The 141,955-nt window shown below is 42.6% G+C and overlaps 7 protein-coding genes and 1 non-coding gene across 19 annotated transcripts; 5 read left to right on the top strand and 3 right to left on the bottom strand.

Moving 5' to 3' along the window:
- Window positions 1-4,159: 4,159 nt before the first annotated feature.
- On the bottom strand, window positions 4,160-75,070 carry LOC121176846 (nuclear factor 1 B-type-like). Of its 8 annotated transcripts, none has more exons than XM_041030940.1 (12): window positions 74,975-75,070; window positions 65,598-66,129; window positions 31,245-31,301; window positions 29,258-29,326; window positions 25,684-25,804; window positions 25,320-25,441; window positions 21,924-22,055; window positions 21,538-21,722; window positions 19,187-19,325; window positions 18,649-18,731; window positions 14,386-14,474; window positions 4,160-10,524 (listed from the first exon to the last, which is right to left on the bottom strand). In XM_041030940.1, the coding sequence occupies exons 1-12, from the start codon at window positions 75,068-75,070 to the stop codon at window positions 10,392-10,394; spliced, it is 1,758 nt and encodes a 585-aa protein (XP_040886874.1). In that variant the 3' UTR covers window positions 4,160-10,391. The 8 variants fall into 8 exon arrangements, with proteins under 8 accessions (XP_040886874.1, XP_040886875.1, XP_040886878.1 ...); XM_041030941.1 differs by having other exon boundaries at window positions 21,924-22,058; window positions 74,975-75,049; XM_041030944.1 differs by lacking the exon at window positions 74,975-75,070 and adding an exon at window positions 70,589-70,919 and having other exon boundaries at window positions 21,924-22,058.
- Window positions 75,071-80,059: 4,989 nt separating this feature from the next.
- Window positions 80,060-85,956, bottom strand: zdhhc21 (zinc finger DHHC-type palmitoyltransferase 21). 2 transcript variants are annotated; one of them, XM_041031883.1, is made up of 8 exons: window positions 85,878-85,956; window positions 85,181-85,357; window positions 84,893-84,991; window positions 84,517-84,628; window positions 84,226-84,364; window positions 83,888-84,004; window positions 83,109-83,152; window positions 80,060-82,968 (listed from the first exon to the last, which is right to left on the bottom strand). In XM_041031883.1, the coding sequence occupies exons 2-8, from the start codon at window positions 85,332-85,334 to the stop codon at window positions 82,836-82,838; spliced, it is 798 nt and encodes a 265-aa protein (XP_040887817.1). In that variant the 5' UTR covers window positions 85,335-85,357; window positions 85,878-85,956; the 3' UTR covers window positions 80,060-82,835. The 2 variants fall into 2 exon arrangements, with proteins under 2 accessions (XP_040887817.1, XP_040887816.1); XM_041031882.1 differs by having other exon boundaries at window positions 85,874-85,938.
- Window positions 85,957-86,644: 688 nt separating this feature from the next.
- Window positions 86,645-91,487, top strand: plaa (phospholipase A2-activating protein). 2 transcript variants are annotated; one of them, XM_041031879.1, is made up of 14 exons: window positions 86,645-86,874; window positions 87,282-87,475; window positions 87,610-87,710; window positions 87,921-88,041; window positions 88,266-88,433; window positions 88,591-88,726; window positions 88,954-89,123; window positions 89,228-89,379; window positions 89,457-89,676; window positions 89,758-89,823; window positions 89,907-89,978; window positions 90,242-90,349; window positions 90,532-90,702; window positions 90,800-91,487. In XM_041031879.1, exons 1-14 carry the CDS (start codon window positions 86,726-86,728, stop codon window positions 91,366-91,368), a joined length of 2,397 nt encoding a protein of 798 aa, XP_040887813.1. In that variant the 5' UTR covers window positions 86,645-86,725; the 3' UTR covers window positions 91,369-91,487. The 2 variants fall into 2 exon arrangements, with proteins under 2 accessions (XP_040887813.1, XP_040887814.1); XM_041031880.1 differs by lacking the exon at window positions 89,907-89,978.
- A 413-nt stretch (window positions 91,488-91,900) lies between these two features.
- On the top strand, window positions 91,901-98,708 carry haus6 (HAUS augmin-like complex, subunit 6). 2 transcript variants are annotated; one of them, XM_041030727.1, is made up of 16 exons: window positions 91,901-92,357; window positions 92,531-92,626; window positions 92,721-92,799; window positions 93,167-93,299; window positions 93,468-93,612; window positions 94,116-94,178; window positions 94,273-94,330; window positions 94,519-94,692; window positions 94,891-95,087; window positions 95,320-95,449; window positions 95,649-95,751; window positions 95,841-95,904; window positions 96,655-96,796; window positions 96,914-97,012; window positions 97,119-97,254; window positions 97,450-98,708. In XM_041030727.1, the coding sequence occupies exons 1-16, from the start codon at window positions 92,056-92,058 to the stop codon at window positions 98,163-98,165; spliced, it is 2,637 nt and encodes an 878-aa protein (XP_040886661.1). In that variant the 5' UTR covers window positions 91,901-92,055; the 3' UTR covers window positions 98,166-98,708. The 2 variants fall into 2 exon arrangements, with proteins under 2 accessions (XP_040886661.1, XP_040886660.1); XM_041030726.1 differs by having other exon boundaries at window positions 96,652-96,796.
- LOC121177573 lies at window positions 95,992-96,122 on the top strand. Its single transcript, XR_005893291.1, has one exon.
- Window positions 98,709-99,598: 890 nt separating the features above from the next.
- Window positions 99,599-127,941, top strand: dennd4c (DENN/MADD domain containing 4C). Of its 2 annotated transcripts, XM_041031860.1 has the most exons (34): window positions 99,599-99,883; window positions 112,359-112,669; window positions 115,574-115,826; window positions 115,926-115,995; window positions 116,990-117,159; window positions 117,248-117,489; window positions 117,586-117,652; window positions 117,750-117,808; window positions 118,783-118,927; window positions 119,348-119,523; window positions 119,690-119,790; window positions 119,963-120,187; window positions 120,720-120,865; window positions 121,080-121,118; window positions 121,421-121,551; window positions 121,701-121,833; window positions 121,963-122,169; window positions 122,338-122,466; window positions 122,571-122,712; window positions 122,804-122,953; window positions 123,132-123,251; window positions 123,350-123,475; window positions 123,609-124,699; window positions 124,858-125,050; window positions 125,161-125,258; window positions 125,357-125,532; window positions 125,644-125,802; window positions 125,936-126,134; window positions 126,232-126,342; window positions 126,450-126,587; window positions 126,744-126,861; window positions 127,205-127,361; window positions 127,503-127,567; window positions 127,698-127,941. In XM_041031860.1, the coding sequence occupies exons 2-34, from the start codon at window positions 112,371-112,373 to the stop codon at window positions 127,832-127,834; spliced, it is 5,772 nt and encodes a 1,923-aa protein (XP_040887794.1). In that variant the 5' UTR covers window positions 99,599-99,883; window positions 112,359-112,370; the 3' UTR covers window positions 127,835-127,941. The 2 variants fall into 2 exon arrangements, with proteins under 2 accessions (XP_040887794.1, XP_040887795.1); XM_041031861.1 differs by lacking the exon at window positions 121,080-121,118.
- Window positions 127,942-130,156: 2,215 nt separating this feature from the next.
- Window positions 130,157-132,268, top strand: cdca9 (cell division cycle associated 9). Its single transcript, XM_041031863.1, has 10 exons — window positions 130,157-130,268; window positions 130,349-130,480; window positions 130,589-130,629; window positions 130,719-130,770; window positions 130,872-130,939; window positions 131,159-131,220; window positions 131,311-131,394; window positions 131,487-131,568; window positions 131,755-131,841; window positions 131,997-132,268. The coding sequence occupies exons 1-10, from the start codon at window positions 130,157-130,159 to the stop codon at window positions 132,039-132,041; spliced, it is 765 nt and encodes a 254-aa protein (XP_040887797.1). The 3' UTR covers window positions 132,042-132,268.
- Window positions 132,269-132,301: 33 nt separating this feature from the next.
- On the bottom strand, window positions 132,302-136,156 carry plin2 (perilipin 2). The gene is made up of 8 exons (XM_041031862.1): window positions 136,090-136,156; window positions 135,848-135,894; window positions 135,474-135,669; window positions 135,012-135,094; window positions 134,547-134,832; window positions 133,521-133,699; window positions 133,215-133,331; window positions 132,302-133,036 (listed from the first exon to the last, which is right to left on the bottom strand). The coding sequence occupies exons 2-8, from the start codon at window positions 135,875-135,877 to the stop codon at window positions 132,581-132,583; spliced, it is 1,347 nt and encodes a 448-aa protein (XP_040887796.1). The 5' UTR covers window positions 135,878-135,894; window positions 136,090-136,156; the 3' UTR covers window positions 132,302-132,580.
- Between the last annotated feature and the right edge of the window lie 5,799 nt (window positions 136,157-141,955).

The raw sequence follows: 141,955 nt of genomic DNA, 5'->3' as shown, positions 1-141,955 counted from the left end.
CTGTTCTACCACGTAAAGATAGACTAATAACACGCTCCAGCCACAGTCCATGACTATGAAATTTATGCAAATTTGTGTGGGAATACACAGAGCTGAGAGTACTGTTTAAGACTAGTGCGTTTTCAGACAGCCCTCTTTTATTCCCCAAGCTCTCTTCAACAACATTTTTGCAAACAGACGCAGACTGTTGTCTGAGATCTTGTGTGTGTCCCTTCAGGAGGGCTAAAGTTCGAAAGAAATTTCTTGGCCGTTAGAAATTTGCAAATACATTTTTAGTAAAGCACAGTACTATCATTACTGTCATTCACAAATTAAAGAAACACTTTGACGTTTTGGGAAACAGGTATTCACTTTCTTGCCAGGAATTTGAGGATCGATGCCACTCTCATGTCTGTATGTTAAATATGAAGCTACAATCAGCAGCTGATTAGCTCAGCATAAAGACTAGTAACAGAGGGACAAAGCCAAAGCTACCACAAATTGCTTCTCCTTAAACTTCAGAATTTTTCTATGGATTTAACAAAGGAGACATAATGTGTTGATTAGTGATCTTCAGAGGAGCTGGTAGGTTGAGTTTGTTTCCAATGGACAGAACCTGATCTTTATGCTAAGCTGAGCAAATGTCTCCTGGTTGTAACTTTCTATTTCAGGGACAGATATGAGTGTAACTTCTCCTTAAACTCTCGGCAAGAAAGCAAATAAATGACGAACTATGCCTTTCCAGGAAGCCCTGGTTTATTTTCCCAGCTTATTTTTCAAAGCCAGAAATATGATGAAGATTTTTTTCTGCCTTATTAAATATAATGTATATTTTTCTGAATTAATGAGCTCTACATTGTGCACACCCAACACTAACAATATAGAGAGCGTTCAGAAAGTATTCAGACCCTTTCAGATTTTATGTTGCAGCTTTCTGCTAAAATCGTTTCAGATTTTCCCTCATCAGTCTACACTCGCTGCCTCATAATGACAAAGCAAAATCACATTTAGAAATTACTGCATATTTATTAAAAGAGAAAAAATGAAATAGCACACTGACTTTGACTTGCACACCTGGATTTGGGGATTTTCTGCCATTCTTCTAAAATCCTCTCAGTCTCTGTCACGTTCTCAGGTCTCTCCAGAGATTTCTTTCAACCCTGACTGGACTCCACAACCAGCTCTGGGAAAAGTCCTTGTTGTTCCAAACTTCTTGAATTGAAGTGAACCTTCAGTGGAGCATAAAATCTTTTTTTTGTAGCCATCCACAAACCTGTGCCTCTACACAGTCCTATCTCTGAGCTCTACAGATCCACTTCACAGCTTGGCCTCTGTTCTGATGTGCAGCATTAGCAGTGAGCTCTTGTATAGACAGGTGTGTGCCTTTCCAAATCATGTCCAATCAACTGAATTGACCACAGGTGGACCCCAGTCAAGGTGTAGAAACATCTCAAGAGAAATGGGAGGTACCTGAGCTAAATTTCAAGTGTCATAGCAAAAGGGTCTGAATCCTTATGTCAAGCTGATATTTCACTTTTTCCATTTTAGTCTGCTGCCCACCCTGAGCCCAGCTTTCTACCTGTTAAAAGGGAGTTCTTCCTTGTCACTGTTGTCAAGTGTTTGCACATAGGCTCTCTGTTGGGTCTCTGTAAATAATATTGTAAAGAGAACAGGACTTGCTCTACATGAAAAGTGCCCTGATAATGATAATTATTAATAATGATAATTTCTGTCATAATTTGGTGCGATATAAATAAAACTAGCCTGACTTGATTGATGATGGAAAAATAGAATTTAAATTATTTTAGCATAAGGCTGCACCACAACCAAATGTGGAAAAAAAAAGGGAAGTGGTCTGAATGCACTCTGAATCATATCCTCAGCCATAAACCACTGAAAAAACTGCACAAATTCTGCCTTAACGACTTCCTGTTAGATAAAGTGCACTACACTCCTACTTTGATGCCAGAAGACGAAAGGATCAGATTAATTCATCACCTGATTCCAACAGCATACAAGATGAATATTATATTCCTCCCATAAAACTTGGGGATGTGACAGAGTTCTTTGTGCCGGCGTTGGCTCGCGTCCAACAGCCCATTCCAGCCTCTGCAGTCACAGGTTTGTGTGAGAGTACTCGCTGTGCTTTACCCCCCTCTCCATCCCCTCTTTGGTACACAGTCAGACGCACGTCAGAGAACCACAAGGCGCCGTTACCTCTCCAGGATCCATACGGGTAGGAGAAGGAAGGGAAAAAAAATGGACAAACACAAAGGCAATCAACAAATCCCCTTTGCTTGAGCCCTGCGAAACATAATAGGGCCAAATCATCATCTATTTAGCTTCGTCAAATCACTGACAGCAGGCCTTGATAAAAGAGAGTGGAAAATATGTAGGGTACAAGACGCTGCCAAGACCCTCACCGACTAGAGCCCCCTATTGAAGCCAGATGTTGACTCAACTGGCCAATTTTGATAAATGGCATAATGATTACCATTATAGATCGGGTAATTTTATATCAGCGTGCCACATTGTTGGTCCTCTTTAATGATAGCCAAATGAACTCTGGTTTGTGCCTGAGGCCAGGTGGGCTTTTCTGTGTGTGTGCAGCATGCAGTGCCTCAACTGGCCATTAGGAGGGCCCCCCTGCTGTGGACAGGGCACCTGGTCTTGTGGGCACCGCTGACGGCGCCCGTTGTTGTCACCGAGTGTCCAGCTGAGCCCTGAGCCCATCACACAGGTCCATAATGAGACTTAATTGGCGCTTTAGCCTGACTTTTGCCTCCTTCGATGTCCTCAATCCCATTAGAAAGGCTTACTAGATCAGAGCTTCATGTACTTGACACAGTGACCCAAATGGATGTTACCTCGCATGACCCTCCGAGGTCCCAGCAGACTGATTCTGCCGTGGTCCAAACACTGTAGTCTGTCTCCCATTCCTCAGGGATTGGGGTATTACAGTAGATTAGCTGGAGTAATACCACAATGGAGGACGGGTATGTGGGGTCATGGGATTGCTCCAGGACATGAAAACTGATGTTTGCTTTCAGGGCAAACTGTCACAGACACACTTCTGAGAATCAATGAAATCCAATTAGTTTAATACTTAAAGTCAAATAGTTGTCTTTCCTCTGATCTGACTGTGTCCTTATTCCACCCCTGCAGCACTTACTGACTTTGTTGTCCTCTTCCAGTCTGGTTTCAGAGACTCTCCTGAGCGAGGTGATTCTGAATGTTGCAACAGTTACTTTGCACCGTGATACAGAATCAGTTTCAGTCATCAGTGTAAATCATTGTGAGTTCAGTCTTGTATATCACTTCAGATATCACTTCAAGATAAATAAATAAAATCAACACCCTCGGTAGCATTGTTACATTTTTCTGAGGCCCCTTCCCTTATATAGAAAAAAATGTGTCAGAATAATGTATTTATAGGAAACATAACAAAACAATGACTTTTTATATCCAAGCTCTTTTTTTTTGAATGAAAGTGATCTTATCATAGCCACAGAATGAGTTGCACAATCACAGGCAGCTGTTTTGTGAGCATTGAGAACCACAGTACTCACCCCAACCACCCCTGCATTCCACTGAATAAAAATATAAATGAATTATGTCAGATGATGCTATAGCCTGATTAGATGTCTGACTGTCAAATCAAGTACATGATGCTCGATTTGCACGGTCGTGTGCCTTAACAATGTCTTTTTCCAGTCAGCTTCCAAAGAGCGAAGCCGACAAGTATCACATTGAAAACCATCTTTGTGGTGTAACTGTTTTATGCTTTACTGCTTTTTTTTTTTTTCAATTTTCAACAATGAATGTCACGAGGGAAAAATCTGGGATGAGAAGTTAAAGGACCCGCTCTGTCTCTCAAAAAATTCAAACACTTCTCCCTCAGACAAAAAAAGAAAATACACAACCCTTCCTTTGATACCTAAATAATTTTCATATTCCTACATTATCCTAAATTTTGTATTTCCCTGCAATTCCCAGTCAACTGGCTTCAATAAAGAAACCAGTCCGATGTGGCAACGTACCTGTGCATCAGTTAACAAACTGACTAATTCTGATTTAAGACCTTAAACTTTAACTTTTATATTTAGCTCTCAAATTGCAATCATTCAAAGTCAAACATTTCAAAAAATCTACGCAAGAACAAGTCATAACATTAAAGTCCTTTTTGTAGCATAGCTCATTTTATTGTTTAAACAGTTTTGCATAGGAAATATATCCACTTCCAGTAATTGACTGCAGTAAAAACAGCTGCTAGCAGTATAGGCTGGATATAACAGAAACAATCACAAAAAGTTGAGCCTTTATTTACACTGATTTTAATCTTGTGGCAATTTTAGCCCCTGCACCAAATGTAACCAGCTTGAAGGCATCGCCTAACGCTTGGCGTTTCTAAAATCAATAAAAGAAGGGATATCAAGGCCTTCGCTATACAGTTCACAATGGACACCTGTGACTCCTAAACTGTAAATGAAAAGATAAAAAACAACAAAAAAAAAAAGGTTTCCAAAAGTCCTCTAAAACGTACATTCAGATACATACATAGACCTTTGCACACGTTTGCAGTGTAACTACGATCACTACTGGAGACTGTTTACATATTGTTTTGTTGGTGTTGTTGTTGTTGTTCGTTACATATTAATTCCAACATGATTCATAAAGTATAAATGTGTGCGCAGAGGGAAGTAAAAGTGCCACAAGACCCATTAAAAAAAAGAAAAAGAAAAAAAAAATCAGCCCTGCAGAGAAAACTGGTGACTAATTTTAAGAAAAGACATTATTTCATCCTTTCACTGCGCATAATGTAGCACTGATCCCCCCCGCCCCACTCCCCCTCCCAGGAAAAAAGAAAAAAAAAAGAGAAGAAGAATGAACCTCAAACCTTTCCTCTCAAAATCTGAACAAGCTTGATGTGGGCATTGTGTGCTGACATAATTAGGAAATGAATAAATCACAAAAAAAAAGCTCCAAAAACATCAAAGAAGTAATAAAGAGCATATTTCCAGATGAGTTTGCCACATTCTGTTCTGTGTGATGCTGTTTTTTTTTTTGTAGTTTTTTTTTTTTTTTCTCGTCACATATGAAAGTAAGTCTATCACATTTTACAATTATATACAACAGACACTTGGACTGCTTTGAACAGGCACTGCATTGCTATCTTTTTGTCTTCTTTTGGTGAATGTTACATCCTGTAAAAATGCTGGTTTTCATGTTTTATAACAACCTGATGCCAAGTGACTAGCAGCTAGCCAGAGTATGGAAGGTGTGTATTGCTCATGTAGGATGAAAATGAAGTTTTAATGTTTCCTCTCAGTCCCTACAGAATGTGTGACATTCCGTTAAACGAGAAAATCACACATATTGCATGCGTGCCACGGGTCCTCCTTGCATAAAGTTGTCCTGTTTCTCCGTGATCGTAGTGATCAGTGACATAATACTTTCTAAAATAAGGTCGTTGTGAGTGTCTAAATCAGCCTTTACATGAGGCTCTTGAAGCTGCTGATGGGTGGAATACTGATTCAGATTTAATAAAGTTTCAAGAGCTTTTTGACAGGCTACATTCACACCCTGCGTAGCAATAGAAACACGTAACCATGCCCAAATACACTACCTATTATCAGCTGGAAGGTACAGTACCCAATTCAGAAGCACCTGCAAAGCAATGTTTGTTTGTAGCGCCAACTGAGGGTTTCCTATTTTACATCAGGCATAGACAGCATGTGGAAAGTGCAAAATGAGTGATGCCTTGATGCTTTGACTGATCTTTAAAGAGATTTCTTTTAAGTCCAAGAAGAACAAAATAGATGGCTCAACGCTGGCCAGCCGAATCGGAAATATGGCGAGATGTAGCACCATTCGTCTTGCAACATTTCCTCTGAAAAGAACCAAACAACAAAAAAAAAAAAAAGAAAAAAAGAAAGAAAGACAATAAAGAAAGAAAAAGGAGAGAGAGAAACAATCTGATAGATAAATCGAGGACGTTTGTCACTGCAGATTTTACCCTGCTTCTCGCTTAGGGTCAGGTGCAATCTGGGGCCTTTTCTGCTGGTTAAGTGACATCACCTCCCAGCTGCTACAAGAAACACACTCACACCATGATCTTGTTGGACAAGAATTCACACCCATTTTCAAAATTAAAAAAAAAAAAAAGGAGATAAATCACATCCCACTCGCTATGGCCACACTAATGAAAGAACAACAATTCAAATAGTCATGAAGTGTTTCCCAAATGGAAATATCTAAGCACTAACCAAGTTCAGAAATAATAATATTAATAATAAAAAAAGCCTTCATTGTTGTTGTTTTTATATTTATGGATCTGTATAGAACATTTCCCCCCTTTCTTGTGTGACTTTACATACAGGAATACAACAACTGATGAAAACACTTTAGATTCTACTGATCGGGGAAATCTGGAGAGTTCTAACTCAAATCCAGCTTCCGAAACAAATAAACAAAACCCAAATTAAATTTGTTTTTTCCTAAAATGGAACTGACTCACTTTCCCCAGAATTGAAGATTTACAAATAAGGGCTTCAGAGAAGAACTCTCGACAAAGTTTACAGTGTACATACTCCTGTCCTATGGCAGGCTTTTTTTTTTTTTTTACGATAGAAAGACCCTCATCTTCTCTTACTGTGTAGTGTCAGAGGCACTCGATCACAAATTCACACACACACGCACACACATACAAACAAACACTCAAGCTGCCAAAGCAGAGTTCAACCCCACAGACTACTGCTATCGACGCAATCAGGATATTTACCTTTATGTACAGTCTCCTATTCAAATAAACACCAACAGCACAGTGACCCTGACACATTTTTCTGTCTCACACACTCACGCATACACACACACACACACACACACACACACACACACACACACACACACACACTCACAAACACACTTGGGGACAATGCACTTCAGTGGGGTTTCCAATGGCCAAAGGCTGCAAAGCACTTATAGTTTTTCTTTTAAAAGAAAAAAAGAATAAAACAACAAGAACAAAAAAAAAAAGAAAAAGGACAGAACAGTGCACATAGAACGGGGTGACTTTTTCAATTGTTTTTTTTTTCCTGCATAAGAAATCTGGGTGAAGATGGAGAGATTAAGCTTGACTTGAGGATTTATTATTTTTCAAAAAAAAAAACGTTTTCTGCTCCTTAGCCCTCTGCTGACGTCGGAGACAGCTCTCATTAGTACCGTCTCTCCGGGGTGGGGGGGGGGGGGGGCATTTCTTTCACGATTGTAAGGAAAGAGTGCAAAAGGTGTCGTAGTAGCATCGGAGGCGCTGCTCTCTCTCTGTCTCTCTGTGTGAGGAAAGTCTTTATTTATTTATTTTATACATTAAAAATGATAAGATAATGATTGATATAAATAATGCCCTGTAATACGCCTGAGAGATTTAGTTTGAGACTAGGGTCAAAACACTGTATGGGGAAGAAGACGATTGCCTATGTGCTATTTAAGTGCTATATTTTTTCTCCTAGTGGATTCTATTTAAGCCTCTACTGGACCACTGGACATGAAGTAAGAAAACACCATGCTCCTGTGATCTAATATTTACTTCAACATACTCTATGGGGCTCTCTGCTGGGGGAGTATCTCAGGAATTGACATATGTGCATATCATATTTACATGTATACAAATCTACTTATAAAATACTTTCTAAAGGCTTGCTTGAGCCTGTCTGGAACTGATTTGGACAGGTCTCACGAGCATTAGTCGGTGTGTGATTGTTGCGCAGGTCACAGGCCACTTCACTGATGTGTTTAAGGCATCTACTTGGGAATTGCATTCGGTGACGTCTGGAATAGTCCGGCGTAGGATTCGACAAAAGCACGCGACGGTGTCCGCCCTCAGTTGCGGCTTTAAGGGATCTACGAAAAGGGTTGGGATTCTACGCAAAATGATTTCTTAAAATGATTGTCATACTCAAGTCAAGCCGTCTCTCCTGTGAAAAATGAGCTCCTTCAAGGTCACATGCTAGCACCCCAAGTGGAAAGTTGAAAGTAAGAGTCACAGTAGACCAATCAGTGACTTTGCAGCCGTAGAAAGACCAAGGGTGCATTTTTTTTTAACTTCTAGAAAAATACCACCCCTCCCCCTAAACTCCCGAATTCAAAATACACTGGAACTTGTCTCACCGTCATTCGGTAGGCCTATAAGCTAGAGCAAGAAAAAACTAACAAAAAAAAACAAAACAAAAAAGACCTTGTCATACACTGCATAGAAAGCAGTCCCCACTTTGGTCAATAAAAAAGGAAAACACCCACAACAACAACAACATCATCAACAACAACAACGACAAACAACGATATCAACAAAATAAATGCATTACAATATTGTCTATCTCCAAACTAGCCTCTAATAATTGACGCATCTATAAGCACTACCTACATAGGCAAAACTTGGTATTGCATAATTTTCATAATTCTGAATTCCACCCTCCACAATAGTAACTGGAAGATGAACAAAATGAGCATTGAAAAATAAGGAAAACAAAAGATGACAGGTTATCTGAAAAACCACCAAAATACTGAAAAAAAAAAAAAATGCTGGTTGATTACAAACTTTAAAACGGCAACTATACACAGCCTTGATATGCAATGTAACTGTGAGATAGAGTAGTACATGAAGTTAAAAATCAACAATTTCATTCAGAGTACAAAACAATTCTTATCATAAAAATGTTATTTTTTTTTTCTATAATGATAAATGCAGCAAAAACAAGTGTAGTGATGTCTCTATATTCAAAGGCAAGGCACGTAATGTGGACTATATGTCATCGTGCAAATTAAGAGTATTGGAGAGATTTTCCTTGTATAAATATGTCTGGACTGGAGAGGCAATGGCTGTGAACATGCCATGCACAATTCTAGATTTCAGGGATCTGCCACCACCTGGATTCGCAATTTCAGTTTTCAACCTCTTCCACTGCAGAGTTAACCTTGCACAAACTGTAGCTTTACACATAAGCTTACTGTACATTTGCATGAATTGTACATTTCCATGAATTAACACTTTGCATTCCATTTTTTTTTTCTGTAAACATAAGCTTTAGAAGCTGATGGCCAAATGCATATGCTCTTGATCTTATCGTGAACATTTTAAAAAATGAAATGCCATTTTTACACACTAGGTGCGTCTCATTTCTTTACTTATGTTCAGTTATTTTTTTTCCCCCCAAAATAAATAAAAAAAAAAAAACAAAAAAATCCCCATACTGATGGGAAGGGCTCAAAACAAGTGCTGGTTTTGCTTAGCGCTGCACAGGTAGCTTAGTGCTTGCCTTCAAAAGCCTTTCACGCTTGATGTTTTTTTTTCATGTGAGGAGACGGATATGTGACTGAAATCAAATTCAAATGTTTTCTAAAACATTTTACCCATAAAATCATTTTAATATTTATCCCCCTTCCTTTAGAGTCTTAGGGCTGACAGACTGATAGCTTCCCTTCAAAAATTCAATTGCACTTGCCTCTATCGAGATTTTTCGTATTGTCTTTTCAAAATCCTTTTGTAAAGGAGATGCAAATTCTTTAATGAGGGGGCCAATCTCAAGCCTAACGTTTAGTGTTTTTCGAAAACCGCATTAAGAGTTCTCAACTCTTATTGTAAGTGTTTACATTAATTCTTGAAGTAAGTAGCAGTAAAGAATAAACAAAGTCAACACATTTTCTGAACAAAGAGTCATATCACAGTAAACTGAAATCAAACGGAAGAAGAAACACTCTGAATTCACAATTTTTTTTTTTTTTTTTTGTTCCTATGGTGTACACAGTGAATCGTTTGACATGGGAAAGCCTCTTTTCAAGAGGTCCGAGCTGGAGAGCTTGGAGTCTCTGAGCCATCCACCAGGCAGAGGTTGTAGATGCGTAGACCTCTTCTCTTGTGTGTGTGTGTGTCTGCGTGTGTAAATCAAGATTTTACATCTTCCCCCAACATGGAAAAATAGTAGGAATTGCCGCTAAGAGACTAGTGTGTCATGCAATAAAACATTAAGGCATCTATACATCACAGTATTTGAATGGATTGAAAAGTTCTGCAAACACAACGACTGACTGGTGGGTGGTGGATGTGTGGGCCGGGCTGGGCGAGGAGACAGCACACCTGAAGCTTTTTCTTTTTTTTTTTTTTCCTGCCCACTGAACCAACCCTCGTCTTCACTTCACGGCCAGGGTCCATCGTGGGGTAGGGACGGGAGCAGGAGGGAGGGACATGGAAGGGGAGAGGTTGGGGTTGGGGAGGGAAGGGTTGGGGGCGATTATGCAGCTTGTGCTGCTTTGCTGGTTTCATCCATGGCTGCGGACACCTGTAGTGCTAGCTCTGCACCACCAACACCCCCCACACACCCATTCACCCTGGGGGGGGGTCATCCGGCCTCTGTGTGTGTTCAGTTCCCTGTCTCAGCGGGGACCAGGGGCTCACCAATGATGTTTATGCTGTAGTTCTGGTGGACATTTGTTGGCAGAATCGGAGTCCCGTTCGACACTTGGAATGGAACTAAGCTCGCCCAGGTACCAGGACTGTGGAGAGGGAAAAACAGACAGAGAGAGACGGAGAGATAAGTCACATGCCATTAACTTGTTTGTGCAGCATGCAGTCAAAATCAGATTCTTTCTTTCAATTATCCTGAACACTGAACGCTAATGACCAGCATCACTGCTCTGCTGACAGTCATCAAGAGTCGAGATCTTATTTTTGTTTTGTTCAGACAGAGACGGGTAAACAAAAAGAAAAATAGCAGCACTGGCTCGTTAATCTAAGCTGAGGTGATTCCACTTGATTCCCAGTGAAGGACATCATGTGAGAGGGCCGTGACTCTCTGCATTGACGGCTGTATGGAAAAGCATGTGGGGGGGAGTGTGATTGGTGGTGGTGGTGGTGGAGGAGGAGGGTGGGTTGTGGGTAAAAAGTGGGGGATGGATGGAGAGGTGGGGGGGCCCTACACAAAGCTGTCCCATCCCTATTCATCTCACGCTAATGGCAAAACAACACAGTGATTGTTCCTGGGGAGCAACGGTGCTAACTGAAAACGCGAGCGGGAACAAACAGCATGTTGTTCCCAAGGGGTGCTGTGCTACGTAGATGTCAGATAATTAGCCCCCCGTTTCCTCCCCCACAGGCCTCCAGTGTACACTCATCTAACACCCTCCCACCTCTCACATCACCCCCGCTAAGTCTGAGAATACCTGTGTCGCACATTTACGGTCCGATTCACCAATAAGAAAGTTTTTACGACGTGCTAAAGTGCAGCATAGCAGCAGCTAAAACCTGAAGAGATGAAGACGAGCAGGGAAAAGAATGAAAGAATGACTGCGGGACAAAGAAAGTGAGGACAAATGAAGAGAAAAGTGGACGAGAAATGCTGAGGGAGAAGATGGATGACAAGAAGAAGAGAAACAAAACACACACAAGGCTAAAGTCTGAGGATGCTGGTTTGCAGAGGTGGAACACAGACTTGATTCTTTGTGAAACTTCACGATTAGACAACAACGTCTGCGCTCATGAAAGCAACTCGTCAACCAGTCTGAATTTTATACAAATCACAAGTCACTGCTCTTTTACTTAAAACAATGGAGGTGCAAATTCAATTCACCTCATGGCCTAAAAGAGACAGACTCTTTAAAAAGAGTGAAAGAAAGAAAGACAGAGAAGAGAAGATGTATCCAAAATGAAAACAAACATCTCTCAAGTTTTAGATTTCAGTGTGGAAAGAGTTAAAAACAACCTCAAGGCTAAGCTTCTCTTGCAGCTTTTCTTTTCCCTGTCCAATCCGTCCTCATGCTATCCTCTCTCTCTCTCTCTCTCTCTCTCTCCTGCTTTCTTCCCTCCCTCCCTCCCTCCCTCCTTCTCTCTTTCACCCTGCCAAAAATCATCGGACAGGAAACGGGGGATTAAGTTTTTCCTACCTTGTTGAACAAAGAGCGCACAGAGCAGCCAAGGGCTGCAGCTTTCTATTTTTTCCCGTTTGCTTTCTTTCTTTCTTTCTTTCTTCCTCTATCCCTCCTTCCATTGCTCCGTGTTTAGTTTTTCCTTATGAAACTCCTCTCAGGTAATGGCTTACATTAGGGGGACCACACAGCTACAAAAGCGGACTTGCGGGCCTTTGTGTGCAGCAAAGCGGCAGATCGGTTTTAATCTTGTTAAAATCGATGGCTGTCAGTCCGTATCTGTGCCCTATAACCTAAAGCTGCGCTTGACTGGAGTTTTTTGAAAAGAATACTTCTCCGATCAGACTGAATCACAAAGTGGGGAGGGGAGGGGCTGAAATCATCCCATCAGTGCTAATTAAGACTTGCAGATTAGTATGAACTTAAAATACAAACGGTATCTGAGTGAGGGCCCCATTCGAAGAAAGTTAGACCCACCATAGGAAAACATTTGTACTTCTTACTTCTCTTACTCCCTTTTTACTTTATAAAATGAGTTGGCATTGGGCACACACTGCAATTTTTTTTATGCCATGTTACGGGAATTCTGGATATTGTTGTTAAAATTTGTCAAACAGTTCCCTTCTGCAGTAACATGAAGCTGCCAAGATGCTGGCAAGGCTTTAAAATCCCTCTGTTTTGATAAACTTTCTCTCCATATCAGTCAAAGCAGCTCTGGACACGACTAAAAACCTGACCTCCATCGCTGCATTTCCTTAGGTAACCTTCAAGATGGCCTCCTCTTACCCTGTCCAGCTCCCAAACCTCACTAATTCCACTCCCTGCAAGCACAGCCCGGACATACAGCGTGCTTCGTTTATGGATTAGCTCCCTAAATTAGATTATCTAATGGCATCTTAATGGATTGCTGACCCATTTCCTGCACAATGGCAACATGCGAGTCTGGCAGCGTTTTAATTTGGGGCTAGTACTGAAGAGGCATAGTGGATTGCTCCGTTTAAAGGGCAAGCAAGATAAAAGAGAAATCCGACTGATTTCATCTATATGTTGAACCGTTTTGCATGTTTAATCCATCAAAGAGGAAAGAATATAATAGAATTACCATCCCATCCTTTAGTAACAAAATAAACTAAATTCATTTGTGGTCTGTTTCATCTGTGCTCATTACTGTACACTCACGTGGAGAAACGTGGAGGAGTTAGCTGCTGTGTGAGTGGAATAAGAGATGTCGAGCTGCTGCAGGGGACATTTTTCTCTTGCTACCTCCACTGGCCTATTAGGAGGCCTGTTGAAGGGGGTTCTGCTGTGTGCATGTGTGTTTGTAAAAAAAAAAAAAAAGTCTGTAACTTCAGCGAGCGCAAAATGAGCTGTACATAGACACACACACACACACACACACACACACACACACACACACACACACACACACAGACACTCTACACTTCCAGGGAAAAAGGGAAAAGGGAGATGTAACAGGAAAAGGCTTAGCTCAGCTTGCTCCATGGTGAAATGGCTCAGGTTTTTCCCCCAGAGAGGGGGAACTACAGCGTGGAGGCAGGGGGGAGATGAAGGGGGCACTTTCTGTAACTTTAAGTTAAAGAGAGTAAAGCATGACCTCAGCATAAAATCAAACAAAGCTGAGCTTGTACAAATGTGGAACATAAACAGCTACAAATCTGACCTGAAATGACTTTTATTCTACGTGGTTGGACTTCCTTTGTTCTAATTAGCTTCATGAGAGTTTGTCTTATGAAACATGAATGTTGGGTGTGAATCCCTGAGCAAAGGTTTCAAAAGCTGAATCATTTTGTATCTGTCATCTTGCAGTGAAGAATAACATGTCAGTGAAATCCAATCAAGACAAATTTGATAGAAATAAAACTAATATGCGCTGCTTTCAACCGATTTGACAAGAAATATTAAGTTTCTGCTTTTTGAAAACAAGGATTTCGGTTAATTTATGGTGCTATTCTTGGGACAACTGTTGGCTGAAGAACACGGTAACATGATAGAGACAGATGAATCCTAAAATATTGCTCAGTCAAATCCAATGATCTTTTAAGGTGGATTTTTAAGAAATCTACCCAAAGTAAGAACTCTCAAAATTACTGGGAAAGGTGGAAAACAATTACAGAAAGGAAAAGAGATGAGGGAATGAAAGGAGAGGGAGAAAAAAAGAAAACACCAGAGAGACACAAGCAAACGTGTGTTACTTTTATCAAAGAAATGATTGACCTGATCTCAAAAGTCCAAAAGGTTAACTTCTGTGACAGATGATACCAGTACAGTAACAACAGTCACAGCCACTGACCAAATGATTACACTTATATGTGGATTTATATGCAAAATATATGAATTTCTAAAATGGGAGAAGTAGACAATCAAGGAAATCACACATTATATGGCAGATATCAATTTTGTGTGTGTCTGTGTTTGTGTGCACGTGTGGTGTGAGAGAGACAGAGAGAAGGCATGAAAGAATGAAAAGGTTACCTTTGCCAAGTAATCCCCAAAGTGTCGTCAGTGGCACTGGGGCCATAATGCCTGCCGTTTTGAGTCACGCTCCAGTCACACTTCCTCAGCTGTCAATTGAAACCTAGCAGTCAGATCACTGGGCCAAGACAACTTCCACTTCAGATTACACTACAACTCAACACTGTATACACAAATGCATGCAGAAGAGCCTAGAGCAAGAGCAGCACAGGTAAAAATGACTCCAAAGTGAGTCCTGTTACTGACAATATGAAAATAGTGAATCAGTATATTTGTTATTTGTTGGGTAAAGTGACAGTTAAATCAAAAGCTATGGCTAAAACAGACATAAAGAAAAAAAACATGCAATCACAGTTAGTGGTAACAGCTAACCTGGAAGTAAAAAAAAAAAATGGAGTTAGTCACAAAATGTGAGTGGCATCATGTTGGTAGTTCATCTGTGAGCGGTTACTGCTTTCGTAGCTGGTTAGCCAGCGAAGCCATGCAATCCACTGGACGCATGCACCCTGTCGATAATCATTGCTTCACTGTAAGTACACTTTCAGATTCAGGATGGAGTACACATGCCCTCAAGCATGCAGACTCTTTTTTCATTAGCTAACTGTTTTTATTGATTAGGGGTCAAAATTACAATGAAGTTAAACAGCACACACACACAAACACACACACACACACACACACACACATGCACGCGCACACAAACCCTTTTCCCCCCTCTTAAGACATGCCAACCTTACATACAGATTACAAATTACTGCAACAAAAAAAAAAAGCCACACACAAACGGTGTCTCCTTTGCATGCATTATGCGAGCGCACGTGTCGGCAATCCAGCTGAGAGCTATCTCTGCCAATACCAACCTAACCTTGCCCTGTGGTCAACACATTCATTTAGTAATGCATCAGGATAAAACTGCACTGTTAGCACTCTGCGTGCAGTGGCAGACGTTTTGCAGAGGCTCTTAAGAGGAATTTAATCAGATATACGCATACGCTGAATATTCAAAGCCATTTGCAGCGGTCAAGAAATGTGTTCTTTTTCCTCCGAGCACCTGGATGAACACATCAGGAGACGATGATGGTTTCCTACTTAAGCCATATTTAAATTCACTGATGTGTTTTTATGCTCCTTGATTTTTTCTGGAACAAATGCGAAGTAGTGGCAAGAAATAGAGAATTTTAGGAGTACCTACCACAGAAAATTGATCTCAGCAGATTAACAATGAGGTAATAACCCTCTATTATGTTGCAATTTAATGTATTAGCTTCATTTGATCCATTGATTTGAATAGCTGTTGAACAAAACTGAATAAGACGCAATGCATCTTGTTCAATCCAGTGTGTTTTCTCTGTATTTATCGAACCCCCCCCCATGCCGCTCCCGCACGCTCCAGCCTGACAAAAGCTTGGAGAGAATGTACGGGTTGGGCCAGACGCTCGGTGCCACCGCTCCTCGAGGGGCTCGCCATCTGTCCGCTGGCACCGGCACATCAGAGTGGCACAGGCAGCGGGGAAAGGGGGGACGGAGCCGGGGAACGTTAGCAAACAGATGCGGGCAGATTGTGGATTAGGATCCTTCCTTAGATAACACCAAATGACATCTGATCATGGATCTTTCCCTGCGGAATGCTAGATGGTGGCATTCCCTCGAGGGGTTAACCAAGGCGAGAGATGAATGGAGGGTTTTCACACATTCGCTGCATGGGAGGTGTGGGAGCATGTGGTGGTGTTGTTTTGTTTTGTGTTTTTCATTTCTGAAACCTACTGTGTGTGTGTGTGTCTGTGTGTGTGTGTGTGTGTGTCTGTGTCCAGGGACTTCTATTTTAGTGGTGCCACATCTTAAAATAGGCTCTGCTCTGAAAAGTAGGCTGTTAAGCTTAACAACCAAGTTATCAGGTGACTGTTCAGTTATCTTATAGTAATGGAAGAATGTAATTATCGTTCGTAATTTGGGATTAAGGCTGCAGTAGCAGTTTGAACAAGGATCTTTTAAAAAATGAAATAAAATGAAAGGGTTTTAAAAAAAAAATCAGACAGCTTTCTGAATCTTCTGTTTTTCCTCTGTTTAAAAGAAATCAAAGGAAGCCGTGACAGCAGCAGAGGCAGATGCAGAGCAAGCCACGGCCTTTATCCATCACACCGCCACACAGACAAAGAACAGTGCACCTCCAACCCCAATGCTGACCACATTTTAAAAACCTCAGCATCAGAGACTCTCACACAGCTCTCTAGGCATGTGTGCGCATGACATGTTCCCCTTTCCTACTCAGCCAGGCGACAAACGGCCGCAACTAAACAACTAAAAGTGTCAGTAAAGCCTCATGGATCTCACATAATAAACATCTCATCACCAGATGAGGACAATGACAGAGCATTCAGTGGAAGTGTTTAGTCCTGAGGGACTTGGCTCGGAGAAGGTCCCGCTCCGCGAGGCCAGATCCCAGGCCGTTAAATCATACCACAGAAAACAAAAACAACTGTGACAAGCAGAAGTATGATGAATCAACGTGGAGACTGTTGAGAGTTCCTTAAGCCGACGAGAACATTTATTCATCTGGATATAGCATTTAATAACCTTCTAGAAAGGTGTCAATATTGTGTCTACAAATCTTTCCTTTTTAATTTCACATTTTAAGCCCCTGTCTTTTTGATAAAACTCTTTCCAAATCGAGTAAGTCCAAAGATATCCGAGCCGATGTGTTCGCCTTTGCTTGGCCTAAAACAATTTATGTTTCATCGTACAATGGGATCGCAAAAATATGTTTTAGGATAATTCAATTTTGGATGATAACAATTTATCAGATAAAAAAAATAACAGTCAATAGTTTTTATTATATTATTATGCTGTATTTCTTAGGAGGATATTTATATAGCTGGCTGATTTACACTTCAAAATCTGGCACAAAAAGTCTTTATAGCTTCTACAGGCCAAGATCTGGACTAAAATCAGCGGGTCACGCAGCTACGCTCAGACGGCTGCTGTGTTGTGTAGTCACTTTGTGCCCCACTGAAAGAAGTAGCAGGGCTACCAGAAAATGTGGAAGACAAACTGTGCGACATCAGCCAAGTGAATCCTCCCTCTCCTCCTCCTTCTCCTCCTGAGTGGAATAAAAGCATCCCACGACTGCTGACAAACATTTACTATTTTTTTTTCCGCCTGCTCTGATTTTAGGAAAATAGGGAAAATGAAAGGCAGAGAGAGAGAGGGAGAGAGAGAGAGAGAGAGAGAGAGAGAGAGAGAGAGAGAGAGAGAGAGAGAGAGAGAAGACAGAAAGAGGAGTGAGGAAACAGAGGCCAGCTTTGTCATTTTTACTAAACATAAAAAATAAAAAGCAAGCTGAGGAGAAACCCAGCGATCATTATGTAGCCGCGTGCAGATGCATTCAATTAGTTGTGGTTGGAAAAGCCTTGGCCTCAGACCAGCGCTTTCAATAAGATGGGGTGGGGGAGAGCACTCTCTCCCGTCCGATAACACCGCAACGCTCCTAACCTCGCAGACACACACAAACACACCCATGCACACGCACACAGACACACACAGGGTCACCACATCTGTCCTAAGACTGCTGCTGGAGCAACCGCGTGACGCCAACGCTAAATATTCGGCTTGCGTACCATAAATGAGGGAGTGTACTGATTAAATGTGGTGTGTGTGTGTGTGTGAGAGAGAGAGTTTCTAAAGTAATGTGCTAAGGAAATACAGTTGAGCACATTACATTCTCAAAGACACCCACATGTCCCATCCATCTTCTGAGTAGTGGCCACACAATGACAGTGAATTTCCTGACACCTTCATTTCTTTCCTTAACGTGACCTCAGGAAATAGATGCCCTTTTTTTTTTTAACTCCACACTGGGATTTAGACACAAACATACTCACTCAAAATGATATCTTACATATTTATGGACTAAAAATTCAAGAGAAAATGCAGAAGAACTGTTGTCTTTTTTTTTGTCATGCTTCGTTTTCTTTATTTTTAGCCGCGTTAAGCCTCACTCCTTTTTAGGTTTGAAAAAAAAAAAAACTTTATATAGTGCTAAATTTTTATGCCAACAGCTTGACCTCAGCCTACCAGTACTCTGATCACACACTACCTGCAAATCAAATTCAGTGTGCCAGAGTGTGACTGGCTTTTGCAGAGGGCAGGGACTTCAAATCTGATGTGTGGGGAGATGGGGGTGACAGAAAATGAAAGGATAAGAGGAGCAAGTGAGCTGAGTGCTGGAGGGGGTGGGGGTGGGTGGTGGGGAGGGGGGGTTCTCACCTGTTGCTGGTGGAGAAAGGTGGGATCTCTAGGGCTCAGGCCTACAAAACGATTAGCCGTCGGGGTGCCAGGGGCTGAGTAGCCTGGGTAACACACCATCACAGAAACACAAAGTCATGCTTGCATTATAATCAGCATTTCAGGAATTTATATGTAGCCACTGCTCTTATCCACAGTGACTTGCAGTGAGTGGACTTTAAAACTTCTTCTAAAAGTCATTTGTCAACATTATAAATAACCTATAGTAAAAACACATGGACGTGGAGTTCCAGTGGATGAGTATTCAAAGAACTGATGGTTCCTCTGGGTTACAGAGTATACCTACAACCACCCAACACTGGTGAAAACCTAAGAGCAACAGACTTGAAACACACACAAATTTACAAAGCAACCAAATCATGTAAGAAACAGAACAGTTGGTGTTTAACTGCAACTGTTGTAAGATGTAGAACTGCAGGGTGCTTGGTATATGGCAGATTGGCAGCAGTGGATGATTGGTAGAGGGTGTCAGTAGTGGGCAGGAAGTACTAAGACTCACCTTCTGTGGATGTGGTGATGGGCTTGGTGTCTGGCATGGAGAGCGAGACGGGTCGCACAGCGCTGTGGTGTGGGGAGGGAGCCAGGACCGGGGTGAAGTGGCCCGGAACCTTTCCTACCACCTGACCACTGCTGTTGGGCTGCAGGTGGGGAACAGACAAAAGAGCGTTTTATTTCACAGAATCATTTATTTTGTCCAGATTTAAAGGGAGTTCATGACAAACACGTGTGGAGTGGTTTACTCCAAAACACTAATGCAAACAATGTGCAGGAAAGAGCCCACAAATGTAAATTCTAATTATCATGGTTGACAAATATTGACACAAGAACACAGGAAAGCTGAATTAAGGCAAAAAGCACAAATAATCATGCTTTCCTAAAGGTGCACATACAAGAGCTGCATTTGTTTTGTCTCCCGTCAAACCTCTAACCTTATGAGAGGACAAGCAAACTGTGTCCAGTGACTCATGTTTACAAGCTCTTGCTCGCTTGTAAATGTGCAGTTGGGCAGATCTCAATAAACCAGTACAAGCATGTAACATACAGCACTTTTCTAAAATGGTTAGCACAAAACAGACGGAGTGTCCATTCACGTCATCCCCGTCCACCCCCTCCACCCGCTTAGCTGCTCTGTTTGCCTTCAAAAGCCGACTCACTCTTACGCTTAACGCCCGGCCTGAAGAAAAGATTTTAGCGCTTGCAGTCGCCGTGTTGTCACAGTTATTACTAAAACTCTGGGGGGGGGGGCGCGAGCAACAATAGATCCTCAGTCACTGACGATGGATTTCCTACATGATTTTAAACAATGATTTTAATGGCACTCATAAATGAAATTTAGGAGGACCCGGGTGTGAAAAGACAGAGAGAGCTGTGGAGTGACCTGTTACAATGGTGTGAATGTGCGAGTGTGGAGAGAGCGGCAGAGAGACTATATATATGGAGAAGGAAATAAAGGAAGCTAGTGGGAGCTACTCTTTCAGACGGCTGGAGACTGTCTGGGGCGTTCATTTCAGGGCCGCCCCAAGTTCAAAACTCAAACAGGCCTTTTTGGAAAAGAATTGTGTCCACAGGGTTCCCTCCGATGTGAATAGAATGTTTAATTAGAGTGTAATATAATCTGCGTTAAAGCAAGCATAAAAACATTCTGGCACTCGTCCATGGGATTATAAGCGCTGTGTTATTTGCTGAGCACCCCCCCCCCCCACCCCCCTTCTCCCCAGCTGGTCTTCTAGCGCTCTCTCTTCCCTACCGGACCCCACCTCGCTAGCCCACCACCACCACCACCATCACCCCCCCTCTCTCCTTTCTCCAGCACCCCAGCAGAGGGCCAGTTAATTCTGCACAAGAGCCGGGCCCCGGCAACGGCAAATATTTACAACCTTTATCATTCCCCGCGGTTTTTCTCTAGAGTAACAGTCTCCCCTCCCACCCCCCCCACCCCCCAAACCAGCTCCCTGCTCTGGAGATGGAGCCGTCTACAAGGCCTTTGTTTACAGTGAGAACAGCGGGGATATAAAACTCACATAAATATCACACAGCTCTCTCATCTATAGAGACGCCTGCTCTCTCTCTCTCTCTCTCCAACACACTGGCCGCAGTGTGTCCCCAGAATGTATAAAAGCCCTAAGTTATTTGATTTACTACAATGTCTTGATACAGTTTTGTATGTCACGTGTGACTGCAATTGCAATAGTTTGGTTGACTTTTTTATGGAGTCATCTGGTTGTTTTTTTTTTCTTTTTTTTTAGAACGACTACAAATACAAGGCAGGGAATGTACTATAACCTTTCCCATGAGCATTATATCAAACACAAAATATATGCTTCTCTGTCACAGTCTGGGGATTGACTCCAAAATGTAAGCTGGTTTCATTTCATTATGATTTCATTCACTGTAAATTATTCAAATTAATTGACTAATTCTATACAATGACTACTGTAATTATAGGTTTGTCTCTGACCAATATCGTGTCCCTACACAGATTCCCAAACTGCAGTCAGCTTGTGAACTGTCAATTAGGAATGGCACTGAGAAAGTGTAGTTTTATAAAGATATCACTGAACGATTCCCATGTCACTGTAACCCTCACCATAAATAAAGAGAAAAATCAAGGAAAACAGGATGATGTTTCTCTACTTGTAAATGCATCAACAAGGCAGTAATGAAATGATGACTAATGCACGCTATAATTTATCTTATCTGTAATCTCTTGAGGTCAGATGGAAATGAATCCGAACAAGATAACAAAGAACCACTCGAGGCCATGAAAGTCGCGCCAAACCAGACTTCTGGCCTACAAACTCGCTTCTTCAAAGACGAGAAGAAAAAAAATAAATCAAAAATCAGACTGACCTGGCTGCTCTGTGGGCTGGACGGGTCGTATGACGGCACGTAGCTCTTGAGGGTATCAGCAGGGTTGAGGTGGGGCGGGTAGCGGATGGTGGTGTGCGAGAAGTAGGGCGACGGCGCCGGGGGCAAGATAGCCGAGGCCGAGAACTGCAGGGGCGAGTGTGGAGGGGGGCTCCTCGTCGATATAACTGCAAGAGAGGCAGAGAGAAGAGTTGAGAGGCAGATAAAGACTGAGTGTGTGTGAGAGGGAGTTAAGATAAAGCGATCGCCATTGATCTACAGGGTTAAATTAAGTATCAGCATGGATTTTTTCAACTGCGTTTATGAGGACAGAGTCGATTAGAGCTTCAGATCTAGCAAGACGGTGGTTGAAGTCACCGGTAACTCACCACTGTGTCCTACACCTGTTAGGCCTGGGTGATGAGGCTGAGGGAAAGTGCTGAGTCGTGGTGAGGAGTCCTGCGGAGAGGTGGGGCTGAACAGCGGCTTCTCTGGCTTCTTCATGGTAGGAGAGGACATGTCTGCTAGTAGGAAGAAAAAAAAAACACAGATGCAAATAGAGTCAGAAAATGTGTACATGCCTTATTGAATATTCAGAATATATTTGGATATACAGTATGCACACAGGACGAGGTGGGAGAAAGTGAGGAATTTAGTCTGAGCTCTGTGTTGGATCAAACTGATTCTTACAGGAAAGTGAAATCAAATGACCTCACTCGTGCACAAAAACAAACACTGCAAGGTTATATATTTTTTTCTTTTAATGGTTAGTTGCTGAAAATGAATCACAACATTTCCCTAAAGCTTCTCCTAATGCCTCCATTTCTCATGAATGAAAGGAATTAAGTGCCAAAAATGAATTATGGTTGAAATTAAGCAGAATTTGATCTGCATGGGATTAGTATTATCGGGGGACCTGTTTCTTCTACAAATGCAGTAGACAATGAAAAATGCACTTTGCGAATTACAGACACTGCAAAGGTTCAAAATCACACATAATCTCTGGAATCATGACAAATCACTGAACAAGAAATGTGAGTCCTGTGAAAACTTCGTCTGAGCAGAGAATTAAATCCAGCAAACTGACGCACGGTTGGAAATGAGTGTACGGTGTACAGTTGGTCACTCAAAGAGGATTTAAGAATTTCAAGACCCTGACGTAATCTTAAATAGAATATTACACTGTAACATCTGCACGCCTCGGCCTCACACGCTGTCTGACAAGCTACTGTAATTCCCCATGAATAATCTCGTAGGCTCAGCAAAAGATGTGAAATTTGTTTAGGAAATGGGTGCAGTTCTATAAACTAAAAGTATGTGCACAAACTTACAACTTGCTCATTATTGCTGCTCTACACTTTCATGAGCAATGTTCTTCTGTCACGGCTCTGCGGTTTTCAATTTTCCGTGGTAAGACACAGTGTCTGAAGGGAACGTGATAACAAATAGATGCGAGGGGCAATGGCCTATGTCTGCTCCTGCTTCTTCTATGAACATTCATCAAGTGCTTTTCTGGTCTGTCACATATTCTTGGGGTGTATAACCTTCAAATCATCCATCTTGTACCCCCCAAAATTTGCTATATGAACCCTGTTGTCGAGGCATTTCTATAGTTTAAACCGTCCTTCCCTGTGTTTTCCCAGAACAGGGAAGGATCCATCCGAGAGACGGGAAGAATCATTCATTTCCAGAGGAGAGAGCGACAAAGGTTGCTGGAATTCAGGGGGATTTCCCAGTCTGAGGTTGCAAGAGGATACAGGCTTAAGTGCTTTCATTTTTGTGTCGGAGGGAGAAATACCTTTGAGAAGATTGATGGCTGCTTAATGTCTCCATGTAAAAGTAGGAAATATTTTCTGCAGTGGAGGTATTCAGCTTTTCCTCTCCTCTGCTAATTAAATCCCTCAGAGAATCAATTGGACCGCCTCGGGAAATTAAAGCTGGACAATTAATTACCAGAAATTAAACACTTTACATTGTTTAAATAAAAAGGTCAAAAGTATTCTTGCGTTGAAATCGGATTAGTTGTCTTTTGGTATCTGATTTATTTCGTACTGAATGGGTGAATGTGTACCGAAACATTAAAACGTCCCACAAAAAAAAAAGAAAAGAAACTTTTAAAGAGTACAGTACTTTCCCAGTGCAAAATACAAGGGAAAAACTATGTCTTTCACTACATGGTGAGGTTTTGTCGAATGACAACCATGTGCAAGAAATGACCGCCTGGCACTTGGGCGGCCTCATATGGGTTTAATATCACCCCACTTCTCATTTATTCTTTCCTGACAGAATAATGGCTGTCTTTGGAGAGTTTCCTACCCACTGCTTTCCCTTTCTCCTTGCCCCAAGTGTCTAAGTTTACGCAGAGCAATACTCAGGCCTTGTGCAATGGGACACACTGAAATTTCATGTACCCACATTGGGCTGTGGTTAAATCCCACTAGTGCCGCGTCTGTTGCGTATCATCTGGCGTTTTCCTGCCTCAGCCGTTCGACTTATTATATTAAAATGAAAAAGAGGACTGGAGAGAAATACATCAACAGAGGTGTGCAAAGTTCAAACAAAAGCTAAAAACCACAGCATGCCCTGCTGTGGAAAAGTTGGGACATTTCCAATCATTTCGCTTGTCACAGTCAGACGAAAGGTTTCCTATCACCTCTGTGGGTTAAATCCAGAAGCACTGCGGGCGGCAGAGTGTGGAAAGAAGTCAGCAGAAAGTGGGAATGATCCGGAAACAGGGGACAGTGAGGCCTTAATTAAAAGGGCGATGGGCTCTGCTCTGCACCAGGAGACAACGTAATGAGACATGCAAGCTGTCCCATGAGGAGCTCGCTTTCTCTCGCACGCGGAAACAAGCATGACGAGGAAGCATGCATCTCTACCTTTTCCTTCTTTTCCAAATCTAATAAGCCGAACATATGAGCTTTATAGGAAAGCTTTATTTGTTTATTCCTTTCAAACTAGTCCTGTACAATACAACTGGCACATGATCATCAAAACTCTACCGATGGAGAATTTCTTTTAAGTTCAGCCAAGATGTAAAACCCCATTTCCTGATGAAAGATCATGTGACACATTCCCCCTGCAGGTATTATAGCTCAGCAACTGGAATTTTTCTATAGCAGCCACTCACAAGGTGTTTCAGGTGTCTGTGTGTGAAGAAAATGATATACATGACATTTGAAAACTCACAACTTGCGCTTGTGTGAAGTATTATCAAGTTTATCCGTAGTGAAAATAACCAGTGTCCTTATTTAAGGGATACTAAGTTGTGAATTTAAGCTGGAACACTCTGTTCTCATAACAGACACTCTGCGTTATGGAATCCAGTGTTTCCTTTGTGTAAGTAACAGGTGTGAGATAATGCAGATTTACATTCACACAGCAGTTCAAATGGGTTTAAACATTTATATGGCTGGGGATGCCTGGGGCTATCTCTGTCATGGTATGTATTTTAAGAGGGTTGAACAGGTTCACGTGTAGATAAAACCAGATGCAGTTCATCTGCAGTGAAACGGGTGCCGGCACTGACATACAGTAGCTTAAGACAAGGCTCAGAGTTGAAGAGAGTTCAGCCACAGGTAAAAAAAAACAATGTAAGGTGTTTACTTTGACCCGGTCTGTTTGTATGTGACAAGGACAGGAAATCTATCCTCTAACCACCAAATTCTGTCAACATGCTCTTGTTCAACACTGAGCCATGCAGGGCGTCACTGACAAAGTGCATCCATGCCTGACAAACCTCCCATAGGTAAATAAAGGTGGGCAAATAAAAACAGGAAAATCACCTCCGTCTCTATCGTGCCAGTTTGCCCGACTGCTGGCCGGTGAGCTGGGTGACGAGTAGAAGTCAGGACCGGTTGGGCTAGTGTCCATGTTCTCGTCCATGTTGACAGTTTTGGGCCTTTTGCTGCAGACAAGAAACAGTTCATGACTTAACATAGGCAGTAATTTTTTATATCAAGGTTTAGTTAAAGGAATAGTTGCTCCCTCATTTTGCTGCCAAGAGATAGATGAGAAGATTCATACCACTCTCATGTCTTTATGCTAAATATAACGCTGGAAAAAAGAAGCTAACATCCCATGTAATGTTTAATTTCAACTTCAGATAAATATTAAAGGGATCATGGATATGCTGTGACTTCCACTGACCTGCCGGGAGGGGAGGACAGGGAGCGATGCAGCCCCACGCTGGAGTTCAGGTCGTGGTAGTAGGGTTGGCTGGGCATGTCAGCCATGGAGAAGTTTACCGCCGCACCGTGGGTGATGGGCACTGTAGAGGACACGGAGGAAACAAAGAGGGACAGTTAAGCTGCAGTCGCTGCAAAGAAGGAGCTCGGTGTCAGCAGTGTTGTCAGACTGAGCTCCGTCTTTCCCTAACCTTGCATCTAGAGACGCGCAATTAATTGCACAATTGCTTGACTGACTATTATTGATGCTTTGCGTTTAGAGGCACCGTGTATCAAATTAAGAGCTCCCCATTCACAGGTTAACTGTCTGACCATCACAGGCATTTCTGCTGAGCACTGATTAACAAGTAACTTCTTCTTGCATGGCTGTGGCTGCAGGGAAGAACATTTTCATTAGGTTTTTTTTTTGTATATTACTATTATAATTATTAATAAGTCTGATTTAATTTATTTCATTTTTCATTTGTAGCACTAAGCAGACAAACTGAGTATACACTGAATACACAGCAGTAAGACTTTGTATTTAATGCTGAGTGTGTTATCCAACACCAAAAGCAAACCATGTGTCGCTAAAGGGAATCATTTGTGTTGCATCAAAGGTTAGATGAGCTCATCACCTCAAGGAAATCTCTGTAAACTTTAGACTGAATTCACAATCACCAACACGCTCTTCACATCTCTGTGGTCCAGTACAATACTCAGCAGTTTCCTCACATGGTGATTTACAGTGGAAAAGGTGTTGTTTTTCTCACTGCGGTCAAGGTGAGGGATATTGTTTCAAGAGAGGCCGGGCCAATGTTTACAGAACAAAAGGAGTTCAACACCCATCCTCGCTCTCTCTCTCTCTCCCCCCTCTCTCTCCCCTCTTTCCCTCTATGTCTCACTCTCTTCAGTGTGTGGCCCGCGAGGCAGCATGCAGCTCGAGCGGTTGGTTGGTTTGGAGTCGATGAGAGGATGGAGTGTGTGGCGCCGTCTGTTGTGGTCTGAGGTTCACCACTGGCACGATCCCTCCACCAGCCTCCGCCCTGGCAGCCCACTGTAGCCCTGGCAAAGGCCCCTACCCGCTGCTACCCATACCAAGCTGTCTGTGGAGGAATGCATCCGGCCCGAGGACGCTGAATACAAGACCATTGTTTTGCTTTTTCATTCATGGCTGAGGATACCCCCAACCATCTCTCTCTGCTGGTTTCTCTCTTTCTCTCTTCTTGGCTCGGCAAAATATTTGCGATGCCACTTGGCCACCCTGCCAATCATCTAATTTAATAATCTGGGCTTTGACTTTTAAGCTAAAAAACACAGTGAATGAAACAATGATGCAGCAAAAAAAACAAAAAAACAGTCTACACGGTGCACCTAATCTCACTGTATGAGCAGATTAAAGAAAAATACAGTCTTAACAAATTTAAATCAAGCCCAAGATCAGTTTCATTTGCCAGTGCACGCGCACTGTTTCTGTTGACAAAATATTTTTACACTTGCAGTCGAGGCTCCTGTTGCATTAATGAGTGTCCTCGCCGAAATGCTGCATTGCGAGTCAGCCTTGAACTCCACAGCTCCCTTTGATGGACTTCAAAGAATGTCTCAAGAGCCTGGAGAGTTGGGAGAGGAGCGCGATGACGGATGAGCGGCTGCTTAGATATCTTCCCAGGGAGTGACCGGCTGAGTGAGTGACAATTCCTGTGCGTCCGTCGACCTTTTTAAAATTCCAGCTTGACTTCAGTCGGCTTTAGTGAAACCGCGCTTGGTCACATGAGAGCAAGCACGCCGGCGCAGCGGCCATCTGGTCAGGGGGCAAATTAAACACTAAACAAAAACACAGTCTTTCAAAGGATATTCAGTCTCTGAGCAGTGAAACGAGTGGGTTCTGCTTTCAGAGCACGACGTACGAGGAGGTTAAGACAACCTGGTTCATGCTCCTAAATATGAAACACTCTCATAGTGTCGATAAACAGAAACTAAGGTCAGCATTAAACAATATTTGTGGTTCCCAATCTATTAGGATCCCTGTGAATCCAAATAAAGGTGAGATTTTTTTGACAGTTTAGGGAGGATTGCAACTGTAAAAACTTCTGTACAAGCATCAGGTGTACAATGTTCAATACTTATTTTAGAAATAAATAAAAGGGTAATGTGAATTACCTATTCACATTATTATTCTGCCTTAGGTGACGCCTTAATTTGCTTGTTTTGTCTGACCAACAGTCAAAAACCCAAAGTTTTTCAATTTACTGACGTATATGACAAAGGAGGCAGGAAATTCTCACACTTGAGAAGTTGAGAACAGATAGATATGTGTGAAAAATGACTGAATCAATTAATCAATTAACAGAATAGTTGTCAATTAATTTTCCACCATTCAACGAATCATTAAACTGACTAGTGTTTGCAGTTCTAAGCTGAACTAAAGTTTTCAAGCCTGCTGCAGTGAACACCAAATAAAAAACAACAGCAACAACACACAGACACGTTTCTTTTAAACACGGGTTGTTGGGGGTGACTGGAATTTTTTTGTGCAGACATGTTTCCAAGTTACAGCCTCAGTTAAGAGGCAGTACAGGTAAATGATGCATCATGGTGCCCCCAGCTATCAGACAGAAGAGGACTCCTGGAATAACAACATTCAACGGCTTTGCAGAGGACAGACATGTAAACAGATATACACCGGTTCATGCAGACGGCTGCATGTCTTTCAGGTACACTCTTATTACAAAACAGACTGGCTAAACTGGATTTACCGCACTACAGGTAATGTCGGTAAATATACAGAGGTTGGGATTTGTGGAAAAGCAGCACGTTACAGAATTTCTTGTGACATCTGAAGGTAAATCCACCTTTCTTTTTATCGGTTTGCGTTCATTCAGAAACACCTAAATACATCAGTCTGCATTTGAGCAAAACATGAAGAGAGATTCAAGCCCTCTACACATCCACACAGGTGTTTTCAGGTATGTCACCTGATTAGACCTCCTCTCATGACTGCATGGGTATGTAAAGACTCAGAGACCTTACCAGTCAGAGACAAACCACTGAAAGAATCCTGAATAGAACAGAATTTTAGACAGAGGCCTGATCTTGTCAGCCCAAAATAACTTCTCTGGGACGTTGCCAAGATGGCTGCAGAGCGGCGACACTTGTCTATAAGTACTATAGTTGCACCTGTTCGATTAGGGCAGTGGTTCTCAAAGTGGGGGGTGGGCCCCCAAGGGGGGGCATAGCCACTGCAGGGGAGTGAAACCAAGTTGAATGAATATGATCTAATGTAAGTAAAATAAACAAACACAAGTTTGCTGATGCTGTTGTGCTGACAGCGCTTATTAGTTTAAGAACCACTGGGTTAGGGGAACTTAAACTTTGAACAGTTTTCTAAGTGCATGGACTTTGGTGTCCTCATGTGATTCACAGCATAGCTCCGCCCTGCTTCAGTGTAAACTCAAGGCTAATCAGTGATAACTGAAAGGACAATTGAAAACACCAGTGTGGGTGTGCGCCGTGTTTACAAGTGCAAATAAATAAGAATATGACATCTGTGTACTTACTTCTGGACACTCGCACCAGTTCTGCAACACTGAAGACTCCTGATTTGATGAAGCTGTCTTCCAAGTAGACTGTAGACACAGGGACATAAAGAAATGCAGTAATCATGAACATAATCATTAGTCAAACAAATATGAAATGTTTGTAATTTACTGCATGCACAATTTAAGTGTGTAGAATAAAATCAGTTGGATTTATTGCCTACAGAATATTCTCCAAAATACTGATTGGACATGGATGGATCTTTTTTGTTCATTTTCTATTACTAAATGTGTTTGTGCATGCTAAGGACAAAGTCAGTAAAGAATTAACCTAGTAAAACGTTTCAGTCTGAAACCCATTAACAGAATCCTAATGACTTCTTTTCAGATGCTCCTTCAATCTGTCTTTTATTTTACTGCACTTCATTTTTATGTTTAACTTTCATTTTTTTATTACATTTTAAATTTAGCCGACATTAGATGCAGAACAAAAGCTTTATTTGATCTTTCTTATTTCACGATTTTCTTTTCTGTGGACTGTTGACTTGAAAATGAGCACATTATGATTATTCACTCTGTGCTGTACAGTAAAAGAGCGACACGACAGGTGTGTGTGAGGAGGACACGGTGGCACGCAGATTGTGAGTCTGACTCAAACTCACAGCACAATGAGCCTGTGCCGAACCACAGGCGCTGCTTAGTTCATCAAATATACAAGTAAAACATAATAACCGTCAATACTGACACTGGTAGGCTAAGATACAGTATCACAGCGAGAAATATCCACCTTAAAGAGACATTAACTGTAGTACTGATATTAAAGATTATTTTTGAAAATGTGGGATTGCTTCACTCTTTCCAATTAAAATAAACTGTTTTAAAACTCCCTTGGACTCATGAACTTCTTTGGAAGAAAGATGAAGTTGTTTCAGCACAGCCAGATTTTTTTTTTCTCCTGTTTTCAGAAAACTATTTTTATCCCAAACAAATGATAATTATAATGTATATTTCTTGCGGTATTGAAGCGGTTGCTGCTTTTTGTATGACTTGCACCGGACCCAGCGACACTAATCAGAGGCTGTCAGTCAAGTAAAACAGCCAGACAAGTTATTGACACCCAAATGACTCCGGCTCTGCTTTGATGCGATGCCCAGGGCAGTCGGGCCGTGCCAGAAAGATAGGCAGCTTGACTGGCACCTACAAAGACTAATGCTTCCACTGAGCCAACGGCTTTTGCGGGGAACCGTGCCACAGCCGAAGGCCTCCCAGGCCTGAGTCATTGGCTCGCTAGCTTGTTTTCCTTGGCACCCGCTTCAGCAGAACCTGCTCTTGAGGTAGAAAACTAATTATACTTCTCAAACTATTTTCATACCAACACTGTGACGACACGGTGCAGGTCAGTCCAGGGAAACAACAGCGCTGTCAAAGAATATTCTCTACAGCTCGGCTTTGCTGGCTCACCTTGATGCACTCCACTTCAAGCCAAAGTTGCAATCTGCTATAACATTTTACTCTGTGTTTGATGCTGCCACTGGGATGACGACAATTCAAACTTAATGATTCAATCAAATTTTATTCCTCCTCAGTCCATGGCAAATTAAAAACTATGGCCTCAGTGAGTGTATGTCATAGAGAAGTTGAATAATAATTTAAATTATTTACCTTTTACACTAAATGTCCTACAGTTTAGCTGATGTAGTTTGTATGGATGATCCCTTTATGTGCAGTTTATGCAGCTGAACATCCCATGTTTTTGTTGTTTCAGTGTTTTTGCACACTTGACAGTAGACCACATGGTTTGCAACTAGGCTGCAGCTTGTTTTTTTTTTGTTTTTTTTTTACAGTAATAGCTTTGCTATTTTGCAAGTCACTGAGTTCACAGCACATCAGCACTATTTAAACTGGGTAAGTTATGATGTACATAGGTTGCTGTACAGTGGGCGAGCTGCAGAGGAACAATAGAGCGATGACAGGAGGGAGGAGGGAGGATGACTGGTACTGTACATACCTGGAAGAGGGTTCTTGCCTGGCTCATTGTTACTGGGACTTCCTGACTGCTGTGAGTCTGCAAACACAGAGAGAGAGAGAGAGAGAGAGAGAGAGAGAGAGGAGGGGGGAGGTTAGTACAGCACGAGGACAACAACATACCTTCCAACTGAAACACGGTTTTCTTGTCAGCATTGATTATTTCCAGCAAAGATAACCTCTTGGCTGGATGAAAACATTGTTTACTGTAACTTATCATAAAAAATAAGTAAATCAGAACTTTCATTTTATTTATTAGAATTTATTTAATCTCATTCCTTGTTTGCCTACCGCAGTCTCCTCCTGTTATCTTAAAATAAAGAAACAACTTCTATTAACACACACTCAAGAGGACAAAGTGCAATTCAGGACTCAGATCCTTCCTTCCTGGGTGCCTAAATGTTTTTCCGTACCTACCAGTCAAGGAGAGCATACCGACTGTACATTAAACAAGACGCTTTTGTTTGAACAGCATTACCATTAATGGCATGGCAAACTGAAGAAAAAGCTCTGAGTCTGACACAGGATAGCCTAAAAGTTTTTACCAGCAGACCTTTGGGTAATTTTTCAAAGGGGCTGAGGGTGTGTTGGTGGGGGGGTACAGAATGTGTTCAGTCCTGCTGTGCAAGGTACGAGCGAGAGGACAGGAGGGGCGGGAAAATACAAGGAAACATGAGTGGAATTCTTTCCACCGGCTACGGTGCACAGGCTTTGGTATGAGATGGCCCGGACTGACGTCTTTTACCTCGCAGCCTCCCTGGGAGGGGAGTCTATCATTCCTGAGCAACTCTCCTGCTCTGGTTGATCGCTGACAGGCACCGGGGCCTTTTTCCTTTTACAACATGCAACACGAGTTGTGTAACATCTAAATTAAAGATGTCACATTTCAATCTGTGCGTAGAGCAACGGTGTTTTTGTGAAAAGCTTAAAAATATAAACAACTGGCTCAACCTGTAGCAGGGGCGGCACTGAACTGCTGAACTGAACAGAAGTGTCTGACTGCACCCCCATAATGTTTTAAACTGGCCTGAGCCTACACATGTCCTGAGCAGAGAGAGCTCAATAAGAACCAGCAGGGAGATTATCATCTACGGCTTTAACACAAGAGAGCCGAGACAAGAAGCTAGAAACAGTGAACTCAGATACCCTCGCCTTGCAACAACACCCCTTTTCCTGCCACGGCTCTCATGAGCTGTGTTACAGAGGCAACGGAGAGAAGGAAAAAGAGGGGGGTGGAAGAGAAAGAAGAAAAAAAGTTGAAAGATTTATCCCTTTCTTGTTCTCCCTCTGTGTCTCTCTCCCTCTCACTCTTGTTCCCCCTCTCCTAAATTTGACTATTAAACAGCGCTGCAAAAACAGAATGTTCTTGGCTGAAGCTCAACAATGACAAAGTAGGGAGGGAACAGGACCATACGTTAAGAAGAAAAAAAAATCCCCTCTTTTCAAAGTGCTTAGTCCTAAAAACGCACGAGAAATGTACAAGTTATAGTCCCACAACATAGAGTAGTTCTGCATCCTAGTAAAGTAAAAACATAAACCTGGCTTATGTCATGGGGTAGTCCTGCAGGTTTTACAGGATCTCTGTTAAATCTCTCATTTGTACACACAAAACAGTGTGAGGACTGTTATTTCTGTCTGTCTCTTAATCTGCAAATTGCCCATCTCAGTTTCCCAGAGCCCAAAGTGATGTCTTCGGATTGCTTATTTTGTCTTATCAACAGACCAAAACCCAAAACATGTTCTGTTTCACAATGATAGAAAACAGCAGCGACAGAGAGAAAAGCAGCAGTCAAATTTTAGAAGCCGGAGGATGAAAATGATTGACGTTTGTCCTTGCTAAATCTCTTAAAAGGACGATCAATTATCAAAATAAAATAGAACAGACTTTATTGTTCCGCTGAGGCAGGAAAACTGTCTTTGGTCTCACCAAGAAAAGTAAAAACATAAACATGTCGATGTTACATCACTTCATATTAACAACAGCGATCTCACACAATCCAAAACCATCCGTCACGAGTCAAAAAAACTATAAAAGCGATAAGAACGAATTGACAATTGCGTTTCCGTTAATCACTTCAATACTAACATCTGTATTACATTGCATGCTGCACACTCTTGAACATGTTCACGTCATTGTCTGGCCTCAGCAAAACAGAAGTTTCCTTTGCTTTGCACCAATAAGCAGCAAGTCCCTTGAGTTGCCCCTTACACACACACACACACACACACACAGTCTGTAAAGCAGCTTTTGTGGGTAAGCAGAGGTTTGTGTGGATTTGGCACAGCACATGTCCATAAAGTGATTGCAGGGAGCTCAGTGGCCTTGTCTCCTTGTCTTCTCCCGCCCCCCCATGCCACTTTCAGAGTCATCCATCAGTCTAGTTATGAGTGCCAACTCCAAGCTCGCCTCCCAAGAACTGCGAGAGGGAAAGAAATAGGGGGGGGAGAAAAGGAGCGCAAGAGGAGGTAGACGCTGGAAAGGTGGTGACGGGAGAAAAAGAGCGAAGGAGGTGGAGGTGGGAGAGGTGCACCGGGTCGTTTAGATTAGATCAGAGTTTTTGTTTTGTGTTTTTTTTTTTTTTCTTCTTATTCTTCTGCGCCGGCTGAACAGGCAACCATGACAAAAAGAGCAGATGGTCGTGGCAATTAGAGATCCCAGGAAGCATCTTCCAGCATGAGGCCCCACTGTAGCACCAGGAGAGACCACCTGGATGACTCAAGGTGGGATGCAAGCATATGGCGCATCTGCTAGGCCTGCGCCGGACCTGGAAACACCTCCCCTATTGCATTACATTTTACCTTTGACCTGAGAGGGGCTGCTGCTTCATCCTTCTTCTTCTTACAGTGTGTGTGTTTTTTTTTTAAATTACGGTGCTTGCACATTTGTCAGGCTGTGAGTTTGCTCTTTTCATCTATTAAAGATTTTATTTCTGGTCTGTTTTGTAACTCAACAGGCATTCAAATAAAATATAATTTTAAAATTAATTAGAGGTAAAAAAAAAAAAGATAATTGTGGAAAACAAAAAGCTGGAATTTAGAGCACAGAAAAGTGAATTCAATTTAAAAAGGGTAGCTCAGAAAGTGGCTGAAATAAAGTAAAGTGGGATACGAGCAGCCTGAGTCCTGGTATCTGTATCTAAAAGGTGTCCTGTGCACAGGCCTGGCCAATCTGATAGTCTTCAAATAAACAGTAGTGTAACCTGTAAATAAACAGTTGCGGTCGAGGAGGCTGGGCTTTGCCCTGGAAGCTTGGCAGGGCTCGATCACAGAGCCAGACACCACACACACACTCTCTCTCTCTAACACACACACACACACACATAAACATGCACGTACACACACGGCCCTTTTCCAAAAACAACATTTCTTGGCACCCACCGTCCCTGCCACTTGTTTAAATAAACAAACCGGTTCATGAAGGAAGAGAAAAAACTGTACCACGTATGAATCAGATTATCTGCTGTTACTCAGCAAAAAAAAAGAAGTAGCAGAGGGGGCTTGTGGGTATTTTGGATGTGTCCACAAGTTCTTACACCTTCTTGTCCGGTGGGATACTTATCATACCACTGTAACGATTAGGGCAATTAGGGGTAATGGCAACAGAAATCTGGCTCGGCAAGAAAGTTTCTCAGTGCATGTGAGGTGTCTCCACGCCCAAGTGTGTTACTCGCCTGGATTTTATAATCACTTAAACACTCACACACACTCTCCCTAACCCACCCACTCCTTTTTTGGCATGATACCCATTCTGTTCCCACTAAATTGCAGAACACACATACACATACACACACACTGTGGATTAAATTAGCCACATAGTTTGGGGAACTTTCTCCTTTTTTTTTTTTGACAGCGGCGGTACACGTTCCTAGCCCGCAAACACTTGCAGACACGTACAGATATCCTCCACAAAAAAACAGTGCGCACGCACGACACGCACACCCTGCAGATGCATACCGCTGTCGACATTTCAGGAGGAGAAGCCTGTCTGGCAGCCATTTTATGCCGAGCGGGGTTCTGTGCACATGTATAGCACTCTGGCTGCCAGAGGCATGGGTCCCGAGCCAAGACGCATTTCAGCAGCCTGGGGAGGCGAGGGGAGGGGAGTGTGGAGGAGAGGTGGAGAGGGGTGGACTCCCAGAGAAGTAGGGAAACAGAGAGAGGGAGAGGGGCAGAAAATATCGACCTAATTACCGAGCAGCTCCGATGCGTAATGTTTCGACAATACAGCTGCTCCTGAGTAAATATTTGATGTGGCCGAGCAGACTTTCTGCTCAGTGTCCTCCTGCTTTTCTTTCCTGTTCCGCTGCAGGAGCCTCCAGTTTGTCCTTCGTTGGAAATGCAAAGCTGAAATATGAGTGTGTGTGTGTGTATGTGTGTGTGTGTGTGTGTGTGTGTGTGTGTGTGTGTGTGTGTGTGTGTGTGTGTGTGTGTGTGTGTGCAGCACAGGGTCATGCAAGTCTTGACAGTATGCATAAATGACTGTACATGTGCTGGTATGTAATGTGTGTGTGTGTGTACTTTGTCCCGTGTCCTCCCCTGCTCCTGGTTTCTATCATTCACAGCTTTGTCGATGACCTCACACTACTCGGGCTGGCTTCCAGCAGCCGACAGAACCTGCTCTCTTCTCCAAATCTCTCTTTTCTTCTCCTCACTATCTGTCTATCGCTGTCCCTGTGCCTGCAACAGTATCCGTCCTCTATTGTATCTTTTCATACCTGCCTGTGTGCATATCTACTATTCAGTGTGTATCTGTGACGATATCGTCTTATCCAGTGAACAGTGCACACTCTATCTTTTTTGGATTTTACTGATTTTTTTCCCCATATCTTCTTTTTTAACACCTTTTCTTTCTTTTAATGTTTCCATCTGTGTTGCCCCCTCCCCGCCGCCTTTTTAATGCCCCCCCGCCCCACACTCTCTCTCTTTCTACCTCTTTGTCTCTCTATCTCTCTCTCCTCTCCCTTCCTCACGCTTTGTTGTCTAAACAAAGTGGCCTTTATCAGGATGAGCCGCAACCCAAACAAGCCAAACAAAAGATATGGGCGAGGAAATCTGCCCACAGAAGAGGGAGGATCTTATCGTGCCAGCCATTGTGTGCCAGCCTGCCAACTGGCGATGCCCCCCACTGCCGACCCCTCCCCGCACACACACTTTCGCACACACACACCAAATGCTGGCATCTCAGCCCTCACCCCCACCACCCCCAACCTAGACTCATGCATGGTATTCTGCAAAGGGCTGGCACCTGACCTGGCCGACAGGAGAGCGATGGTGATGCTGAGGGTAAAGAGAAGACAAACGCCGCAGCCAAATGGGACGCCATCTTGGGGGTGGCATTGTCTCACAGGGAGGATGAGCTTTGACTAAGCAGTAAAGCAGAAATAGAAACGCAAAGTAACTTCTTGGTTGAAGTGTCTGTATTTAGTAGAGCTGGGTGGTGAACTTCAACACTTTGTGAGTACCGAGCATTGTTGGCTATGTTATGGGTGAAACCTCTGCACAGACAGAAATGGATAGTATTGTGTTCCTTTTGACAAAGTATGACTATGTTCCACCAGCCGTGCCCATACACTGTGTGACACTGTAATGATTATCTCATAATTGGAACAAGGCAAGTATTTCTTATTGGCTTAAAGGAGCACCTGGTAATCCGGATAGCTACCCTATCAAATGACTGCCACTGACGGGGAATGCAGGTACAGTAGGATGAGTTACACGCACACAAGCACACACAGACACACAGACACACTCAGACGAAAAAGAGAGAAAGGCAGGGAGAAAGTGAGAGGGGCAAAGTTGAAACGTCTGTGAGAACAATGACATTTTGCTTCTTTTCTCCAAGACAGACTTGTTCAATAGAGCAGGAGGGGAGACACACACAGACACACAGACACACACACACACACACACACACAGTAGGACTGTCAGGGTTTTGAGACTTATGGAATCAAGTGGGATCCCAGCCCAGACAAGAACAATGACAGGCCATACAGTGCGTGTGTATGTGTGGTGTGTGTGTGTGTGTGTGTGTGCGGTTGACTGTGTGTGACCCAGCTCACTTGTATCTCCCTGTGTGGGTGTGCATCCGAACACACACATGACTGCCGCCACCTCGATGTGTATGGGAGCGCGTGCATGCATCATCAGTGTGTGTTTGTTTCTAATCAGCGCATACTAATGCCGGTGAAGAGCGGGCCCTCTTTCTCTGCGCCGAGTCTCTGTGCCTTCTCCTCCGTAAACTCTCACGGCAGTGAAAAGAGGAAAGCATTTTAACCGAGCCGGGAGGACAACAGGCTCCTCATTGAGGTCACCAAACAGTGTGGACGGGGAGGGTGCGCATTCAGTGGCGAGTGGGCCTTGAACAAGGGACTGAATGGCCTGACGGATCATTAGCCACACCGGCCCGGGAGAGGAGAAGGAAGAACCTGGCAAGCACAAAAGGATACACAACCACAAAACCAAAGATGCAGATGAGGGTTAAGCCATCTAAATTCAACTTCCCCACCTTTTAATTTGGGAAATAAAGTTTACGCACCTCGACACAGACGCGTACATCATATGCATATACCGTGCGTACAAGCACGACAGCTAAAAACACTAAACGGCATTCGTGTAGTTGTGCTACATGTGCGCACACTGAATGCACACACACTGACATACATTCGCGGACAAACAGGGGCACACACCCAGCGTCCCGCGGCGAGCTGATCTGTGCTGTACATGTGCGATGCAGTCAGCGACCGAGCTGCAGACAAACTGCACAACACGACACAGTGGCTCATCTGTCCCATGAAAAATGACCAGGCTGGCCTCCAGTCAGCACACTGCACCCCCCCTCCCTTAATGTTTCCACCTCCTCCCACTCTCTGTTTGTCCTTTTCTCACAATGTGGCCTTTCCTTTTTGCTTTTTTTACTACATTCCCTTTTTCTTTTCTTTTTACTGTATCCCTTTTCATTCTTTCTGCTCCTGTCACTTTTGTCTCAGCTTTCTGCCCAAAGTTTGTATCTCCTCAGTGACACCTGGCACCATCCACTGCATTAAGCGTTAGTGTTAAGATATATATCTGTATGATTATCGTTGGAAACGTTTGCTGGTTTCAGCTTGTCCAATGTGAGGATTGGAAACTTCTCCCATTTTTTTTTCCATTGTAAACTGCACATCTTTGGAAACAATCTGAGGGCTTCGCTGTGATGAGCAATTTTCACTTTTTTTGCATTTTATAGACTGAACAATTAAATGATTAATGAGAAAAATGGATCAACAGATTCACTGATAATGACAATAATTCTTAGATGAAGCCCTAAAATTGTTCACACTTACAACAACCACATGGCTTAGCTGATTTTCCAAAAAGTGTGGTCTCATCAGTCACAAGTTTAATCAGCGTCAAGTCTGGCCTGTGAGAAAAAAGAGCTGCATCTGCGTTGAAACAATGGGCCCATCAATGGCCAACCTCGGCATCTTTCTGGTATGCACCAAACAAACAATTAGCTTTGTTGTGGCGTAATTGACTGGCAGGGCCGGGTGGCATTTACATTCGCCCGCTGTTGCCACCCTGCCATTCGGCGAGCCGGGGTAAAAAAGAATAGGTCCATACGAGGGTGGAAGGTTGGCCACATCTCTCTGGTTTGAAGACACTGCTTTTTTTTTTTCCAGGGTGGCAAACTTCCAAGCAGGAGCGTTTTTTTTAATGCACGGCTATGGAGGAAGGAGGGAAGGGAGGGTGGAGTGAGGACGAGACTATAGATTTCATTATGCATGCGTGTTTTCTCATTCATTGTAGTGGTGGGAAGGGGAGACGGAGGAGAGGGTAAGGGGTGTGTGGTGGGTGGGTTGGGGGGAGACAAACCAATGACATTCCGTCGTTATAGTCCTCCTCCTCCTACACACACACACACACACACACACACAAGGAGCAGTCTGGGACCGAGCCGCTATAGGCTAATGAGGTGACACTCACCGTCTGGAGACTAGCCAAAACAGTCCATTAACTCCTAGCCAGTAGTTAAGAGGAGAAGAAGGAGAAAGGTGGTGGTGGGGAGGGTAGAGAGGAGAAAAGAGGAGGCGGATGAAGGGGGGGGCAGGTGGGTGAGGTGGGCGGCTAGCCGATGGGTTGGTGGGCGGAGCATGTGAGGGGGAGAAAAAAAAAGAGAGAGTCTGAAGTCTTTCAGGATGTGAGAGTGGGGGGTATTTCTGCAGTTTTGTACTTGTGAATGAATCAGCGGGGTGGCTGGTGGTGGGGGGGGGGGGGACTGTGCACGAGCGTTCACTGTCGGCGATTATGCTCTGTGGAGGCAGCTCTTGAGGAAAAGTAAGACTATGTGTGTGTGTGTGTGTGTGATGGAGTAGAGGTGGTGGGGTGGGCGGTAGATGCCGCGAAAGAGAGGGGACAAGAGAGATAGATCCAAAACCCCCCAGTCAGGCAGACAGACCTTTGACAGAGGAGCTCTGTGATTCGCCTCTTTCATCTTCAGAACCCCCCTATCCAGTCGGATAATTATGAGACAAATGCACCGGACCCCTGCTGCTTGAGTGGCAATGGGCATGGGAGGCCAGAAACACAGAGAGAGGGTTCAAACCTGCACGTCTCGACTGGTCCGGCGGGAGGGGGGGGGCAGTGGGAATGAGAGATGTTGGGGGTGTTTAGGGGGTCTGGGAAATTCCCCACTCTCCCAAGAGAGACAAGTTGGCCCACAGATCATAGTTCAGGGACAGCCTGGTTGTGATACTAGCAAGGCTAAGCTGCTTTTAGCCACCAATTTCCTTTCAACTTACACACACACAGACACACAGACACAGACACACACACACACACACACACACACACACACACACACACACACACACACACATATCCAGTTAAGAAATATTGCAATGTTTTCAAAAATGCTTTTCTGAAAATCATCTGAAATAAGCTCCCAGATTTCTGACTTGCAGCTGGCCGAGTGCGTGTCTGAACCAGTTCACAACATGTTGTTTTATTAATGTATTTGATGGTGCTCTGGTCTGCACTGATAAGGGAGCACAGTTAGCAACTGCAGTGGTACCTACATCTTTATCTCATGCCAGCCGCGCTTATACCCTGACAGCCTTAACCCCGAAGCAAAAATTCACGTGCATTCGACGACAAACTCCAGACTCAAACTCAAAACTCAGCTCTGCGCACTGAAAGACTCAAAATCAGTTTGTAAATCTGTAAAACTAAAATTTAGAAGTGATCTATGTGAAAATAATTAAAAAATTTGGGGAAATATGAAAATAAAAGAATGAGCATAAAGACAAGCTCAATTTATTTTATGATGTCAAATATTTCTGTTGCAGTATTTGCATATGAAATGAACTTTTATTCCTTTTTCTTTCCGTATTACAGTTTCAGAAGCAAAGCCACTTCATTTTGACTCAGGCCTGTGTAATGTTGTGTCTGTGAGTCCTCTGCCAGTGATGTGTCAGTGATTGTCAGCGCTTACGACGGCGTCAGGCCTCAGCCAAGAGGAGTTCCCACTGGCTGAGAGCAGCAGGCCAAGCCAGGGTGACTGGGTGCTCCCTCACAGGGCAAAATGGCTCTCCTCCAGCTGGGCGAGAGGCCACCGAGGATCCCTGCCACCCATTGCCACTGTTTGCACTCCCTGAGCTCTGCCAAGCGAGCAGTGGTAAAACGCACACAAACACACACGCACACACACACCTTAAACTGGGGACGTGGAAGGAATTATCCGATCATAGAATGCCACCACATCTAAGACCAAATCTTGGCCCAAAACAGACAAAGAAAACAAAGCGTGCACTCATTCAGACGATTTTGCTGGCACTGCTCCCCTGGAACGGGACATAGGGTGGAGAAGGGGGGAGAATCAACCACAGAGTTTAATGTGTCATTACAAGCATAAAAACAGACTACTGACATTGCCAACAGATGTCGAGCCAGTTTATTTTTGCCATTACAACTCCAGTAGGGAATGAAGCAGCAGGTGCAGGAGAACACAGTCTTGTAGCTTTCTTCTTTACTATCCAGGCTACTGTGCTGCGGCATCATCATTTTCCCTGATTTGTTATTCAGACATGCATCATGGGGATAGGGCTGGGTATCAAACCTACATCTTTTAGTGATACAGACCATAATCTGTCCATAGCAGAGCACTGAAACCTGTCAAGTACCAAAAGCTGGCACTGAATCCCTGGTTAGATTTGTAATCTTGTTTGCTTATTGTCTGAAAATTGAAATTCTATTTCTGAAACTCAGCTATTGTATTGGCCCTAGTACTGTTACCCAGTCCTACATGTGGATTAGATATTACGTGTGTACCTCATGGGTAAGGACGGTACCTTCTGGCAGAGCCTTAGTTCTAATAATGACCACACTTTTCTGATCTCCCCACTCCCAATAATGCAGTAATGACGGAAAGATGTTTTAACTCTTTAGGGTGTAAGTTGTTCAGATGTCGGAGAGGAGCTTGTTGGTGGTTTAAAAGCCGGCTGCCTGCCGCATGGCCAGTAAAACCCCTCCTTTCCTGTTAATGAGCCTGGAGACGGGGCTTTCGGAGGCCCCCAGTCAGAGCTGGCCTGAATCAAAGCATCCGTGGGGATCAAGGCTCGGGGCCAAGAGGGTTTCTTGAGGGAGTGGGGTTTGGGTGACTCCACTGGCACAAGACCAGGGAGAGAAGCTTTTAGGGCAACGAGGGAAATTATAGGAGTAATTTAGCTAAAACCACTACTCTTATAAAGAAACGTGTTGGTGGTTCTCGATGAATCATTGCACCAGGTAAGTGCTCATTTGGTGAGCCATAGTCAAATGCAGAGCCATGGTTTTTAAAAAAAAAAACAGCATCATAAAACAGGTTCTCACATAACTCAAGAGGAAGTGACAGCGGCTGTGCCCGCCACAAGGTCAGAGCGTTGGCAGTCATCCAGCGACAGTGGAGCTCCTCCGCTCCTCATGGACCCTCCAACTGTCTGGAGATATCCAGCCGACAGCAGCGAAGGTGCAAGCCATCTTTGCTCTTTGTGGTTGTAGGTCCCAGAAGCACAATTTAAACACAAACATCCAGAGACTCAATACAGTCAACAGACCGTCACTTACCACAATAAAGCACCATATAATCATGACAAAACATTTTGGTCTTACAGGAGATCAAAATGCAAATCTAATCTCTCAGGGTTAACAGAGTATTCCCTCTGTTACACCACAAGCGTATGATTTATAAATCATACTTAAGGGCATGCTAAGCGAGATATTCACAGCCAGAGAGAGGGAGACAGAGAACTCTATTCCACATTCCTGGCAAAAAAACAGAGAGCAAATCTGTTCTGTGCTACTAAGGCCTGCTGGGGCAGCCCCCTCTGCCACTGCAGCAATAACAACATGTGGTTTGGCTGCACAGCACCAGTTTACAGTGGGAAGAGGAGAGGCGCTAAATTAATTTCAGATTCTGTTGTTTGAGAGTCATAAACAATGTTATAGCGAAGCATGGCATCCAGAGAGGCAGCTGGAGGGTTCACGTGTTTAGAAGACATTACATCGGTAGCTTCTCAGGGTTTTGGGAATATATCATTAGAGATATTGCAAATCAAATTTACATAGCAAACTGTGGTCACATTGAACACACTGTAGGTGCAGCAGGCACGCACGCATGCTGTGTCCTCAGGCATGGCAAGCTCGGTCCTCCTTCGCTATTTAGGACGAGAATGTAAAGGGCCTTTGTTTCAAAATTATTTCTGGTTTGTTGGCAAAATGCTAGAATGATACACAGAACAAAGGCATGTGTCATCAGGCCTCACCTGGCAGGTTTCTGTTTGTGTGCAGGTACCTTGAACATTGTGGTTTTGCGATTACATTCTTGCTCTGATAAAGTTAAGAAGGTAGGGCTTTCTGTTAAAGCTCGTTTAAGTCGGGCTGTCCTCAGAGCTCTGCTTCAGCTTTTCCCATGAGGCTCCCAAACTATAATCTCTTGAAATATTTGCACAGATGACGGCAGCACTCGGCTGTTTTGACACAGAGCGGCATGAGCAAGATCTTACAGTCACTTTTTCCATCACTTTTCAGTTCAGGAACAGGAATTCCCCCTTTCCCGCTTTTCCCTGTAACCCACTCGCACTCCTCCCACCAACCCATATAACCCTCCCAGCACTCCTTCCTCCACTTCCTCAGCCTGCTAGGATTTGTCCACTCAGGGCCACACCACAGGGGCCTTTACACCCGCCTCACAGCCAGCTCCCACAACCCTTTGCTTTCCACTCGTTCACGCGTGTTGTTTTCACTTTATCTGAGATAAAGTGAAAACAAGTTCGTTCACAGAGATCACGGGTGGGTGGGAGGGAAAACTGGGTGAGGGTAAATGCTGCAGGGGGATGAGGAGAGATAATTCCTGTTCTGCCTGGTTCAGCTCAGGAAGGCAAGCATGGCAATCAAGGCTGCACTGTTTCTGTTTAATATTTCTGGCAGGGTCGCCTCTGTGCTACGAGCAACAGACTATAGAAGAAGCAGGTTATGTTTGCATTTGACTGGGACTTGATTCTGTGAAATGCAAACATAACCCTCCCAGGCAGTCAAACCTTAACAGAAATATGACGTTACATTATGCTGTATATTTGCCTCCAAGTGCTTTTACATTGTCTGACATCTTCCAAACTCCTGAGCTAACCAGTCCTCTGTGCTCACGTAAATAAAACGTGAGCACAGAGAAGGATTTCAGTTGTTTCACATTACTATAGCTGCTCTGAATTTGGCGTGGAATCTGTACAAAGGCCATAAATACATAATCTCCTGATACTAGTCACAGAGTTGCATCATGGGAACTGGAAAGATATCAAAGGGCCACCACTGCAGCAGACTCTATAATCCCCTTCCTGGCAAGCATCTACATATATACATCTCCCCTTTCCTAAGGTTTTTTTTCTCTTAATGTGTGCCTGAATGTGCATGTAGAAAACCATGTCTCTTTGCTAACACTGACAGCACAACTGGCCTGGTGCAGTTACAGCCCTCGCAAGGTTGGCAGACCTGCAGAAACACTTCCCCATTTGCGGTGCGGGGCTTGGTCCAAGCCACTTGAACTTGGCAGGGCTTACCTGGAACAGCCTACCCGTAGGACTGCCACAGACTCTCCCCCCTCAGCCAAAGCAGGAGGCCTCACTGTAAACTACAACAGCTGAAGTCAGCCACACCTCCAGAAAACTGTCTACAACTGAATTCCAGGTATTTATCAAGGAAGAAGGAGGTGAGAAGTTTTTATCAACCTCTGCCCGTTGAGCTGGTTGAACTGCTTTTTCTCAGCGAGCATTTTTAATTAAATTATATCAGTGTCAAGTGTAAGCACTTAAGCAAAAACTCTAAATATGATCTGCAGTGTAAAGAATCATGACTGTAGAAGAACTTGTTTGTGACTGGAAAAAAGTTAATCAAATGTTACAGGACAGTACATACAGTACTGAGAGTACAGCACCATTAACAAAGGACAGAATTGTGCTTACAAGGTGACTTTTTTTTATCAATTGAGAGAGAATTACACAGATCATATGACACCATATGGAATTCTTTTTACACATAATGTATTTCCTTTGCAGGCGCTGTGAAAGGCGAGGCCTACAGGGAGTCCTCTTTAGGAGGAGGGGAGGAAAAAAAAGCTGTATGTATGGTGAGGAGGGAGGGGGGTGGGGGGTCGAGGGGTTTAGTGGGGCGGTCCAAGCACGCTCAGCGAAAATATGCCTCATGCACTCGTTGAACTTGGGGCCTGCGCGGGCTTCTCTCAAGGTTACAGGAGAGGCCTGTGCGGAGAGGAGCAGGAGAAAGAAACCATGCAGCAGCAGTCCACACGCAACAAGGTTTCCACTGGACTCTGCTTCTTTTTTTTTTTTTTTGCTGCTTTCACTTTGGCAAATGCTTTATTTTCAGTTTCCCGTGAATGCTAATAAGTGTAATAATTAAAAACTTGTGCCATAACATTTCATACATCTAGTTAATAGCATCTAAACCACACACTTAGTCGCTGACGGTCACTAAGTCTTACTGCGAGTGTCTGTTGCTCAGATAACAGAAGCAGCAAGCGATCGCCCTTTGACACCAGGTTTCCTTCCCTCCTCAGAGCCTGCCGGGACCCAGGCCACGTATCCGCTGCCGCACCCCTGAGCCCTCGACCACACAAAGGTAGGAAGCGGCCGCCAGAGCAGGGCGCATTGTGACGAGGCCACTAAATCACCTCTCGTTTTATCCACCGCCATTTACGCACGTTTCACCAGAGGAAACCATAAAGACAACAAGGCCTAGTAAAGAGTCTTGCTGGAGAGAAGGAAGCACAGGCTATTAGCTAATTGAATGATATGGATAGTTATGATATACAAGCTTTTGATGTGACACACCTACACAAAAAGAAAATTATACACTCACAACACCTGTAAAATGCAATCCAATGTAATCGTGTACAATAGCACTGCAATAAATACATCTTACCCAGCAAACAATAACGTTTCACTGTTGAAACTGTGCCAGAGAGATGCTGATTCATCCATATAACTGTTGAGTTCATAATGTTTAGTGATGCACAGCATTGCATTATGTCCTACAGTGTATTGCATGCTGGGAGACAAAACAAACCATTAAGAACATCTTGCAACTTTCTTTAATCCCCATGATCCAATTTTAACACTAACAATAAACAGTACAACCCCAAAAACATAAAACCTCCAACTCCGTCACACAGAACAGTAATTCATGGCTGAATTGTATAAGATTATACAGGCTTATATACAATGTGACCACCCTCTTTATGATATGATGATTTCACCACTGTAAATCACTGCAATGCACAGTAATCTCATATGTGATGGTATTGAGCATTTAGGACTATAAAATCAACATGTCAGGAAAGGGGTCAAAGGGCAATAGGTAGTAAATGCTCAGCTGAATGAATTGGTCACTTTGCCTTTCCCCAAGAATTAGCAGGCCATTAGCACCTCGTAAAAAGGCCACTTCTCTGTTTTACAACAGATTAGGCCTGCTTTCATACAAACAGCCAAGCAAAGAGATTCAATGCTATCACATAGCACAGAGTATGGAAAACAGGGTTGTGGCATATGGAAAAGAAAAAAGCCACAGTGGAATTATGTCTAAATAGCCTGCTTCAGTGCACAGATATTACTTTGATATAAGCTTATTAAAGGAACCAAAAACATTTCTTCACAGTCAATCCCAGCTAATTTTCCACAAAAAAAAAAAGGAAAAAGAAAAAACAAATTAGCATAAGATGAAGTGGGTCATTCTCATGTCTTGATTAAAGTAGGCCTCAGCTTTGCCCAAGTGGCCGAGCAGCAGACTGCAAGTTCAGCTCTGCGCACTGAAAGGCCTTATCGAGCCGCTTTCGTAAACAAGGGGAGGAGGGGAAAAAAATAGCCCCGTCAAACATAATAAAGAGAGCTTCAAAGCAGCTATAGAAGAGAATCAGTCGGAGCATTAGAAGCCACTTGGGGTTGTCAACGTGATGGCTTAGATGTCACTGGAGAACATCTTCATGGACGTGAAGCGGGCAAACAAATTAAGAGGGATGAGCTCACACTTGGTGGATTAGTTTTAGATTTATGGAGGCAACTTGGAGCCAGTGCAGAGCAAAGAGAAAACAAGTACGTCAAAGCTTAGAAGACGTCCACATAGTTAACAGTGACTAAAGCACCTTTGCATATTTGTTAATAAATTACTGAGGTTTAAGCATTTAGGCCTGTGTAAGACTCATTATAGAGTTATTTGACTGCGGAGTTGTTTCAACAAAGAGAATCTGAGCTACATTACAAACTGGCTCGACTAGACAGATCACTTCTCATTAATGTAGACTGTAACCTCTTTTCACTTATTTAAACTGAACAACTGTAGTACAGTCTGTTCGGTAAACACAACTGTTGGAGTATGACAGCATGTGTGTGTATGTGTCCTTGTAGCATGTTTTGTATGCTGACAGTGGCCCTGCCACAAGCACTCGTGTTCATCTGCACTTCATAAAACAAGGGTGTGGTGCAGGTGTTATGTGGAGGAGCCCACAGATAAGACTTGAAATGTTCAGGCTCAGGCCGTGGAATGCGTTTAAGCCATTGAGGAGCACTTTTTAAATGTTTAAACAGACTTGTTGAAGGTGCAAATTCATCATCTCAGAGAAAAGATGGGAACAACCCTGAACACATTTCAGTGCCTTGATGATTTAAGCAGTTGAATTTCATTCTTGGCTGCAGGGACTAATACAGCACCAGGTCCTGAGCAGCCCAAGACACTCAGCAACCCAAATGTGCGACGCTGGGAAATGCACATGCAAGGGTATTTTTAGGCCAGTGCAATTTCCCTGTGACATATTTACTGCAAAGGACCTCAAGAGTGATAACATGCACAAACCGCAGCATGCTGGGGAGAGTGACAGCAATACTTGGAGCCAAGGGAGAGACAGGCCAATTAATGCCAAGAAGTCCTCCGAGTACAGCCCTCTATATAATCCCACAACCTACTTTATGGGGAACGCTCCCCTATTTCGCTGATGTGTGGATCATTAATCACATTTCATATCAAACGCCTATCCCTTGCCACAAATATTCCTTTCCCAAAACTCAGAGCTATGTATGTCAGATATTCCTCCTCACCAGAGCAAGCCACTCAAACTTTCCATGACCAATTTCAGAGAGAGGAGCTGGTTAAAGTGCGTTTATTTTTGAAAAAACACCAATACTTTTTAGCTGAAGTAGCTCCATGCTAGTATTTCTGGGCTGCAATATGAAAAGACTGAAAATACACTTATGAAAGGAGTTTGCCAACTTCATTAGAGGAGGAAAAAAAAAAGTATGATGGTTTTAACATCAATTTAACCAATTCCACTTAAAGCCAAGCTCTCAAAATTCTCGCTCAGCCCGCAGAACTGGCACTTGAGACATGAAAGGGCAGCTGCGACGTTTGGTTTACATTATATCTTAGTGGTTTCCACATTGTGACCAGGGGATAAGCATCAGGAGAGGTTTATCTCTGTCACAGTGCTCTATGGAATATGTAAACACTATGTGTAATCAGCGCTGCAGTGAAATGGAGTGCAGGGGGGGGGGTGTGGGAAAGTGAAGTGCTTTAGGAATAAGCCGCCATCTTACTCCTTGAGCTCAAGGAAAGATAAGACATTGGAAGCAAAGCTGCAGAAGCTCTAACACTATGTGTTGGGTTTTTGCAGTATACAGGGTGTTTTTTTTTCACTTAGACCAAAAGACTGTGTATGAATTCACAGATTTTTTTTTAAATGTACAAAATCAGCAAGTCTGAATCAAGTAATACTGTTAGTAACTTAGGCATTAACTTTCACTCTGCTTCATTCTCATCTGTCCTCGTCTCCTCTGTCTCCTGGCTTAACTCTGTCAGCGTGTCTTTGTCCCCGTCACCCACCCTGTGAGGCAGCGCCGCTCCTTTTGGTAGGAGACGGGTACTCGTTTTTAGACGAAGAGCCTCTCTCTCTCGTCTAGAGCCCAAGTTTTAATATGGTGTCCAATCAAAAGTGATTAAGCATCGCAGGGCACAAACAATGCTGGCCCTTAAATCTCTGTGAACCCTCTTTCACTGGGGCGAATGAAAGAGCACTCTGTCTGCAGCAGCAGATGACAGCCGCGCGCTTGAAGATAAGTCTTCTCCATGAGCCCTTATCCTACGAACACCCGCCGTCTGACCAAATAAAGAAATAAATAAAAAGATTACAAAACGACCAAATACAACAGAACTGGATCCCACCTTAAAGGCATCAATGGGGAAGTGAAGGGTGTATTTTGCCAGTAAACGTTCCCTTTTACAGCAAAGTGCCTTGAGATGATACGTTAACCCAGTGGCACCAAACAGGCCAAGTTGTGTGTGTGAGCCACCAATGGATAACTCAGCTGAAAGGAATTCAATTGAGAATAGAAAACAAACAGAGTCAAACATACATGTGAATACAAAGACAGTGCAGTGAACAAAAGCCTGTTAACATACAAGCATGAGCACGACCTCCAACAGTACACCACTAATAAAAACAACAACCTACTGCCTGAAGTACGGTATATTTCACGGAAAAAAGAAATTATTTCAAAAAAGTTAACTTGGCAAAATTTCCCGCAAATCATCGTGTCTCGTACATAAATTACCAACAATCACAATGCATGATGTGTGCCGCATGTAACACAAAACCCTGAACTAATGCATTAGATGCAAGTGGTTCCTTCAAGACATACGGCAGCATGAAGCTTTAAGAAAAGCTGGGTACTGGGGGCAGCTGACCAACGCCAGGAGGATACTGTTCGTACTGTGCCTTTTTAAAACGCCAAGAGCAAGAGTAGTGTTGCAGCGTACAATGGCGCGGCAGCTAGACAAATGTTTCATCATTAATATAATATGAACATGAGACAGAGTTGCTTAAATACATGTTTTCATCTCATGTAATGCAATCTTACATCTGGTAAGCTTCCATTTGTAGCTGGACTGACTGGGGAAAAATATCGGTTGCATATAGTCAGGACAGGGTTTAGCAAAATAAATCTTCAGTGATGAAAATAATTCAAATGAGATGTTTATTTTTCATAAAATATAACACATCATTTAAAAAAGTTTTGCCTCCAAATTGGTAAAACGTTAAAGCACCCAAATGGCAGTACTACCTGGGATCTATTAGCCCATACGAGACATTCAATAATCACATACACATGCAGACACATTTACAAACTTGAAACAGAGAGGAGCAGACAAGCGTCATCACTCAGAGGTCACGAGAGGGAGGAGCTGGCGCTATGACAACAAGACATCACCCGTCTGCAGCCTGCCGCCGTCAACAAGTCAGCATGAGCACTACCATCTGACTGGGCTTTCCTAACACTGCCCCCATGCAGTCAGCCAAAACTAGCTATTGCTGCTGTTACTGGCTCCTGCTTTCAATTTCACTAGAATGGGCCAAGTAATGGCTTCAGCATTTTGTGGTCTGCCGACACATATGGTCCATGTAGCGATCTGGTCTTGCACCCCTCTCCCAACCATCCTCCACCCCCCGTTCCATCGATGGCTTTGGGACATGCAGGGAGATGTGGGCAGAGGGAGACAGACACACAGCCCCAGGGGCTGGCCACAGTTGTGGGGAGGCATGTAAGGGCCATGTCATGACTGCCATGAGAATTGAGCTCCATCGGCTGCAATCAATGTTTTGCCACAGAGTGTGGAATCAACTCAAATAGTACTTGTTCATTCGTACCAGCAAGGTTCAGGTCTTTTGGTAATAAAATGTGTAGGAGGTGCTGGGAAAAAAAACTCCTGTTATCTACACAAAGGCCCCTGGTTACACAAGTCTAACACTTTAATTGAATCTGATATCTATGGACTACACTTTACTCAGACTGCTTATTCCCATCCCCTGGTTGGGTGCAGGGTGAAAAGGCTTAAGCATCTTTCCCAAGAATACTTTAACAGGGATGATCACATGAAGAATCAACCCCAGACCTTCAACCAAATGGAAAGACACTCACTAACAATTAGGCTAGCCTTCCATTAACCCTAACAGCCCCCAAGAAATAATGTTTACAGTAGGGAAAAAAACTTTTTCAACTACTCATAGGGACAACCAGATTAACCTTGTCTTTATCACTTACGTCACCACTAATACCATTGCTGGTAGTTAGGCTATCTGGCTGCATGACCTAGATTAAAGGTTATTTGCTCAAGACACAGAGGCAGCTCCTTCGGCTCGCCCTTGTTGGGTTTCCTTATCTGGTTTTGTCTGGACAAATCTTGGACACAAAGCGCCCATTTTGTGCTCCTCTCTGGAGATCCTGTTACAGTGTTCCAGACACGACGCGGTCCACCAGCGGTGCCTCTGGGAGCACAGCGTTTGGCGGGGTGGCGCGATTAGCTGCTTCCTCAACTTCAAGCATATGATACATGTGCACTCCTCTTACGTCTGCGAGCGTGCTTTTGTGCCATTACGGGGTAAAATGATCAGTAACAGGGTCAGATGATGTCATACTGTGAGAATTCAAATACAGCAAACTTTCAATCCCTGTTACCTACCAAAGAAAATATACAAGTGGATCCAACAGTGCTTCAGAATTCCCCAAAGTCCATGTTATGATTGCTGTGATAATTACAATATTGCTCAAGCACCTTCAGTCTGTTACTATTTGAGATATACCAGGTAATTTTCATGTCAATTTCCTGGACAGTTGGAAATGGGATCTAAAACATGCTATAGAAATAATCCCGCATCAAAACATGACATACATGATCGGTGGACTTAACAGTACAATAACCCCTTGTGGCTATTAAGAAAAATATTATCAAGTTTTTGTTTGTCAGTGGTGCTGACGGAAATAACTAAGCCTCTCCACCCAGCAACACACATGCACGGTGAGAAGGACAAAGTACAACTGAGAGAGTGAGCGAGAGAGCGAGAGAGAAAAGAGTAGTGTTCGCTGACCTCATTCTGACAACAAGCCCGGGAAGAGCCTTTCCCTGGAACCATTTCGCAATACCAGTGTTGTTTATACAGGTGGTGGGTGAGTCGAGCAAGATATGCAGAGAGCATGCATTTTGCAACACCTCATTATGAATACTAAACACATGCAGCATGTCAAATCACACAGGCACACACATACACAAGCACTTTGTCCCTGGCCCAAAGTGTGGCTCGATGTTCATTTTAGTTGTGACATTTGCCGGGGAATGCGTCATTTTGTAGGCTGCGGCCAATTCATCGCTCTCTGTTTGAATTTCAAAGTCAAGTTCCTTTACGCGATCCAAGAGCTGTCAAACACTACTATCCTCGGGTATCGTCCAGTGAGTGCTCGCCTCCTGGAACGGAGGCCTCTGGTTGGCTCGTATCTTTGGCTGCGTGGCCGTCTCCTGCAACAACATCCACTTGGCCAGAGTTCAGGCCCGTGGAAGGCTACAATAGCCCAAAGGTGGCTGCCCAGACCATTGTTTATGCAACAGCACACTACTGCCAGGTTAAAGGGAATAGAGCAAGACAGTGGATAAATATGGAGGACCACTGCCTGAAACATGAGTTATGCTTTCTGTTAATCATCCAAACAGAAAAGAATATTTTTTTTCTTGCATAAGAGATTTTTTTAAAGATTGTTTTTGTCATCACATTTAAAGTACTGTAATTCTCAGTGAAATGCTGCTGATTACAGTTTAATTGGACATGTTGCTATGTAAGAATAATACTATCAATAAATATTATAATTTAGGTAATGACCTATGATTCAGATTGTGTTTGTTTTGCGAAAAAAGTGGCACAATTGTGCAGTGAGACAAAATGGAAATTTGGCACTTTAACCAAAGCCATTTATCGTTAATGAAGTGTTTCCCAAACTAAATAAATTTTACACTATTATTTTTGTAACTGTTGAATCTTGAATGCGAATCCATGCATAAGCTAATGTAGCGCCTGTCTTATTTTCCCAAACCAGCGAGGTTGAAGCGAGTCCATTATATCTTAGAAAGAGAAGTTAAAAAAAAAAAAGGATCCACACAACAGCTGTTTGGTAAACATACCAAAGTAATTGTTCCAAATGCCTTACTTTAACACAGATTAAATGCAATTAGAGGCTGTTTATCTAACCACAACAAGTCTCTCTGCCAAACGAAAAAACCTCTGTCATTGTTTCTAGCAGTTCAGCTCAGAGGGATTACAGCTGGGAATAGGACAACTTTTTTTTCCAAACGTAGCTTCCTTATGTACAGGAAGGAACTTTTACACACAAACAAAGCGTATGCTCTTTGCATAGGAAGACTATAGGGGTGGAAAAAAACAGTTGGTTGGCTAAGGCAAGGGTCTTCTGAGGTGAATATGAGGAATTTAGGTCAGTGCAGCCGAGACGTTTAACCAGCTCAAGCCGCTGCAGCCTGGGTGGAAATAGCATGGGAGGCCAGGGAGAGGGAAACCAGTGCGTCACAGCTCCCGGCCCGATTCCAGACTCCCCCCGATGCAAACAAGAGCCATAACTTCCCTAATGTTCCCAGATCATGTACGCCTCGCACATGTTCCGCCAATAGGGAGCGCTTCCTCCTCACCTTTGACCTCAAAGTGGGTGTGCCTACCTTTGACTGTGCATGAAGTTCAGAAAATGTAGGCATGGTGCTTGTGTGGCGGAACGAATAGAATCAGTCTGTGAGGTTTAAATGTTCAATTGTGAAAAATCTATAATCCAAGTATAGACAAACTCTCACTGCAACATTCCTAAAATCTGGAAAAATCCTTTTTAAGACCTAACAAATCTCTTAATATCTTTAATATTTGCCAAATCTTGATAATCTGACACACTCTTGCTTTCATTTTCAGTTGTCCTGTCACACGCAATTGCGCTGTGATTCAGAAGCCCAACACCACACACACTCACACACACACACACACATTGTAAACAGTCTTTATTGAGACGTGAGTGCTTGTATAAACATAGACAAGCCCTATTGAGGGTCCAGGGCTGGGTCGAACAATAAGAGGGGGAAAGTTGCTGGACGTTCCTCACAGACGGTGTGTACAAAATCCAATTATCAGAGCCACGGCATTAACATTCCAGCAGTCTGGCAGGTGACGGCTCCGTCTTTTCAGCCCCCCCTCCACCCGCCCACCCCCTTCCACCGCCAGCATGGGATAGAGTCGCCCGGCAGCACCTCGACAATACACACACACATGCAGCCCTCTTCAGCCCTCCCCCTCCCTTCTAAGATCCCCCAAGTATTGAGACATATATAGAGGGAAGAAGGCAGTTGGGGGAGTGGGGGTCCACCAGCGACACTGGTCTTTTCTTCAGGAGATCAGCGCGACCAGCCTAGCAGGCAGTATCAGTCAATGGGGCATTCTTCTCCTCTCTGTCTCTGGGTGAGAACACGTTGATCACTGATAACATTGCTTTGATTGCTATAATGGGGAAAACACTTTTTGTTTTGAGCGTTTGCCTCCAAACAGTGTGTGCTTTGTCAGCCCTGGGTGATGTTCATGGCATACAAGATGCAGATTAAAAAAAAGGTTTAACGGTAAAACAAAAACAATGTTGTTGTTCTGGGCTACAGGGCAAGTTGATAATGGATTAAAATAAATTCTGCGCCTACAGGGTCCTCGGTGACAAAAAGCAATTGAACTGACCCAGACACCAGAACAGTGCACACCCTGCCTCCACTTAAAAACTTAAAATGCTAAAATTACTTTTAAAATGCAGACTTTTTAGTCTGTGTTGCCTAATTATACCCTCTAACCCCTTTAATTAGCCTATGCACCTTATTCCAGCATTAAACCCTCCAGTACCATGCAGCTCAGGCCATTATGCCTCATTAACAGCTGTTCTTTTCTTTGCTTTACATACATATATACAGTGTATACTGTATAGTCCTTATCACTATGGGATGTGGTGTACGTGATAGGGTGCATGTGATATGCAGCGCCTCTGCCTGGTGTCCTGCCCTACACCCATGTCAGATCCTATATATATATATATATATATATATATATGTACATCTGGCCACCATGCTGCTCTTTCCATCATGTCATCCTGTCTACAAACTGTAAGAGATACATACAGCGCAGTACATTATGGTACACTAGGACTGGAACAAATTCTTATTTCCATTATGGATTTATTATTTTTTGACTGATTGTTTTCTCAGGCAAAAAAAAACCCAAACTTACACAATTTATAAAGATATAAAAACAGAAAAAATAAGCAAATATTTTTATCTCAAAGCTGAAAAATGCCACAATTTGTGATGTTTAAATTTTTACTTGATAAACTGCTTTGACGATTAATCAATTATCGAAACAGAAACAGCTTTCAGTCGACCGACTGATTGATTCATCAGCTAATCGCATCAGCACTACAGCACAAAACATGATCCCTGCAGATTCCTGAAGACCTGTCACCAAACACCCAGAGCGGGGATTAAGTTAAGGGTTGAAAGTGTGTTCATTCCCAGGTGCAATGTGAGTGTGTGTGTGTGTCTGTGAGTGTGAGTGTACATCAGTTAAAGAGAGATGTAGTAGTCCATCTCAACAATCATTATGTCAATTTCTGTGTATCTGAGGGACTAAAATGGTTTTATGTTACATGGGATCTGTAAACAATATTTAACACCCTGTGAAATTAGACCTTGGTGTTTTTATTACCTTTCTTTAATAAAGTGAGCAGGTTTTAAGAAACAGCTCTTGACATTTTTCAGTTTTTACTCCACTTTTAGTTTCACCTGCCCTCTATTCATAGCTGGCAGTAACTAAGAACTCTGCTTTGTCCCCCAACAAAACTTTTTTTGCTTCTATTTCTCCCCGTCTTTGTGTTTCGCTGTCCTCCTCTGCGGTGAGATGTGAGTCAAGTGTCTTGTGGCTTTCTCCACCCTCACCAGAAGGCCTGCGCGCAGTTAATTATTCTTGGATGGCGGATGAAAAAACTGAGTTCTTTCTTTTTTTTTTCATTAGCTCAGCAGCAGTTTCCCATTCATAATAGTTGGCACTGGTTTCGCACTGCCTGCCAGAGATCACACCCCAGCCATTTTCATTTTCCTTCATCCATTTGTTTCATTCATGTCATAGATTTGGCAGGGGCCCGCACCGTTTTCCTGATGGCCATCGACCCTTCAACACCCTTCTTTTGAGTCTCAAACTCCTGTTTGTGGCTTTGTTTCGCATCAGAGTGAAGAATATGTGGAAACAACAATTCACACTGGTTTGCATCCAAGTGACGTCTCGAAAATTACAGTACTTCAGTTTTGGAATTATCGATTGTAATCCAAAACTGAACTTTAGCAGGGCCACGTAAAGCACTGCTGACGTACTCTTGGACAGAGAGAAGGGCTTCACACATTGAAAACCTTTCCTGGGAAAGTGGATGGATAATGTTTGTGTATCTGAGCAGCAGTGGTTGGATAAATCCTAAAGTTAAAAAGAACCATTAAGTAAAGTGTGTGGGCTAACATTCCCCTGCCTTCCTATAGTATATTATCCTATAAGATTGTGGAGGAAGTGAATGCACTGTGTAAAGCACTCTCCCCCACACTTGAATGCACTGTGTAAGTGCATTACACAGTGCATTCAGCTATCTGAGGGCCCAAGAAACAGCAGTTTATCATCATACAACTACTGGAAATATGCACACGGACAAGAAGGGTAGCACACACACACATTCAAACACACTGCTCCCACCCACCCGTTCAGCAACCACTTTGCTAAATCTATAAGCTGCAGCTGCGTGCATGAATTTTAATGCATTCACACAAGCTGAATACATGTGAGTTCATATGTACATGTGATCATCTGAGTCACAGGCTCTCAGGGCCTGCAACCTAATGCCAGCGACCTCCAAGGTGACAAATAAAACCCAGGCTCTTCAGCGTCAGAAACCACGATTCCCAACATGGAAACAAGCAAGGTGGCTACCGTGCCTCAAACCCAAGCAGGCCTTGCAGTGCTCACCAGCTCCCATCTGAATGGAGTTAGAGGTTGGCTAGCAGGAGTGCAGAAGAGAAGAGTCTCCTGGGGCAGTTGGCTCGGCGAGTGGGACCAGAGGATGGCTGCACCATGGATTAGGGCCCCACAGTGGTCCATTGTTAATTGGGCGCCATGTGTGAAAGCTACAGAGAGATTAGTTTGTACAGCTGCTGCCATTTGTCATAACTGCCCTTAACAAGACACACATGGCAACCCAAGTTACAGCCAGAGGTTTTACAGAAAAAGGGAGAAAAAATGTCTCACGAGCGTCTAATAGTTTGTGAAACAGACCTGCATAAGCAGATAAAGATGTTCCTGGGAAACACCAAGCAGACTCAGCTGGGATCCCATAAGAGATGATGAGCTTGAGCATTACTCATTTAGCCATCTGTAGGTCAGCTAGGGTCATTATCATAACTGCTTAAAAAGCTATGTTAAGCCAACAGAAATCCCAGACCACAGGTTGCAAACAACTTTGTGAAAACAACGGGGGAAGATCAGCTATTACATCATGGTCCTATTGGACATAGCTCAAATTAGACAGTGTCTGTGTTTTATTAGACAGGCAACGGTGGGACACTACAGAGGTGACAAGAGGGCTAGTGACTGCTAGAGCCTGATGACCTCTTGTTGGCCAAACTTCTTCTGCAATGTAGGCTCCACCACGAGGTTTAAGAGAGGGATGGTGGAGTAGAGTTATTTTTTGGTAAGAATCCGCAGTGTAATTGAGGGTTGTAGGTCTGCGCACATGTTGGAGGCCTAATTACAATCTTGACTTGGTAAATCCGGAACAAGCTTTAAAAGCACTCTCACTTTCAGTTTTTGCCCAACAGACGATAAAGCACTGTTGTTAGTGAGGAGTTGCGGTTCAAAGAATCTAAATGTAGTCTTCTGAGCTTAAGTGCAGGTGAGCAATAATCTGATATATTTATGTGTGTGTGTGCAGTAAATGAGCGCTTGGTTTTCCGCATGCACATGTATATGGGCGTATGAGTGTAAACAGGTGTCCCCTTGTGTGCATTTTTGTGTTTGCATATAAAATTTTGGACGGGGGTTTTCTAAAAGTCAGTGCAGATAAACTACCAGCTGCAGCGCTGTGCCAGAGGACAGAGTGGGCCAATTTCAGAAGAATTCAAGCTATCTGGAGCCAGATCATATAGGCTTTCAGAAGACACTGTGGTAACAAGCTCTGTTCTTTCCAAGCAAAAAATAACGGGCTTCATTAACCATCCTGTTGGTGCTACAGCAGGCTTTAATCACAGCGTCCAGACAGAACTGGACTAGCTTGTTCCAAACACAAGTAGCTGCACAGTGGCCAAACAGTTTCATCATTACTAGACCCCTAGACTGCAGTGTTTCCCGCTAGTTAATCATTCAAGTATGTAGATTCACTTCTAATGAAATTTTGAAAAGGGAAATGATGGTTACAGTCTGTTAGATTCTATATTTTAGCTTTGTCAGAAAGTCTAAAATCTTCCTTTCGACTAGTTTTCAGTGGCTGAGTTTTGTTTTGCAATTTCTGATTTCAGTTGCTGGTTGTGCATGTTGTATTTATGCCATGGTTAAATTCAGTTCTCAAATATTTATGTGGGAATCTTAAAAAGAACAAGCTTTGGGAAAGGTGCATTTCCAAGTTTTCCCTTTTATTCACTGTTTTCAGTTTGCTGTTTTAACGCCTTGAAGTAAAGAGGCAGTGTGGAAACCAGATCTATCTGTCACAATGGAGGAAGCACTTCTGTAGAAAATATACAACATCTGCTGGTTTGGTGGTCCTGAGATTTTCATGCTGTTCCAATCAACAAGGTGTCCATATTTCCTCTCCTCCTGCCATTCCCTCTATATGGCTCACTTTAATCACATACAGCCCCAGTGCTCAATGATGCTGCCTTTCATAAAAGACAGCATGTTTATGTAAGTCCTAAAAATGTAAATGACTTATTTTCTTACTCTACTTGCCTTTTCAACAGTTCTATAACTTTTCTTACTGTATGAGTCAATAAAAGCATACAACCACACAGGGGGTTGTATTGTTTATTACACTGAATATACGGCGTCTTCTGCTGATTGAGGGTTGGTTTCTAAATTTGGGAGCTTTTTGAGAAGTGAACCTGACATATGTGAGGGAGGAGTGGAAACTCTTTGGCTAGCTTTGACAACTCAATGGGGCGCTGATGAATCCGTCCCAAGCAGGCCATTCCCAAGCCCCAGACACCATATCCCCACTTTGACCCGCTGCACTGACATTAGAAAGAAATCCTCTAGGGATTCACCCCCCCCCCCCCCCCCCTCCACCCAAAACAGCAACGTGCCCACCCAAAAGTACATTTTGCACAGGGCTGCGTTGGCAGGCCTTTCTTTTTCTGTCTCGCTCAAGTCTTGTCGAGCCGTCACAGTGATGGGACGTACTGTATCGCCAGACAAAAGAATAGACAACCATCACTCTGGGCCACTGATCGGCCCTGTCTGGACTGAAAAGACTTTGATGGGGCAAAGCAGGGTGGGGGGTGCTGCACAGAGAAGTTAGTGTCTCCTGGGCAACCACTCTGATTGTCTGTCCCTGCCCAAAGTTCCCCATCACACCCCACCTACTACCCCTTCTCATTTTTTTCTTCCCTTCATTGGTTCTTAACAAGCCTCCTTCCTGGGTAAAGGGGACTGGCTTTTAAATGAAAGTCTCAGTCTGGTACTTGAGGGTGCTTTTCTCCTGGCTGACTTGAAAAAAAATGCAAGGTCAAAAAAGATCTTCACATGAATTCTCCATCTAAGACTTGTGTTTCTCCTGTCTGAACCTTTTTATTCTTCTTTCCACTACAGACCCTACTGTCTAACATGACCAGTCTAGCCGGCAGATGGGACAACTTTAAGGTTTTCTTGTAGTTATGCCAGTACGGTGGCAAAGAAGAGAGGGCAGCAATTGGATGGAGAAACTCAGGCAGCAGGGAGAGACTGCTTTGTACCGCAGGACAGTGAGGTACAGTGTAGTGCCTGGGATGGGGGGTGAATGTACCCATTTGTCTTCATTTGGGAGGACCGGCAGACAGGGTGGGGGTGGGGAATCTATCCGGGAGGAGTGGGAGGTGCCGGTCCTCCAGTCAAGTGGCCTCGGGGGGATTTGAAATGCATTTGGGGTCCTCCCCAAAAGCCTGGGAAAGTGTGGTGAAGCTGAGATCTTAACCATAGACTAATGACACAAACTGCAGTCCTTAACCAAGTGTAGTCACAAACGCAAAACTCAGTCTCCTGCTGAAATACACAAGAAAAGCCTTTTCAACACAATGCCTGTGCCTGAGAGTGCCAGAGAAAGGCCTTGTCTCGTTTTTTGATGGATGCAACAGTGCAAACTGTGACACAAGCAAATTAAACACAGTGTAGCGGAGCAAAAGAGAGAGTTGTAAATTTTGTTGAGAAAGAAGGCATCCACATTTCTCAGTGGCCTCTGCTCCGAGTTGCCTTGTTTCCATGGAGATTTATGTACACATGGCACACAAAAGAGGGCTAAGGAGGTAACACGGCCTGTTTAAGCCTTGAGGTATTTGCTTGAGCAAAACCCCGCTGCTAATAACACAAGCTTCATACTGAGCCAGGCAACCTGGCTGCACTGCACCCAGGTTAGTGTTTGAGAAAGAGCAGGAGGGAGAAGCAGGCAGAGGGAAGTCAGATGGAGATCACAAACAACCAAAGATCCTGGAGAGGGAGTGAAGACATTTAGACCGAAAGAAAGTAAGCAAGAAAGGGAAGCAAGAAAGAAAGCGGAAACAAAAGAAGTAAAGCAAGAAAGCAAGCAAGAAGTAAGCAAGAAAGAAAGAGCACTGCAAAACATAAATAGCTCCCGGGTTAAGAGAAAAAGGATCAGGAAGACATTTAGTGGGAAGCGGAAATCAATAAGGCAAGCGGTGAAGCTGGGAGGGAGTTCTAAGTGGATTAGATTGAGAGAATGTGTTCGATAGGTTATGGCTCTTAGAGAGAGGTAGCCAGACACCGCAGGCTCTATTGCATACTAATAAGGGAGCTAGAATGGAAGCTAAGCACAGGGTTGTGCAGTTCACTCTGAAGAGTTTTTCTATATGGCTCTGGAGTCACTGGTTAAGGTTTCTGTTTTTTTCCCAGGATTTGTATTTTACAGTCTTGCTGGTTTGGTTCTGAATGTACATTGTTAAAATTCATGTCCAGGAATAAAATTCCACCCAACTTAGAACCATATCTGAGACTTTTTCCAAAATCATCTCACTAGACAAACTTAAAATTAAAGAGAGCTGAATAACCTGACTTAACCCAAAAAAAAAAAAAAAACAGAAGGCAAACAGTAGTGCCCTTAATGCTGTCTGCTTACAACAAGTTTTGTTTCACACTTCTGGCACAAACCCAGCCACCGTTTCTCTGGCCAAGCGCCTGGGCCTGGGACAGCTGTCATGGTCAGAGTCGCGAGCTTGAGGGAAAGCCAGGGAGAAAAGAAAAGAGACCGGGAGAGAGAAGGAGTGAGAGAGTCATTTGGCTGGGATGTGTGCCGCAGGGGTGATTCCTGATGGCAGAGGAGGATAAGGGGATACAGGGAGGGAGGAATAGATGTTGTGCTTAGTCACAGACCTCCACTGTGACCCAGAAGGTCAGGCCTCCGCACTGGCCGCCTGACCAAAGCCTCTGAGGCAGCCGGGCGGAAAACAAGATGCAAAAAGCTACCCCTCGCAGCGTGGTAAGCAGGCAATGGCCAGTCTTGAAGATAGCGGCCAGCCAGACTACCAAGCCTGAGAGATTGGGGGGGGAGTGAGGAGTAGTGGGGAGGGAGTCACTGGTGCCCACTCCCCCTCACTTAGGCCAGTGAACCAAGGGACCACCAGCCAGACCAGGAGTGGCGGGGGAAAAACAGTTGCCAAGAGACCGCTGGTGATACTGCGACCGCCGCGGTTTGACCCCGATTGAGGAGGTCAGCAAGGGGGGCTTACGAGCAGCTCCCCCGCCTCCTCCCCTGACCACCACCCCCAGGCAAAAAGTCTTTCTCCTCCACGTGCCCTGAGCCTGCAACGGCACGTTTTCACTGATCTGATTTGCTCAATTAAACTTCAGAGGACATCCTGCCACATCCCTTTGCAAAGGTCGTGACCCCAGGGGCAAAGGTTAAGTCTGGTGCTCGTAAAACAAGTTCTCCATTAACATGGCAGCATGTATACAGAGGCAATCCATCCATTTCCACAAACTATCATGACGGTGTGAAAAAAAAAAAGTTACGTTACTGAGGGGTGGGAGTAGGGGGGTGGGGGGTGGGAGTCAAGGTAATGATGTTTTATGGCTGTGTTAACTTTCAGCACCAGAGTAATGGGTAAGCTGCTTGACCTTGACTTCTTTAGTCTCCCATTGGACTACCTCAGCAATCCCTTTCTGTCACTGGTTATGAGGTAATTCACTTTCCTTTCAAAATGATAAAAACACTTTGTAGTCATTTCTATTTACTACCTTTCACAGTTAATTCCACTGAAGCTACCTCTTGTTGAATTCATTCATAACTGAGGTTGTTTATGGAAAATACAAAGCAGATCATTTCCGAAACATTTTTCAAGATTCTTCCAAATTTGTTGCTTATTTATCTTAACCACATTATTTTCATTTTCATATTTTATTTAGATATTTAACTTTGCACAGCCGAGAGATTTCAGTGAAAACAATACCTACATTTGTTGAGGAAATAGAGATGAGCAGTTTAAACCAAATAGAAACGAGGACTACAGTCTTCTAACATGTCCTAACACGACGATTAGCTACATGCCTTTTTACAGCTATTCCATCAATCTGTCAAACTGGATATGCAAAATATGAATCCAGGTGGGGAGAGGCAACGATTTAAAGGGAAAAAAAAAGAAAAGAATTGCACTTCTTGCTTTATCAGATAAAGATTAAACAGTGCATTTGAGTGCAACAGCAGTGTGTGTTTGTGTGTGTGAGAAGCCATGGCCCTGTATTGAACACAGCCTGCCAGTTGGCACAATGGATGCCACAACCCCCACTCCCAGCCCCCAGCCTACTTCCCAGCGGGCATTCATCTGGGCATACACATGGGTGCTACAGCCCTGCCTGGCTAAATGCGTCTGTGCCCCAGAACAAGGGGGCTGAGTGCCCTCTCTAAATTCACCCAGCACTCTCGCTGCCAACCCGCCGACCTTTCTCAGGCAGCAACCCACCAGAATCAAAAACAAATACACTCTGAACTTTTCGATTTTTTGCCACAAAAAAATAACTCGAAAAAAAAAATTACTGGCGAGTAAATAACGGCAGCAACATATTTTATGCGATCCAATTACAACACGGCAGTAGCGAGCCACTGCCAGATAGCAGGGAGAACAATATTAAAAGCATTGTCCGGAACAATTTTTTTTTTTTCCAGCAGTTCGCACGAATACCAGATTCTGTTTCAGTCAGAGCTGTTTGCTAGTTTCTTTGTGTTTGATTGTATGTTTGTTTGTTTCGTGCAGTTGCAGCAGAACAAAGGCAACGGCTTCCATTCTGCCACTGTCAAAAAACTTTCCAACGTGCCCACTGCATTGCGGATGCCAACCAACGAATCAAAGGCATGCTGCAAGCAGACAAAGAGGGTTTGATGCCAACCTCCAAACCTCTAACAACCATTACTGGTGATTTGCCTGCCTCCCTGGCACGGTGCAAAACAAAATGGCGCCATGCCGCACGCTACCACAATATGGCTGCATTGTCTAGAGATGGGCACTGCTTGGTAACTTGAAGAAAAGAAAAAGACGCCGTAGCTTGCAAAAACGAAAAAGGGAAAAAAAAACATCACCGTCTCTGTGATCCTGGTAAAAGAATGTTATTTTGTATTTGCCAAAGTTTCAACAACAAAAATTTTGAGGACAGCGGTAAATAACCGCTCTGATCTGCAGTGCGACTGAATTTATTTATCAGCAAAAAAGAAAAAAAAAACAAGAACCGTATGTTCACCATCTATTTCAAACACTAAAGTGAATCTTCCTGCCAATAATTTTCTTTCCCTCCATTGCAGACATATTTTCCCAAAATAATAGCTGGTGAAATACCGTCCATCACGTACAATACAAGCGCTAACTTACCATTTAAATGGTGTATATTATCAAAACAAAAAAAACAGCACTAAAGAACCATTCTCGAGTTGGTACTGAACAGTTAAAAATGCAGCAGATGCAAACTAGAGAAGCGGTGGCATCCTACAAAAGACACAAAAGAGGGTCTGATGCCAACCCCGGTGCCAGTGGCAACCATTATTGTCTCTGTGCTGTGCCTTCTGCTTTCCCTGGCACTTATCAAACACAAAATGGCGCTCAAGGTTTGATGATAATGAGCTAGCTATACCACCATTTCTCCCTCAATAGCAAAGTATTGATGGTTATTTGGGGTTAGTGCCATAGATTTAATAGGGAGGGATTTCAATAGGGAATACTATAGAGGGGGATTCCTATGGTGAGAACAGATAAAGGGAGGAAAAGTGTGAGAGGCACGAATGGCTGAAATTTAAACATATATTGTAGCAAACCTATTTTGGAGCAAACACAAAATTTAATTTTGAAAGAGTTGCCCTCAATTCTAATTTTTAAAAAAAATTGATCGCATGTCTGAGTAAGTAATTTCAAAATAGGAAATTGGCATCATCTATCTAAACAATATTTTCTGAAGAACTTGTGTCTATCTTTAATTACAGTGTGAAATATCAGATGCAAAGGTGATCCCTCTGTCATCAAATAGCGAATGAAAATTCACATTTTCCTTCTTCTAGTTTACAGTTTGGAAGACAGAATTCCCAGTGATGCATTTGGTTGGACATCATTTCAAATGTTTCAGTAAGTGCCATAATTACATGAGTGTGCAGCATTGGATGTGTCCCCACAAAAAAAATGAAATACAATAATTCAAACCTAATTTGTTTTAAAACAGCCATTCAGAAAAATGTGCGTGTCACAACCTGTTCCAGTTTTTTTAACCTCTTATTTCACACTGTGCTTTCATCTAAAAGAAACCAGCTTTTCAAGAACTGCAGGTTTCCATTTCAGCACAAACACAATCATTTTTTTATAAGCGAATCTTACGTACACTTAAAAACTAACGACTGAAACTTATTGCAAATATTAACACAGCCCAAAGTCTACTCACGCTTTCAATGCTGAGCTGTAATGTGACTTTCTATCAGCAGTGAGTATTAATATGTAGCAAGTATTACCTTTTTTTTATGAAGAAAATCTCATTTTAAAACAAAACTCTTCTCATGTGATTTTGGACTGACAGCAGAAGAGTTTAAAAATTACAGAATGCTGTAATTCTTTTTCTCAACTTCAGTTTTTTAAAAATATGCAGTTAATATAAGTGAAATAACAAGGGCTTTAAGAGGATCCTGTGTTACTGACAAACAGGCTCAAAAATATACTCTAGATATAACTAGATGGTTCACTTTAATTTAACCAGCGTGTACTGCAACTTTTCACAAATGTCACTACTTAATATCCAGGTGTACAGTGTGTGTGCAGTTGTACAAGCCTGTGTGGCTGTGTGTGTGTGTACGAGATAATACACAACCAGTCCAAATTATAACTGAATAATTACTGAAAGTGAGTGGGAGCTGCTGCTGGAGTACAGCAGAGCAAAGGCACATTAAGAACATGTTCTACATTTAGTATCGATTATAAATTTTCTGTTTGTTTAATAATACGTCACAGTTGAACCATATAAAAACGTATGCTGTGTATATACAGCTCTGACTATAAAGTTTCTCGTGTTTATTTGTCTTGCAAATGTAGTGGTGATTTCAGCCAGTCTCCGCAAGGCTGCCAAAAAGTAACACATGTGACCCTTGACCCTTGACCCTGCCATCATTCACACATGCGCATTAGCTCACACACACAAAGTGAAACACACACAGTATGAGCTTGAACCTACCTTGGTCCTGGACATAGTATGCGAGAAACAAGTCCAGCTCCTTGACTGATACTGTTATGTGGTGTGGCTGGACACAAAGTGCTGGGTTGGTGCAATGTGGAGACTTGACGAGGCGCTCGCCATCTGTACTTTCCAGAGGGATGCCTTTGAAGAGGATGACCATCACCAGGTCCAGACGCCAAACTTTGTCGGCCTGCCGCAAACAGTCAATCCGGCGGATCTTGCCCTTCTGGTCCGGGTTGGATAGCACGCAGCACGGGTGCTTCTTGCCCGTCACGCTGAGGACAAAGTCCTCCCGGTACTCCTGCCGAATGTCCTTACGCAGCTTGGCCAGCAGCCTGGATGCCCATTTCTGCTTGACCTCGGGCTTCTCGCTCAGAAGCTCGTCCTTCACCGCGCGCTCCTCGTCCTTGGACATCCGCTTCTCGTGCTTCTTGAAGTACTTGCGTTTTCTGGCCTGGAGGTTGAACCACGTGTAGGCAATGGCACGGACGTGAGGAAGAAGTGCCTCGATGAAGGGATGAAATTCATCCTGGAGCATCCAAGGGACACAGTGAGGAGAGGGGGGAAAAAAAAGAAGGAGAGAAATGTAATCAGAAACTCATGTCATCAAACACGAAGAAGAAATATGGGTTTAGTCAGCTACTAATCTGACGCAGAAGGGAAGTCAGACCACAAATAAACAATTCCTCATAATCAATCACATAATATCTAATTGGCAGTTTCAACAGCTTTGAGTCGAGAACTTTCTCTGCACACATCAACACTGCTTTTACCATTGTAGATGTATCTGGACGTACTACAGGTATGACAAGGAAATTCCACTGTTTATACCAACTGCCAGCACTACAATAGCACCAAGCCCGGTGACTGAACGCACTCGTGTCTCTGCTCTCATTTCCAGAGCATGCTCTGAGCAGGACGCCTGTGCTGCTGCTGCTGCTGCTGCTGCTGGTGTTACAGAGAGCATGCGCCCCTTGCAGTTCCATTTCTCTAATCAAACTATTCACATTCCAACGTGATCACTTCTTATCCCATGTTCACGAAGGACGGAGGATAAGCTGTAAGGCCAAGTGGTGTGCGGTCACTAAAATAGGAGGTAAAGGAGATTCCCGCTCTCCAGGCACATACAGAGAGCATCATACACAGGCCGAGGGTACAAAATGCATCAGAAACACAAGCAGAGGCGAAAGGCGGCATATAAAACAAAGCGATCGGGTGAAAGGCATTTGCGAAGGTTAAGTTAGGACTCATTAGGAAGTTCACACCAAATCATTTCAAGTGCTGAGGTTAACACACGGAATGACACTTGCGCAGCTTCATTCCAAAAACCTGAGGTCAGACAGCGATATTAAAATCCCAGCCTGCTTTGAAAATGTCTCATCTCTCTCATCTCATCCCATCTAATTAACAGTTTAAAAAAAAAAAAAGTCTTCTTGGAACTTATTTTTCTGATAAATGTTATGATATTTATATCAATATTAGTGAAAATATTTTCAACACTTTTTTATATGGGTTATCTTTTGTAGTCAGTTTTTGTGTATTCTTTATTAAACGGCACTTTATAGCATCTTCTACATTATCTTTAATTCTAAACTGAAAATTCATTCCAAGAACGAGTCAAAAGAAAAAACTTTAGCGATCCGCATTTAACTGAATTTCTCTTTATCCTTACAACTAAAAAAACAAAATACCAACAGTCCTACTGCAAACCCAGCAGTTCACTGGCCTACGGGCGTTCACATCATTAATACTTCAGTAATTCTTAAACAAATTACAATAATCTCTTAATGCTTTTTTATCTGTAGGTGTAGGAATGCACAGGGTGGTGTGAGTGATTTAGGAGTCATCAGAAATTACAGCAGGTGTGTGTGAGAAGTGGAAACACTAACTTATCTTCGTTTTAGGTCATTAAAATGTCAAGTTTAATAAGTATAAGCAGCCCCTTTGAGAAGAGTTAAACCACATATTGTTCTTTTTGGAGGCAGCCAGGCAGGCAGGCTATGGGAAACCACAGAAATCCACTCCCTATCTGTGACTGCCGCTGGTGCTCCTCTAAGAAGCCACATTTCTGGTCTGCACTTTTGGGGCAATAAAATTCTGCTCAAGTATATTAATGTCAAATTATAATCCTTTAACATTCAGCGTGAATAAACATTTTATTCTCTGCATATTCTAGTTTTGAAATGTTACATATTTACAATGGATGTTATGGATGCTACACCTACCCACAGTCTTTTAAAAAGGTTTAAAAAATAATAATTCACAGCTCCTTTTAATGTCACCTCCTCACTATAAAGTTGCCAATTAAACTGACAAAAGTAAGCAGTAAATGTGATCTGCAGAAACTTGTCTCTGAAATCCTTTTCACCCCTGGTTTCCTGTTCAAAATCACTTTAAATATTCCGTTAATTTTTTTTTTTTCTTTCTCTCAACCGGTCTAAAGCCAAATGCTGTAAAGATAAATGACTTGGCCAGGGCCTATGCAGTGCACTTCAGCTGGGGCCATAAAAGCACAATCCTCTTAAGTACAAACTAAACCACATCTCAGTCAATCACTTACTTATGCCAAGTAAAATATAAACAGTAAAACTGAGTCAGCCAAAACAGTCAGCTACTCTGTCCAAAGCTGAATCAACCTTATCATGCGTTTGATCTTCCTACAGTGAAAGTGGCTTTATCTTCTTCCAACTTCTCTTCCTTGAAATATAGGGGTTTTACTCTAATATGAAAATATACACGTAGAAAAAAAAATATAAACACAGCTCAAGCAAGGCCGGGAAGAGCGTGTGTGTGAGAGAGAGAGGTTATTAGAGGACGCAAATAACCTAATTAAACCTGAGAGGTACCTGTACTAATTACACAGGATTATCAAGATCCTAAAGTCTTGGACTGATGTCTTAAAAATCATCTTTATGTCCAACTTTACGCACACAGAGAACGCAGAAAGGTTGGGACTTCACGTACTTTTTAAGTGTCTATAGGACTGAAAAATAATTTTTCGTTTGGACTTTCGCTGGATTCTAAGATCTCGACATAAAAAAAACCCATAAACAATTATTGTACAAACGTGAGCAATGTGGATTAACAGCATCAATTTTGTTTCGTTTTAACGCTTCATTTTCACACACAAGGCATAAAAAGTGCATTATTGGTATGAGTTCTGAAACTATTTCCCACGCAGAGATGAAAGTGTGCAATCCGGGCGCATACACACAACTTTCTATTGCCTGACCACAATTTCATCACAAATCACAGCTTTTAAATTGCATGTTTAAAAAAAAGAGAGACACCAGTACCTGAGTCAGACAAATTGGAGAGTACATGACGAGACGGCTACACAGAAAGTGAATGTACTTGGACTGATTCCTCTGATCACTTTATCGCGCCATTCCTGGACCGATGTGCACCGTGCAAGACTGTGGAGCAGCTATCCGCGTAAAACCAAAAAAAAAAAAAAAAAAAAAAAACAGAAAAGAAAGAAAAGAGATTATCCAAGAACATCCATGAATTTTTGCGATCCAAAGATTGTCGCCTCCGCAGAGAAAATGAGATTTTACGCAGGAGATTTTTTTGGGGGAAAGTTGACATGCACAGTAAGCACTCGCAGATTCTAGTCGGAGAGCCGGTGCAAACGAGGCTGCTGCGTACTCCTCTAACACACGGGCTCTTTGCGCGTCTCGGTGCAGTGATATCTCGTTCATAAAAGCATTGTGGGGAGCTTCAGAGGGCGCCGAGTGAGTGATGTTCACCCCTGCTTTAACCAAACTTGATATGAAATCGACCGGTGCACCTTCGGTCCTGCGCGATTCCAGCAAATCAGACCCAACTTTTTTTCTTTTTTTTTTTTCACCCACGTAATTACACAGTCACACTCCTCCTCCTCCAAACACACACAACCCCTATCTACCATCCAGCACCTTCTTCTCCTCCTCGGCTATCTTAAAACACACTGTACAATTCAGTTAACCCCCCCCTCACTCCGGCAGAATTATTTTAAGAGCCTGGGGGACTTTGGACCACCGCCTCAGTCACATAGACACGGAAAAGGAAAATTTCCCTCCGCAGATCTGGCACCCTTTACCCCCGAGCTCTCTGTCAACAACATGCGCTTGCTCCTTTTCCAGTTTAGATAATTCAACGCAGTGTCTGTGGTTCACAGTAAAAACAAACATTCGGGGTTTTTTTCTCCTCTTTTAGATTGTCAGTTATATAATGGCATGGAAAAGATCATGAACTCATTTTTTTCCGCCTTTGGATTTTCTAAAAAGTTCCTGAAATACATTCTGATAAGATAAAACAGTATCTCAGATAAAACATAAAGCACTTTTTATAAAAACATTATGTCTTATGAGACACCTTGAATTTTATTGTTTTCTGCAGCTTGTACTGTTGTACAAACGACACGTATACGTGATGCCTAACTTCAAACTTTGGCACGTTTCAAAGAGTTTGTGTTTTTTATTATTTTTTATTTATTTATTTATTTATTTTACCAGTGAGCCAAACAACCCTGCTCTACACAAACACCTGAATAACATTTCTTTTGTTGTTGGCAAACTGTCAAACACTCATGACTAAGCTAGGTGTGTATTGTAACACTGTAGCCTTAATGCTGAAAGGACTGGAAGTTAAACATAGTTACTTTGTGGCTGCAGTGTGTGAGTGTGTGTCCGTGTGTGTGAGTGTGTGTCCGTCCGTGTGTGTGTGTCCTACAGAGCTGTCAACAGTCCACATAGAGTTCATTTGCCAAATTAAGGGGAATGGGATTTTAGCATAGGCTGCTGGAGAATCTGTGCCAAGTTTAGTACAATTTTGGCCCAAGCGTGCCAATGTTGTGGTCCGTGTTAAACTTAACCCACGTCTCCACATTTCTCAGTCGTCGCGAGGACAGGACAGTATTACCAAAAAAAAAAAAAGAAAAAAAAAAAGGGTATAACAAAGATCGTTATCACAACATTTGAAAGCAATAATAATCCATGTTCACGTACCATTGCACTGTACTGCATGGATTAATAGGGAATCCTGGAGCCTGGTTGAAACACACAAGCCGGTAGCTTCACATTTCTCACGTTCAACTTTGTGCTTTGCAGGGTTTTCTCTTGCAGTGCTCGCAAAAAAAAAAAAAAAGTCAACACCGGAAGACAATTCTTGGCAGATAGCGGTGAAAAGAAGTTAGGAGCACCTCGCGTTTTTTTTTTCTTTTCTTTTTTTCTTGTCTTCCTTCCTCTTCGAGTCTTACTTTTTTGGATCGTTTTTTGGGGTTGTTCAGTGAAGTTGAACGTGATCCAGAAGAGGCTGAGTTTTCGGCACTGGGCTGGTCTCCGCCTTCACTTTCACTGTCTGACTGACTGCCGCCCTCCGGCTCTCAGCAGCGACCGTTAAGTCGGACAAATTTCAAACAACTTGACGTCCGGTGTAACTTTTCTAAATAAAAGTCGTGTGGACAAAAACGACTTGAGCACATTGTTGGACAATGTGTGTAATTTTCACAGGGAGTAGCAAAACAATTATGTGTAATAAAATCATCTACAGTATAAGTCTCGCTAATTTTATGATAAATAATTTTATAGTAGTGTTTCCTGTATACAATAGTGTGATAGTATTTTCTGAAACTCAGCCAGGACAGTTACTTTTAGACAGTTTTCTTTTGGGCTCAAAACCATTTAATCCTTTAGTTTAACTAAAATCCTTAAAATCAGCAAACACTGAGGTATTGTAGCTACAACAATCTATGCCGTTTAGCGTTTCTGTTGTTGTAACGTGACTAACATTTGCTGATAACTGGATGCATTAATTTTCAACCTTCAAACAAGCTCTTATTTTGAATTTTCCCATCCAATTTCCCCGGGTGTTAAATAGCTGTTTCTCCGCAGCTTGACACAGCTCAGTTTTGTAATAGTGTTTGCATCCTTCTCTCTCATTGGCCAGAAGCAGTGGCCCCGGGACTCTGTACCCTGGGCCCCTCATTTCCGCTCCTCTGACGTGCTGTTTGGGACTTGACAGAGCCCGACAGTCAAAGCTGAATAGCGATGCAGTCACTGACTGAAGGTGGAAATGTCTGCTTTTTAGTAAATACAGTAAGGGAATTATTATTATTATTATTATTATTATTATTATTACATGCAGATGCATTACTGAGGAGTGGTAATAAGCCACTATCTGATATTTTCTATACACACATAGCAATACAAATATATATTTTCATTTAGCTACAAAACATGTTCATATTTCTGTGCCCCATAATGTTTGGTAATAAAGGTTTTTCTTCAAGTAATATATTTAAATGCCTGATCCCTACCTTACGCCTGCACTATGCTTCTAATTTTACTTACTCTCAAATGAAATTGCATTGTCATAAATTTTACTCAATCAGACATTGGCATTAGGAATTGTACTGAAAGAACTGATATAGCTGCTATTATACTTTTCTGATACATGAGTGTTTCTGTGGTGCTCATAGAGTAACAAGAGTAAGTGTAGTGTGACATCAATTACAATAACAGCAGAAATGGTGAGTGCTGTTGTAACAGTAACAGCCATAGTGGTTGTACTGTAGTATAGTAGTAATGGCTCCAGAGCAGTTGATTGAAAGGATATTTAAACAGAGTTACCTTGTAATGAATAATCATTCACTGTATTCACAGCCACAACAGAAAATGTGATTGTATGAATTGAATAGATAGTCTGGCAACAGATTTTGCCGCTCTTTCATCACTGTGATCATGACATTAACACATTATTCCCAATATCTAAAAATGTCATTGTCGTCATGGAGGTCCAGCATCTGCCTTAGACGTACCCAGTCATTGCTAATGATTCAGTTCTCAGAACAATTAAGCCAAGAGCATTCAGCTGTTGTCCAAACAATTATAAAATGCTAATCAATAATCATTTCAATGATAAGTTCAGTCTGATACTAATCTTTTGCGTGCCACTTTGAAGCAAACCTATTCGCCTATTCAGCTGAGGCTGAATAGATCCTGTCCTTCTGATTATTAAGCCTTTCAAAAACTAATTTAGGCTCCTACTAAATGGAAATTTTAAGCACACTTAAAAATATTGGTTTATGTTGTTCCAGACTCATCTAGTTGTTGTTTTTTTCCAAGAATGTTTTATTTAAGATTTAATTCACTTTACTTATTTAGTTGTTGTTACATTACATTAAAGGCTAGATCATTATCACACATACTGACTTCATAGTCTTTCTGCTTCCATTTATCCAACTTGATACCACGCCAGTCTAACGATTCACATGGCCTGAGCCCCTCGCAGATTCATCCCTCTGAATGTGGATCTACCGCCCCCATGTGGTTACAAACAGAACCGCTGCTCGCCTCTCTGGGACCCGCTGGAGAATTCAAACTGAGCTCCTGCACATGCTGTAGTTCTAATTTTAAAAGGTGGGGGTGTTTTAGTGGCATTTACTCAATTATAACAAGTTATACACTCGCCTACACCAAAGTCACAAAGTTTACTTTCTCTTTTTTCTCTATTTGCAGATCACTGGTACAACTACAGCACTGATGCTATAACCATTGGATTCAATAAAAAGACAGGTTCATCCTATAATGGTCCAAAATTCTTAATCTGGTAATAACTGCTAGAACAATGGCAAATCAGTCCTTATAATAAAAAGTACTGACTTATTATATATTGGAAATTTCTCAGCCAGACACAAAAACATTAACAGTACCAGATAAAACAAAATATCAATATCATGTTAAAATGCTGATTTATTTATTTTGTACCATTAGGTGGCAATACACCAGTGCTGCTACTGCACTGACCACCTGTGTCATTTGGTTATCATCTAACACATATGTCAGTATGTGGTCTCTTTACTGCAAAATATTATGTGAGCTGAGATACCTTTCTCCTTTAAGGTTAAACTGATTATATTTAGAGAGCAATGCACTGTGGGTGCTTCAGTGTTTGTGATGCCATTTCCTTCCATTGCACCATTTCCTATGGGGTTTTCATAATGGCTCTAAGTAACTTCTCATCGCAAGACAGCAGATCAGTTAGTCTCTGTTAAATCCCTCAGTCTTCTAACCTTTAACATGGACTTTTAATTAACTGCTATTCCTGACCATGACGTACTTCACATCATGTTCTGTCCCTGCCTGCTGATTCCCGCCTGAATTCTTAAAAGCACCAAGTGTTTTCATTTATCTGCACTTGCAGATATGAGAGTTGAAGCTGATTCTGTTTCTCTCCATGTCTTCCTTTAAAACAGCATCAGTTAAATGTATAATGTATAAACACAAGTAGCAATGCAGAAAAAAAGAAAAAGTAATTTGAAGACAGCCCATTTAATACATGTAAATTAATTAATATCACTAGAAGAAAATTCACAAATTGCTGCCATGGACACAGTGGCCTAAAACCTGACTGAAGAACAGCAGCAGCAGAGTCATTTCCTTCAGCTCATATGCAATGAAACAGACAAACAAACCTCAACCCAAACCCTGACGATGGAGCACAATAAAAGCGCGCCTGTAGTCCGACAAGTAAATAAATATTCAGAAAGAAATGTCAGCCTGCGTTGCCTCTTCAGCATGGGAAAGGCGCGGGCTGGACAAGGGTTCTTTGTTCGACACTATCAAATCAACACTGCAGAGGGTGCACAGAGAGGTGCACTTGAGGAACGCTCTTATACTGAAGGCATACTGAATACGTCCTTTAGTTAATCATCACGGTAAAAAGAAAAAAAAAGTTATTTTTTAAGCCCATTTCGATCACTCCTCACTTTCAAAATCCTCACTTCACTGCAGTCGAAGTGAAGTATAGCTGGGTTTGAGAGGCTTCAGTGATCAGAGCTACAACTGCTGGCCTTGAGAATCACATTAATTTAGAAATTAATGTGCCAGGGATCCTCTTTTAGATATCTCTAAAAATAAAAGCTAAAAAAAAAATCACTTAGCATGTCACAAACTAATTAGTGCTGTAGTCAAAATCTTTCATTGTGAAACCTTTTCCACAGGATCCCTCATAAAGAAAATGTAATCAGTCTTGACCTGGACACAGACAGACAAAGACACAAGCCAAAGTCCCAAAAGCAATAAAAAAAATGATGGTGCCTCAGGTAAATTCGATTTTGAGAGGGCTGTCAGAAGAATATGATATGTAGGTGAACAGGACAGGGTTGCAGTTCCAGACTGGCCATTGATTTTTCAGCTATATTTTCCAAAATAATGTCATAAGTCTGCAACTGTGGCACCACAGAATTTTAGATTTTGTAGATTCACATCATTAGGTTGTTACCAAAATAAATAACTAAATAAAAATCAGCCTTTTTGATGTTAATTTTGCTCGAGGCTGATGTTCACAACAAATCAAGAGGAAGAAAACGTGACAAAAAGGGCTCCACTTACCATCCACCACGTCCTGGCTGACATGTCATAACACAGCTGCCATTTAATGGACCTCTCTGTCAGTTTCCCAGCCATCACTGTGCTCCCGGCTCTCATCAGATGCAGCCCTGTGGAAGATAAGACACCTAATCAAAGGGGCATCAGTGGAGGCATGCTGTGCCACATGAAGGCCAGTCCTTGACAACGCTGCATTATGGGAAAAAAAAAAAAAATCAGCAACAGCTTGACCACTGACTTGAACCTGACTGTGGTAATTACAAGAGCCATGACCCTGCAACCCTCACCATCCCCCTCCTACACTAACCTCCTCCCCCTGCACCCTCCCTCCTCCCTTCTCCATCTACTTACTCTTGTTTTACAAAGTGCTGGAAGTTACAAATGTACAAATGACTTGAGATTAATTACAACAACATGGAAATAAATTTGGCATCAAGAGGAATTCATATGGCTCTGTTCATTTAAAGGATTTAACTAAGAATCCGATTTTTTCTGCTGAAATATGTAAAGTGATTAAATCTAATAACACATTCACCCTCCCTGAACATAAACACACTCACATCTCTTTTAATTTTGAAGTGGCTGAGAACAGGAGCATCACTCTTGTGCAATATTGTTCAGAGTCAGAAACAAGCTGATTGTGGGTCAGTGCTGACATTTGGCCTGTACTCATCTCTCTGTTTGAACCTCCTCAACTCTGTTTTTGTGTGAATAAAAACCTGCCAGCGCAGGGAATTACCCACTAAAGAGCCAGGGCAGCTTAGTATCACTGTGTGGCACTGACCTAAAGGTCATTTAAAACACTGAGATCCTCTTGACTTCTGCACATAAAAATGCAGGGTTGTGAGGGTTTTGTTAAATCATCTAATGACACAGAAAATTATTGTTCTTATTCAAAGGTGGGCTAATCTATTACTGCTAAACCAGCCACGAAGCTCGAGTAGTCATCAAGAGACCTGTTGCATTAAATTTCCACACAGTATCAGGGCTTTACTGGAACCAGCTGTATTTTGATCCATGAATTAAGACGTTTGGCGTGTCCATGTAAATGTTATCTGAACGCTGGTTGAAAAGACCTTTTCTCTCCTGCTACATTCCAATCCTCCTCGCTGAGGCCGCTCGGTGGCAGCTGGATTTCCCCACAGTGACGGTGGGTGGACTTAGCAACAGTTACTTAGCATTAGTTACAACAAATACACGAAGGAAAAAAAATGTTGTCATTTTTGGAACACATGCACTCAGTTCAGAAGTCATTTAACACTATACTTCAGCACTTAAGGTTAAATCTCACACAATGCAGCTGAAATTCATTTTAAATAACCTACCAGTTAGAATTATGATGGAAATGAAGCAGGACTAATTGGGCACCTGTAGTGTAAAGAAGCTGCTGCATGTTCTTCTTGCAGCTAATTGCACCGTATAGCTGCCTTCAATAAGTACCTGTTCAGGTTTGACCTTTTTGCCGCACCTGATTTTAATTAAGCACAAATTAGGAGCTGGGCTGGACTTAATTGGCTCTTAAACACAGAGAACAATAAGACACTCCACAGTCATCCTGGAAGGCAAATGTCAGCTGATCATGACAGAGAACAGGCAAATGAGCCTGTACTGTGGGGGATGAAAGACTACAAATGTAAGGTCTCACTGAGTTGTGTGTTTGGAGGAAGTCTGTGTGTTATTCTCAGCATTTTGTGAGACTTTTGGAACAGTTTATCCTCTGATGGTTACGTGTTCTCATACTGTATTCCTTGATTAATACATCTTTCAGCAGTTGAAAAAAAATGTAAATAAATAGATTTGATCTGTGGCTTCTTTATAAAGGTGCTTCATCCATATTAACCTCAATGTTCCGCTTCGGGTCATGGAAACTCTGGACCCTCTAAAAACAGTTAACATTGTAATATATAAATTATACTGTGCTATTTTTTTTTTTTTTTTTTTTTTTTTGATTACAACAGAAAGTTTTGCATTATTTCTGTTTGAGGTCTCATAGACTCCAGTCGTAAAACACTGTTAAATACAATGAATTGCAATATTTATTAATTTTACACATGGAAGAGTGGACAGTTTGAAGAATTTGGTCACTCCAGCTTGTGCTTCACGACTTTGGAGAAAGCAAAATGTTCAGGGCCGAGCTCCCACGCGAGAGCCGCGTGCACCTTATTGATTTTGAGGGTAAAATCGATACATTTCACCATCTTGATTGGATTAACTGTTTCACGTTCAACTTCTAATTGGATTTCTACTTTCTACAATGAGAGCTAATTTGAAAATCAATAGGCCAATCAATACCTCCGTGTTCAGAAAGTTCAGCTGTGGAGCTGAAAAGTGGAGAAACGTAGCCGACACCTGCCACCGACAACCCACCCACACCACTGGCAGAAGTCTGACAAATCTAATCATGCTTTTATTAACAGTCAAAAAGATACAACAATATTTTTTTTTACTATGTCAAACTAAGAGATTCAGTAAGAAATTCAAATTTGAAAGATTTAAAAAGAAGTTCAGATTGTTTTATGTGCCTTTTAATGTCTACAGAAAACTGGAAATTCCCAAATTATAAGAAGCTCCAAGCAAAATGTTGCCAGTCAAGTGTGTAGATCTTTACTGGAGCACAACCACAGAAAAAATGGCATTAAAACAAAGTATAGCCAATGCTGGGGGTGACCTTAATCATCCAATCATATAGGAAATATGGCCCATATGGATTGAAATCAAAAAATGATCATGCTACCAATAATTAGTGATCCGATAATAAATTCTATGTTCCATGGCGTAGACTTAATCCTTGTTTAACCTTGACAAAAAGGCAGCAGAACACGCCAAGCCGCTAACTCCAATCCTAGACAGATAAACAGCCTCGTATTTGAGAGATAACTGTTCCAAGCATAGTTTATGTTTATCAAGCATGTGGCTAATTATTTCTTTTGTTCAGCCAGATGTCATAGACCGTAAAACTAGCAGGTGGTCACTTATTTAATTAGTCCAGTTGACCAACCAATTGCCAGAGATTAAGAGCACATTTAACCCAGGCCGCTGCAGACCGCTATTATCTGGCCTGGAGTCCTTAAATTTTATCATCCCAAAGCTCAAACTGACAAATTAAACTCCACCCCAGACACATTAAAGCATGCTGGGCTTTTTGTTCTAATATATTTTATTACAAACACTAATGTAAGTATTAAATCTACTGTATGTACAATGCAGAACATTTACTGTTCTTCAGGGTAATTAAGGCACTGGTTTAGAGTTACAGAGTCAGCAGAGACTGATCTCAGTTCTGGTTAATGTTTGTTAAAAGTGAGTATACTCATTTAAATTAACCATAATCAGAGGGGTGGTGTGAACACTGACTAAAACTATGTATTTTATGGCCATTTGACAACTATGTTTGTCATATTTAAGAGATTGTGTGTATCTAGGATGCTCCAAGGGAAACAACAAGGTCCTTGAAAAAAGAGACAAGTCAGTTTTATAATTGGTTTAATTTAAATTTTAATTGTAATTTTAAAAAAAGTTTTTAAAAGACATGTCTTATGTGTGACATGAAAACCATTAAAAAGCTGTGATGTGGGTAATGTAAAGACAAACGGTTTGGATTAACGCATCAGCACTTGACCAATAATGATTCATAAATATGCTCTGAACTATGAATGACTGATTTCTTGAACACAGCTGAGTTCAGTTTGCCAGCACATCACTGTAAGAAAACCGTGACATTATAAAAACAAAATCTTGATCCCACCGTCTAAATCAAACTGGGATAAACCTGCTGGGACTGTAGACAGGTCAATACAGAGGGCAATACTGTGTCTGTGTGCATGTGTGTGTGTGTTTAGAGTATGTTGTCCTCATGTAACCATTTAAGACAACACACTTAAATTATGTTCATGGATCGTGCACACATTACACATGCCTCACTGAGACTCAAGGACTTTTCAGGACAATGGACATTTGGTATGACACAACTGAATTGTTGCTTATTGTGACACTTAGTAATTGTACTGTGAGCGAGAAACAAACAGCAAGTGAAACATTCATGCGGTCTGACTTTGATGCTGCGGGGTCGGGTGTTTACTGAAACCTGGAGGAAAATCAGCATCAAATGTTTTTGTCTTTTTGTTTAAAGTTGACATCATCTTGTCCACAGGAGGAAACTCAACTCTGTGGTGTTGTTACATGTGTACAGTCAGAGTTTACCGTGAAAATTAAGTGGCTAACAGATCTTTTTCACAACAGATATTTTGACTTGTCATGGCAGGAAAAGCAGGAACTGTCATTACAGATATATGAAGTCTTCCAATAAGCCAAACCAGTGAAGCCACATGCACAACGGCAGGACCCAGGATCTAACTCACCTAAATGGAATGCAGTCATTTTCATTATCGGTTCCACCTGTGCTTTTCCTGCTATGACTTGACAAAATGTTTGCTGTGAAAAAAAGGTCTATAGGTATATGCTACATTAAAGCACTGGGTGTGTCGAACAAGTCACAAGGATCAGTCCTGTAATGTTTGACCACGTCTCATTATAATTTGTCTGCAGTCTTTGAACAGGCTCCATCAGCTTCTATCTATGTGCAGTGGTGGAATGCAACACAAGAGCATTTACTCAAGTGCTAGATCAAATACAAAGTTTAAGATCAAATACAGTTTTGAGGTTCTTGTAATTTACTTGCATATTTCCAATTTAAGACACTTTATGCTCATAATTTCTCTAATCTAATCCAATATTATACCAGTGGATTCCAGCCTTTTTGGCTTTTTAGTGGGGATTGTTTAATTGGGGATCCTTGTCATGGTTGAGATTTCAGTGGGTTGTTAGCAGCTCCATCAAAAGGAGACATTCCCACTCTAAACTTTCCACATGGTTTAAATTTATTATCTATATATATTGAAACAAAAACAGCTTAAGTAAGTTAAAATGAATTCATATAAATTTGAAGAGCAGAACCTCTTCTCTCCCATTAATAATCTCAAACTTTCTGTAGTCAAAATTTAAGTTGCTGAACAGCAAGTTGAAAAAGGAGAAAAGAATCAGCTCAGACTTATTCAGAATCTAATTTATTGGAATATGAATACCTATATGATATTTTCTATAATCACAATTAATACACTTTTCTAAGATAATTAACTGATTTTTTTCCCACAGGCTTTCTAGACAGATATGGAAGAAATGGATATTGGAGTATGGTGTAGTATGGTGTATTAATTTAATTCACAAAACTTAACTGTTCCAGTATTTGAGGTTTGAATTAAACAAACAAACAAAAAAAAAAAAAACTTGAAAACACATTCAACAGATAATTAACATAGTGATCAAAAGAGCAGAAATGAATTAAAGTAATGGCTGTGGATGGAAGTGAGTGAGCACAGCCTCTCTGAAATGTTGACACCTCCAGTCTCCAGCAGCTCTGGATTCAACAGAAGAATCTGAGTGTTTCTGTTAGCCTGTTACTAACTACATGAGGTCCTGTGGCTGACATTTTGTTGATTGAAAAAAAAAATGCTTTGCAGCTACACACAGCAGCTACAGTGGTGTTAATCTTGGCTGAGGTTACTGAAGTAATGACAAATGATCAAGACTAGTTATCACTGGTCGGTGAGTCGAGAGAAACCCATCCACCCAGTTTCTGTACTTGGCAATACATAACAGATTTTCACTGCTGCTATAACAATAAAGACGAGAGAATGACAGACAATGCTTATTGCTTTAGAAAATGAAATGAAAGAAACAGTGAATGTGATTAATCGGTATCTCCATCCTTTCATTTCCCACCCCCTCCCAAAAAAACCCCCCAAAAAAACACCAAACATCACAAACATCCAAGAACCTGAATCTGAGTTATAAAAACCACTGAGCAAAGTTATCAACACACACTCATGCAAATGCAAACGACTTCATTAGACACATGAATAAAGCAAAGGATGCACGTCCAATAAAATAACTACAAGTGAAGACTTTCCTCCGAGATTGATGCAGAAAAACAGACTGTGCGCTAATGTGTAAATCAGTGCATAATATTGAACCGCTACCTTCAGAAACTTGGTGAAACATGCATTTACTAAATGCCTGCTGACCAGTGCAACACTTCCCCAGGTCTTTGGCTTTGTATGGAGACCAACATGATGATGGTGTACTGTGAGAGTAAAAAGAAGACCTACACAGGCACTTAAAACTACTTGGATATTGTAAAGTTTCCAACACAAGGCAAGCTTTGTTTACATACAGGCTGAGCTCAGGGATCGCCAAGTACTATAGACACTGATAATATAACTAATCACATAGCTAAGAATTTTAGCTATGCTAGTATTATTATTCACCTTCTCCTGTTAAAGAATTCAATAAAATCTCTTATCAGTACCATTAAAGTTACAAGGAATTCACCATAGATACATATTTTTAGTGGTGCTGAGTGACAGCTAGCTGTATGTCACAAGCACACTCATCTGCTAGTGTTACAGCTACTTGTTCAGACACATTTAAGACTTAACTATGACAGCTGCAGCACTAAAATGATAAATAAGTATAAATCACAACTAGTTTGTCTGAAGTACAAAATAACACTAGTTATTTTATGCCAATGCTTTGTAAGTGCTATGGTTGATACAGCAGACTTAACCTAAACAGACTCACTCTTATGTGGAGTTAGATGAGAAGGTCGATACCATTTTCATAACTGTAAATAGTAAATGTGAAGCCACAGCAGGTGATTAGCTTGGCTTAGCTTAGAATTATGACTGGAAATATGGGGAAATAGCTAGCTTCCATTGAAAGGAAATAACATCTGCTTGCAGCTCACTAGTTAAATTTGTTTAACTGGTTAAGCTAATCAGCTGCAGGCTGCAGCATCACATTTAGGGTACAGGCATGAGAGTGATATCCTCTTGTCCTCTTGTCTAACTCTCAGCAAGGAAGAGTATGTGATACAGATCCCTTTCAATAAGGATTTCACTACAGGTCGTGATTTTAATTGGCTGTTGAATGTTTGTTATACTCAGAGAAACAATAATTTCCCCACAGCACAGTGAAGTGTTAACTGTCTGCTTCATGTTCATACCTGACTGTTCATGTGTCATCAGTAGTCGAGTTATAAACTTTGTTCTAGCTACTCTTCATAAAACATCACTTCATAGATAAAATGTTCATAGAACAATGCAAGGAGACATTCATGAATCATCACATGATCACCAATTAAAGGAATGTAGCTGACGCCAGATCCTTTCCCTATACACAAAAACATTTCCAAACTGGAAGATCACCAATTATTAAACATAAAGCAAAAACACTGCTCATGCTTAACAAATAAAAAGGACTCAGCTAAAAGAAACAAGGCACACACTTTATACAAAAAAAAATCTGCCTTTCTAACAGACACACTGGAGTTACCCTAATTCTGTCTGTGGTTGATTAAAGGTCAGTAGTAAAGGCTCTTTTTATTAGAGTAACCTGAGGTGGGTGCCTTTTGCCAGCTGCTTTCAGGTGAAGACCTCCATCCTTCTGCTGCAATTAGCCATTTAAAGTGGATTCCAAATGCTGAAAGTATAGCAGTCACAGTGAGTAAAAAAAACAAAAACAAAAGCAACCTTTTCCCATCACTTCCAAAGGTGTTTCCTGACCCTGTTTACTGCAAGTCTGGGTCTTTTAGAGAAAGGCAAACAAACAAACAAAAAAAGAAAACAAAAGAAAACAAAACAAAAATGCTTCCAGTATCCAGTGACAAACCAAGACTGGTGCTCGGCTCCCAAAGCACAAAAGAGGACGGTGAAGGCGAGCAGATGGATTCTTTAAGTGTGTTATACAGTGTTTCATCATGGGAGCCCGTACCATCTGTGCAGGCGGGAGGTAGTGTAGTGCTACCGACCTACACGTGGGTGCGGAGGTAGTGGTTAGCTTGGAGCGGCTGCCTGCTTCGGAGCGGGATGAACCACAGGAGTTTCCAGCGAGTGCCGCAGACTTCAGCTAGCGCCCACTGCCAGGATCTCGTTGAGCCGTATCTGAAAAAGAAGAAAGAAAACCACAATTGTTCGTGTTAAAGAATATATTAAGAAAGCATTTTAAAGGAATAGTTCGACATTTTGGAAAACAACAAAACAAGCTTATTTGCTTTCTTGCTGAGCTGAAAAGACTGACTCACATTTCATTTGAGAACTGAGCCATTTTTTCAATGGTGGTAGTATCCTGTAAGGAGGAAAAGCACAAGAAAAATCCCAAATGAGTGGATCATCTCACAAAATACACTCCATCATGATGTTTCAGGGCCTTGATTAAAGTGTCACATGATCAGACAAACCCATGTGTGACATCAGTGTGTTTCCTTGTACTGTACGTTATCTCATGCCACTGTTGACAGCTCCATCCATCAAAAACTTTCATCTAAATAAATGCTTAGCGTTTCTCATCTGATCATGGCGGCTAGGTTTGGATGTTTCAAACTTTACACCTTTGCCAAAATTTGCAAATTAATTTGTCTTATAATAAAATGGTTTTATTATGTCACCAGTTCGTCTTTTCTTGCAGGTAAATGACAGCCAGTGACAAGATGTCCAAACACACTCCTGACCCCAGACTTTCTCTCGTTTCTTCTCTATTGATCATTGCATTACTGGCACTGATTGTTTTATTTTTGTGTGCTGTGCCAGGCCGTTCTGTCTGAGGCTTAGTGTGCTGCTGCCTTGTTTGCAAGGTGGTTTTCGAAAAGACAGAACTTGCTTACAATATTACAAACGTACTAGATTATACTGTAAATAAGTACCATCATGCTTATGTTTCGGATCCTACACGAAACAGTTACATTAGCTTGGAAATGTTTGCTAAACTCATTTAAGAGGACACACAATTACATTAACATAGTTACAGCAGAAAATGTCATTTGAAACAAGACAATAAGTCCGCTGGTCATTATTCGCTACTCACAGACAGGATGCCCGTCATCTGAGTGTAAAACAAGCTCGTCATGCCACCGAACATGACCACACCCATGAGCGCTGAGACTCGCAGCAGAGCCAGTTCATGGCGCGTTGTAAACTTCTCCTGGCAGAGGAAAAACAAGATGGCAGCCCCTTGGTGTTAAATGCTCTTATCAGATGAATTCATCACAGTAAAATATTTTGCCAGTGCTGCAGCTGACTCTTGTGGGATGTAACAAAAGCATTAAAATAAAAACAGTGAATACTTGTTGTCTTAATTGCAACACACACACATACATCTGAAATGCATTTTTCATCATAGATTTATATTCCAGTAGAACGTACCTGGTCTAGTCTTGTCAATGGCTGGAAGTAATAGTATTGACAGAAGTCCAACACCAGGGTGAACAAACTTAGGACCTGAGCGTAGAAACAGAGCTGCAGGAAGAGCCAGTGGTTGTCTTCTCCCACACAGTTATTGATCCTGAAAATAAAGTGTATTTAGTAAATGATCTTACATAATCTTTGTTTATATCAGTATCCGATTTGATTTGATTTGATATGATACGACCTGGTCCGACGTCACAGAAAGACAACCATTTGTGCAAATATTCAACATTTCATTCATATCCTTACCAAGGACAGTGGTGGTCCATCCTGCGTACACAGTGGCCACAGCGACTGCAGTGGTGAGACCTTTTAGGTCTCATTAAGTTGCACTTATTGCATAGCTCCCAGTGCTCTCGCTCTGTGACATAAAGACAACAATTTATTACTGGTAGAACTGATAATGGATGACAAAGTAACACAATAATAATAACCTTTACACCTACACCTATGTTGTTTAAGAACAGATGTCACCATTCTGACTGTGTTTACTTATTTATAGGTATTAAGATTTATGGACAAACAGTAAAATGCACTGACACATTGGAATAATAACAGATGATAAGATTCAGCTTTATAAGCGAGTGTGAGTGAGAAAGTAATGTGGACGTCTCTGTTTCCGCACCAGAGTGAGGTATGTGGGGGTCCACAGGAAGACGACCAGGATCTGCTGTGGAAGCTCTGAAGAGGGCCGCTATGCAGAGAGCTGATGCTATGTAATAACCTGAAGAAATACACAATGTTTAATTCTACTTAAACACTGTGAAACACACACTTCCAATCCAAAGTAATTGGGGTTTGCCAGAAATTCTCACAGCTTTAGGTGGCCCCTAAGGAACAGTTTAGACACTTCCATTTTTTAATCTCTCATGCGTCAACTAGGAAGTGATCCAGTGGAAACAAGGATACTCACAAACAACTGTGGCCCAGGGGATGTGTCCTTCATTGTAGTGTGGAAGCAGAACCAGCTCAGGAATGAATAAAGTGTTGTAGAGCCAGATCCCAAATACTACACCGATGCACAGCCAACCCATGGGGTCCACCACAAAGTGTAGTCTGAGCTTCATGGCTGCAGGGACTCCGGGGAAACCTACAGTGTACCAAGCACGCACAAACAGATGCAAACCTCTGGCTGATGTTTGGTGGTCTCCAAAACAGAACCACTATCTGACATGTACTGAGGAGAAAATATTAGGCCACATTTGCAGGAAATTGCCGTGTGGTGAGACCTTACCTAACTACTGTGTTATAAAGCAGGAGCCTGTAAACAAGCCCAGACTAAACTACCTCACAACACCTTTCAACACGAGCATGTTCTGCTAATGTAACCCAGACAGACTGCCTCCACATCACTGCTAGTGTGCAGTACAAATAAAATCAAATCTTGTTATTGTACAGTCGTGCCTGCTCCATCATTCACAGCCTACTACTGATAACACTGACAGCCGTGATGGGCTTGGCTCTGTAGCCTTGCTGTGTTGTTAGCTAACCTCAGCGGGCTAACCTCATTTAATTCACTCGCTTACAAATAAAAAAAATATATAAATTGCATAACACAACGTGCTTAGCGTCAGTCATGGTTTCACACCTTGAAACGAGAATATACCTACTTTTCGTAGCTGTCCTATTCAGCGCACGTATCAGCGTAACCACTTCCTCATCTGAACCCCTGTGGACCGCACAGATCAGTGTTTTGTTACCTGCAATTTAAAAATAAAAACATTTCCGGTTGATTTATGATTGCAAATAAAACACTTTTCGGTGGGAACAAGGTTGTGCCAAAAAATACATACCGTATTTAATCATACAGTTACATACAGTGACGCACTTTATTAAGCTGTTTAATTTACTTGATATGAAATCGGGAATATTATCCAGTTCGTTATTTTACATATTAGTACATGTGAAGATAAAACAATTAATCGATTCATTCAGTTTTGAAGGAAAAGGACAAAAAGGATGCTAGGACTCTGATTTGGCATCATTGTGAGGATTTTAGGTTTTTATTTTAATGTCAACATCACCAGTTTCCTTTTGCAGCCTGGTTGTTTGCAGCAGCTTGACGCAGCGGTTGTAGACAGGTGGGCGGTGGACTCGTTTGGAGCGCAGTGCACCAATGGAAACTGGGGGGAAAAAAGTTTGCTGCCGCCCTCTGGTCAAACATGGTAAATACATGCGGCGACAGTCTGTATGGTTCACTTCTGTGATTTTTAAAATGTATTTGTGAATACTCATTCTCTCTACAAATGGTTTAAACTTACCGCAGGTCATGTTTAATTTTAATTTGATTAATTGTTTAATTAAATTCAGATTGAATTAAATGCTATTATTTGAACGGTGAGGTTGGTGACGTGAATGACGTAATTCAGTTTCCGCTAGCATTAGCGGCTGGTGTTTGTTGACAGTAGCGCAGTAGCATAGCATTACTGTGGTAGTTTCATTGTGTTGTTGGGGGAAAATGGCATCATCTCACTCATTCAAACTTAGGTGCTCCATCCCGGGCCACGAAATGGACGTTAGAGGACTCGCGGCTGCTGTTTTTCCAGAAGGAGCTTTCGTGTCTGTGTCCCGAGATCGAACCGGAAGAGTCTGGGTACCAAACTCAAGGTAGCTAGCATTAGCTTGCTACTGATTAACTAATTGTGGTGCTTGGCTACTATTTATGTGAGTTTATATGAAACCCTGTGCTCAGGAAACGGGCCCCGATCACATTAAGTACAAAGCCAAATAACAGCCCTCACTGAAGTTATTTACTACTTATAAATTCGTGTTAATCTAGGTTGCTAGTAAGCTCCTTGCTAGCCAATACTCAAATTAGCTTTGTCATTCATTCAGTTGGAACTCAGTGTACACAGCGCTGATCTTTGACTAGTTGTGAAAGTTCACCAGATCTATAGTAGTTTATGTCTTTTATCTGTCAGTCAATGTACTGAGCCTTTTTGTGTATTACTTGATCTGATACAAGTAACTGTGTTAACTTAAGATGATTGTTCTCTGTCCCTTGTTCTTGGCAGCCCAGACAATGGCTTCACAGAGATGCATTGCATGTCTGGCCACTCAAATTTTGTATCGTGTGTATGCATCATTGCACCCAGTGAAACATATCCCCGAGGACTTATCGCCACAGGTGGGAATGATAATAACATTTGTGTCTTCACACTGGATCAGCCACAGCCGCTATTCACTCTCACGGGCCACAAAAATACAGGTGAGTCGTGCTCTACTTTACACTCAGAGCATGTAAACACACCAATAAGCATCTTATGTGCTCGATTATTATTTAACGTCTTGCATCAAGATGTCATTAGTCTGTTTTAAGTTTTCTCCAACTTATTTCCTCAGTGTGCTCTTTGTCATCGGGGAAGTTTGGGACACTTTTGAGCGGCTCCTGGGACACCACAGCCAAAGTCTGGCTCAATGAGAAGTGCATGATGACCTTGCAGGTTTGTTGATGTGTCTGTGATGGTTCATTTTGCTCTTATCTTCCCCTAATAGAGGCAGTTAGTCAAAATTGGCTTTTTTTTTGACACTAACTGTTGTTGACATTTGTACTTTTACAATATGCTTTAATGTTAAATTTGTATATGCAACTGTAACAAACAAATATATGATCAGGGACAGAGCACATTGTCCTCTTGTCAATTTTGACACAGGGCCACTCTGCTGCAGTGTGGGCAGTGGTCATATTACCCGAACAAGGCCTCATGCTATCTGGATCAGCAGATAAGACCATAAAGCTTTGGAAAGCTGGCCGGTGTGAGAAGACATTTACAGGTGAGTGTTAATGTGTGTAAATAAATTCTTTAGTTTTGGATTCGATCTATATGAATTCAAAAAAGGTGATCTCAGGGAAACATTTTAAATGAGTAACATTTCAACTTTGCCTCTGTATGCATATCTTCTTATTGTAAACAGTGCATTCTCAAATATTTGAAGTGGTTCTAGCCAACAAAAAAATTTAAAACGCTAAATGATTTCTTTTTTTTCTTCCATTTTAGGTCATGAGGACTGTGTAAGGGGACTAGCAGTGATCAGCAACACCGAGTTCTTCTCATGCAGTAATGACACTAGTATCAGAAGGTGGCTGGTGACAGGCGAATGTGTACAGGTCTATTACGGCCACACCAACTACATCTACAGCTTAGCTGTCTTTCCCAATTGTCAAGGTGTGTTTACTTATAGTTACAGACCAATGAGAGGTCTGAATGGGAAACTTGTAATGTGTATAACTAACTGCTAGTACTTTTTTTTTTTAATTGAACCAGCATCCTTTTGTTTTCCTGCAGTTCGTAGCTCACCCTGACCACAGATTTTTTCCATCAGATTTTGTAAGCACAGGAGAGGACAGGACTTTGAGGATATGGAGGAAGGGAGAGTGCTCTCAGACCATCCGCCTGCCTGCCCAGTCTGTCTGGTGCTGCTGTATTCTACCTAATGGAGATATAGCTGTTGGAGCCAGGTAACTGAACTGCATTTGGTATGCTTAGTCCATAATCCTTTCACTGATCACATCTGTTCTCCATTTGTCACAGCATGAATATTTAAACACCTTTTTTTCCTGCTACTTTTCACAACTTGCATTTCTGACATCACATTTTTTATGTTGCATGCACACAACATGATGTCGATTCACAGGTGAACATAGTAGTTTTGTGGCTAACCTAGATGCTACCCCTCTGCCCACAGTGATGGCATAATCCGTGTTTTTACGGAAGTTGAGGACCGCATGGCCAGTCCAGAGGACCTACAGGCCTTTGAGGATGAGCTGTCCAAAGCCACTATCGACCCAAAGACAGGCGACCTTGGAGACATCAAACTGGAGGATCTTCCTGGAAGGGAACACCTTAATGAGCCAGGTAAGAAATTAGACATTTATAGACACAGGCGTGCACAAAATCATGCATCCGCTGTTACTGGCAATTTCTGCATCAGGATGGTCTTGTTCGCTTACTTCCTCCAGGAAATCGTGACGGACAGACACGACTGATTAAAGATGGACAGAAAGTGGAGGCATATCAGTGGAGTGTCAGTGACGACCGCTGGGTAAAAATTGGAGATGTGGTCGGTGGCTCAAACCAACAGACATCCAGGAGTGTCATGTATGAAGGAAAGGTAAGGCCACAAACTTAGTGGTGACAAAAGGAACACTGCACAAGAGCAGTGAGTAATGACTCCTGGTCTCCCCTCAGGAATACGACTACGTCTTCACCATTGATGTGAATGAGGGAGGGCCGTCCATGAAACTGCCTTATAATGTGACAGAGGACCCCTGGCTGACAGCGCACAACTTCTTGCAGAAGAACGACCTCAGCCCCATGTTCCTTGACCAAGTTGCCAATTTTATCATCGAGAACACCAAAGGTCATGTGGTGGGACCAGCGCAGCCCGCCGGTGGTGATCCATTCACTGGTGAGGCCAACAGATAGTTACCTGGGCTTGTTTTTCTCCTTGTGTCTCGTCCTAAAGATGTTTTGTTTCTTCACCTGACAGGAGGAGCTCGGTATATCCCTGGGTCTTCCGATGATAGGCCGGGATTTGGAGCTGATCCCTTCACAGGTATAGTACGTATACTGAAAGGTTTTCCACAATGTGAACATCACCTGAGATGTTATTTTCACAGCCGTGGTTTTTCTCCACAGGCTCTGGTCGCTACATCCCAGGGTCTGGTTCAAACTCAAGTGCTCCTGTAGGTGTGGCAGATCCCTTCACAGGTGGGTTACTAACTTAAGGAACCAGTGAATTTTGGACAACTCTGTGTAAACAAAAGACAAACTACAGGAACACTTAAACAACTGAGCTAAGAAAGTCATGAGGCTTGTGTCTGAAATTATAGTAAGGGATCAAAGTGTGTTTTTTGTCTCATCTTAATTGATCAAACAAAACATGAATACTCAACCCTGTAGAAAAGCAGACTTATGTCAGTATCAGTACTGAGTAACAGACTCATCGAATCATGTTCCTCCCTAACTGGCAGGTGGAGGGGCCTACTCCTCAGCAGCCCTCAGACAGACGGCAACCAACATCTACTTCCCCAAGACTGATGGTGTGACTTTTGAGCAAGCCAATACCTCACAGATCATTGGTAAGCATTTTACAGGCTTGGTGATGTGCAACTACGCTTTACACAAAGCCATTCTGATTGAGTTGTTATGTGAAGTGCCCCGCAACCCAAATGTTGACCTCATTATTATGTATTTTACCATATAATACAGTAGAAACATTTTCCTAAATGTCAGGGTCAGTGATTTGTTATTTCCTCACCAGCCAAGCTGAAGGAGCTTAATGGAGGTGCCCCTCAGGAGCACAAGCTTTCCCAGGAAATTCTGGAAAGCCTTGAAAGGCTACTGATGTCGGTCTGTGGGCCTAACTCCTCCGAACCTCCTCCAAACATCCAACAGATCAACCTACTCTGGAAGGCCTCCCATTGGCCTGAAGGTACAGGCAACAGCCTTCTAACCCAGTTTATGATAGTCTTCTCCAGTACATTACTGTTCACTAACCAAACTACCCTTTCCTTTCCCCTGGATTGTAGACATCGTGTTTCCTGTCCTGGACATTATGAGGCTGGCAGTGCGCGACCCGCAGGTTAACGAGAGCCTCTGTGGAGAGGCAGAGGGAGTCCAGCTGTGCAACCACTTGCTGAGCCTGATGAGGCCTGAGGGGCGTCCTGCCAACCAGATGCTGGCGCTGCGGACTCTGTGTAACTGCTTTAGTGGCAGGCACGGCCGAGCCCTCCTCATGGCCCAGCGTGAAACGGTTCTATCACGTGCTGCTGACCTGGCCTCTGTCTGCAATAAGAACATCCACATTGCCCTGGCCACTCTGGTGCTTAACTACGCTGGCTGCCTGCACAGTCAACCCGATCTTGAGGCCAAGGCCCAGTGCCTCTCTGTGGCCAGTAGAGCCCTGGAGACCGTACAAGACAAGGAGGCTGTGTTTAGGCTGCTGGTGGCCTTGGGAACCACAGTGGCCTCAGACCAAACAGCCCAGGACCTGGCTCGCTCTTTGGGGGTCAACTCTCAGATTTCCAAGTACTCATCAGTGTCTGATCCATCTAAGGTGGGCGAGTGTTGCCAGCTGGTTTTAAAGGAACTACAATGATGTGAATGATTAGACAAAAAGAGCACTTCTTTCTTACTATTACACTCTTTCTGCTAAATCAGTTGTGGTGGAGACTTAAATAATTGTATGTTCTGCAATAAAAAAAGGACAAATGAAATTTCTGCACATTCTTCGTCTGTATTTTTATTCATGTCACTCCTTTCCAAAGCCCCTTGGCAAATTTGTTGGGTAAATGTAGGGTGAATGCTGTAATAATGGCTTATAAATGTGTATGAAACATTAACAATACACCATTTAATGATAGATCTATATATATCCATTAATGTGTTTTATATGAGTTCCTACTGCCATGTTGCATTTTAACTTAAATTAAATATAAAGTATACCATCTATTTACATCTAGCATATATGGCATAACGAATATAAAACACTAAAACCTAATTGTAGTTGAAGGTAAACATGCAAAAAGAAACTGTGCCAAAAGTGCATCTGGGACACGATGACACATTCACTCAGCGGAAGTACTTGTCAACAACATCCGGGTGATTATTGTAAAAAATTGGCGGTTTGCGTTCAGGCTGCTGCGCTTTCCTGTTCCGGATAGTAAAATTAGTGAAATCTGTTTTAACAAATGTTCACTCAAATGTAGCTACAATTCAACCGGGTGTTGTAACACGTGTAACTGCTCCATGGTAGTACTTAATTTGATAACGGTTTGTTAAACGCATGCTGACAAGCGGAAAACAAGTTCGACAGCTAACGCTAACAGTAAACTTTGTGGCTAGCAGCAAAGCTAGCTGGCTAGCTCACTGTTTAATATCAGACAGACTGGCTTTCTGGCCAGTCACCACCGGACACTCACGCTGCTTCTTCCATCTCGGAATAATGGCGAACCCGGCATTGTTGCAGAAGAAGAACGGGAAATATTTGTGGTTTTCTCTTCTCGGGCTGGGCTTTCAACCAGACACTGCTGCGTCGTCTGTCGCCGGCAAAACCAACATTAATGTTAAACACCTCAACCTGGGACCGTGAGTCTGCTTTTACAATTCATAGCGTTAACAGATAAAGACACTGACATTAGCTAACTGTTACGACATCTAGCTGTTTACCAAAGTTACTTTCATTTCAATGTAAAGTTGTCGTTCACAATACTCTTGATGTTTAATTTTATTCTACCTGCATGTGATGTTGTTGCCAACAGGAATATGTTTGACAAACCAAACAAGGATGCTTTCTACATAGTTACCCATTATCTGTTGGAGAAACTCAACCCGACACGGTTTCATGAAGCGTACAGGTACATTTAGACATGTTCATCTTTTGGAATTTCTATTCAAACGTGTAAGATTCACTGTCATAATAATGAAATTGTTGGGGTTTTTTTGGATTAGGCATTGCTGGCCTGTTTTGAACCACAAAGCCGATGCTGAGTTCCGTAAAGTTACCTGCACTTGGCTGCGAGAAATAATGGTAAGAATTTGAGGGTGCTTCACTATTACACCCATCTTCTTCATCTGTTCAAATAGTATTTCAGTGATGTGCTCACAAATGGGAAATTGTGTGCTTTTCTTCCTTTAGTGTTTGACTCCTTTTTAGCTTTCCTTTCATGCTTGTTAGCTCCTCAGTCTCCTATTCTTCTCTAATTATTTATGTACACTTTTTGTACAAGATAAAAGTGACATAAACCCACATACAACAAAAGAATTGGGGTATAAAGATGGCCAAGGGAATGAGATTTATACCATGCACACAGCAATGTCCCCGGTCTGAATCGGGTGGTGCAATCTGTCCACCCCTTAAGAAAATATTGACAGTCGTTTGTTTTTGTGGTGTGTAGGATGAAACTGCAAATGCAGGATCCAAAGTTGTTGCATCCTTGTTCCTTTCCCCTGGAGGCCCCAAGTTTGTCAGCTTGATGCTTCACTTGGCCAACCATGTCATGCTGCAGGAAATGAAGACATTCACCACAGGTAGGTTGAGAGAATTTTTTTTTCACCACCAGTAGCAAGAATTCACAAACTGAATACAACTCTAAAGTGTAGAATGACAATTGCCATTACTGTGTCCCAACAATTTAATTTGCCATGGAGTTGGTTTAGAAGAGAGTAGCAATGAATCTTAAATATTGTCATTGTCAGATAACAGCTGGGTTCCTGAGGCTGCAGCGATGCCTGCGTCCTCCATGGACATGGCAGTGAAGAGACTCAACCTGATCAAAACAAGGTTTTTGAAAACTGCTGTGGATCAGGATCATTTTCTCCGGGAGTACCAGAGACGAGCCCAGTAAGTCCTGAGCAGTCCACCTGGACAGAGCTATTTGTTATTTCATATTTATAGTAGAAGCAGGCTATAGATGGAAGCTTTCTACTTCATGGTCACTGTATTTCTACTATCTCTACTTCTTCTTATTTTATTCTTGTTCTTTTTCTACTGCTGCAATTAACCTTTTTCCTCCAGAGGTATTTTGCTTTAATCCTATATCAAATTAATTACACTGCTTTTGATGTTGCATGTGATTGTTTTTTTGTTTCAAGCTGCACCTGCACTAAATTGTGGCTAACAAGAGCTTCTGATGGCTGCTGGAAGGTGTTTGGAATCAGTGTAATTAAGGCCATGTGCTCAAAGAACTACATTATGTTGTGGATTCTAGAGGCTTGCATTTTAAGCATGTATTTGCTGTGGCAGAGTTTATATGGTCTTTTGCTTTGCCCCTGGAAATCACATTCTACTGCTTTGTTGGTCATTTGTTGTTTAAGCTGTTTCCTTTTGTTTCTCCTCTCTTGAAGGCTTCTGGTGAAGTCTATGAAGGATATCAGAGCAGAGGGTACCAAGTATGATGAACTACTTAAGTATGTATGCTGTTTTTTTTGTTTTGTTTTTTTTTATTCATACTTCTGAGTCACGTTGTTAGACTGAACAAATTGGACTGCTATCTACTTTCAGGTGTCATAGCAGTGATTCTGCACAGGAGGGAGCTTCTCCAGCTGAGAAGACCCAAAAGGTATCTCGCCTGTTTGCAAAAACCTACTTTGTACAAAACACAAGACATGATTTGTACTCCCCATTTGTGAATCATATGTTGTAACAGTGCTGATGGGTGGGTACTTAAGTTTTGAAAAAGCTGTTACTCTTTGCTGAGACCTTGATGTTTGTTCAAAGAACTAAACAAAAGTACTTGGTTCTCCAAAGGTGCGCTCTCTGTGGTCAGCCATTGATGAAATGCTGTCGACTACCAAAGAGGAGCAGAATGCAGTGGAAAGTGTTTTGAAGGGGGATGTAGATAAATACACCCTGGATGGGACGGATCGAGTCCTCAAAATTCCTCGGACTCTGCTGGAGAGAATTGAGCAGCTCCCACATCAGGTGAGAGAATATCAGTTTGTTCTGTTCACTGGGGCCTGTTAATGCCTATTCACAACATTCTTTCCTTTTTTATACTAACAATAAAAAGAAAAGGAAGCAGGTGAAACTTTGACTGTGGCTACAGGGGATGCTATTTTCAGTGAGGAGAGCAGCGAGAAGTCTTACAGTAGCCTGTGTTTGTGTGTGCATGCCTTCCAGTTGAGTTCAGGGAATGTGTATGAGGCCGGCCAGCTAAACCTCCTGTGTGTGTTGGAGCTGATGAACCACGCGCTGCAGATCCTCAGGGAGGAGCGCTGTCGGGTCTCTCATGCCCCCAAGCTGCAGCTCAGTGCTCAGCACCTGCAGGAGAAATGTCAGCAGATGGCCCGTGCGCTGCAGGACCTCCACCTCATCAGGTATATATTAATTCAGTTGCTTGATTGGAAGATTCACTTTCTCCAACCTGTCTGATGTGTGGTAACATTACTAGATGTTATCTGCAGGTACTGATATTAATCACAATTGGAGTATTTCTATTTTGGATTTTCTGAAATGTGCAGCTTAATTCTCAGGTTGTACCTCAATAGTATTTGCTGACTGAAAGTTAAATTACTTGAGTGTAAGTGTATTAACATCTTTTCTCCTCAGACAGAAGATTTCCAAGGAAGAAATTCCTGAGGTCAGGAGTACCATCAGAGAGCTGGAGGCTCAGTGGGACAGGAAGTGGATGGATATACTCAAAGACACCCCCCTAGTCTCTTTTCTGAATGAAGATCCTGTGAGTGGTCCTTGGAACTAGTTCAATCCTAGAGTCCCTTTAGGCAAAGTACATATGTGAAGAAGGGCTAAATTAGCACACTTTACTTAGAGACAGATACTGTCTTTGTCGGTGTAGATATCATATAGCATAGCCACAAAACCAATGCCTTTTTTTTTCTCTTTAGTTGCAAATCTTGATTTTATTTATTTTTCTTTAGGCTCTTGGCTTCCTCTCACCAATGGCCCCACTGTCATTTAAGCCATTGGCTGAAGCTAGTCACAAAAGCAGCGTCTTCGCCCAGTACCCTGCTAAACTTCTTGGTGAGCAGAATCAGATTATATTCCACTCATTACATTAAGTTCGGTAGTAACTTGTTTTGTGTCTAACTGTAGTCTATACACTTTTTCAGAGGAGAAGTCAGCAGAGAGTAAATCACAGGAAGGCATCAACCCAAATGATTCTGAACTAAAAAGGTAATCTATCTTTTGACTGCTGGTAAGGAAACATCTGCTTAACGAGGAGAATTTCCTAATGTTTTGTTTGGAGTTATTGCCTTGTGTTGGGAGGCAGATACCTGGGCAGCCCTGAGCAGTGCTCTGTCCGTCACTAGTCCTCCCCATATCATCCGTGCTCTCTGATGACCGCGGCGAATTGAGGGAAATCGCCACGGACAGATACGGAGCAGACACTATTTATCTATAACTTTAATTATATAAATGTTATATAGAAATATACTACAAACAAGTTTACATACAGATTTTTAGAGCAGAGGGGGAAGTTTAATACCAAACTCATGCACTGATTATGAAATGTTGAGACTTACAGAGAACATGAAGCAGAAACAGACTTGGTTGTCATTTATTAGATTACATTGTGAAAGACCTTAGGTGAAACACAAAATGTGTGCATGTACTTTAAACTCTATTTACATATCACAAAAAATAATGCAAATTCTCTGAAGTGCTATGCAGCTGGAGGTTTATCAGCCCTCAGGTTAATTTCCCGCTCTGCACTCATCAAAAACAAGTGCAGGGCACCATGCAAGCTGGACTCAGGGGTTAGCACAAAGCCACGGTCACATAGCAGGTTCTTAGCTGTGCTATGGTACTCAGTGTTGCTTTTACCTGAGCTATACTACACCGTGAGGAAAATATGATGGCAAGGAAAATGTGCTTTACTGCGAAATATGTTTGAATAACAAATCCTGTCTCTCCTTGAAGCAGCCCTTGCCCTGCAATGGCTGAGAGGACTGAAAGTCCTGTTGTCACCACTGAAGCATCCTCACGAGCCAATACCTCTCTCGACTGGCTTTTCGACACTCCTCCATCCCCTCCTCTGAGGGCTCCACCTGTGCCACCACCTCAGGTTTGTGTTATTTCACCTGTTTGGAACTCCTGTTTATTGGATTCACTCCACCTTTGAATGTGGCTGCACCAGTTCTTCTGATTAAACCGTGTTTAATAAATGCGTGCTTGTTTTTAGCCCAGTGTGAGGAAGACGACCCATGTTCATCCAAAGGTGGCTCCCATTAGGACCAAGACCCAGATTTTGCACATGGAGTGTGATAACCTTGCTGACCAGGTATAGCAGTGACTCTTAAATAAATGGAAATGTCAAAGCCTGTGATACAGGAGCTACTACTAAACATTCTTGAACTTCAATCCTGACTAAAATGTGTGTGTGTTAGTTTGCAGATGCTGTAACTACAACCACTCCCACAGAAGGCAGGGTTAAAGGTCTGGACCTGGAGGGCCTTCTCAGCACTCTTCATGGAGATCCCTTCTCTACTAGAAAGCAGCTTCCACGTACACCTGAGAGCCTGAGTAAGTCACATGTGGTTATATTTACCTCGGCCTACATGTCTGTACATTTGGTAAATTCTGTATGAAAACATCAAAAGGGAAAAAAGCATGAAGGCTAAGCTTTTTAAGAATGGTTTGTCAAAAGAAAGTTGATGTGGTGTCATTTCTTTTAGTGAGTAAATGAAAATGAAAAATACCCTTTTCTGTTTCCTCAAGTTATGGATGTGAAAAGCTCGTGGCGGAAGGCAGTGGAGGAAGACAAAGTAGAGAAAATCCGACGCACAGCCAAGGCTAATGACAGCATAACAGGGTGGCTCAATTCTTCCGAGCAGCCTCATGATGTGTTGCTGAACTCCGATGCTCTCTCCTGCAGTATCACCCCTACTGCTGCGAACCACAGCAGCCCTCCTGTCAACCAGCAGGCGGTCTTACTCAAGTCCACTCTGTTGTGGGACACCTTCAACACTGAGGCCCTTGACAGCCCGAGTGGCACAGGCAGCAGTGCCGTCCAGTTCAGCCTTGACCATGAAACTCTCCCTGAAATGCCAAGCTGTGACAGTCTGCTGAGCCTCAACGACGAATCACTGGATATGAAGAGTGAGGAGGAGGAGGAGCTCCTGATCCCCGCTCTGAAGACTGAAGCAAAGCAGTCACCACTAAATATGGCTTATCATGGTCAGACCCAGCAGGAGTGTGATGTTGGTTCCTTCATTGAAAGCAGGAAGAGGACGCCAGAGTGCCTTCTGTCAGGTCACGTGGTTTCTGGTGTGGACAGAGACTGGCTAACGGAGCCCGCAAAGTCAGTGGAAGCCTCAGACAAGGTCTTCTCACTGGACCTAGACAGACTGGGGACACCCTCACCCCCAAAGAAAGAGGAGTACAGCCTCCCGAAACTCATCACATTCTCTCCAATAGATGACATGAAGTGTTAACCACATTCATGTCGAAACCACTTTTCAGCCTGTGTCTTAAACTGTCTGCCCTAATTTAAATAGACATGTAACAAATATCTGTACATAGCTGTAATAACTTACCCTTTGTCACATACTAAATTAGTTTTCTGTGCTTTAGTTTATTGGTTTTAATTTAAGATGGTGAGACATGAACTGCTTTAATAAAATTGTAAAATATGGTTCATTTCCTTCTTTGCTAAGTTGTGTGTGACAACAGTGTGGATCTCCTGACATTACAGTCTATAAACAGCTTATCTTCATTGGCAAGATCTGCTTTTCCATTAACATGATGGACAGCTGCTTTTTTTGTGTGTGAAATAAAAATGTCTCCCTCTTTCCCTTCACATTTACATTGCACTATGAGCATGTTTTTGTACCATGCAGTGTCTTAACACTTGAATATTTTTAAGTATGTGACCACGAGGAATCAGGGCCAGTCAGATCGATAATAGCAGAATTTACTGAATATTGCTGGATGAACTGATCCAGTCAGTTTGTCAGTTTTGTCACAGTGATAATATGAAGGACAGCTGTAATAATAGTAATAATAATGAAAATAAAATGGCTATAAGAAGCTAGCAGTTCATCTAAACGTTTCCTTCTCCTTGTGCATGTCTCATTTCCTCTCTCACCTGTTGCTTTTTTTTTTCATATAGGTGTAATTTCTACCACCTTAAGGTGGGGGGCGTCAGAGACAGCAAAACCAAGGAAGGAAAGAAATGAGTGAGTCAAGGCAGCAGAGAAGGCAGGAAGTCAATCCTTTCCACTGTCACAATAAAAACCTTCCCTTTCCCCAAAAATTGCCTTTTGGTGAAGATAACAGATATGAGAGTTTGTAAATAATATTAGAAAAACAAGACATTTTCCAGGATGTTTTCCATGCAGTATATTATGAGTGTTGCAAATGCCACAGCCTACCTATCTACCTAACTATTCTGAGAATACATTTAGAAACAACTATATAGAAATAAAAGGTACACTTGACATTAAATTCACAATAAAGAGTGAGATATCCATTGCAGAAAAGTGTTAAGATTAAAATGTTACTTCATTTATTACGAAAGCAGAAATTCATGTAATAACAAAAGAAAAAACCCAAAGCTGGGAAACCAACCCATAAACATAGTTATGTATATGGAATGGTTAATCAGTATTATATGTAACACATAGTGTACTGTACAATATTGTACAATATATAGTACTATTGCTACTAATAATAATAATAATAATAATAATAATAAACACCCAATAAAATAGCTTTATTCTGAAAACTGACACTTTTTCGCTATTTACTTTGAAAAGTCAGGCCGGAAGATGGTGGTTTCCTGTGTGCTATCTTGACAGCGCTCCCCGAGGCCAGCCTGTCAGTTGCGGCAGTGGCTGTAGCCTCTCCTCTTCTCTGGGCGGTTCCAGTCTGAAAGAGACGTTTAGGAGGAAAGCTCACCAACAAAACTATTAGCGCAGATACGAACATGGCGCCGGCCTCCACCAGCAACTTCAGATGAAAGTGCGGCGAAGAAGTGGCTAGCAAAGTTTCAAAGGAGTATTGCGGAGTGGCTTTTTGTTTTCTTTTGCGCGCCGCCCTGGTTTAAGCCGTTCCGGTTTGCACAGTTAAAAACACGGAATATAACAAGCGGGTATAAACAGCAAGTTTGCCTACATGTCAACATTGTCTCTCGCTGCAGTGTAAACAGCTGGTAAGTGCTCATGTTTTCGGGTATGGGAATAGCCGGGGCTAAGCTGAGTTTGCAGTTAGAATTAGTAGTTTGGCTGTTTTAATGTGACTTTAGCTGTGTGTGAGTAAGGTCACACGCTGAAAAAAAAAACCCAAAAAGCCTTTTCCTGGTGTTGAGCTGCTGCGGTTTGTTTCTGCACTTTTCATCGTGTGCTATCCAACCGCGTAAAGAGAGAGAGAGAGAGCCACGTATCATTGCTCAGGCTGGTCACAGGAGGACATTTCTTTTGTCTGATCCGCGGTCATATGTGTTTACTGCATCAGTGTTAGCCGAGTTATGGGGTCGGATGCAACAGTTGGGAACATAACACCCCCTCTTCCTCCTCCTCCTCCTCCTCCTCCTCCTCCCCGGGCCCTCCGTGACGCCTGATTATCAGACTCTGCTCTCCTGGAGCCCGTCTAACCTTGCAGGTGTCTGCTCTTCTCAGCCACACGCACAAAACTGGATTTCATGCTTGAAATAAAAGAGAGGCTGACTCTAACAAGAGGGGGATTTTGCACTTGAATAGACTCATGATAAGGAACTGTTTAACCTGACTTCCTTCTGGGGCATGTGGTTTGCTTTTTAATCCAGGAACTGTCTTCCTGAGTGTGCCCTGCCTGCGTTTTCTCTGACCCTAAACCTAGGACACACGGTTGTGTAAGATGCTTCCGTTGGTTTAGTGGCCGTGTGTGGGGTGAGCACATATGCCACTGAATGCAACGCCAAGGTGCTCACATATCTATGCCTCAGCACTTGACTGTTTGCCAGCCAGGAGGAGTCTGTGACCCCTGAGGGCAGCTGAGTATCCACTGCTCCAGCTTTCTATCATCGTTTTGGTGATTCACGGCATGCATGTGATGTTCCTGTTATGACAGCCGTGGCACAAGTCCCAGCAGAGCCGAGGATGGCACTTCCTCTTGCATTGTGCCGGAGGTATTTGTGTTTTCATTTAGGTGTCTTAACACCTGAGATGGCAGCAGGAATAACAGGATGATCGTGGCTTGCAGAAGGAGAAAAATCTTGTAAATTGTTCTGGCAGAATTGCATCAGCACTGAGCCGCTGACACGTGGAAACATAGCAGCAAAAAATCTCTTCCTTGACCTTGGCTCAGCCCGACAGGCACTGGAAAAGGGGAGTGGAGTGAATGGTGCCTCCTCCTGCCTGCTGCAGGCAGAAGGTATAAAGTGGGTCATGGCTGCACTGTGGCTTTGTGTACATTGAACTTGCACTTTGTCACCTCTGCCGGTCTGCCAAAGTCTCTGTCAGGTGACCAAGCAAGGGAAGCAGATTGGAAATGCAATAGGCTGTTGAGGGACTCTGTGGCTGCCTCGGCAAAAGTCAAACAGGATTTTGACGAGAGTGAGAAAAGCCAGTAATTCATTCTGTGGGACGGTGAGAGGGAGTGTTGTTGATCCTTTTAGTAAAGTCAGTCAACTTAAGATTTCAACTGCTTTTATCTCTTACTCTTCAAATGACATTACCACATTTCAGCCGACATTACCGTTTGCTTTATGAACATGAACTGGATCTAATTTCAGTCAGAATTTCCACTCGACTGTCATTTCTGTCCCTCTGAATGAATCTTCAGTTCTTTTCCCACCACTTTCACTTCACCCGATACTTTAACTTCCCTTGGTGCTTACACTTTAATATACTGTTACTCCTGCAAAGGAAGTTCATGAGGACGTCTGAGGTCAGCCACACCGTAGCATCCCCAGGACTCGTAGAGAGACATGGTCTAGCTCGAGGACACTTCAGCGGCTCTGATCTTCTTTCTCAGCGTTGCTGTTGTTGCTATGGGTGTCTTTGCGTAGTGTTTCTGTTTTAATTTGCCAGAAATAACTGTCAATTTAATGCAGAGACTTTTGACAATGCATGTTTTTGGGCTTGCTGATTCAATACTTACCTGAAACACTTCAGTGCATTTTGCTTAGCTGCCTTTTTTCATGTCTTAACATACATTAACTCCAGATAGTCGTTTCTAGCCAAAGAGCAACAAGAAGAAGATTGTAATGCAGCCAAAACCCCTCTCAGGTAACCTATTTCCTTCCTCTGACTCTTGCACTTTGGTGTGATGTGCCAGTAGAGTTTCAGTCCTAATCTTTCAGCAGGCCTGGGTCTCAGCTGGTATAAGCCCAGCTAGGTAGTAAGGGCAGTGAGTTTGCCCTGTCTCCCTTCTCCTCGGAGTGGAAAGAATGCTCTCTGTCTGCCGGGCTGTCACGCTCCAGGAGGGAGGCAGTCTTGTGACGTTTCTGCTGAGCCTAGCCTCACCGCTCTGAGCTGCCTCTCGTTGTCCATCTCCCCAGGTTGTTTTTAATTGAAGAAAGTCACAGTTTACAGCAGTCCACTGTCTCTGTCTAACCTTCCTGGTGTGTTCTCGATAACGTGACCTACGTTGGCTGCGCTGGCAACAGTTGTTTTTGACACAGTTCAGCAAACACTTTAAGTGTGTCGCTTTCTCTTGACAACATACCTGCCTCTTAAGTCACGTGCTCGGGTCTTTGTGGAGTGCAATAACAGACCCAAAAAAATCAGCCAGGAGGAAAAAGGAGAAATTTTCAGCTTCAGTTATTTGGATTTCTGCCCCCCCCCCCCCTCCCCTCTCTCCCATGACTGTTTGTAGCCACTGGTCTCTACTGCTCCCTTTTGATGTTATCTTGACAAAACACTATGCATGGATTATTGTAGTTAGACTGATGTTGGATTGGCAAAGAGTTACTGAGGTAAAATTAGAGCCCCTGACAAACTATAGCTGGCTAGCTGCTTTACTAACATAACAACATGACTGTCGTCAGGGACGGGGTTATGTAAGAGTTATATTGAAAAGGCAAAATTGTTTATTAACTTTCCAAGACTTTATTTCACAAACTGGTTAGCAGCTAACCATGAAGACACTGCTTGACTCTGCACCACCGTCTGCTCAGCTATGACCTGTACCCTGCTACATGTGCTGCAGAGAGTGCTGAGAGTGTTATGAACAATGTCATCTGAGTGCACTCTCCTGGACAGACATCATTTCTGAAATACCTCAAGCCTCTTTTTCTGTTATGTTATATAACAAAAAGTCAGCATATACACTGGTACTAATAAAAGAGATAAAACAGACAAGATACTAGAGGAGAATAGACAGTCATGGTGGGTCTTTAGAGGATGTCTGTCAGTGCTGAAGTGGTTGGTCAGTTAGTTGAACAAAGACAGTTTTGATAATTTTGTATCAAGTAAAAATTTTAAACATGAGGAGGTTATAACATCTAAAATTGGAAATAAATCACTGTTGTGTGTTGTATGTTGTATGTTTCACTCGATGACAAATTTAATACTTGCATATGTTAGCACCATGTTTCAGTAGGATGACAGAAATGTTATGCTCCGTTAAAGCTTAGAAAATGCAAACAGAACAGCGTCTGCTCAAAAAAACAAAATAACACAGCCTGTGGGAAAAAACAGCTGTGTGTTGATTATCCGCTCTGTCTGTTATCAGTGTGATTTGGCAGTCAGGTACCTGTTCTGAGAAGCGTGTGGACGGCTATCGTCAGCCCCTGAATGAAACTGGATTTTACATATTGTAGCTGCCAGAGTTAAGCAATCACGACCGAGGAGCAGAGTTCACCATTGGTCTTTGGGCTTTGTCAACGCTGTGCAGAGAGAGAGAGAGAGACGTTGTCAGCGGTGGATGTGATAATGGCAGGCTATCGCACAGGCTTATCTGGAGACAAAAGGCAGATAGACTGTGAATGCTCCACCTCTCTCTCAACAGCAAATATTGAACAGTTAAACATATAGTGCTCAGCATAAATGAGTACACCCCCTTTGATTAGTAAGATTTTAATCAATATCTCAGTGAACAGAAGAACAATGAGACTGAGTTTTATAGAACATTTGTTTAACTCACAACATGAAAGTAAGGTAAATAATATAACTATAACAAAATCTCCATTCTTCAAGAGCGACCTCTTTTAGAGCCTTGATGCTGGATGGAGAGTGATGCTCAGCTTCCAACAACCAAGGCCACAGAGCGATGTTAGCATCTTCTCTTTCAGTATAGAGCAGTACATATGTGAATTCATGATACCATCAATGAAATGCAGCTCTCCAACAGCAGCATCACTCATGCAGCCCCACATAATGACACTGCCATCACCATGTTTCGCTGTAGGCATCATGCATTTTTCTTTGTACTCCTCACCTTTTCGATGCCATACATGCCCTTTTATAGTCAGCTGTCTCCTGGACACCTGCTTAATGAATAATTAGACTCACCTGTGGTTGAATTCTTGTCAATTTGTGATTTTTGTAGTCTAAAATTTAGCTTTTCTCCGAAGATTTTTAATGGGGGTGTACTCAATTTTGCAACATGGTCTTGAATTCGTTAGGAAAATGACTTTTTTTTGTGTGTGGAAATGAACAGATCTTGTTTGCAATCAAAGGCTGGTAGTCTCATCAGAATATGCCGTTAAGATTAATTACCAGGGTGAGGTATTTACAGACCGCAGTTTAACAGCCAAGTATGTGCACACAAACTGTAGCTTGCGCCATATGAATTTAATCAGACAGCGACTCAACTGGTTTTCATTTGTTCATCTCTCCTCAAACCCACGCTCCCCCTCAGAAAGAACACCAAGAGCTGGTTTTTCTGTGGTTTTCGCCCTTGTAAAGCGGAGGTTTCGTCACCTCACTGGCACCTTGTACTCAGCCTGGCCTCTGCCACCGACAGCACACTGTGATGACAGGTGGCAGGGAGGGCCACTTTGCTCTTCAGATCCTCCAAAGCCCCAGAACTACAGAGTGGCACTTAAGCCAGACACGGGTGCTGCAGAGGCTGACACACATCGTGGCTCAGCGGCTGCCACTGGAGCTGAAAGGGTAATCTATCTGAGGCCATTACAGCTGAAATGAAATTACCTGTGCCTTATTTCTTTGTGTCAGTGGGCATCGCTGAACTTTCAGGAATGATTTTAAGTGCACTTCAGCGGCCCTGTTGCCTTAAGATGAACAAATAGCACTTGTGCAGAAGCTCGCATACGTCAACACTTGTCACAGTAGAGGGGCCGATGTGAAGAATCAGCCTGTCCTGCTATTTATAATCGAGGATCAGTCCTCTCATTGCTATAATTGCTGCATCTGTACACACATAGAACATCGCTTTTCACTCTCCTCTGCCGTGTCCAAGGTACAGTACATGACAGATGCGTGTGTCATGCTCAGCTGCTGTTTCAGGCAAGCTGCAAGTGGTTCTGCATGGCAGGTCTCCGACAGACACAGCGCTGTCTGTTGTCCAGCGTTACACACACACACACTTGTGCATGCACGCACACACGCAGGCAGGCTCTTTCACCCCTGGGGAACGAGCCTCCAGGCTCTTTTGTGTGTAAGGGATGAGATCATTGTGGGGCATACCACGGGGGGATGGAGTAAGGGGTTTACACTCGGTATACTTAAATAGAAATCTCACTTTCTATGGCTGCCTCTGTCCCATTCACTCCAGCTCTCTTTGCTTTGCTTAAATTGAATTTGGCATCACAGATATTAAGGGGCTTGCCAGGTTGATGCCCTTAACTCCAGACAAGTGCTAAACGTTAACAAACATCATGTTTGGTACATAAGAATGTGAGGAGTAGGACCTCCCCAGTTTTATTTTATGGCAGCTGAAGAGTTTTCCTCAGCCCTCAGGGGCTGTTGGGCTGCGTAGCCAACCTTTAGCACATTTGCAAGCAAGTTAAGACCAGTGCCACTGTCGAGGAACAAGTCTTTCCTGTGCAGGAAAACCAGAGGCATCGAGAAATGGGTCAGTCGGGGTTTTAGGAATGAAAGTGATCACAGATTTTCATGTTACCTGTTGTTGTTTTCTTTAAAAAAAACTTTCTTCATAGCTAGCACATCATGTTACTGTCTACACTGAGCTTTCTGCTCTGAAATGTTAATACATTTGTTCTACTAGTTACTGGTTTCAAAAAGAACAGACAATGTTACTGGAAGCAGTGACTCATTACAACTCGTATTGCATTACACCTCCCAAAACAGTTGTCTCTCTAAATGATAACAGTGCAGCTTGAAAGTTCAGATAATATTACAAACAAGCATTTGTACATTGTTTTCCCACGCCCACTAAACTAAAACAGAGAGAAGTCATCGCAGTTGCTGTTTTCACTTCTCGTCCATCTGGCCTCCAAAAGTCTGTTTCAGTTTAGAAAACTCTATTGTATTGTACTGAATTTGTTTTGTTTTTTCCCAAATAAATGTGGCATCAGGTGCCCATGTGTTGGAGAACAGCCATCAGTACTGATGGATTAGGCAGTGCGTTCATGATTTGAATGTTGTTTATTTATTTGTGTTTTTTTTTTCCAGACTGATGAGTTTTATCACAAATAATCAAGTCATTTGTAATAAATGGTGGCTGTTTGGCACATCCTTTTTTTTTTCTGCCTCATCATGGTGAGACAGTAAAGAGCAAGAGTGGCCCCGCTGCATTAGTGAGGCCTGAGCGGTGAATGCTGTTCTGCATTCACGGACATCAGCAGTAACGCTGTCACTGGAAAGAGTAATGTAAAGTAAAAGTTTCACAGATTCCAGCAGAGTGTATATGATATCCCTGGTGTTTCTGTTTAACTGAGTGATGGTTCTGAGCAGAAGATGTGCAAATTTTGATTTTAGAAAACTGAAAGAAAAAGCAGTAAATCCTCACATCTGACAAACATGAACAGTTGATTTTTTTATATTTTTGCCAGATAAACGACTTTTACAATTGAGCAATTGTTGCAGCACCAGAACAAATACCATGGTATAAGCAGCATGTCAGCATTGGTTGAGACTGTACACATCGTCACTCTGACCAAACTTAGCATCTGCTGGTGTGGCTAGTATCCTCTGTGTGGCAAGTGCATTCAAACTGAAAGTGTGCTGGGGGCTTATTTCACATTAAGGCTTAAGTTTTCAGAATTTATCGCAACAAGGAAGCCAGAAACCAGTTTCACAGTAAAGACTCAGAGCCTGTGTCCACTTCGGCTTCTTGGTATTTCTCTGTCATGGTTCGCAGTGACCTTACTCCCTGAGTGGAACCCACACAAAGACCGTGACACTCGATCATCGGGGCTCAGGAGCAACAGAGGAACAGGTTTTCACATGGGAAGGGAGGGGCAGAGCACAACCTTTAGAGGCAGGGGCTCGAGTTACAACAACAGACTTCGTACAGTGGGAATTGAAAGGACTAGTTTGCCTCCCAGTTCGATCCACTCATTTCACCATTTCACCCAAGGAGCTTCGCCGTTTTTGTTTGAGGTTTAAAAGTTTTCCTGGGTGTGTTTGTCCGCCCTGCTTGCTGTTACACGTGCAGAATAATAAGGACAGAAAAGCAGTAATGTTATGTTCACTTCTGTTTACAATAGTTTTAAAGCTTTTAGGCTAATGCCCTGTCAACACCGTCACCGTTTATGGCCACTACCATGGTTTATTTGCTCAGCAGACATAAAAGTGGGCAGTAAAACAAGCCTTTTCTGCCGTTCTATTTACTGTACATCTAAAAATGAGACGGTGGATTTCATTTTGATGTCCTTTTTAGTCTGACAGCAGACTGCAGAGCACATATCAGCTATACTAAATGTGCCCTTGAAAGACATGGCGATCAGTTTCCTCAGCTAGGATAACACAAGTTGCAGCTCAGGGTCGCGCTGCCTGGCATTGTTTGGGCTCGGTTGTCATGGCAGCATCACTGTTTGTCTATCATGGGCTGTCACAAAGAGATATTTGTATGGTTGTGGGGTGTGTGATGGAGGCGGGGGCTGCCTCACATGGGCCCAGCCTTAAGAGTGTGTCTGTGGTTGTGTGCACACCTAACAGCAGTGGCTGTTTAGCCTTGCAAGGGGACACATAATTACTCATTTCAGAATCGGTGATGGAAATCTTGACCCAGCAGTTGCCCAGAATATGGCAGATGCCAGCAACAGTATATCAAATGGCAAAGCGATTTTAACGTATTGTGTTGCATTCAGGGACTGTTTTTTTGGCTGCCTTTGTTACAGTTCCCTCTCTGTTGTACAGAAGCGATATATCACGTGGCATGTCCCTGACTATTCCTATTTCTAAAGGTAACCTCTCCACAACAAATAACGTGTTGCGTTGCTATTGTAACACTCAGTTCTCTGAGTGAGGACAGGAAATGAAATGATAACCTTAAATATCTTTTTGGTGCTCATTGAAAAAGAGCCTGAAATACCAATACAACATACAACAACAGCCTGCTAACAGATGCAGAATCAGTTGTGGTTGTTTTTTTTCTTTTCACGACAAGAAGTATCTGTGGTTGTGTATTTGCAGAGGATGCAGTGTGTGTGACTTTAAGTGGTTCACATGTAGCCTAGTTTTAAGGGTCAGTGCAGAATTTTAAATAATTGACCTGCTTTTTGATCTTATCACACGAAAACAGGGTTTTGTGAGGTTGACGCTGGTGTGTTTAATGTTCTCTGTAAAGTACACGTTGATTCATTGGCTTGGTGAACATTCATAGGGCAGCATTCAAAGCCCAATCAGGACCAAACAAATCTGCTGGCTACCCAGGAAATTGTTTGTTTTTCTTAACATTGCTTTGTTCCCTGCTGTGACACTTTGTGGTGATCTGTGCCCATGCTGTCGGGAAGCTGGATGACTCACGGACTTGATGTTTTTCATACCAACATAACCATTTTAGAGCAGATGAAATGCAGGGGCTAATGTCTGACGGAGTTTCAAATGTGCAGGTTACGCAGCAGAACAGACTCATGCAACGCAGAGTTGTTAAACTAAAAAAAAAATACCAAGAATTGCAGAGACATACGAAGAGGCCCAGTGCTCACTGTGTTGTACTGAATCCAGGAGGCCTTAAGATGCTATTGAATATAAAAAACTGATCACAGAGAAGAAAAGAAAACGCTCTTCAGGCACTCTCCAGCTGGGCAAGGAGAGGAGATGAATTGAAAGCGAGGTCTTCATCAGTCTGGAACAGTCTCGCCCTGACAAAAGACGGCATTTCAACCACCATTCCTGATGAAATAAAGGCTTTTAATGCATCTCCTCTCCTTGTTCTGCCTTAGGAACATTTCCTTTTTGTTTTCTTCACCAGAAATTGCTCTTTTGCTGCACAAACGCTACATTCAGTTACATTAAAGATACCAAAACTGTTTCAATTTAGTTTAAGCTTTCATTCAAACTCTGTTTTAGCACAATGACTAATTTAAAAAAGCGATGGGAGTTAGAAACCTTAACATTTATGACATCCAAAGCAATAAATTGAAAATGTCCTTTTTTGTTCTTTGGCTTATGTCTCCTTGAAATATTTGCCCTCAGGTAATCTTTACCTTTGTGGCACATGTGAACTGGCCTGATTCCCTCAAGGGTTCAATACAGTTCAGAATTATAAAAGAGAGAGACTGAATACAGGTCCTTAGTGGAACAGGAATATTAGAAGCTGGTCCCCCCTTCCAGTTAGATATCATGCACACACACAGATTGGAGCTCTTAATATGATCTGTAGGATCCTCTATTAATGGTAAGCGAGTAAGTGCTGGACAATATTCCATAAATATTCAGCTGCACTTAACAACCACCTTTGAAATCTCACGAAGACCCTGAATATGAATAATTTATTGATTTCCATAGGGTCCAGCTCATTCATACCCCAGTGAAATCGGATAATTAACTGGTTCGTTCGGTTTTGTGAGGAATATCAGAGCTTTGTTTTCACTATAAACAGACATTAATTCACCCACAGACGCAGGAAGACTATCTAGTCACTGGTTAAACCACCAGAGAACATTCACTGGGCAGCCTGTGGTGAGGACATAGCAGTGCAGCTTGTTATAAAGCAAATAGAGTCTGAAAACAGCATTTTCCTTTTGAATAGGGTTTGGGCCAGTGAGATGTAACCATGGATACAGTCCAATAAATCTCTTCAGAGCAATAAGTCTTAACACAGCTTTTTGTCTCTGGATTGCTGGTGTGCATCATCATAAAATAAGAACTGGATCCAGTCAAAAGTGGCACGGTTTTATGGAGGAGTGCGGAAAGACAACATCATTCATTGTGTTGTCAAAAACCGCATCTGGAATCATTTGCGCTCGTATGGATTTTATTTACAAGCACAAATAAAAACTTAAATTTCAGTGACATTCCTCAGAGTGAGTAAACGTCCTACTCTGGAGAAAATAGTGAAATAGAGTAAATTCACAGAGGCGGTCTCCATTTGAAAAACTAAATATGTGCACTCACTACACCCACTCACACAGCAAAACACAATGCTGATCTCCATTTGATCTCTCTCTTCCTTACCTTACCTGTGAGATCCAGTTTATCCCCAGCTGAGCTTTTCTATCCTGCGTAACTGCATCAGCTCACTCTCTTGAAACATTTGTGAGAGCGATCTATCCCATTTTCACTGATGCACTTTTATTGGCATTTTTGTTTGTGGAAAGTTGAGGTCATTAAGCCTCCGACTGAGCCTTGTGCTGATAGCGTTACACTCCTTTGCTCTTTGATTTGAGCGTTTTCCCGACATTGTTTTAAAGGGTAACGAAAAGTGGGCCACATTCTGGGCAAATGTCCAGCGACAGTTCTTCAGAGCGACATAGACTGGAAGGCTGGCAGCATACTTGAAGCAAATTAATTTTGGCACGTTCACAAAGGCAAAATGCCAACTTCAAGAATTAAAAACCTGCGCTGCATGCATTGTTCAATCAGATAAAGTGTGATATCCTGGTCGAAAAGAATGAAACATTAATTTGATGATTTTTTTTCACACATCATGCCATTGTTGTCCTTGAATGCAGGCTGTATAGTTGATAGAAATCAACGACTCAAAGTCTAGAAAAGGGTTTTTTTTTTTTGGTTTTTTTTTAACATTTTTTTATTGTTTTGGAAAGTGTGTCAGCTGTTTTCTGTCTTGCTGTGCCTGAATAATTTTCCCCCCAGGCAGGTCAGTCTGCCTCCTGCCTCTCCTTCCACAGCACAAGCCAAGGGATGACCTGCACTGTACTGCAGCCTGCAGACGCCACCACGGACTGCTCAGATATGCTACACTGTTAGAAACAGCTTCACATACATTCTTTCAGATTTTCTCAACCTTCTCTCGCTGAATAACTTGGATACCTTTCGAAATGCCTGCACTGTAGCTTCACAATGACGTGGCATATTTTTAGCAACATGTGGTTGCATGGTTTGAAATTAAAATCCAAAATAGAAATGCAAAAACGACAATGGCTCACATTAATCTGCATCGTGGAGTCCAGGGCTGTCTGTGCTTGCTGTGGCCTTACAAAGAGGCTTCTTTTTTTTTTTTTTTCCAGCTGACTCACCACTGGAAAAAATGAACTTCCTGTGTAGGTCCTAACGGCTCTGTGATGTGGACGTATTCGCTTTAAGTTTTCTCTTTCCTCTTAATCAGTCATGCACGCTGTGGCATTTTTGGCCAGACTTCACAAGATGAGTTCTTTTTTTTTTGGCACCATAATATATAAAGCATAGTTATTGATCAGTAGCCATTTTCATATTTACTGCATCTTCCTTATTACACACTAAAAAGTGTCTCTTAAATTCTTGTAAACACTGACTGGTAGTAAGTAAGAGATTGCTTTCCAAGCCCAGAGGATTTTATTTGATACAATGGTTAAAGGAAATACCCAATTCATAGTCATACTGCGAGTGTATGTATTATTAGTTTGCATCTTCACTGCAGTCTTTGTTACTCTTTGGTAAAGCGATGCGTCTGATTACTGAGGCACTGACTGTAAGGAAACTAAATTTGGTATCATGACTCAAGCCTTTTCAACAGAAAATGACTATAACACACGAGTGTCAGTTTCTAATCATTTCCGTTACTCAAGCCAGATTCTGCACCATATTTCAAGTGTTTTATAGAGTTTGGCTTCTGCTTGATTTATGCTCTCTGTGACTTTTCTGAGCATTCCTCTGGACTCGTCGGCTCTCCCTTGGCTCTCTGCAGCCACCAGAGCTTTAGCTCTCTGAACGTGTTTGGAGCAGTGCGGTGATATACAATGACAAGAGTTGTTTGTGGACGTCAACAGATCCAGTCCCTTCATTACCCCTTGTGTTTCCCCAGTTTGTTTGCGTGGTTGTGGTGCAGCAGCCTTAAAGGATCCTTTTATTGCCTTGGCCACAGTATTATTTAGCATTCTGTGTATGCTCGCATGTGTAGTCCATCCCACTATACTGAAGTGAGATCTAAGAGCTTTGCTTTCACTAGCATACATTGTGTTTGTTGGCTGTAGCCGAAATACAGTATCTGTAGTGAGTGTTAGGTGATGTGCTGTGCTTTGCAAGACATTTTAACCACAGCAGAGAACTTTCAATATTTGCTTGTCTTCTACAAACATGGTAGAGGAGGTTTTATTGTCTAATTAAACAAATTTACTCTAGGCTGTATAAATGTCATTCCAAATTAATTTCATATCTCTATTTTTTGACTTCCAGGTGCACCCAGCCATGATCGAGGACAAGGGTCACCGTGTGACCGACTACTTTGTGGTGGCCGGGCTGACAGACAAGTCCACGCCCTTGGAGCAGGATCTGTCAGAGACCAAGTACAGCGGACCCAAAGCGCCCATCACAGACTTGGCCGTCATTAACAAGTCGGCGGGAGAGACGGTGCCCGAGGGCTTCACTTGTATCGACCTCACCCAAAGCGGCCAGCCCGCCAACCTAAATCATGGCAGTCTTAAGAGCCCTGAGTTGTTCCTGTGCTACAAGAGGGGTCGAGGGAAGCCTCCCCTCATTGACATCGGGTGAGTCAGCAGTTTGTTTATGTCAGTGTTTATAATGTGGAATGTTCACATGCCTGCAACAGCAAATGTCTCACTGTAAGTTGCTTTGCTTATCCGTTGCTGAAAATGTGTTCCGCTGTTTTGCTTTGCACACTGCTTGCCTCTTCATATACACAAACTTGAGAAACCATTTGATAGTTTTTGATTACAGCTGGGTCTGGATCTGTAATTTTAACAGCAGAACCACAGAAGAAGCTTTGAGGGAGGGAAAGAAAACAAACAACACGAGCACAGCATTTACACATATGATGAAAGATGCCCAAAGAGTCCTGCAGCAGGACTAACTGCGAGCCAGCATGTCGACAGGATTTCACATGCAGTCAGTCACCCTGATGAAGGCGTGTATTGTCAGCCTTGTCCGCGTTTCCGAGGTAACTTTGAAGCAGCTTTCAGTTTGTCACATCCAGTTCAACTTTGAGGGCACCACAAACCCATTTTTTTCAGAGGTGGAAGGAAGTAGGTGTGTTGACTGTTTGGTTCGCTCACCCCTGTTTCGTCACGGAGTTCTTGCTCTCAGCCACATCTCTTGGCTCCTGCTCATTGATAGGAATTTTCCTGCTTCCTTCTATTATGTTATAATAGGGAACTCCGTTCAGATTTATTTCATCCAGTCAGGTAAACATGCGGACAAGTGGTACCATAAAGGTTCTTAGTTTTCCACAGAGGAGTCAAAAATGTTCATCATCCATGCTTCATACCTGTTAATTTGTCTGTAATAAATGAGCAAGCAGTAATTATCACATGTAGTTTTTTTTTTTTTTTGAGAAAGATGATGCAACAGCCTGTGGCTTTTCAGTTTCCCACACACCTTAGATTTTGTCTAAAGCCTTTCTGTGTCTCCCACTAACAAACTGGAGTTTCCAGTTACCAGTCTGCTCACTCTGAAAGAATCCCCTTCACTCTGCAGAGTCAAGCGTGTGAAAGATTTCATTAAAAATGGTTGTTGCTGTATAGAGACAGCAACACTTCCGACTGTATTCTCCTTTGTTCTGTGATTAATTTGGCTCATGTCATGTGTTATTAATGTGATTCCCCTCTGCTAACTGTAGCTTTAAAACTGTGGAACTGCATCCGCAGCCGTTGGTGAGCCGAGCATAAACAGAAGATCGTATGTCAAGTTGTGTTTCCTTTAAAAGATTGTGCAATCCTGACATATGGGGTGGAGTAAACTTACATTCAAGGATCCACTGTCAAGCAGCTATGTACTTTGTTTTCATTCAGTGAAGCAACAAATCTGTCCTTCAGTTTAATTAGGCCGAATAACATATTTCACTTGCTTGTCTTCCTTTCTATTTTGCTGCAAACAGATATTAAGAGACTCCTAATGTAAAATGCATGACTGTGTGGTCAATTATTAATAAGTGATGTAAAAGGATGGTTATTTGTTTTAGTAAAAGATGCTTGATAGCATTTATTCACTTGCTGGTGGTCACGTTTTGGTTGAGCTGTGAGACAGAAGGTCGGTAAATATATTTTTGGCCATGTTGGAACACCTGTGTCTTCCTCTCCCTTCGGCTGACACCTCGTAAACCTGCTGGCTGTCATATTCCACTGAAATGATAAATGAGAAACTAGCATCCTGTAAATCATTCATTCTTCCTCCTGCCACCTCTGCTGTCAGTGAAGCCAGCATTCCCAGCTCGGGGCTGCGCGGCGTCACGACTTGCTGTGCCCATTAGTTCTCTGTTTTTGTCGCCTAAATGAGAATTTGCTGGCAGCTGTCCTCCTGGCCTCTTTAGGCTTGTCCTGCACTCTTTTCAGAATAAATGGAGTGTTTCAGGACTATTATAGCTGCAGCGGCTGCCATATAGCCTGCACTAGATTTAAAAAACATGTGTTTTGGTGTCCATTTTAATTAAAAGAGGGCAACAATCGAAGCTTTTGGCCTCCCACATGGCATTGTCCAGATGGAAAGGGAGGACATGGAGCATTCTGCCATAGAAACCCTGCAGTCATGCAAAAAAGTCCAACACAGTGGGACACTGATTGCTTTCCTGGCTGCAACTTTTAGTTGTGTGATATTCCACAGCAGGAGTGATAAGGAAGGAGGGAGGACTGAAAACATTTAGGCAGTAATCTGTATGATTACACGCCAGTGTTCATTCTGGACTAAGATGGATATTAAAATCTTGATTTGCAAGTTTTCCTTGTCTGGAATTTGAATGAGTAAGCTGGTAAAAATGTCTGAATCACCTCATCCATTGAAGACGGGCTTCTCGCCGAGGCCTCAAAGGGAAACCAGAGCTTTAAGAAGAAAGTCAGTGGTGCCGACCACACACTGATCCTCCCTGTAAAACCGGAGAACCAGAGATTATCCTCACCATAGAGCCGCAGTTCCGCCTCTTGATTATTGTTGCTGAAGAATGCACATTTTTCCCCAAATCAGCCTGAGTATGGAATGACATTGTCCTTATGCAGTATTGTAATGCACACTCGCTGTCTGTTTCAGACTCACGGTTTATCGTTAGCATTCAAACTTGAATGTCCTTATATGTTTTTGCAATGAAACTGTTGCATCATTAGAATGTAAGTTATTTGTCTTCTGGCAGCAAACGTTGTTTAAGAGATGAAGGCCGAGCCTGACAGCAGAACTGATTCCAGGACATCTCTCTCTCTCTCTCTCTCTCTGTGTCTCTGTGCCAGTTAATTGTGTCTGTGAGAGCTTTGTAATGTGTGTGGACATGATGTCAGCTCTTTCCACTGCACTGCTATCTGCCATCTTAATTTCCTCACCATTTTGAACTCGTTGGCACTTTGAATTTAGACCCATAGACGTCTGTATAGACTTATGTCTACATCTCATGTGTTGTGCCATGTAAAGTGCCAAGCTAACAGTTTTTGCTTGTTGTTTGTTGTGTCTGTCAGGGTCCTGTATGAGGGTAAGGAGCGCCTGATCCAGGGCTGCGAGATCATCCAGGCCACACCGTACGGCCGCTGCGCCAACGTCAACAACAGCTCGGCCACCTCGCAGCGCATCTTCATCACCTTCCGCCGAGCGCCACCCGTCCAGCCTCAGAATTCCCTGGCGGTGACAGACATTTGTGTCATTGTCACCAGCAAGGGTGAGACGCCACCACATACCTTTTGCAAAGTGGACAAGAACCTCAACTGTGGCATGGTAAGTCTTGTTTTTTTAGTCCTTAGCTAACACATGTGCATCATCACTCCTAAGAGAACAAATGTGTAACATCAATACAACCCTGTTTTTACCTTTCAGTGGGGCTCCAGTGTGTTCTTGTGTTATAAGAAATCAGTGTCTGCGTCCAATTCCATCAGTTACAAAGCTGGTGAGTGAAAGTCAAGTATTTTCTGAAGGTTTACCATGTAAACTTTATATCTTATTTATATCATCGCATTATCATCTGTGCCTACTGAGCAGTTTTTGCTCTCCTGCTCCGTGTCTCCCTTTTATCATTTTTATTTCCTGCCTTACCTTACGTAATGTCATTGTTAGTATTTCATTCGTCGGCTCTTACCTTTTTTTTCTTTATATCTTGATATAACAGCATGTGGTGTAGTTAGAATAGTTGCAGCTTTGTGTGCTGTTTCTCTCCGCCTCAGTTATGTTTTTGTCTCAAATACCAAGCGAGCGGCACCCTCGGTGTGTGCCTGTGATCATGCAGTAGATCATAATAGTTTATTGCAGCTGACATTTCTTAACCGTTGTGTGGCATTTTCACTGACTGACTGAATGCTTCCTGAACGACTTGGCCTTTGGAATAGCTCATTGTGTTACACGTCTACAATCAATGCTCATATGAATGTGTGCACACGCGCACACCCATGCGGACACACATGCCGGCTTTATCTTTTTGGCCGGCCTTTTTCCTGTGAAGCGACTGTTTATTCATCTCAGACAACGGCACTTCCTGCCACACCCACTGTCTGTATGTCTGCAGGCTTGTTTGGGTATGCGCATGTTCACATAAGAATGTTGGTGTCTTGTCAGAGCGGCATCAACACCAAACAACCAAACAAGTTACACTGAGGAGCAGAATAGTTATTCCCTGTAGATGAAAGCAGAGAATACTGACTGCTGACTGATTTTCATCTCAACTGGAAAATACTGATCTCCACTTTCTTAGACCCTCTTATGAAGAAGTCTTGCAGAGAAATAAAGGGAGAGTTGTTGACTATCTGTTAGTCTGAGTTGCTATGGTACCTGGTTGGTAAACAAGCACATAAACTTTCAGACTTTGAGACGTATGTTGTTCGATGGTGCTGCATTACTACATCAGTATAATCCTTGAGTTCATATTCATGTTTTCCCTTACTCTCCAGGTCTCATCTTTCGTTACCCAGAAGAGGACTATGAGTCTTTTCCTCTATCCGAATCGGTCCCTCTGTTTTGTTTGCCTATGGGTGCCAAGATCGAGTGTTGGGCACCAAACACACGTGATCCTCTGCCTGTCTTCTCCACGTTTGTCTTAACCATCTCAAGTGGTGAAAAGGTAAAACACAGCTCACAAGAACAAGCTGCTGAATGATGTACTCCTTGAACCGAAACCAAACGATGAAAATGTCCGTCTCTGGTTGCAGGTGTATGGATCAGCCATCCAATTCTATGAGCCATATTCAGTGGATTTGTTGAGCGAGAAGCAGAAGATCCAGCTGGGCCTGCTGACCACGGTGGAGAAGAAGATGATCACCAATCGGCCTGTGAACACCAACAAATGCATCTGTCTGCTCTCACGCTGGCCCTTCTTCGCGTCCTTCCGCAAGTTCCTGATGTTCATCTACAAACTATCTGTCTCAGGCCCACACCCACTGCCTATTGAGAAGTAAGAAGTAGTTGCTGCATATGTCAGAAAAGAGACATCTGACAACATTTTGTTTACCTTTTTTTTAAAATTGTGTTTGTATATTTCTCTTAACAGGCACATCTCACACTTCATGCACAACGTGTCATTTCCTTCCCCTCAAAGGCCCAGAATCTTGGTCCAGGTGAGATTTTTCCCGTCTTTCATGGTTTATAATTGACAATCAAAAATAGACCTTTACTTATGTTTTTATTAATGAATTTATCGAATTTCTCCATCAGCTCTCGGCACATGACACCTTAATCCTCTCCCAGCCTGTGTGCACACCTTTACCCCTCAGGTACAGTGGCTGCTGCAGTGCTAATATGTTCTGTTACTTGGTCCCTTTTCAAACATAGATGCTTTATACTTAGTTTTGTTTCCATTCAGGCTAAAAGTAGCTCTTGCCTTTTAATGCATATTCCTTACAGGTGAGCAGACTTGGATAAAAAGACCACTGTATTGAAAACAGCCATGGCCATTTTAATTGTTGAGACTTTGCCATGTTTTGCTACTGATACAAGCCATTCAAGCAATGACTCTTTTTTAGGCTGCCTTACATGAAACCTCAAAGACTCACAAAAATGGTGACTGCTTTGTCTTTATTAAAACTACCAACTTAATGTGACCCACTGCTGTTGCTGCCTTTGTGACTATAATTTGAATTTAAAGGATTAGACAGAAAGACACCATAAAAAAGGAAATGAATTTTGTCTCAATTACAGAGCCTTTCATGATGGTCATATTAGGTTCTGAAAAAGTCTCAGACAACGTGACAGCCCAGCAAACACAAGAAGACTCCATTAGCAAAAAGAAAGTGGATCAAGTAGACTCTTGGCAACACTGACCAAATTACATTTAATGGGATGTTAACAACAATGTGGTTTTAATAGCATTAAAAACTGCTGTGCATCCTTAGAAATGACTGTCCAATTGAATTAGGAGAAATTCGTCATTGTAAGCGTCACAAAGCAGGTTTACCCGTTGGGTTACTGGATACATTGGAAGGTGAAACTGTTATTTTTACAGCTATAAATAGCATATAAACTAAGTTTTTCCTTTTCCTTGTTCACTTGTTTTTCTTTACATAACTCATGTCTCACTCCAGTTACAAGGCCTAGTTATATAGACTACACTATATAAAACTTAACACCACCAATTCAAACAACTCATTTCGCCCAAATTCCTCCCATCCCTTGCCTTCCATGTTGTTTTCCATTCTTTTCCTGAACTCATGAACTCATCCGTCTCCTCTGTGCTCTCCCTCCCTGTCAGTGGGGCAGACTACGGCACTCTGCTGATGAATCTGGGCTCAGAGAACTGCGCCACACTGCTGCACTTTGTTCTCCTGGAGAGCAAGATCCTGCTGCACTCGCTCCGGCCCGCTGTGCTGACTGGAGTGGCCGAGGCCGTGGTGGCTGTGAGTAGGCTGCACCATATGGGTTCAGTCATACGTGAAAATATTCAGCGGAATCACTATCAAGAATGAGAATGAGCCACTGAATCTTTTCTATTAAGATAATTATCTTCATTCTTATACCATGTAGATATTAAGATACATGAGAATACACTTTCAGTCATTACAGTTCATATCAGTACAGTACATAATCATATCTGTCACTCTACAATTAAAGCAACAAGTAAATTTCCCCACGCTGTGGGATCAATAAAGTTATCTTATCTTTTCTTATTTTTTAGCTGTCAATTCTTCGCCTCTGTGAACACGATTGAACTTTACACAGGAAGTCACAATACCCAGAAATCCCCTTCAATTCAAAAGCCCAAAAACATTTACTGCTTTATTTTAGTAATCCTGTTTCTCTGTCTTGTTCCTCCTCAGATGATCTTCCCCTTCCAGTGGCAGTGTCCATACATCCCCCTGTGCCCACTCTCTCTAGCAGGCGTCCTCAATGCTCCTTGTCCATTCATAGTCGGTGTGGACTCCCGCTACTTTGACCTTTACGACCCCCCGCCAGATGTCGTCTGTGTGGATCTGGATACCAACACTATCTACCTGTACGCTGTACTTTGATACTGAAACCCATGTCACTATCAGCCATGTACTTTGGTGTTGAAAAGCTGTCTCAAATATTGCAGCAAAACATTTGTTAAACTTAGAGCACATTGCATTTTTTTGTACAGCTCTTCTGTTAGTCCCAGCTAAACAAGTTGTACGTTACAGGTCTGACGACAAGAGACACAACAACTGGAAGAACCTCCCAAAAAAGCCCTGCAAGAGCCTCATCAGCTCACTGAGCAACTTGCACCACCAGCTGGGCACTGGTACACACAACATCTTATGTCTTCTTAAAGTGGGAAGATTCTTAGCTCTTGTTTAAAAGATGAAACAGAATTGGTGCATATGATAGTTTGTTCAGCCCCTGTAGTTATTTATGGATTGACAGAATGTAGTAAAAGGTTATTAGGTTATTAAAGGTTATTAAACTTTTTTCAGTTTCAATGCGTCAAACAGCACAGGAGGGCTCAGCAGTGGACATGACCCCCATCGAAGCAGACTTCACCTGGCACAAGAAGAAGACGGCCCTGGAGATGGAAATCCAGGAGGCCTTTCTACGCTTCATGGCCTCCATCCTGAAGGGCTACCGCTCCTACCTCAAACCCATCACACAGGCGCCTTCGGAAAAGACCACAGCTGCAGACTCTCTTTATGACCTACAAGGTAAACACCGGTGATTGACAGCTTGATTGACAGTTATTTTATGAGAATAAAAGTCCTTTAGATAATGTGTGAGATTTTGGATTGCTGGATTTGCTGATAGTTTGGTAACTGATGCATAATTTACAGCCTTAATTCAGATAACCTTACCTAATGTTTAATTTTATTGGCATCTCTATTTCAAGAGTCTCAACTATTTCTCAACCTAATTGTTTTTAAAGATCAATCACCATTCCCATCGGCTATAATAAGAGATCATTCATGCTTGTTGCCGGGAAATTGGTCCTCATTTCCATTTAGCAGCACTCTTCCAAATAGCTGCACATTGATTGATTGACAAAGGTCACAGAGGGATAATAAATATACACAAACCCTAAAGGAGAACACTCGAATACAAATCTTTTCTCTTTGAAGTGAATACGTTGATAAAATCCCTCAGCTTCTTTATATTATTTAATTTCAAAATGAAGAATAACTCTGGCTTTCAGTTCGAACTTGAGAAATAACATCACAAACTTCCTTTTCTTTCCCGCAGGGTTTCTCAAAAGCAGAGACCGTGCCCACCAGAAGTTCTACTCCCAGCTCACCAAGACGCAGATATTCATCCGCTTCATCGAGGAGTGCACCTTTGTCAGCGACAAGGACACCGGTTTGGCCTTTTTTGACGATTGTGTGGAGAAGGTGATTACCAACCCCGCGTCAGTCTGGTCTCGCTTAAGTACACATTGCGCGCTGGTTTCATGATGTTTTGTGTTGTTTCTTCCTCTGCAGGTTTCTTTCCATGAACAAGCCTTTGTTTTATTGGCAAAATAATATTTGTCTGCTGGGAGACTGAGGAAGCCATAATTTCCTCTGATTCATTCTTTCCTCTTTGCTTTATATCCTCTTTTTGCAGCTTTTTCCCTCTGATAAAATCTCCGACAAGGGCACAAAGGTAATGGCTTACACTGTAATCAGATTTCCTTGCACCTTGCTTTTTTTATATTTGTGATTAACATTAAAAGGGAAATTATTTATTAACCATTTTCTCCCTTTGATAAATGTGTTCACCATGGGGCAAGTTTCCTGCTTCTTCCTGCTTCTTCTGTCCTTAACTCCTAACCACATTCAAATAAACTTGGATTATGTCCTAATTAGAGAAGTGTAACATGGAAATGACCTGTAGTGTGTGCCGTTTGTAAAATCATGACATAGTTTTCAGTGTCACTAAAGCTCTGGATGTGATTCTCTCTGCAGGTTGAAGGAGAATCATCCGAGGACACAAGACTTCTGGAGCTGGATGAGTCTCAGAAGAGTGAGCACACAGTGTTTGTAATGCCCCCTGAACCTCCAGCCGACGATGGACCTGAGCCCGCTACTCGATACACGTAAGTCTGTTTAAACTGTAGGTTATGAAAACTTCAGTAAATAAAAATAGAAAGAGTGTGTGACCACACTCATAGCTACACCTTGTGGATATATTTTGTTTCTGTATTTTCCTCTTAATTTTGAAACAATCGTGTCTCTCATCCTCCAGCTATAAAGGTTTCCCCAGATTGCAGATAGAGCTGTTCGACCGTCCAAGAGTGTTACGACCAGCACTTAGCAGCAGAGCAGCAGGGGCCAGTTTGTCCAGCAGCCCTGCATTACTGGCAAAGAGGACAAAGCAGGTGTGTATATATCCACACAGTCACATTCAGGAGAAGTGGCAGCAGTACTCTGTTCCTGGTAAATTGAACTTACCGTGCTTCTCATCCACCATCATCTTGTGCGTCTGTCATACTTCCTTCATCCAACAGGAGATCAAGCTCGCCTACAAAATGGCAAAGCGTTTCTACTCCAACCCTCCGCTGTGGGCCCGCTGTCTGTTCAGCCACTGCTACAGCCTGTGGTTCATCTGCCTGCCAGCAGGCGTGCGACTGGCCAAGTCTAAGAGCCGTGCCATGCAGCAGGCGTACAACGTCCTGCTGAAGATGAGGACCACTGAGGTGGAGGTGCTGGATGAGGTACGGTCAGATTATGTGCTGGTAGACTATCACTAATCAAATCCAGTGTTTTTCTTAGTTTGCACGTACAAACTTCATTGTCTCATGCTGTGATAATAATTATTGTGAACCGTGCCTTTCCAAAGCCATGTCTAACTAATGTCAGTGTTTCCATCTCTCTGGCTTTAGGTGTGTTACAGAGTGGTAATGCAGCTCTGTGGTGTGTGGGGTCTTCCTGTTATGGCCGTGCGAGTCCTGGTTGAGATGAAGAAAGCTGGAGTACATCCCAACGCCATCACATATGGATATTACAACAAGGTCATATATCGCAAACACTTTTATATAATCTTGAAGCAGAAAACTACCAACAGATGAATATTTAGCAGCTCAGGTCCTCATCTGGAAATCTGTTCCCTCTGCAGGCTGTCTTAGAGAGCCCATGGCCAAGCCGAAACCGCAGCGGCCTCTTTATGTGGACCAAGCTTCGTAATGTGCTTCGAGGTGTGGCCCAGTTCAAGCACGCTGTGGACCGAACAACTTCCACGAAGGGACCCACCCCCACAGGTGGGAATGGAAAATACAATATGATAGGTGTTTTTTTTTTTTTTGTTAATTATTTTTTACTCATTTTTTTTCTTTCTGCTTCCTTCTCTAGCTGCGTCAATAGGAGGATCGGCAGTCACTGATGCTGACCGTCTGAGTCATGGAAGTGCTGACAGCTCCAACGAGGTTAACGGTGAAGAGCATAACCTGTTTGCCCACGGCCACGGGATGGAAGACACAACAGACAACCACTGTAGTACAGGTACTGACTTCCCACAGCTGCAGGTCTCAAACTCTAAAACCTGATAGTCAGAAATCACAGAGCTGGATTGTTTTCAAAGCTCTGACCATTCACAGTTTAATCCAGTGATAAAAATACATATATATGTATATTTATATATTTTATTTCAGCATGGTTTGTGTGATTTTGTGATCCACAGGAAGGCAATCTGATCAAGGCTACGGCTCCAAGGATGAGTTGCACCAGGAGCTGGCAGAGCCTTCACACACAGCTGTCCTTTCCACTGAAGAGAGGAACAATACCAAAGCACAGCGTAATGGTAAGAAGCTCCTTCCATTCTCATGTGTTCCGTGTGTGTGAATACCCCATTTCCTTCTTGCACACAGATGTTGACTGTGTATTCCTACGTGTCACCAGGAGGCGACATTGCTGGCTCAGTGGACAGTGCAGTAGCAGTAGCAGAACCCCCCAGTCCTGTTGATGTGCCCTCACCTGTCCCGAGTATTGTGAAGCTGTCCACAGGGAGCTTTGATGGTGAAACAGGTGAGGAGGGAGATGAAGCCTTTCATCTTAAATAAAAAAAAAAGACTTTAAACTTAAATTATTCAATTATACGTTTAATTGATGCAACCCGAGTTAAATGGGACATTCTCAAACCTATGTACATATTCCACAGGTCCAGGGAAGCTGTTCAGGAGACACAGCAAGAACGATAATGTGTCTCTCCCTGATGATGATGCCTCTCTGGCATCAGGGGATGTAGCCAACCAGCCTCAGCAGCAGCGGCAGAAATCCTTTTCTGAGCGCAGCTGTAGCTTCAGTGCTGAGACTCGTGCTGGAATGCTCCTAGAGAAAGGCGTGGACCACATGGCCAGCCAGATGGGCGCCGATGCTCGTATCCTGACTGCAGCGCTCTCTGCTGGCCAAAGTCCACCCCCCAGCAGTGTGTCCAAAGCACTATTTAAAGATCTGGAGGAAGAGCCCGAAGATGATCAGGGCTTGATACTTGGGAAGCTGCCAGTGGAAGAGGTGCCAGCAGCACCAGAAAAAGGGAAAGGAGATGATAAAGATGAGGAGGGGACTGAGGTGACAAGTGAAACACAAGAGGGGAAGGAAACTGAAGCACATGAGGATGAGTCCGGGGGGCGAGGAGCAACTTTGGAGAGGGCAGATGTGGAGGTGGGTGCTGACCCGCTTTCCCTCCTGGTGTCAGAGACCGAAGAGTCAGCCTCTGTTACCAGCCAGGAGCCACCACGCCCAATGCCTGCTGTGGTGTCCCGCAACCTGGCCGAGGAGATCGAGATGTACATGAGCCTGCGCAGCCCTCTAGGGGTCAAGTCCTCCAGCATGGAGCTCCAGCAGTCCCAGGTAGACTCCACTGACACCCCACAGTCCAAACAGACTATGGAGCGCAGGTCTAGCCTTCCTGTGCCTCCCGTCAAAACTCCAACTGACTCTCCGGGCGACACCCCCAAACGGAGCCCCAGCACCGTGACTCGCTCCAAGACATTTGCTGCAAAGTCAAAGCCCCCGGCCAGCACTACGGCTAGCCCAGGTGCTAGGTCGTCCTCGCTGACGGCGCTGGTCAAGTCCTCACAGGGAGGGTCTCTGGGCTCAGTCATAAACTCCATATCAGGCATCAAGATGGACACGCTGTTGTCAGGACCTAAAATTGATGTGCTGAAGTCTGGCATGAAGCAGGCGGCAAATGTAGCCAGCAAAGTGTGGGGGGCAGTGGCATCAGCTTACTCCTACTCAGATGATGAGGTCAGTGCCTTTAAAGGATGAATCCAGATATTTAAAACATGTTTTTCTGCCTTGATTTTCTCAGCTGCTGTGATTGATTGCTGTGTGTTCCCTGATCTTTATTTCACTTTTTACCTACTTGACTTAAAACAAATGCTCTGTCTGACTTTACTCTGCAGGATGAACAAGCTCAGGGTGCCGGTGGCTTCCCAGCACGTCTGGATGAACACATGTTGGCTGCACATGACATAGATGAGAGTCCTGAAAGAGGGGCCATCCCGGGTTTGGTGGCCAATGGCTTGAACCAGAGCTGCACCAGCCTGGGCAGCAGCAGTGGCAGCAGTGACACAGGCCGAGGGACCCACCAGACACGTAAGCACACACTCCCTGGTGTAAATATATGAGAGAAGAGGGAGAGCTGGGCCTAATGAGGTGTTTCCAGTAGAACATATGGAATCAGCTGAGTTTGTCTTCATCTGCAGATCCAACCCCAGGACGAGCAGGCAGGGGTCCCGACTCTGAGCAGGGCTCCTCACATCACGCTTCGTCCTCCAGCATCTACCAAAGCTGTGCATTGGAGGTCAGACCTAACACACAACCAGTAACTGTGGTGCCGCCAAGCTTTCTCTGCCAACGTGTCATATGAGTAACTGGGAGGTTATGTCTCCCTGCTTACAGGTGCTGATGTCGAGTTGCTCGCAGTGCCGCTCCTGTGAAGCTCTCGTGTATGATGAGGAGATCATGGCGGGCTGGACGGCTGACGACTCCAACCTAAATACCAACTGTCCTTTCTGTCGCACAGCCTTCCTTCCCTTTATGCACATCGAGTTTCATGACTTTCGCACAATGAGCGGGTAGGAATATGTTCTCTTTATTTTCTACAAGATGTGCTGTCATTCCCCAGTCCTTATTTTAAAGTGATGGAATAAATTCAGTGAACTATATTTTGTATTTTTCCCTTTCAGGTTCTATGTGAATCCCAGTGCCTCAGGAGACAGCATCCACAGCACCAGTAACCAGCCCACAGCCAGCAGTTCAGCCGACATTAAGACACCAGACCTTATCACGTTCCCTGAAGAAGAACCCAGGGAGACTCCAGATAATCGTCCTGGAACACATAAGAGGTACAGCTTCATGGAAATCACTTCTGTGCGCCTCGTTACACCACCCTCCAGGAATCCACTCACAGAGTATCCACAAAGCTTAATATCTGCCCGCCACGTTTTCCTGACTCCTCTTTGCCTTTTGTGTTTCTAGTCTGATTCCAGAGCCGGTGCAGTCAGACCCTCTGGGTCTACTGGAGCACCACGCGGCGGGGAAGCAGCAGAGATGCACTGGGACGTCACTGACACGCAGCAACAGCGTGGGAGGTCCACTGCAGAGCCTGGACTACTTACAGAGACCTGGACATGGTGTCTCCACAACCAGCCTGCCCTGCAGCCTGCAAGAGGTTTCGGTCAGTGCTACATGCTATTGCAAATGAACCCTATCACTCTTAAATACTTTATATAAATGCAGTGAATTGACAAATGCAGTGTGTGTGTGATTGTCAGGATGGGATGGGGACCAAACGGCCAAACCCCAAGCCTGTGTCTGTCCCTTACCTCAGCCCCTTGGTGCTGCGCAAGGAGCTGGAGACCCTGTTGGAGAATGAGGGGGATCAGGTAAAGTCCTCACAATATACACATATTCTGCTTTATAGCTTTGAACACGACTCAGAATCCCGGTAAAGTTGTTCCCCTGTAAGTCCAACTTGTCTTTGTCCTTCCAGGTGATCTACACCCACAAGTTCCTCAACCAGCACCCCATCATCTTCTGGAACCTGGTGTGGTATTTCCGTCGCTTGGACCTGCCCACTCACTTACCTGGTCTCATTCTCACCTCTGAACACTGCAACAACGGAGTACAGGTTAGAGACTTAATATGCCATCTATCATCATTGTAGGCTTTCTCATTTGTATAGCTCTGTCATACAGGTCTCCCACACACTGTCCTTATTTTTTTTCTCTTTCAGTTAAATGGTATCATATTGACAGTTATATAACTAAAGGGTTTATTTCTGCAGCTGCCCCTGACATCACTGTCCCAGGACAGTAAGCAGGTATATGTCCAGCTCCTGTGGGACAACATCAACCTACACCAGGAACCTGGAGATCCCCTCTACCTGCTGTGGAGGACCTTGTGTGAGTGTGCACACAAAGACACATATCAGACCATAGTGTTTGACCCCTTTAAACACTTGAAATAGAACACTGTTAAACATACTGTGTGTAGCATGTATGTGATTCATGTATGTGACCAACTTATTTTAATAGGCTAGAAGTTTTTGTTTAAACACTACCAGTGGAGGGTGCCAAAGCCTATGATTTAAAATTCTACACATAGTGGCTTTAGTGTGCAAATACAATGTTTATCATTGGCAATAAAATGGACAATAACAACAAATCATACCTGTATGAATATATATAGAAATTACTTACTAAGTTACAAGTTGCTTAAAGGATGTGTGTGTGTGTTGTTTCCTAGTGGAGAAGAAGGGGACATTGGCTCCAACAGACCACCAGGAGATTCGTATCCTCCTCAACACAATCGTTCGCAACATCCAGACCAACGACGTCTATGGACCAATCAACCTGTTGATCCGAGAGATCAAGAGGCGCCCGGAGGGGGTCAAACGACAGAGGTCAGCCCTGTTCTTTCTTTTCACGTCACCCTTTACTTCTCTTTGTTTTCTGTTCACGCAGTGTTTTCGCACATTTCTATTTATACAGTGTCAGTGAAAACGTGTCTTTTGTCTCATTTATGTGCTCTGACTCTCTCTCAGGAGTATCTATAGAGAAATACTGTTTCTTTCACTGGTGGCCTTGGGACGCGAGAACATTGACGTAGGTGAGTGAATGTGTGAAAGGCCACCACACCGAAGGTTGAGAAAAAGACTGAAATGCTCCTAAATTGCTCCTAAATTTTATCAAATGTTGTAACATTGTGAATCTCCGCTCCCTCTCTTTTACACCTGCAGAGGCCTTCGACAGAGAGTACCGCCTGGCTTATGACGAACTGAGCGCCGAGCAGCTCAAGTCTGTGCACCACATCGATCGACCGCCCACCCCCAGCGTCCAGTGGTGCCTCAAATGCTTCGGAACCCCTTTCATCTGATCACCAACGCCTGCGGCGAAGATACAAAATCTGACTGCTCACGTGTAACAGCAGGAGGGAAGGATCGGTTGGTGGCCCTGGAGTGTGAGCAAAAAAAAAAAAAGAAATTGTAATTAAACACCTCCAATTGTCCAAACATGGTACTTCTTCTTCTTCCCACTGTCTTGGAACATGGCTGTTGTTTCCTTTTTTACTACCTTGTTAAACATTTCATAGGTTTTCCAAGCAGTTACCTACAAGTGGACTGTTTCTGTTATCTGCTTGGACGGCAGCAGTGAATTTTTGGGACAAATGGAGGTGTGTCTCCTTACAGATGGTGTATAGAATGATTAATCACTGTACAGAATGTATTGACTGGCCCCATGGTGTGGACCTATGGACAGATCTGCTGTGTGTGTTTGTGTGTGTTTGCGATCAAGGCGTCAGTTCCCTGTCTCGTAGCCCTTTCCCCACTTTACTTAAATCTGTCCCCAGATTTAAGTAAAGTGGGGAAAGGGCTACGAGACACTTTACTTAAATCTGTCCCCAGAATAGACCAGTGTGAGTTGCCTGAGACTGTGTACAGACCCCAGCTGTTCCTTTCTGCACTTTCTTAAAAAAAACAAAAAAACAAAATGAAACAGTAACTCAAGTCCACTTGTCTTTTTGTAAATATTTTTTACTCGAGGTAAATCTGAAAACCGGTGGTGACAGTTTTTTGGAGGCAAGAAGTCCTTGACTGTTTTGTATGATCCAAGTCTTAATGAATGTTTCTTTGTACATGTACAGGTTCAGAGTGACGCTCTCTGTCTGTGTAAATACGTGTTGGCAGCAGACATGTAAACGGGAGAAGACTGTCGATGACAATCACTAATCATCAATCACTAAAACGGATTGACAACATTCCACATTCCCTGCAATTAAAACAGGTCTTAAAAAAAGTAGTATTGATCTTTACAACAACACTCAACCATGTGTGATTACATCCTGCTATTTGGAGAGAGAGAGAGAGATCATAAAAAAAAAATCAGTCGTAAATGAAAAGGTGCGCCACACTACTGCTTCAGACATGTTAAAATAAGACACGTTCTCTTGCAGGGAAATACAAACATCAGCTCGGTGCAGTGCCTCAGTGTCACAGTAATCAGTCCAACTTGTGTTTTTAATATCTGCATTTTTTTAACAGTAGCTCACTGTACTTGTTCAGCTAATATGCCTTATGGTTATTATAAATTAGAACTGTAACTTCCATCTACTTGGGCTGTTCTTTACTCTAATGTAGAATGAAACCAGTAAGTTGTTGTTTTGTTTTGTTTTTTTTAAATGGGAATATTATTTGCTGACAGGATGGCTTTTATGGTTTACACACAGTAGCTTTGAATAACAACGGTAGCATTTTGGGCTTTATACTGCAAAGGGCTTCGACATGACATTCCACTAAATGCTGAAACAGAAACAGAAAACAGAAAAAAAGTAAAGTGCTGTGATGAACTGTTGGGAAATGGGTGTAGATGATCCCACGGCAGGAGAGTGACGCTGACTTGTACAGATGTTGTATAATATTCGATTTGCACTGCATAGATTAAAACCTGACCTTAACCCCGGGTGAGGACGAGATGAGACCACCTTAGAATATTAACAACCTTCAGTAGTTTTTTTTTTTTTTTTTCTCCAACACAAAAAGAAATTCTCAATTATTTATTTTTGTATTATGGACTTCTGGATTGCAGACAGTGTAGTAACTTAGGATTTTTATGACTAACAATCCCTATTTTCCTTTTTAATCTGTCTTAAGGGTTTGCACCCTGTACTGACCTTGTAAATTTTGATCTCCTTATGGCAGAGGATGTACAGAAGAGACTGTTCTTTAACAATAGATTAAATGATCTCTTACCGTCCTGTGGAAAGGAATTGAATGTCTACACTTAAGTGTGCTGCAATAAATGAATTTGTGAAATGATTGAAAATGAAATGTGTCTGTTTTCTTTTTTGTCTCTGTGTTGACGGGGATTTGAAATGAAGCACAAAAAGCACATCTCATCCGAACAGGAGTGTGTTTTTGGCACAGGAGCACCGAAGTAGTCGCACCGCACCACTTTGGACAAATAGGCTGTAGCAGCACAGTGGTTATAATGTTGTACAGAAGTTATAATGTTTGTATGGTACAATCTTTATTATTATTTTTTTTATTCCGCCAAGAAATGTAGGTCCTGGCGAACCTCGTCACTTGAGTTTCTGGCAGGCGTATGGATACCTTAATTAAACGCGCTGTCTCAGGTGCGTGTCAGAGAAACAGGAGCTGTTCTAAAGTCAGACTGAGCTCGGGGAGCACAGGAGGACAAAATGCCTTTGAGACGAACGAGAAACGCAGGAAATGCCCAGATTAAAGAGCAGCAGAGTCGGGAGATGCGGCAGAGCAGACTGGCTCTGTTCATTCAGCAGTTTGAGAAAGAAGGTTCGGTGGTTTCCGGTTTGACATCCGCTCACAGCCTCACACCGTTTGTCCCCTTAAATGCCGATTTCCTTTCCTTTCAGCGCAAGAGCGCATGAACGAGCTGGAGGCCAAAACGGAGAACATGCTGGCCACAGTTGACAAAGTCTTTAAAGTGGAGCTGATGAAGATGCCTCCTTCTCTTCAAAACACGCTCATAGGAGATTTAATAAGCGGTGAGTTCTTTTTTTTTTAATTCACTAATTTAAAAGCTGAGATTTATCATTTGTTTAGATTTTTTTTTTTTATGTTTCTCGGACCAATCAAACCGTCCTGCGTGTCAGAGGAGAAAATCTCTGCAAGTGAGGTATCAATTGCCCTGAAGGTGAGCTGAGTGAGTTTATACCCCACCTGCTGCCATCTCGATTTTTTTTAGTTATTATTATAACCAGTGTAATTATCACCTTTTTGCAGAACGAGTCCCTTGAGATGCAACAGCCCCTTAAGAGGGCATCCATTAAAAGAGGTGACCTACCTTTATAATAAAAAAAAAAAGTTTATCTTGACACAGTCCTGCTTGTTTGAAATTGCTTTATCAGTCATCATCTATACTTTTATTTTTTGTAGTAAAATCAACTGATTCTACGCCAAGTCGGTCCAACCCAGTCCAGAGGTCCTCATCCAAGACCTCTAAGGTAGGTGATGGAGTAGGTGGTGTTCGCACGCTTAAAGAACATGATAGCTTTTATATTGAGTGACATGGAAAGACTCATCTTATGCTTTCATATGGATAGAGTGTCTCAGTGCAGGATGTGGACTCCACAAGTCTTGCATCACTATAACCAGCATGATCTGTGTGTTTATTTGTCTCTGTGTTTCTGTTCATCTTTTTTTTTTTCTTGATTTTTTTTTAGGGAGCAAACGGAACAAAAAGGACCAGAACGTTAGCCGGTAGTAACAGCACTGGAAACCTTAGGTAAGACTGAGGTGTGAAGTGAAGTAGCATGCGGTGTGTTTAGGATGCTGAGCTTTATGCAGGGAAACATTGCCGCTGATTTTTCTACAGGGGCTCCACAGTCACTGTCAAGAGAACTCAAAGCCGTGTGACCAAGACCAATGACCAGACCGTACCGAACAGACGTAAACTCAGGTTTAGGCATTTGTACATTTTCACCGCTAAGGTCAGTTTGTTGGGATCTTGTTAATAAGAGGTAATGATGAGTGACTCTCGTGCTGTCCCAGGTCTGTCGTCTCTGCTGGAGATCTACACTGTTCAATGGCAGCGTCTGCTGCACACATCACTGTAACCACAGCGCAGGGGCAGGTACAGTGCTCAGTGCTTTTTATGCTTGGTGTCAGCCCCCGATGGGGTAGTGCTGTTTCATTATTTAAATTAATGCAAGGAGATTCGTCCAGGCCATGTAAGACAGTGCACTTTAAAGTAGCTGAATAAAGCCCCGGAGACATTTCAGAGTCATATTATCTGATTCAAGACGTCTCTTCTTACTAGACTGTCAGCTTTTCCGAAGAGACCAAGGACGACATAAACCTGGACTTGCTGGATGACGTGGCCTGGTGCCAGATTCAGAAGCTGACGGTAATCAGTGCTCTTTTTAAAATGAGACTTATTAATGTCAGTTAGTTCAAAAAGGGATCCGACAAAAGCTTTTTGAAATACATTCCTAAACAAATGAAACCTAGCGTTGTGCCAGCTGGTAATATTTTTCTGCAAATTGGATTTTGGACTTTCAGAGTCTGATGGATTATCTGTCCAGGCGAAGTCGCTGCCAGCGATGAGTGAAGCTGCCTGAACATCCACTGTGATGTGATTTTATTTTTTTTATTTTCACTGTGATTTTGTTACATCTAAAACTTTTAATATTATGGAATTCATTCCTAGAAGTTTGGTTTAACACTTCTCACAAGTAACACTTACACTCTGCCTATTTTAAAAAAATATAATAAAGCTTATTTGTGTTATCCTACGTGACTGTACAAGATACTTGGAAGAAATTTTGCCTTTCGTGTGAAGAAAAAGACTCAGTAACTACAAGTAATTGGTTCCAGCAAAGTTTATATAGAAATAAGCACAGGATTAAGTTTTGAGACTGGATTGTAAATGTCTGTTAAATTTGCACTGAATTGAGTAATCTGTCAAGAGACATGATCACAGCACAAATTACATTTTTAAAAAAAGTATAAAATTGCACTGAGTTTGACACAGAACATCAAAGCTTTACATCCTAAAGTTTTCACTATTTTAAACATCAGAAAGTTAAAAGATTTGAAGCAGGCACAGGTATTTTTAAAACTTGGAACATAAAGCTGTTAATGGGTCACTGTTCCTGCTGTGAGCGTAGTGACTCCATCTCCATCTCCATGGGCTCCTCCATGTGTGGCTTTGTGGAGGGCGAGCCGGAGGACGTAGCTGGTGTGCTGCTGGCCGCAGAGGCCGGGGCGTTGTTCGGCTCAGGAGCTATCCGGGGGTAGAAGGGACCTACCAGCCAGTTGAGCGGCGTGTTGTTGACCAGATAATCCATGACGTTGTCAAGGGAATCTTTCATTTTTCCCAGCTGTGCTTTGCTGCTGGCTAATATGCTGTCTGGCAGGTCTCCCAGCACCTTGGCCTTGCTGAAGTTGGCGTAGACCTGTGTGGCGGAGCGGCTGAGGGAGAGCGCCTCCTGCTGGATGTGGTTGGGGAGGCCCTGCAGGCTGGAGACGAGGACCAGACAGGTGGTCTGGAGCTGCTGGGTGAGGGAGCGAGCCAGGGCCAGGGTGCGAGACTCAATTACCTGAGTGGAGGGGATGGACAGAAATAAATAACCTGTGATAACATATTTCCGTCCCAGAAACTATGTATTTACACCACATGCTCAGAGGAAACAGACTGGGATCATTTGTTTGTGCTTTCCTTAACACATTCAGTCTGTTATCTCGCAGCATACTTGTGCCCCCCCTCCACCTCCTTACCTCTGCCTCGTGACTGTTCTCCTGGTTTGGACCATTGGACTTCCAGGCCACCAAAGAGCTCAGCTTGTCGTTTACCACCTGGTTAGCGCCGCTGATATTCTTTCTGCTGTATTCAATCTGGAACAACAAACACTCTAAATGTTTATTATAAACCACTTTGAGGCAGATGTCTAATGAAGCTTGAAGATTGTGACATGGCAGTTTAACTGAGCAGCTGCTGAAGGAAAAGTGTCCAGAAGATTTTTGTTATTGTAAGGCAAGTTGTGTAAACCGCCACTGGTATTATTCATGAAAAATAAGACCCACCACATCGACAGTGTAGTTGAGCTCAGAAATGAATTCCATGCTGCGTTGCTTGCCATCATGGATTCTAGCCACGGCCCCGGTGTACGCCCGCTTTCTCAGCTTCGTGGAAAGGGAACCCAGACGGACATAGTAGCTCAGCTCCTTCTTATCAAAGCCCTTCACGGTTTTTGCCTCCAGCTCTGTCATGAGGGAGGGAAACGTGAAATGTCCCATTAAAACTGAGGACAAATGACAAGATTTCTACAAGTCTGACGACAGTTTTGTCAGTGATCCTTCCAACCATGAAAATCCTGCTGATTTATGGTTTGTGGGGTGAAAGTATGGATTTAAATGCTTCGTTTTTTTTCTATAAGTGTGGAGAACTCTACAACAGACTGGTACAGTGTTGCTGTTTAGCATGTTGACGTAGCTGGAAGCTTTAAAACCATGAAGAATGTCCTTATTCACTGTGCAATTCTTGAAAAGATATCCATATAATCTCACACAGTGCACAGGATTGTTTATTATATGCTTCCGCCTGCCACAGTTCACTGTAAACAACAACCCCTTTAGTGATGGAGAAAAACAGGCTACTAACACAAAGTTAGATTCTCAGAAGAGCATAGTCCGATAAGCCCTGTTTTCCCAGAAACTGGACCTAATCCACTGTCAACGACATATTTCAGCTGCCTCTTAATAACTAACCCTTGATACAGCTTCTTACAGATAAACAAGCTTAATCTTACAAGCCTCATTAAAACCAAAGGCAGAAATAATCAATTTAAAAAAAATCTTTTTAAAAGATGTTATATTCCTGTACAAGGAGTCATTAATATTCTGTGGTGGTTGCAAGATTTTTTATGGAATAAGAGCAAAACTATACATTTGTATTATGCAGATTTTTGGTTGAGCTTTTAACCACACCTATGAAATGGGGTCAGGAGTAGATTTATGTGATTTAAAGGGTTACGCAAGCCAGATATGTTGAGGTCCATTGGTTTTAACTGGTGCTGGTGTGGCTCAGTTTTAATTTCTGGCTCCGCTCACCGAGCTCATCCTCCGTCAGAGGCAGGTACTGCTCCACGAGGCTCTCCGACGTACTGATGGCTGTGTCCACTCCACTGCTGACCAGCCGGGCCACTCTGCTTTCCAGCACTGTGCTGACGCTCCCACTGACAACAGCCTTGGTTTTCTCCATCCTCTCCTGCACCGCGCCCCGAGTCTTTTCCACCACACTGGTTAGAGTGTCTGAGACTGTGTCCTTGGCGCTGGACACTGTGCCTGTCACAGCATCTTTGGCCGAGTTTACCACATCCTTGGCGCTGGAAACGATCTGGGCCCAGGACAGAAACATGGGCAAATAAAATTTTTATTTCTTCAAAATGATTGCATGAGGAGACAACAGTTGAGAAAGACAGGACATAGGTCATGGCTGAGCCCTCAGGAGATTAGCTAACATCAATTGCAAGCCGACATTGTGCAATTTAGCTTTGTCGTTAATCCAATACAGACCTGCTCAGAGGGCTGGTGAAGAATTGGCAATGTTTTCTCAATCTTGTCCAACCCTTTACAGGCCAGGTCATTGGCAATGGCAACTGCAGACAACAACAGAACGAAGCAAATAATAAAGTTAGTTGATTTATTTGAAAAATGCTATGAGAAAAAAGTGAAAACATGTTCCTTTGGATCATACTGTACTAATATTCTGTGTTGGGAGTTTCTGTTGCTTTTTTAAGTTGATTATGAGTAAACAGGAAAACTGGGTGAAAGATCAGGATGAGTAAGAGTCAGCAGCATGACCTGAACTTCTTGTTTCCTGCTCTGCCTGTGTGAGTCAGATGGTCCACACACAACTATCCTCACAGTTTCACTTCAGTTTCTTGGGTTTTGTTTTGAAGTCCAGTTTGCTTTGAAGCCACGTCTACATATGGACGATGGCAGGTCATGTGAAATTTGCACTGAAGGGGCTCTTACTCTGAGGTTCCAGTTTGTCCATGATGGGCGAAGCTGTGGTGAGGGCCACGGAGGTGATGGTGCGGACTCCTTGCTCCGCAGCCTCGCACACAGTCCTGATGTAAGGGTGGGTGTCCTTAGTGTTGGTGTACACGCTGGACACCAGGCCATAGGTGGAGCTCACCAGAGGGAGGCTGGTCACCCTCTCTACCACATTCTGTGAGGAAACACAAAGAAAACAATAAATTCATAGTTCAACTGTGCTGCTTATTATTATTTGGCCCCAAAGTGTATCAGATGAACAAACTTAAACTGGACTAATAATGTTGCATATTTTTACATTTTCTTTTAGTATCTGCTCAATAAAGAGTGCAAAGTCTTTCTGTCAGACTCACCTGGTTTAAGATAACATCAGCTGCTGCCATGTCTGCTGTAACAAAGCCTACAGAGAGAACACAGCTTATAACGCTTCTATTCTTTACAAAATAAACATTTCTTTACTTCCGTATTACGGTTGACTGTAGTTACATAATAATAAAAGCTCGAATTAGGTCGAGTGAATTTGTTTCAGTGTTTACTAAACTCCAGCTGTCACTGTTGTTAAATTAAATAAATAAATTTAAAGCCAAAGACTTACCGAGTGATGCGTCCGTATCCAAATTCTCAATGAGCTGAATGATACTGCGTGACAGGCTACAGCGGCTTCATTTATAGTCTATAATTATCGCGAGATGTTGAGCGCCGCGTTGACGTAAGCGAAGGTACTGCATCTAGGCCAAAGGTAAAAGGAGTAAAAGTTTAGTCGGGGAATTCCTCTGAAATCAGCCGTCACGTGGTCGAGACACGTTACAACAGTCTAGTTTCTTAAAGTTTCATAAGCCAGTGACATTTTTTTCTGGTCACAGGAGAATTATTGCGATTTTTAAACAAGCTTCCAGCTCCTCTGGTCAAATATAATCCTTTATCTAAATAACAGAAAACACAGTCTTAGCTCTGTTAACATGTACCTTTGCATAGATCCTGGAATATCACCTGGCCCCAGGTTTGTTGTGAGTAGATAGTCACACAAGTAAAAGGGCTACCAGATAATGCAGGAATGTCATTAAAGCTGCATGAAATAGGGGTGACATGTTCCTGACCGAATGTGAACTTAACCAACATTTCACAAACCAACAGACTGAATCAGAGGCTTCTGGGGGCCCCCGAAGGCAGTTTCCCACTTTGCTGCATTGGTAATCCTACTTTAACTAGACAGTCTGGGCTAAATGTCATATCATAGCTCTGACCCATATGATTTACATGTTTCCTTAAGAGGTTTGTCATGATAATTAGATGAGAGGATGGACAAGCCAGGACCAGGTCCCACCTGGGTTATTTGTTTTTGCAACAGATAAAATCATGTGATCCACCATGTGTGTTAACCAAGGCCTCAAAATCAGTTAGGGTCAGAATAGGCTCTTTCAAAGTGTAAAAGAAGAAGAACTGAAACAGACATTTTGTCTATTTGACTTGTTGCAGAAGGAAAAGCATGAAGGGTGTAACTAATATTATCAATGGCTCCATTCTATCGTCCCAGTAACCGATGATGAGTTATTTTGTAGTTGTATGGTTGCAATCATCTGCAGTTGTTCCCACATATGTGAGTGTTTGAGGATGATGCTCACCCTGGAACGAAGCCAGTGTAGCTGTATTCTTGCTCTGATGCTATTTATGACAAAACATTGTGTGACTTCTTAAAAATTAATGCAAGAAATCTGACCAGAGTAACACCTCCCCTAATACATCTCTGAATACTTCATTTAATGGTCTGAGCAGTACCATACGTCAGTGGTTTACCCACAGATCAACAGGCCCGTGTTTGCCAGTAGCTCATCAGAGCCAGATGTGTGGCTCTGTTTCTAATCTGAGAGCTCTTCAGCGTTTCTCGTTTCTGTGAAGAATCTTTGTATGTATTATTAAAAATGTAAATTAAGTGTTAATTCAGTTTCTTTGGAGGCCACATGAGGAAGCATGGGCTTAGTTCAGATTTTCCAGTTGGCTAACACATTGGGGTCCTGGATCCTGAAGATAAACCCCTTGGGGCCCATTTATCAGAGCTTGTATAACTCAAATAGACCCCATATGAAAATGTTGGCTGCAGTTAACCACAGACTAATTTTTAATAACAGTCTGTTTGAATGAAGTTAGCACAAGACATTTTTAAGCTAGTTCTGATTTATGTGATTTTATATAAGTAAGTATAACTGAGTGACAGTCCACTGAAAACATACAGCGTGTAGGCACACAGATACCACGTTGTACTAGACATTGATCTGATCACATTTTATTGTCCACGTCATATTCTTTTAATTACCCTGATCGGCCTTTGTGTCATTCGATGGCAAGCAAAGTGCAACCAGTTGATCAAGACTCATGACTCATCAGGACATTGTGAAATCAAAAATATTTCTCTTTGGTTTTCAGAGGTAAAATATCTGATTTACAGTATTTCTGTGATAACATACCTTCTAAAATGAACAGGCTTAAAGGATTTACTGCAGGCTCAACATCTTTTAAACCTGGAAATGTTCATAGAGTTTATAGAGTATGAAAATCATGCTGTGTGGGTGCATTAAATCATGAGTGTTTTGAAATCAACAGTTTCAGTGAAGACATGTAGTAAAAATGTACAGTCTCTACTGGTTAGAATTTAACAGTAATTGCCTTCAGAACACTGCCTGCACAACACTGAGCTGTTTGGAGTGGTTTAATGTTCATTCCATTCATTTCAGCCCATTAATGAAGCAACAAACAACCTTTATAAATTAAAAAAAGAATAAAAACAGTTGTAAAGTTCAAACTGCAATGGGCTAAATCTTTAAATTGTATTGTTTACTTTTTCAGCAGCACAGTTAAACTGAGCTGTCACAGTTTAGTTGAGTATATAGTGTCCATGCACATGCCTGTGCCATCCTGACCCGCCTTCTGTAAATACACTCTCAGTTCAAAGTGACACAATCTGGGTCATTCTGGTTCAGTGTCCTAACTTGACTTGTTTCAGATCACTTGGAAAACTTGCTGTGTCAGATAAAGGGAAAAGTTTGAAAGCCCCTGACACAGTTAAACTTTTAGTCTGACACAGTTTCTGCCCTCAGGTGATTTCACCATGGACACACTAAATGCTGGGATTCATTTTTAATGCAGGATGCAGGATAAAGTGATACTGGATATTAAAATGCTGCTGATCTGTTTAACTAAGCTGTTTGGTTGATATTTATATTGACCTTTAGCAGTAGTTACTTTATTGAAGTTCTCACAGATGTGTGTGACATTAAGTTCATATTAAATAATTCAAATTAATAATTACAATTAATCAAATATATTGAATAACAATGCATATGTTGTGGTAGTAGCACTGTTACCTGATGGCTAAACTAATCACTGCTGGACCTATGAACATACTTGCTAGTATTTACAAATTTAAGCCACTAGATGGCACCAAAGTAGATAAAGTATCTACTGGACTTAACCATGTGGGGTCACAGCCAATGTATTGCACCCTGTGCTGTCACTGGTGACAGGTTTACTTTTATGGGTGTCATAAGGTCACAAAATATTTTACCCCAAATATTTTATTAGCTTTGATTATGTCCACAAAGACATCTACTTAATTAATTATATCAATAAAGTCACAGTAAATATATCCCTTAATTCAGCATTCATTTAACAGATGTTCCTCCAAAGAGGAAAAAGCTGATAAAGATCTGAGCCCCCTTTTTTTTCTTCTCTCATTTGACAGACAGTTGAGTGAAAGGAAAGATCAGTCATGGAAGCTCTGCCGCTCTGTTTCCCGTGGGGTCTGCTGCTGTGCAGGTGGCAGTGGGGTTACGGATTCTGGCTGGACTGGAGAGGAGATCCTCACACGGCATCCCTCTATTGTGCCCTCTGAGACAGGTAGGACTGTGGGCAGCGTGCCAAAGCTCCAGGCTGGGTAACAGATATCTGTGGGCTACTGGGAAAGTGTCACACCTCCGGATCTCACACACAGTCAGAGGCGCTGTGTGAAGGAAAAGTGAGTGGGACAGTGGATGTCCTTTCATGCTCTTTAGATCATGAGGGAAGGAGGCAGGGATGTGGCTTTAGAGCAGGGGGAGAAGGACAGTGACATGTCTTTGGTACAGCGGTATGCTTTGGTTAACTCTACCCTCAAACGCTGCTGCTGCTGCTTTAAATACATCTGCTGTCAGACAGTGAAGCCTTATCAACAACCAATAGATGGCTGCACTGTCCACCAAACCTGTAACTGGGCACTGTGGATCCATTTAATTCCCTCTCTGAATGACTATGAATCTACAGATACACTTTAGAATCCTCTGAATTAGCTTTTTTAGGTCGATATGGAAATTACAGAGATAAAATAGTTTTATCATTAATGTTTCTATCAATAATGTTTCTATCCTGGCTCATGGGGAAGCATCAAAACCTTCAAAATAAAAATTTCAGCTTCACATGATTTAAGTTAAATTTAGGAGACTCACACTTTCCACCCTGATATATGTTTTGTTTGCAGGAATCCGTGTTCACAAATCTCTACAACGGAGGTGGTGAGTACATGGTCCGAACACGATTATGAGAGAAAGAACCAGGTTAAAAAATATTTTTAAAATGTTCCTTTAAGGCAGTTAACCTTTATTTTAAGGGCAGCCAGACATGTCATCTGCTAAATGTTTAGTTTTCTATGTGTGTTTAATCGTATGAGGCAAATTTAAGCTGAAGGGCGACCAATCCAAGATAAGAGAGCTGAAGGTCAAATTCTTCTAAATCTTTCTCAGTTAACATTTGTCTATGTTTTGCAAATCTTCATTTGAGTCATGTCACTGATCTGTTTGGAGACATTACCATCATGACTGCAGCTGTTTGCTGAAAGGCATCCATTATCTTTTATCGCTGCTTGTGTTTGGTAAGGTTAAAGCATACCTTTTTCTTTTTCTTTGCTCTGTTTTTTGCTGTGTTTAGAACCCTTTTTTCCATTATATTTGCACAGCCACAGCGCTTAGTAACACAATACAGAATAATTATTGTAGTTATTACAGGAACAACCTGGAAAAGGACATGAAATGAATAGCCCTGCCATCGTCAAGAAAAGTCTGGGTGTCATTTTGATTAAGTGGGGGTGTATGAACTATTGGCTGTATTCTTGTTAGAGTGAATTTACACCAGAATTTCGACATGTGGGCCCAAAATAGCTCCAAAAAGTTTTCAAGCCTTGCTGCCAAATTTGGCACTATTATTCTTCCCAGCTTTATCCCAGTCCTGGAGCTGGAGAGGTCGTGCATGCAAAAATGAATTACATCTTAACAAGATGATGGCTGCCCTCTTGAAATAACCATTACTTCAGCCTTTAATAAATCACTGATCTACGTAGACAATATTTGTTTAGGAGGGTATTAACCACAGATTTGTAGCCACAATATAGACAAGAGTCTTGTTAAGAAGGGCTCTGTGCACCTGTCGGATATAATCCTCAAATAATGACTTCGGCTCATTAACTACAACATCCTAGTTAACCGTCCACATTTCCCACTGAGAGGATCCCGTCAGAAAATGAGTCAACAACTGTACAGGGTTAGAAGTGTGAGAAAAGGTCAGTATGTGACCGCTCTTGCTTTGAAAATGAGATCCTCCGTGGTCCCGACCCTGACCCCACATCCATCGTGATGATGATTTTCAGTAATGATTTTCAGGAAGGGAAAAAAAAAAGTCTCACATTGCATCGGAAGAGTATTGTGCTGGTCACTGACCTGTGAGGTATAGATATAGTTGCTAAGCTGGTCATACTTTACATGGGTCACATAGGAGGTCAGACAATAACCAGAGAAGGTTTTTCCTCATGTGGCTCCAACACCATCCCACATGACCCTGCCATGTTTCGACAATATCCCGTCACAGGCCATTTTCACAGAGCCGTGCTGGGATTAGCAGGCCGGCTGTTTGTGCTGGCAAAGGGGTAGCAATTCACAGCTATATTTTCTGGGTGCTGTTGCTGACAACCAGACCAAGTCCTAGTAATTATGATATAATTGAGAATGATCTAAAACCAAATGTCCGAGCTCTGCTGTCTGAGCCAGTGTTTACAGAAAACAGCTGCTTAAATAGGCACTTAGAAGGAATTAGAATAACATTTTTTATGTCCCAATGTGTGAGTGTGTCTCTGACTGAGTGCAAGTGTGTATATATGCGTGGGCTGGCTATTTGGGCACCTACACAGACAATCTCTTTGTTTTGGAAGTGTTCGCTTAAGTCTTCGGGGGTAGACAGGAGCCAAGAACAACGTGGGAAATGGGCCCTTGCTTCATTTCTGCTTTCTCTCCGGGCTTTTCGTTTGCAGTCTCTCTGTCAGACGGACATTCAGCTGGCCTCCAAAACAGTACCTGAGGCGTGCAGAAGTTTGGAGAAACCAAGGGAACGGGGCCTGGACATGAGAGAAGTCGTAATGGGAACCGAGTGGCAGCTGACAGCCGGGC

This window comes from Toxotes jaculatrix, chromosome 23 (genome assembly GCF_017976425.1).
Source record: "Toxotes jaculatrix isolate fToxJac2 chromosome 23, fToxJac2.pri, whole genome shotgun sequence".
NCBI classification, from domain to species: domain Eukaryota; kingdom Metazoa; phylum Chordata; class Actinopteri; family Toxotidae; genus Toxotes; species Toxotes jaculatrix.
The sequence above is the reverse complement of the archived record's forward strand: the minus strand, read 5'-3'. Positions and strand labels throughout refer to the sequence as shown.

Coding starts and splice junctions, on each gene's coding strand:
- LOC121176846 (XM_041030940.1), bottom strand. CDS start 75,070: ATGAGAGCCGGGAGCACAGTGATGGCTGGGAAACTGACAGAGAGGTCC. Junction 21,723..21,923: donor AACAGGTGTAGGACACAGTG/GTGAGTTACCGG, acceptor CCTCTCTTGCAG/TTATATCGACGAGGAGCCCC. Junction 18,732..19,186: donor CATCACCACATCCACAGAAG/GTGAGTCTTAGT, acceptor TGTGTTACCCAG/GCTACTCAGCCCCTGGCACC.
- zdhhc21 (XM_041031883.1), bottom strand. CDS start 85,334: ATGAAGCTCAGACTACACTTTGTGGTGGACCCCATGGGTTGGCTGTGC. Junction 84,365..84,516: donor ATGGACCACCACTGTCCTTG/GTAAGGATATGA, acceptor CTTTATTTTCAG/GATCAATAACTGTGTGGGAG. Junction 83,153..83,887: donor AGATGACGGGCATCCTGTCT/GTGAGTAGCGAA, acceptor TCCTCCTTACAG/GATACTACCACCATTGAAAA.
- plaa (XM_041031879.1), top strand. CDS start 86,726: ATGGCATCATCTCACTCATTCAAACTTAGGTGCTCCATCCCGGGCCAC. Junction 88,727..88,953: donor GATATAGCTGTTGGAGCCAG/GTAACTGAACTG, acceptor CTCTGCCCACAG/TGATGGCATAATCCGTGTTT. Junction 89,380..89,456: donor GTGTCATGTATGAAGGAAAG/GTAAGGCCACAA, acceptor GTCTCCCCTCAG/GAATACGACTACGTCTTCAC.
- haus6 (XM_041030726.1), top strand. CDS start 92,056: ATGCTGACAAGCGGAAAACAAGTTCGACAGCTAACGCTAACAGTAAAC. Junction 95,450..95,648: donor CTTTTCTGAATGAAGATCCT/GTGAGTGGTCCT, acceptor ATTTTTCTTTAG/GCTCTTGGCTTCCTCTCACC. Junction 97,013..97,118: donor GTGATAACCTTGCTGACCAG/GTATAGCAGTGA, acceptor TGTGTGTGTTAG/TTTGCAGATGCTGTAACTAC.
- dennd4c (XM_041031860.1), top strand. CDS start 112,371: ATGATCGAGGACAAGGGTCACCGTGTGACCGACTACTTTGTGGTGGCC. Junction 124,700..124,857: donor ACTCCTACTCAGATGATGAG/GTCAGTGCCTTT, acceptor TTTACTCTGCAG/GATGAACAAGCTCAGGGTGC. Junction 126,862..127,204: donor CCTGCTGTGGAGGACCTTGT/GTGAGTGTGCAC, acceptor GTTGTTTCCTAG/TGGAGAAGAAGGGGACATTG.
- cdca9 (XM_041031863.1), top strand. CDS start 130,157: ATGCCTTTGAGACGAACGAGAAACGCAGGAAATGCCCAGATTAAAGAG. Junction 130,269..130,348: donor TCAGCAGTTTGAGAAAGAAG/GTTCGGTGGTTT, acceptor CTTTCCTTTCAG/CGCAAGAGCGCATGAACGAG. Junction 131,221..131,310: donor AACAGCACTGGAAACCTTAG/GTAAGACTGAGG, acceptor ATTTTTCTACAG/GGGCTCCACAGTCACTGTCA.
- plin2 (XM_041031862.1), bottom strand. CDS start 135,877: ATGGCAGCAGCTGATGTTATCTTAAACCAG. Junction 134,833..135,011: donor TTCACCAGCCCTCTGAGCAG/GTCTGTATTGGA, acceptor TCCTGGGCCCAG/ATCGTTTCCAGCGCCAAGGA. Junction 133,700..134,546: donor TCTGACGGAGGATGAGCTCG/GTGAGCGGAGCC, acceptor CCCTCATGACAG/AGCTGGAGGCAAAAACCGTG.